This window comes from Gymnogyps californianus, unplaced genomic scaffold, assembly GCF_018139145.2.
Source record: "Gymnogyps californianus isolate 813 unplaced genomic scaffold, ASM1813914v2 HiC_scaffold_39, whole genome shotgun sequence".
In the NCBI taxonomy this organism is placed as follows: Eukaryota; Metazoa; Chordata; class Aves; order Accipitriformes; family Cathartidae; genus Gymnogyps; species Gymnogyps californianus.
In genome coordinates, this window is record NW_026114279.1 from 458,382 (window position 1) to 602,560 (window position 144,179).

At 41.5% G+C, this 144,179-nt stretch overlaps 1 protein-coding gene and 1 pseudogene across 1 annotated transcript; one reads left to right on the forward strand and one right to left on the reverse strand.

Moving 5' to 3' along the window:
- Positions 1-20,894: 20,894 nt before the first annotated feature.
- On the reverse strand, positions 20,895-36,633 carry LOC127028691 (betaine--homocysteine S-methyltransferase 1-like). The gene is made up of 8 exons (XM_050914392.1): positions 36,599-36,633; positions 32,436-32,572; positions 29,131-29,249; positions 26,917-27,108; positions 26,177-26,324; positions 25,090-25,272; positions 21,354-21,582; positions 20,895-21,069 (listed from the first exon to the last, which is right to left on the reverse strand). The coding sequence occupies exons 1-8, from the start codon at positions 36,631-36,633 to the stop codon at positions 20,895-20,897; spliced, it is 1,218 nt and encodes a 405-aa protein (XP_050770349.1).
- Positions 36,634-37,078: 445 nt separating this feature from the next.
- On the forward strand, positions 37,079-98,907 carry LOC127028686 (dimethylglycine dehydrogenase, mitochondrial-like; annotated as a pseudogene).
- Positions 98,908-144,179: the final 45,272 nt, after the last annotated feature.

Consider the following 144,179-nt stretch of genomic DNA (forward strand, 5'->3'; position numbering starts at 1 on the left):
CCAAGTCGAGTCTGTTTTGCCCATGAGGGTAATTGGTGAGTGATCTCCCTGTCCTTATCTCGACCCATGAGCCTTTCATTATATTTTCTCTCCCCTGTCCAGTTGAGGAGGGGGAGTGATAGAGCGGCTTTGGTGGGCACCTGGTGTCCAGCCAAGGTCAACCCGCCACACCCTGTAAAACATCCATAAAATGCCCATAAAATGTTCATTGAGTTCATTTAGTCCATGACTTTGGGCTCCATCTATTATGGTGGTCACTCAGGACAGGAGAGGTGGTATGTTGCGTGGAGTTATTGAGCACCAAAGCCAGCTCAGGTCGGATTACTGCTGCACTTGCACTGCTTCTTGTAAGGCTTGTCCTCCACTGGTTCGGGTGGTTCCTGCTATAGTAATTTCCATAACATGCAACTCAAATCCTGGGTTACAACAATTTAAAGGTATTTCCATTACAATCTCCACCCCTGGTCCCTTTGGACCAGACCATAGGGATTAACATTGCAATGAACTCCTCCCCTTGCCCCTGCTCCAGCTTGGACTTATCCACAGACTGCAGCCCCTTAGGGGAGTACCTGCTCCAAGTGGAGCCTTATCTATGAGCCACAGTCTCTTCAGGGGTATACCTGCTGCGGCATAGACTTATCCACAGCCACAGTCGCTTTGAGGTGCACCTGTTCCAGCGTGGCCTTCTCCATGGGCCACAATGCCTTCAGAGATATACCTGCTCCAGCATGGCCTTACCCACAGCCACAGTCCCTTCAGAAGTAAACCTGCTCCAGCATGGCCTTACCCATGGCTGCAATCCCTCCAGGGGTGTACCTGCTCTGTCATGGGCTTATCCATGGCCACACGCTTTGAGGTGCTCCAGCATGACCTCATGCACAGCCACAGATGCTTCAAGGTGTACCTGCTGCAGCATGGACTTATTCACAGCCACAGATGCTTCGAGGTACACCTTCTCCAATGTGGACTTATCCTTGGGCCACAATCCCTTCAGAGGTATACCTGCTGCGGCACAGACATAACCACGGCCACAGACGCTTCGAGATGTACCTGCTCTGGCATGGGCTTATCCACGGCCACAGACACTTCGGGGTGTCCTGCTCCCACGTAGACTCATCCACAGGTCACAGTCCCTTCGACTCGAGTTCACACTGGAGTTCCAGCCTGTCCAGTACAGCAGCACAGAAACAGCAGCAATGCCCTGGCCATCTGCCAGCCCAGGCGCATCACCACTGCTGTTATCAAAATGATCCCAGGCACAGCAGAGTAAGATGGCAAGCAGTACAACAGTACAGCAAGCAGCAAAAGCAAAAAGCAGCCACTAACGAGCACTAGACTCTAATATACAGTAAGGCAAGCAAGCCCCATGGCAAGCACAGGAGCCTGTCAGTTAATAGCTAAACAGCAATAACAGCTATAAATTCAATCTAGCACATTCCAATCAAATCTGTCGTTATCTCGAACCCTTCGAGCCTCACATTGGGTGCCAAAAAGGACTGTTGTGGTTTAACCCCAGCCGGCAACTAAGCACCACACAGCCGCACCCTCACTCCCCCCACCCAGTGGGATGGGGGAGGGAATCAGAAGGGTAAAAGTGAGAAAACTCATAGGTTGAGATAAAGACAGTTTAATAGGTAAAGCAAAAGCTGCACACACAAGCAAAGCAAAGCAAGGAATTCATTCACTACTTCCCATCGGCAGGCAGGTGTTCAGCCATCTCCAGGAAAGCAGGGCTCCATCACACATAACAGTTACTTGGGAAGACCAACGCCATCACTCCGAATGTCCCCCCTTTCCTTCTTCTTCCCCCCAGCTTTATATTGCTGAGCATGATGTCATATGGTCTGGAATATCCCTTTGGTCAGTTGGGGTCAGCTGTCCCAGCTGTGTCCCCTCCCAACTTCTTGTGCACCCCCAGCCTCCTCGCTGGTGGGGTGGTGTGAGAAGCAGAAAAGGCCTTGACTCTGTGTAAGCACTGCTCAGCAATAACTAAAACATCCCTGTATTCTCAACACTGTTTCCAGCACAAATCCAAAACATAGCCCCATACTAGCTGCTATGAAGAAAATTAACTCTGTCCCAGTCAGAACCAACACAGGTCTCCAAGGATTTGACCTGTCCCCAGCAGAGAAGGGCAGCATTTATATATTTCTGAAGTATTTCAGCTACCAGCCATCCTTCAGTCTGTTCCACCTCTTACCATGGCATAGCCATCACATCCTTTCTGTCCTTTCACTAGGAGTAAGGATGAGGATGAGATGGGTCATTACGGCAGCCCTTTACTGACTATGGATTTCTATACAAGGAAAATAATTTCTGTAAAAAGTGATTCTTCCTGGAACCATATAAATGCAGATGTTGTAGTGGCAGAGAAACATACACTACTGAGTAATGAGACGGCACTGTGGATTATCATAATTTTCTTTCCCATTAGTGCACTCCAAAAGAAAGATATTAAATGCTGAAATACAAGAGAGAACACAATGGAGAATTAGGATATGATTGGCATCTGGCTCTACAGTCATTATACTGTGGAATGGAAGGATGCAGGAACGTGAGGAAAAATGACTAAGGAACAAAATTTCCCAACTGAATTATGGTACTTTCTTGTGGGGAGTATTGTCTGATTCTCCCACCAACATTGGGGGATCCAAAATTGTTTCCATCATTTCAAGTGCAGAAGGATTATTTAATTGTTGAGGAGTCTCCAAATGGATCATCCTGACAGGATGCTTCAGCTGATAGAGATGGCTGGAGACATATTCAGTTTCCTAAAATAAAATCTTAGGCATCTAAGTTTTCACTGGAAAGTTTGAATACATCCTCCTGTTCTTAGCACACCTAATATAAAAAAAAAAAAATCCTCTGTCTTTATTTTCATCCTTCTCTGCAGTATTTGAAAAAGTATTTGCTACATTTTCTGCAGATTTTAAAGTCTCCAGTCAGGATCAGTAACAGGCACTACCCCAAAATATATCAAAACAGTCCTGAATTCACTGACTGAACTCCCAATGCTGCAAGACTGTTTGTGCAGGCAGACATTTGTGCCAGCAGTAAGATTCTTCCAGGACTGTGTCCTTAGACAAGAAGTAATATATCAAATAGAATAAAAGAAAGGAACCAGTGAAATATAAATGGTCTTACCATACATTTGTTTCTATTGTTAATATAGAGAGATGAAGATGTTCATGGAATCTAAAGGACTACATTTTTGGCTACGGCATGACAAACTGTTTTATGTATGATGAGCTGTATGTAATTATATTGAAAACAAACTTTGCTTTGAGAACATTTTTGGCTCCACTGTGCAATAACACAAAGGGCCTTTGTTATGCTCTCAGCAGAGTTATTTATGTATTGCAAAGGACTTACTAAAGGACAGTTTCATCTGATGGTATTCATCCACTAACTCAAATTTGACTTATGTTCATGCAAATCATAATTACTAATATGATCAACCAGACAAAGATTTCTGAAACTAGAAATGGGTTTGCTCTACAGATTCAGACCTGGAAAAGCAGTGCAGAGTGGGGTTTCAGATCCAGGGCTTTGAATGAGCCAGAATGAAAAATGTGGCAAAAGGTTTTGCATAATTCACATCAATTATAATCATCTTCAGTTGAATTGAAAATTAGGCCCTTGGTCTCTTAAATGGAAAAAAAGGTCATGGAGAGCAGAGGGAGCTAACTGGCTGTTGGGAAGAAAGGAATCCCAGGGCAAAGCAGGTTTGTGAACATCTGCCAGAAGCTCCTACAGGACCTTATGAAACTAGGTAAGGGGACTGCGCTTTCCTCTGGCTCACCTAAAACTGTCATTACATTAAAGGATTACTTACAGAAATCCTGCTTCCCCCAAATTTTTCCTGCCTGACCTGTGGGACTTGGGAAACATCCAACATCAACTTTCTGTTCTACTTCAAACTCAGCATGACCATGGACAAGCTCTTTAGGGCCATATTCATAGAATCATAGAATAGTTTGGGTTGGAAGGGACCTTTAAAGGTCATCTAGTCCAACCCCCCTGCAATGAGCAGGGACATCTTCAACTAGATCAGGTTGCTCAGAGCCCCATCCAACCTGACCTTGAATGCTTCCAGGGATGGGGCATCTACCACCTCTCTGGGCAACCTGTTCCAGTGTTTCACCACTCTCATCGTAAAAAAATTCTTCCTTATATCTACTCTAAATCTACCCTCTTTCAGTTTAAAACCATTACCCCTTGTCCTATTGCAACAGGCCCTACTAAAAAGTTTGTCCCCATCTTTCTTATAAGCCCCCTTTAAGTATTGAAAGGCCGCAATAAGGTCTCCCCGGAGCCTTCTCTTCTCCAGGCTGAACAAGCCCAGCTCTCTCAGCCTGTCCTCATAGGAGAGGTGCTCCATCCCTCTGATCATTTTTGTGACCCTCCTCTGGACCCACTCCAACAGGTCCATGTCTTTCCTGAACTGAGGACTCCAGAGCTGGACGCAGTACTCCAGGTGGGGTCTCACCAGAGTAGAGGGGCAGAATCACCTCCCTCGACCTGCTGGCCATGCTTCTTTTGATGCAGCCCAGGATACGGTTGCTTTCTGGGCTGCGAGCGCACATTGCTGGCTCATGTCCAGCTTTTCATCCACCAGTATCCCCAAGTCCTTCTCTGCAGGGCTGCTCTCAACCCCTTCATCCCCCAGCCTGCATTGATACTGGGGGTTTCCCCAACCCAGGTGCAGGACCTTGGACTTGGCCTTGTTGAACCTCATGAGGTTCACATGGGCCCACTTCTCGAGCTTGTCCAGGTCCCTCTGAATGACACCACCATCCAACCCATTCCTTATCCACTGAACAGTCCACCCATCAAATCTATATCTCTCCAATTTAGAGAGAAGGATGTTGTGAGGGATCGTGTCAAAGGCCTTACAGAAGTCCAGATAGATGACATCCATAGCTCTTCCTTTGTCCACTGACATAGTCACTCCATCATAGAAGGCCACTAGGTTGGTCAGGCAAGACTTGCCCTTGGTGAAGCCATGCTGACTGTCTTGAATCACCTCCCTTCAGACCACTTGCTATCAGTACAAACCTTTGGTTTTGCAACTGCTGTGGCATCTAGGTTTAAGAGTGCGCTCAGCAATTCAGAGCACTGTTTCTACAAGACTTGAAGACTCAGCTTCCTTGTGGCACCAGTGGAGGAGGCATTTATGATAGTGAAGTTAACTTATATGAATTGGTCTGAATGTAGCCCCTGTTCTTTCTTTTGCTTTGGTTTCCCAGATGTAAAATCAGTAGTCAGATGTAAAATGGTCAGTAGTTATTTACCTCACTGGGTTCTTGTAAAATTAAACACTTTATAAGACTATGAAGCACTGAGATACTGCAATAAGGGAGGTTATATAAATGTAATCCAATTATATGAGCTTCTTCAGATGAATTGCACTTTCATTACCATAACCTTCTGCTACATCCTTGTTTTTTATTCATGCTATTAGTGGTTGCAGAGACTAGATGTTATTTCAGATGAGAAATCCCAGTCTTATTTTCTTTATTCGGTGAAGAATTTTGTTTTGGTCATGCGAACTGCTTGCAGGTCACATTGGCTCTGTCTGTAGTTGCAAAAACTGAATGCTTCTAAACATTGGAGCCGGTTTTCTGAAGAATTTCAGAATTTCTTTACTATAGCATTTCCCTCCGTGCCACTTCCAGGATCAACGATGACCTATAGCTACAATGTAACTCAAAGTACATTGTCATCCTATGGGAAATGACAACAAACACTAGAGGGAAGGAGGTACATATACTAGGCTCAGTAAATAAGTAGACCAACTTGGCATCATCATCAGTTCTCTGTTTACAAACTGTTCCTTGACGTCGTGCTATTCTTGAAGATTTGATTTAGTTATTAACCAAAAGCACCAGATTCTAAGCAGGTCCTTATTATTCTGGGTGATCGATGACATTGTTCTGTTGTTTCTTTTAGAAACCGCTGAGGAGCAGCAGGTTTTCACATGGAAAATATTATTGTCTTTCATGTGTAAGGAAATACTGAGCTGTGAGTATCACACATTTTATTATTTTAATGAATTCCATGCATCAGCTCACTGAAGATTATAACAAATATGTCACTGTGTGCTCCTGTAAATGAATGTGTTTTTTGCTGGTTTATGGAAGCTTGATGTACATGTTCTCTATGGGTAGAAAAAAAGTGAAGAATGTCCTACCAGATGTGTCTGCAAAGCACCTTGTATAGCTGTAGGGTTCCTGTAGGATTGGATTCATAAGTAAATCTATCAATCATCACATGCACAACACACATTTAGGCACTATTAGAAATGAGGCCAAGAAATTAGGACAAAAGAATGAGAAGAGCTTTGATTTATTAGCTTCAACTAGCTAGCCGAGTAATGGAATAGGCTATTTTACTCAGAAATCTCTTTATGCTTTAGATAAATAACTATTTGTTAACCAGACACCCTATCAAAACAGATCCTGTTCTAGCCAGACTATTAAACCGAGCCATGAACAGTAAAGATGTACCTAATAGTGAACGCAGTCCATCCTTGCTTCTAGTGCCTCTGCTGTAGTTAGCTATGCATATGTGGTGTGAGTGTCTATTGCCTTGATCCCAGCTACTCAGCTATGCCACAGGGAAACAGACCAGCCTAGAGGTCTGGAGTGAAAGATTTTGGTCTGTCAGCATTGAATGCTCACCTGTATGATATGCCCAGCTATTAATAACCTGAGGGAATACTGATTTAGATCCATGATTTTCTGCTTATATTAGTGAGAACAGAATAGCTAATCAGGTTTGCAGAGGATTTCTGCCTGGTTCATGCATGAAGTTTTGAACCAGGAGCCAAATCCTTGTTTGGCCAAACAATTTTCTGCATGCAGTTTGAAAAGTGCTGACAGTTACCATTTGGACATATTCCTATCTCCTTTCTATCCTCAGCTGAGGACAACTTCCTGACACAGCTTTTCAGTAACACCTCAGGGTACTCTAAGGTAAATATTCTGGTAAAAATTACAAGTAAAAATCAAAGGTCTAAGTTGCTACGCTGTTACACCTTGGGCAGTTTTTAACAACTCTGTCCAGCATGAATGTAAAACATGAACAGACTGTATTTCTTTACTCTTGTACTCCTATGCAGCCTTCTTTCCACAGGCTTACATGACAAAACTGATGAACTATTTTAATTTTCTAGCCAAAGGCAACTGGAGTGTGAGCTGTTCTGGCCATGCTCTCACACCTTTGGAATGTTCCATGTTCCCACATGTGGGAAGAAGCTGGTGGGTAAGAGTCAGGCATATCATCTTTATGCCACCCAAGGATTGCTTCATTTCCAGGCAAACACAGCTAATCCAGTTTCTGGCCCTTTGTGCTGCCATATCAGTGTGAATAGAATGGAGCATGTACAGCTTCAGATCAAAAAAAAAATGCAAATCATCTTTCAGGTCAATGGTGCAAATACTAATTATCTTTAAGAGTCCTGTCTGCATAGCAGAACCAGCAGAACCAGTCACACTAAACATAGGTGTAGCAGTATGAAAGTAGGGTGGAATAACAATGATTTGTCTGAGACAAGAATTCTCATATGAATAAAAGCATCAGGAAAAGCAGTAAGAAGGTTTAAAGAATATAGCCTCAATTTGCTGTTCAGTTACGGGACAGTCTTGCCAGGATAGCAGACAGAAACCTGGCAAGTTCTAGCCCCGCAGAAAGCAGTGGCTACAGTGGATGCAGCATTGCATGCCTGTCAGATCAGCTAAATTCTGCCCTATTGTGTGGTAGATGCAGTGTTATACAGCATTTAATATTACACACAGTGTCTCTTTGCCTCTGTATTACTCACTGTATAGAATGAACACACAAGTAGGCAGATTTAAGGATGTCTGGTTAAATTTCTTAACTACTAAGAATTAAACTTTGGAAATTCAGCATTCTAATAATGTTGGGACTTCAGAGTAGTGCTAGAGGGGAGGCAAGGAGAAGGTAGTGTTTAGATATATTTTAAGTTTTACATTTATTAACTACCTTCTAACTTCATCTTTTCTCCACTGTCCTGTTTCTTATAATTTAAAATCTGTCTACATCGTATGCCATATTACATCCTCTAACTTTTTAAAATAAGAGCTGATCTGGCCATATTAAAAGAAAAACTTCAGTTCAGCCCTTTTATTCTGGCAGTAAAATAATGAAATGTTGCACAATTGGAGATGTAATTAGCTTTGACAGTTCATGTAAAGAAAACACTTCCTTGTTAAGTAACAAATACAGGTGTAATTAAGTCTGTTCTGAAATTAAATAGAAATGAATTGCTCTTCTGATTTCTGTCTGTGTATACAAACCTGAGAAGCCATTTGAGATTCCACCTTTCCCCATCCTGTAGCCATACAAAGAGTCGCCAGGAGGCAGTATTTGCACAAATTGCTACAAGCCTGTGTATTTAAAGTACAATTTGATGACATTTCTTCATATAGAAAAAGTCTGAGCAGAAATAATATGGTGAGAAACAAGATTTTTAAAAAGCTTTTGCCTTAATAGGACACATCTTTGATTTTTCATGAAGCTGTAGTACTGTGATTACTACTAAGAAATGCCTTTTTACAGAAAGGTTTGTAGGAAGAGCCAGCAGGATCTTTCAGCAGGCCAACTGACATAATTGAAAAGAACATGCAAGCTTTCCTGCATACAAGCCTTTCCTTTTACAGGAAAAGACTCCCCTTCCTTCCCAATGTGGCAGAAGAACATGCATGTTTGCTGTTGCTTTGTTAGTCGTGAGATAGAATCATGCTTCTTCTCCCTATTCCAAACATACATTTCTTGAATCTGCTTTGAAATTAATTTCTTTGCAACTATCCTCCACTCTGATTGCATCAAGTCCTGTTACCCAAATTTGCTTTTCTTTTCAGATTTACAACTTTACTGGACACAGAAGCTCCGAGGTGAAGTTGACCAAAATATATGGAAATTCCATCTTCGGATTCCTAAATTTGGGATTTAATTGATTACTGTGTGTCTCAGGAGCTGTGTGTATACAGATGTATACACTGTTGACCAAATTTAGTATCATAATTCCATGAAATTGTATGTAGTGGAGGTTGATATCTCATATAAAACTTATGTCAGATAACATCTCTGTCAATAAAGTGGAACATAAAGAAAAGGTAATACAGAAGAATTTTTGTAATAAAGCAAGATGCTGAAATAATATACTTTATGATAATATTCAGCCCATCCAATTTCAATGGTATCTATACTTAAAATAATTTAACACATTGCAGGATGAAATGAGATTAGTTTATGTTAGATATTTTATAAAGTAAATGGAGTACAAGACGACAGGTATATGAATCCACTTCTTTTAATGGTTCAGTTAAAAATTGTCACTGAACCTACCACTGTATTTGTGTATAGAGTTGAAAAAGAAGGCATGAGCTACCAACTGCTTTAGGAAGAAATTTGTGGTACATGGAGATTTCAGATTTGGTAGGACTCCTAGAAAACTATCTTCTCAAAAGAACAGTGTGGTGGGTTGACCCTGGCTGGATGCCAGGTGCCCATCAAGCCACTCTATCACTCCCCTCCTCAGCTGGACAGGGGAGAGAAAATACGACAAAAGGCTCGTGGGTCAAGATAAGGACAGGGAGAGATCACTCACCAATTACCATCAAGGGCAAAACAGACTCAACTTGGGGAAAAAATTAATTTATTGCCAATCAAATCAGAGTAGGGTAATGAGAAATAAAAACTAAATCTTAAAACACCTTCCCCTCACCCCTCCCTTCTTCCTGGGCTCAACTTCACTCCTGATTCTCTATACCTCCTCCCCCCAAGCGGCGCAGGGGGACGGGGAATGGGGGTTTCGGTCAGTTCATCACACGTTGTCTCTGCCACTCCTTCCTCCTCAGGGGGAGGACTCCTCACACTCTTCCCCTGCTCCAGCATGGGGTCCCTCCCACAGGAGACAGTCCTCCATGAACTTCTCCAACGTGAGTCCTTCCCACGGGCTACAGTTCTTCACAAACTGCTCCAGCATGGGTCCCATCCACGTGTCCTTTCCATGGGGTGCAGTCCTTCAGGAATGGACTGTTCCAGCGTGGGTCCCCCACAGGGTCACAAGTCCTGCCAGCAAACCTGCTTCAGCATGGGCTCCTCTCTCCATGGGTCCACAGGTCCTGCCAGGAGCCTGCTCCAGCACGGGCTCTCCACAGGGTCACAGCCTCCTTCAGGCACATCCACCTGCTCCAGTGTGGGGTCCTCCAGGGGCTGCAGGTGGATATCTGCTCCACTGTGGACCTCCATGGGCTGTAGGGGGACAGCCTGCCTCACCATGGTCTTCACCACGGGCTGCAGGGGAATCTCTGCTCTGGTGCCTGGAGCACCTCCTCCCCCTCCTTCTTCACTGACCTTGGTGTCTGCAGAGTTGTTTCTCTCACATATTCTCACTCCTCTCTCTTCTGGCTGCTGTTTTGCAGCAGTTTTTCCCCCTTCTTAAATATGTTATCACAGAGGTGCTACCACTGTCACTGATTGGCTCAGCCTTGGCCAGCTGTGGGTCTGTCTTGGAGCTGGCTGGCACTGGCTCTGTTGGACATGGGTTCCTGAAAATTTTGAAACTGACTAAAAATGTAGCCATCTTCTCATGTGCAGCACAGTGAACTTGTAGAAAATTTCTCAAGTTTACGATTTGTTCAGATCCCTCTTGTCCTTACATTCAGCCTTGTAAGGTTTATTCTTTAGATAGCAAAGACTTTGGATTTTCTCTTCTGGATCTGACCTTCCAAGGTTCAGATCACTTCACTTTTGCTTCCAGGTTAAAAAAACATAGAGCTAGGAAGCTCTGAGAAAAGATCTGATGGAGGTGATCTCTGGGTTTATGATGAATCACAGACTCGGAGGCCACAGGGAAAGAATGAACAGGGTCTGTTCAATTGAGAGAGAGAAACAAGGAATGTATGTAAATCTTCAAATGTATAAAAGACTTCAGCAAAGACAAAGGGAATAAATTCTTCATGTCTGTAATGAGCTGAAAAGAAATAATGGATTTAAATTCCATCAAGGAATATTTAAATTAGGAAAAATTTGTTAAGAAGAGTGAAGTAACCAGAGTGCCTGAGGTTGGCACAGAAGCTCCATCATTAGGTGCATTTCCAAACAGGTTAAACAAATGTCTCCTATGAATAGCTGATCCTGCCTTAGGGTACTAAATATAGGAGGTAGCCTTCTAAAAACCCTTTCACTTCCAATTATCTAAGTTTTCAGACAGGCTTTCTAAGGAAACAAATTCCCTAGGATTACACTGTCAGTCTGTGTCTTATTTCCTTAACAAGTCATGTAATAAGCCATTAGAAAGCTTTCCCTTACCCCTCACCAAGATGTTACACAGAAAGAAATGGGAAATAAAGCTTTGTTGGCTTTGCTGCTCGGTTTTGCATGGTTTGGTTTTTGTTGGTTGGTTGGTTTGTTGTTTTTTTTTTCCCCAGAGAGTTTGGGGCTTCTGTAGTGATCAATAAAGCACCCTGTCAACTCATTTTCATCCCATTGTCAATTCCTTTCTAAGCCCAGCCTGTGATATGAATCAAACAGGGATTGTATAGCTTCCCCCTTGTGTCAGCTCTCATTTTGAATGGCTTCAAAACTCCTTTTCAGTGTTTCTCATCATCATTAGTGTCTGTTAAAATTTGGTCCTTTTTAAACTGGTGTTGTGGTTTAACCCCAGTCAGCAACTAAGCACTACACAACTGCTCCCCCCTCCCCCCTCCCAGTGGGATGGGGAGGAGGAAAGGAAAAAAAAAGTAAAACTCATGGGTTGTGGTAAGAGCAGTTTAATAACTAAAGTAAAATAAAATATAATACTAACTAATAATAATAATATAATAATAATAATAATTGTAATGAAAAGGAATATAACAAAAAAAAGAGAGAAATAAAACCCAAGAAAAGACAAGTGATGCACAATGCAATTGCTCACCACCCACTGACCGATGCCCGAGCAGCGATCCGCCCCTCCCGGCCAACTCCCCCCTGTTTATATACTGGGCATGACGTTCCATGGTATGGAATACCCCTTTGGCTAGTTCAGGTCAGCTGCCCCGGCTATGCTCCCTCCCAGCTTCTTGCACACCTGCTTGCTGGCAGAGCATGGGAAACTGAAAAGTCCTTGGCTTAAGATAAGCACTACTTAGCAACAACTAAAACATCAGAGTGTTATCAACATCATTCTCACACTAAATCCAAAACACAGCACTGTACCAGCTACTAAGAAGAAAATTAACTCTATCCCAGCTGAAACCAGGACAACTGGGTATCTAAAATTAAGTGCTTAAAATCATATTTGATCATCTTCTTAAATACCATGGTTCTTAAATATTCTGCGTTGTGAACTCATTCACTTCAATAGGAATTTTGCATGCTTGGACTGTTTTAAAAAAATCGGTCCAGCTGCTTATATATAGTATGATGGTCAAGCTGCATCCTTTGCCACAGGAAGTCTCTAAACTAGTAGATTGTTCAAAACACTTATTTAGCAATTGTAGCTTGTATTTTAAGCCGCTTTATCATGCGTATGTCTTTTGCATGCATGCATTTTGGTGGCAATCAAAGATCTGCCCCTTTTGTTTTGCAGATTTTGCATTATTCCACTTGTGCTGGAGCACACCACTTTACACAGGGGGAACTTCCTGAAGGGTTTATGAAGAAAATTAGTTTAATGTAGTTCATATATACTTACATGGATGCTTTCCAAATAATCTACATTTTAAAATACCCACTTTCTTGATTTGTCTACTTTTGGCTTTCAGGCAAAAATTCCAGCTAGTAACTATTTCAATCTGTTATAAGCATGGGGAAGGCAGATGGCTTTCTCTAAAATCTGTCTGCCAATAACAGTCTGAAAAGGATATTTGAAGTTTCCCATTAAAGCATTGCACGTTTAAATGTTTCCTGAACTGCAGAATATCAACATGGATAGAAATGAAATAAGCTTATACATAAAAAGTAGCCCAACAAAAGCTTTCAACACTCTAACTTCAAGAATGATATTTTTCATAAAGGTAGTGGCTTTAATGTAGAATGGGCAGGAATGGGATTCTAGAGAGAAATCTAAGCTGTGTGGTAATTCACAAAAATTAACTATGGAAATGTGTCCTTTATGGTTTCCAAGTGTAGTGATATCCTTCCTAAGAAAACCCTTCTCAACAAATTCAGTGTACAGATGTCCTTGGGTTTTCTTTCCTAACAGGGTTTTTAATCTCTTCTTGTAGCTATTTTTCTCTAGACTGAATCAATCAGCTTAAAAAGAATCATGGAATGTTTTACTACTCTTATATACAGGAGTTATATTTTAGGAAGCTTCAGTTTTTAAGTGTTATTTTGAGATATTTTGAGATAACCAAGTGTTTCAAGTGAGATATCCAGAAATCAGCTGGATCATTTGAAAATTACAGTTGTTTACTGGAAGGATGTTATTCTGTTTGAGCTCTCACGATTTAAGGTGTTGTTGCAGAGTCTCTCAAAAAAGATGAGGCAGGTACTCGAAATGAGATTTATTCTAATCAAAGTTGTTTAGCACTCCAACAAACATTAGTAAGCTACAGGTTTGGATGTCTGTCAAACAGAACTAATAGTACACAGCTGACTTACTTAAGAATTCCTAAGCTTTAGAACCATGACTCAAAATGCGCACTCACCCAATAAGGCGAGGGCTCTCAACCTCAAGGAGTTTCCTTAGGTGGTATCCCAACCTAAGGGGAGAGTCCCTGATTGCACACCCACTGCTCCAAGGAGGACCGACTCAATTTGCCCTCCAGCAGGACTCCATTTATACCCTAGTTGAATCTGATCTGTGGTCATATATGGTCAGCGGTCTAGACACTTCTCTGAACAGAGGTGTTTCATTGGCTGAGGGCCTTGCCTGTCGACCAAAGGGCCTTGCCTTTCCTATCCCTTGACCAAGGTGTGTACATGACCACAGTCACCACACAGCTGGGCAGCTCAACCCCCAAACCGTGACTTCTAGAACTCTTTCCTGTCAGCAGTTGAGAAGTTTCGGTCTTTATTGGGGCAGGTGCACCTGCCACACAATCCACCCTGTGACCACAGTCATGATTTGACTGGTCCCCTTGGAGTGGTGGTACAGTCACCTCTTGCCTCCAAAGTTAAAAGGGAGCACAGTCTTGGTGAGTTTTAATGCTCACTGTAGATCATAATTCCTTAATTATTCTGAGATTATATTGGGATATCTAATATACGAACAGATTTTGAGGGAGCATATTCCATGGTTAACACAGATTTCGCTATTGCGCACTTAAGACAACTTATGACAACACAAATCACAATAATCATAACTATAACCATTATTAGAGAATGGAGGAGGCTGGTCAGCCATCCTGACAAAAAAAACCCAAACATATCAAAACTTTCCCCAACCAGCTAGTTCCTAGTGCAGCAACAATTGCTTCTGAGTCTTTCGCTACTTTCTTCTGATCCTGAAGTGGCATTAACATGTTCAGGATGGGGACACAGCATTCGTCTATTGACAAGTTTAAGACTTCACATACACCTTTCTCCTTTAATAACATCAAATCTAATACAGATTGTAAAGAGTGGTCATCAGTGTTCCACCGAGCACTATATTCGGTAGTTCCCCACGGAACGTTAGAGCATGGTATAGTGCCATTCCAATCCCACCCCATGATGTTATCGGTGGGTAGGAAAAATATAATTACATCTTGCATCCCATAGCAAGCTAGCATTTACCACATCAGATCCACTCTTCCATTCTGACAGGCAATGTAAATTTGAGGTACTGCAGCAAACAGAAAACGGAAATCAGTCCTATGACAATGCTCCAATATTCCCATGCATTCTCGACACATTCTTCTAGGAGATGCCAAATTTACAGAGGTTAAATTCATTCGCCACCACATTGTCGTCCAGGTTGGCCACTATCACCATTGCCAGTAGGAGCACCAAGGCAGTCTGCTTTTCCATTGTCCTGTAAAAAAAGAAACAGAACTGGGCCTTGGATTAGAAACCGGACATCGGGTTAGAAGTCAGAGATTATCCATCGGGCACTAATACGGTGGGTTCTTCCGCTTCCATCTAGGGCTTCCCAGGCATATAAGCCTCTGGGTTTTGCTAGGGTCATGGGCACAATGCCAATAGAGGGTAGTTTTACCATGACAGGTTGGCCCACATATGTTCTTAATGGGAACTGGCCCTTTTGATCATTAGGTATGGGGGTGTCGCCAGCCAATGACCCCATAGGACAGAATGCTTGAATCTTTGGGTTTCCATAACTTCCCCAGTAGTTATTAACAGTAAAAACCGCTTGTGGTAACCGTATGTCCCAGTTATGGCGTGAGACGTCAGCATGTCTCTTAATCAAACCGTTGGTTCATTCGACTATGCCGTTGGCCTGAGGATAATATGGTGTGTGGAACACCCATTTGATGCCTTCTCCTCGTGCCCAGTTTTGCACCACTGTGGCTGTAAAATGCGACCCGTTATCACTTTGAATACATTCAGGAACAGGTAGAATACTAAACCATTCTCGCAAAACTTGGACCGTCTGATCTCCAGTGGCTGTGCTAACGGCTGTGGCCATAGATAGCCCCGATACCACCTCTACTCCTATCAAAATATATCTCTTCTCGTGGGAAGGACTCAAGGGCCCAACATAATCAATCTGCCAGGTGCTCCAAAGAGCCTTGCCTTGTTTAATATGCTGGGCTGGGGCTTGATTCAGGTACTCAGCCTTGAGCCTTATTCAGCATTGTGAGCAAGCTGGGAGGATTGCCTCACAGGTTTTCATAGGCACTGGCCAACCTCTAGATTGGCATTCATAATAGAGATCTGCTTTTCCCGAGTGGCCTCGCTTAATGTGTGGCTATTCAGCTAGTCAATCCCAATCTTCCTTTTCACTAGCAACCGCCCTGATCTGAGGTAGGTGGTCTACTTGTTGGTTCCATTTTGCAGCAGGGGTTCCATCCCGTGCATGGCCCTTTACCCATCCCACCTTCAAAGGCCAGGATCTCCCTATTGCCAGGAGACATTGCCAGTCCTCTGTCCTCCATACCTTTGTACGGCCTATTTCCCATTTACTAGATTCCCACTGACATATCCATTCTGTAGCGCCCTTAAAGGTCGTGTAGGAATTGGTATAAATGATGGTAGCACCACTCTCCGCGGCCAGTAGAAGAGCCCGTAACTCTCCTACTTGTGCGCTACCCTCACCCTCTTCTTTGACTGTCCTCCCAGTGCCAATTTCTAATGCTACTGCTTTATATTGCCACCTTGATCCCACTCAACGAGCAGATGCATCAGTAAACCATATTCCCTGCACATCTGAGCCTGCCACAAACTCAGGTGCTTCTTTAATTGGAGAGGGCTTATAGGGTCAACCTAACAAGGTTGGGTCTGGGTTTACAAACTGCTGCAACCTGGAAGCCTTGGTTGGGCCTTCTTTCAATGGAAGCAATTGGCTGATCTCTTCTAGGTATGCGTACCATTTCCAAACTGTGGCCTTTTGGGCTACTCCCTCGGGAGGAGGCAATCCATTGAGGACTGAGTTTAAGAGAGGAAAAGGGCCCTGTACTATAATATCTTGTAACGTGCACGGTTTTTCAGCCTCTTTAACTGCTCTAGTGAGGGAAAGGACCTCCTTTTCCCAATCTGAGTACCATTGCTCGGTCTCCTTGAATGAAGTGGAAGAGAACAATAAAGGCCTCACGGTCCCTTTTGAAACACATCACAGTACAAAGCATGTGCAACAAATCCCCACTCCACCCTTAACAGATCTCGCGGGTGCAACGGGCCTAACCTCTGGTAGGCCTTGAGCTCATCTTTCAGGATATTAAGGGCTTCCATATATTGCAGAGTCCAATCCCATTCCCTATTCTTTTGAAGCAAGTCATATAGAGGGCAGGCAATCACTGAGAACCCCAGTATATGTTTCCTCCAGTAGTCCAAAGTACCTAGCAGCTGCTGTAATTCTGTCTTATTGCCCGGAGTCTGTCCCTTCTCAACAGCTGACAGAGTGTTGTCGGGTACTGCAACTGCTCCAGCTATCCACCAAGCTCCTAGGAATTTAATTTCTTGTCCGGGACCTTGACATTTAGAAGGTGGAATGTCTAGCCCATTCTTAGTCAACAAATTCCAGATGGCTTCAGCCACTTGCCCTACCTGTTCCTTGTTATCTCCACCAACTAGGATATCATTTATATATTGATATATATATGGATGCCTGATGGCATTTCCACAGCATCGAGAAGTTTGGCTAAGGCATTGTGGGCAATAGTGGGGGAGTGTCTGTATCCTTGGGGAAGTCAATTAAAGGTTTATTGTGTCCCCTCCCAAGTAAAGGCGAACTGGGGTTTATCCTCTTCCCTTAGGGGAATCATAAAAAAACATACCCTTAACATCTAGGGCAGCCATCCATGGGTGGGCAGCTGCCTGTATTGCCATTACTATTGAGGTTATGCTCGGGACGGCAGCAGTTAGTGGTGGAGTATTACTGTTTAATCTCCTATAATCGATTGTTAAACGCCACCTCCTGTCCGATTTATGGACTGGCCAAACTGGAGAGTTATAAGGGGAATGTGTGCAACTTAGGATCTGTCTTTTCTCAAGGTCATTAATTACTTCTGTAATACCCCGTTTGGCAGCAGCTGGCAGAGGATATTGAGAAACACAGGTTACTCTAGATTGCGGTAGTGCAGGAGCAACCTGCAAAGTTTTCACATGGGTAGCCTCTGCCCCTCTGCCTCCAAAACTCCACACCCTGCCATTGGGTAGATACCATCATTTGCCTGCCAGCACATTGAATCCTAATATATTTCCCTTATAAGGGCTCAAAGCCACTTCCACAGCCATCATTCTCTTTTCCCCAGGTAGCCAAAGTTGAGTTCGAGCTATGGGACATTTTTCTGCTGCCCCCATCACACCTATTGTGTTTATAGTCGTTCTTGATGGTTTGATTCCTAACTCATCAGCTTGCTGTTTATTTAAAACACTAATTTGGGCCCCTGTATCAATTAAGAATTCTAAACTTATCCGTCTTGGACCCGCAGGGATATGTATATAAGGTTCCTTGTCAGCAGACCATTGGCAGGAATTCACCATGCAGAGTGGGCGGCCTGAACCCCAAACCGCGGCTTCTAGGTTTTTTTAACTCTTTCAGTTCCCCTCGCAGTGCCGCGAAAGGGTTAAGTTTCCCTTCCTGAGGGGGTGCGGTTGCTGGCGTTTCCTTTTGGTCTCTAGTTTTCCCCTCTAGGAATTCCACCAGCTTCCGGATGTGGTCGGTGGATTGCCCGTGTAACATTGCTCGGGGTGCCCCTAGTGTTAACGCTTTTCGCCAAAGGTCGTTCCTTTCCGGATCATAATCCCGATTCGATCTAACTCGGGGAGGTTCAGACTCCCGGAGGGGAGGCCGTTCAGGGGTTTGTTCGGCTGGCTTGCCGAACCTTTCTATTACCAACCGCGCCACCGCCCGGATCAGTCCATCTCATCTCGCGCCCGTGAGTAACTATATTGTGTAGCGTCTCCGCCTAAGTCAACACGTGCGCGGGCGGGTTCTGCGGGTTCTGTTGATTGCGCTCAATGGCCCTCCGAATCCTTTCTCTGAGGGACTGGACATGTATTTTTAAAGCGTCCGGTAGTCCCCTGATAAGAGGTCTAAGGTGGCGGGGGTCCACTGGTGCAGTCATCGGTATCCCTTGCTGCCCCCTTTCATGCATCGCCTGAACGCACGCGGCTTTTTGCACTCCCTCCGTTAGCTCCGACAATCCCTTTATCTTAATAGTAATAGGTTCCCCTCTCTCCTTGGGGTCCACACCCCCAGCCCAATATGCCACTCGGGATGTTATCGACTGGTTGCCTGCCTGCCGGTCACTCGGAAACACTCCCGGACTCCAGAACCCCCCTGCCTCGTCATCACTTAACAGTATTTGATCCTCCCCCCGTTAAAGAAACTCTCCACAAATATTCAGTTTCGGTTCCACCTGGCTTGTGCGAAAACTTAGCTTGTAATTCACTGAGCTCGGGCCCCATCCAAGGGGTCGTGCAGATAGTGGTTCAAGGTCTCCAACCTTGCGGACCTGTGTGCCTTTCTGTTTTAATAAGGGGTCGCACGTCTCTTTCTTCCAATTCCTCTACTTCTTCGGAGCTATTTTTATCAGTCTCCCCAAATGTCCCCATCCCAATCCTCGGGATCTGTGCCCGCAATTAACTTTCAGATTTGGGCAATACTGGGGGGCTTTTTTGCTTGTGCTAGCATAATTTCAATTTTTTGTTCTAATAGATGCATCCACTCTCTTTCTCTTTGCAGCTCTCCCTTTAAACAATGTATTTCTAATTGCTTCTTTAAGTTATCCTCTTGCGCCTGAATTAAACAGGCACCTAGGATGGCACACATAGTTCCTTTACCTCTGCCATCCCAAAAACTCCCATGGCTCTGTTCTAGCCTTTCCACGACTGCCACTGGGGTCAGACCACTTCTCCTTTGCCCATTGTGCATCTGGGGGAGAAGGGGCACAGCTATGTCTCTGTAATGATTCCTCTATTGACATCCTGCCAACTATGCCAATTTAATGTCAGAGGCTCACACAATCAAATTAAACAGGTGTTAAACTCAGCAAAATTTATTCTTTAATCAAAATCATTTAGAAATCCAACAACATTAGTAAACCACAGGTTCAATGATGTAAGGGGAAATTAATATTACACAACCAACTTTTAAGAATTCTTAAACTTTAGAAATGATAACCCAAAATGCGCATATCACTCACCTAAAAGATGAAGGCTCTCAACCTCAAGGAGTTACCTTGGGCAGCATCCCAACCCAAGGGGAGAGTCCCCAACTGCACACCCACTACTCCAAGGAGGACCAACTCAATTTGCCCTCCAGCAGGACTCCATTTATACCCTAGTCGAATCTGATCTGTGGTCATATATGGTCAGCAGTCTAGAAACTTCTCTCAACAGAGGTGTTTCATTGGCTGAGGGCCTTGCCTTTCCTATCCCTCAGCCGAGGTGTGTACGTGATCACAGTCACCACGCGGCTGGGCGGCTCAACCCCCAAACCGCGACTTCTAGAACTCTTTCCTGTCAGCAGTTGAGAAGTTTTGGTCTTTATCAGGGCGGGTGCACCTGCCGCAGGTGTGAAGATAATACGATACGATACTATTCTATCACATTACTTTTAATTTATTTGAATTTTTAAAATTTCAGAATAATCTCTTAACCCTTTTAGTCTCCAGAGGAGTAAATCTTGTGTACATGGTACCTTAAGACAAAAACAGTGAGTTATTTACCTATCATTTTTCTTTCCTAAAAGTTCTCTGAACCTTTCTCCTGCATGTAAGAAATTCCTGCAAGATCTCATTCTCATTTTCCTTATCTTTTGATTCCATTTATAAGATGTATTTTCCAGTTTACTTTTATTCTCTTGAAGTCAAGAAAGTAGCTATAGATAACTGTGTGTCTGAAGCATTGGCAGCTTGTGTGTCCCTGAAGTAGCCTTCAGCAAATCCTGAGGAAATTCCTACAGACTCAGGAGTGGAAGTCCATTGATACCATATTTATAGATGGCTTTTTCTCTTTTCACAGGTGAGTTGAGCCAATTATTACTTTCCACGTATTTCTGTGTCTACCCAATTAATGGCACCTAGCTAACAGAAGCTCAATTATTATGAGAATCCAAACCTCCTTCTGACTGTGTATTCTCTAAACTATTCATCCAGAGAAAGATTTTATTATCAGTTTGACATATTTAATCTAATCACATTCTTTTTGCATTTTGTCTCTTTCATTGCATGTTAACTGATAAATCAACAGGGTACTTATCTTCACAGATTTTCTCGTGAAGCATGAGATGGTCTGTAGATAAATCATTCTAACATTTAGACAACTGCAGTGGATTAGAACTTCTGTTTCTGGAAGAGCTCTTTCAGCTGTTGTTCACTTGTTGCTTCTTTCTGTTGCATCAGCTCCCTGGTTCCTTTGGTCACTCCCCAGCCATCTGGCTTTGAGACTGAAGGACAATATGGTCTCCCTGAAGCAGGCCTCCGATTCTCCCAGTATTCTTTTCTTGCCCTAAAGAAAGAAAAGGAAATATTACAAAACTTTCATGAATTACTTTCACATTAATTCAGACCAAATCTTCATTTTGAAGAGGGATGAGAATTTTTGGAGCTCTCCTGCTGCCCCTTCACCCCTTTCACTGCTCCCAGGTCAGATTTAATTCTTCAAAATTATTAACACAGAATGTTTACTGTTATATTTAGACCTCCATATTGGTTAAGCCAGTCTGCTGCATGGACCAATGTAAGCCTTTGCAAGGAGTATGTTGGTGTGCTTTCCAATTCAGATATACATACCTTGCTCCAATCCAGAGTTTGGTATGCATGCTCAGGCTATTGCCCCAGCTACCATGTTTCTCAGAAGCTTCTGGCAAAAATCCTCTTTCAGGAGCCAGCTCCTCAGCTATTGCTCGGATGTGATATGGCTCAAATCCACAACAGCCTCCAATGAAACGAATTCCTAAGTCATAGGCCTTTCTTGCATATTTTTGAACATCCCATCTAGTTACAATTCTTGGCTCCAGACCTGCAAAGACATTCATATCTTAAATTTTCACCATGCTCCATTTCACCACATTTTTTTGTAAGAAATCACGTTGTTGAGACACTTGCACACTGTTTGCAAAACTGGTTGTAGATGTAGATGTTTGAACTGTCTGAGCTAGAATTAATGATGCAAACTTTCAGAAGTCTAGCTTTTAGATTCTGTTATGCTTTGCTGAGCTATGCTTGTTTTAAGCTTCTTTGGCTTTGCAAAACAGCACCTAATATCTTCTGAGACTGATCAAGCCCTAAGTCACATGCTTGCCATTCTGCCAGAGTTCTTAGCTGGAGTATTGGAGTACTTTCAATGTTATGCCCACAATTCCAAAGAGTTCTTAATGAACAATCAATATCTGGGAAATCTGATTACAGTACTCTAATCTGTGAAAGGAGAAGGTATCAGCCTACCTGCAACAGGAATAAGCCTGCTTATTATTCCTCAGGAATGCTTACTACACTTTTTTCCATGATCAGCTAATGGCAGCCAACTGTTTCACTGACAGCTGGGATCTGTAGCTATTTCTTAGCCCATCCCTTACTTAGTTATAACCCCATCCATAAGCAGTTTGCTGCCTCAAACCACTTCCTTGTGGAAAGTTCTGTGTAGATGACTTAGGATGGCTAAGATGCAACCTTTCTTTTGAACCCCTCTCCCTGTTGCAGGTTGTGGTGAGCAGAGTGGAAGGACACCAGGGCTGAGAGGAAAGACATGTGGAAGGAAAGGAATAGAAAGTGAGAACAAGGAAAAGCACACCTTGAAGGGAAGGAGGCACAAGAGTTGCAGAACTGGAAAGAAGAGACCAGGGACTGGAGATGAAACTTGAAGGAATAAAAATACAGGAATAAAGGAATAAAAATCCTCCCACTTCTTTATGCACATCTGCAGGAGATGAACCAGCTTGGTTATGAGGGGAGTGCAGCATGATGTCTGGGCACTGAACACTCTGCTGGGCAAAGAAGCCATGGTGAGGTAGTAAGGCTCCAGCACCACAGCAGAGAGGTAGGATTCTTCTCCCTACGTTCCTGTCCCAGAAATGCCTAATACACAAGAAGGTGATGCAAAGCAGATCTGCTCAAAGTCCAGTGAGTAGTTAGAGACAGGTTCAGAAAATAAAAAACAGAAGGAAAAAAAAAGAAATGTTCTTAAACAGAAAATTATTGGTCTCAGAGAGAAAGACTGGACAAAGGAAAAGTAGATGGTCTAATATCAGAAGGAAAACCAGATTAAGCTATCTTAGAAAGCTGTTTAAATAAAAGTAAGTTTGTGTACAGTCCTGCAGATGTGAGAGAAAGCATCAGAAGCACCAATTCATGATTTCCTTGTCTCTCATATCATTAAAAAGCTAATGCAAAATTGATACAAAATGATCAACAGTAAGAATGCAGCATCTTGCACTCAATTTATACCCGTATAAGCAACTAAACTCCAGGAGAAGAGTATAGGGTGTTTCCCTGTCTTCTCCATCACCCACCCTGTCACAATCAGTCCTTGTGCTTCAGGAGCATAAGGACAGCACCAACCTAACCTCTCTGAAGAAACATGGATAGACTCCGCCATAAGAACTGGCCACACGTGGTGAAACATGGTGATTGAAAACAACCAGTATGCTATGAAAAGAAGTTGCCACGTAGATCATGTTTTGTGGGTTTTCCCCCCCCCCCCCCAAAAATGACTAACATTCTATTTTCCATGCCTGTCAATTTACAGCATTTTTCTTGGCTTTATTCAGAATTAAATATTTCTAGCTTAACAGTTTATGTTAACATTTACAGTAAAAAGAGATTGAAATTTTCATCAGCTTCTGATGAGAAGATTGTAATGTGCTCCTAGATTTAGCCCCTCTATACATCTACTCTTGAGATAATTGGGTATGCTTTGACTGACCAGGACATTTCTGTCTAAAACATTGTCCTTGCTTAACTGGTGACATTTGAGAGCAATTGCAGTAACACAGAAGGGAAAACACAGAAAACTGGAAAAAGTTCTAAAGATAAATAAATACTGCTGGTATCTAGATGCTGGAGTTTGCCAATACAACATAGCCAATGCTTTTCTAGAAACTGAGATCTTGTTGGCCTGTACAGAGGTTATGTACACTTTGAATATCTAAATGCCTCTTTGTGCATATTGCCTTCCACAAAAAACAAAGTTAACTGGGTCAGTTTAACAATGATTTACCAAACTGCTTATCTGTCATCAAGTGATCAGTTGCTCCTTCTGGGTATTGAAAACATTCACAGAACTAGGCTTCTCCAATTGACTCATGAAATTTCTGAAAACTGACATCTCATACAGTTTGCTTATAACATACAAGCCAAGAACCACAACAAACCAAAGAGTGAATCCTTCAATTCACTTGATTACTTACTGCATCTGTTCTATCATTTTTGCTTGCAATCAGAGGAGTTATATGAAGGAATGAATAGGATAAATTAGTTCCTGACACTTTTAAACATCCCAGAATATTTTCAGAACCCAGACATGTTATTATCATCTAATGAATGCCTCAGGCTCATGCTTTATTCTTTTTCCTTCATTTACGTAGAGAGGAATTTTTAAAAAAAAGAGATCTTCCTGAAAATCACATCTATCTCCTTTTTTTTTGCTAAAAATTCAAATTTTAGTTGTTTTAATACCTTATTTTATAGGCTGATCTTGAAAAGAAGAATGTATGATATCTGAAAATGAAGGCATTTTTCTAATCAATTTTAAAATGTTTAGGCTGATTTTGTCCTCTTATCTTAAGAGGATGTGACCTTCTACATCCCAGGTGGAAATAAGCCCTAAATACACAAGCCTTATATACACATAAAGTGGCTGAATCTTTCAGTCTTTGTAGAATTTCTCCTGAGCATACGAGTGATAAATCTATCTCCAAACTGCTAATCCATTTGTAAGCAACATCAAAGAACATATTCCCTCTTCTGGTTTCTCTCTAATCTCACTTATGTTAGACAGTTACACTTGCAAGACTGAACCATTATGAGTGCAAGAATCATGCACCTATACTAATGATCCAGCTCTGCATATGCGTTATATATTAAATCCCTATGCAGGTAAACATTATAGGGCTCATGGGATAGATGTCACAATCGAGAATGCTGGGGAGCTCCAGTCCAAAGGCATTTAAAGTCTGGGGTTTTTTTAGTGTATTTGCTCTTGTTAATTTCTTTGGGCTATTTTACAGCTGTCCTGAACAAGGTTCTATAGCACAAGGAAAAACTACATTTTTTTAATTGAGTTTAGGTTGTGGCACTTTAACTGTTTTCATCATAATTTCACTTTCAGTCACATGCTGTGATACTACTGAAATATTCTCACTATGTGGATGATCTTTAACCCAATCCCTCTATGCAGAATGCCAGACAGGATAATTGAGACTGATCCTATTGTACAGGAGGATGCCTTGCAGTTTCAGCTTTGCTAAAAGCTGGGGAAAAAAAAGGAACAGACAATAAATAAATTTAAAAAAAAATACCCTTGTCTTACCAAAGGGAAATTCTGGAAGATCAATAAATCCCTGCTTCTCACAATCAGGTGTATGGAAAGCAAGTGGTTGGGACATCAGGTGGGCTTTCAGTTTAGCAGCCTGCAAGTCCTCTTTCATCAGTTTCACAGTTTCCAGGGAAGTATCTGGGTCAAAATGGCAGTTGACTCCAACAATAGAAGCACCTAGGAGGAGGAAAATAAATAACTTCGTCACATCTCCCCAGGAAGTGGGAGGTGAAAGTTCTTAGCCACAGCACTCCATAAGCAGAGCAGTCCATCTGTACACCAGCACTATGAACACAAGGTAGTTGGGTTAGAGCTAGCCTCAACTCTCCTGAGGCTGATCATTCCATTTACATTTCAGTTGCACTCTTCTTTACCTTCCTGATGATGAATCACATCTCCCACCCTCATGCAGTTGCTTTTCTCATCAGTGCTCAATCAGTGAAGACTGATTATGTACAGCCACATATGCAAATAGCTAACAGGTTCCTAACACAGGTTCTGCCTTTGGATTTCAACTCTTAACTCCAAAGGAAAAGAGTAGTTCAGAACAGATATAATAAAACCCCTGTACGATCCATCATGCCCCTGATTAATTCCTTCTGCCCTTCCCTTTGTCCCGCAGAAAACACAGCCTTTGATAGGCAAAAAGATTAATTTTTTCATCCTCTTATTCTCTCATCCTGGATTTGAACTGTGCTCCACACATTTCTAAAAACATGAGCAGAGAATCAAAGGCAGCTTTGGATTCCACTTATGTTTCATAATTCTGAGCCCAGAATTTGGGGCTGGGTCTGTAATCAAATTTGAATAGTTTTAGGATTTTGTTCTACTTAGTATCAGCTGCCTGTGGCTATTGCTCCCAATACCATCCTGGTTAATAAGGATTTTATAGCTGCATTTTCATACTTTTTTTACAAGACTGCTCTAGTAAAGTACATATAGAAACTCTTCCACAGGCTCAAAACTTTTATCAGATATAATTGAGAAGCTATCTACTTGAGATACACATCCATTTATCTCAATGATTAAGGACTTGACTTTGTTCCATACTTTTAAAGGGCAGATTAAAACAGATTCTTACCAGCCTTTACCAGTTGGACAGCACATTGTCCAGAGGGCACACCATGCATGTCTCCTTCTGGACCAATGCACATCGTAGCTGCAACTGGCTTCCCAGATTCTTTTAGGACTTCAACAGCCCAGACAGCTTCTTCAACATGTTCAAAATACTGAAAGAAATTAAAACTGGACTACTTTCATTTCTTGGAGATGAAGCATAAACACATTAATCCAGACCCCAAATTCACCAGCAATACGACTTGATTCTTTTCTGATTTACACTAACAGAATTCAATTGAGTTCACTGACCACACAGTTAAAAAAGGATTTTAAAAAGTCAGTAAGTAAAATTAAAGCCAAAATAAAGATACTCATGTTTCAGAATAAGAATGCCCATACAGGGGGTTAATCAGGGATTTATCCCTGAAGAACTATTTTCATCTAGAAAAGTCACCATAGGTTGATTGCTTACAGAGTACAGGAGGAAACAGGAACTAATCAAGATCACATTAATCTATCCTCTTTGTACTGGTACAGAATTTGACTTGACTGAGATAGAAATTTAGGGTTCAAGGTCCTATTCTAGGATGCTTGCAGATACTGCTGTGCATTTACAAAAATATCTGATTCTACTGGAATAAAAGTATAACAGAAAATTTTAAAGGAGGAAGCAATATATACTTGTATTCCCTAAAGTAGACTAGACATCTTAAAGTTAATACACTGTGCCAGTTGAAGGCATATACTCTTTTACAGATTTACCTCTGCAATTAGGAAGTTCACATTCTTCTTCATAAAGACATCTAGTTGCTTTCGAAAGGCTGCTTTAACCTCTGCTTTATCCTTGCAGCTTAAGTATGATGGCGTTTGACTGACTCCTCCAGCCACTAAAGCATTGCCTTCATTAGCCACTTCTCTTGCAATGTCACAAGCAGCTTCATTCACTTTCTGGCACTGTATGAATATAGATTACATCATTTTTACCTGGTCAGAGATATGCATGTAATTTCAGAGCACAAAAAGGACAAAAAAGTCAAAAGCCATAATGACTTCTTCATATTCATTTATAATTTAAATGTATTTTTTTATGATATTGATTAGGAAGATCAGCATCTTTCAAAAAAATAACAAACATTAAGAAACAAATTTCTTGCCACCTATAAGTTATCATATTATCAAATACTAATACAAAAACATATTACCTTTAATACATCTATAGTCTATAAAAAGCAAATATTTGGTGTGAAGCAGAATTTTTTTTGCCTCTTAGAAAATAAGTTAGTTACACTTAAGTGTATGCTTCTATTCTGAGATTTTGTGGGTGGAAAAAAAAGTAGTAATTTCAATTGATTTTTCATTCTATTTTTTAATGTATTTTAGTATTTTGTTAATTTTCAAAATTTAAGATATAATATTGATATAGAGTTATTTAAGGCATTTTTAAAAAGATATCATTAATTATCTGATGTTAAAGTTACCAATTTAAGAATAGTAAAAGGAAACTTATCACTATATATGATTAATTAATCACGTAGACTGAAAGACACATTCCCTGTATACCTAAATCAGGATGACTAGAACAGCTTGTGAAAGAGGTTAAGCTGGGAAAAAAAGATTTTTGGAAAAGAATCATTATTTGGGATAGATAACAAGTACTGATTAGAGCAGGTTTCTTTGTGGCCCATGGGCTACTTAGAATCTACATAGATTTCTCTCAGCTGAAGTTTTCCATGGCTGCCTCAAAAGACCCAGCTGATTTTTAAGGCTATTGCTGACAGAGTGTCTTCCATTTGCACTTGTGCTCAGGTACATGTTTGGGAACACCAGGAGCTGGAGCCATAAACCAGTTAGAGCCTGGAGGAAACTGCTTCTAGAACTGGCAGCAAATCAATCTTGAAAGTTTTGCTGCAATGCATTCCAGTTTCCAGTTGCTGTCCCAGCCCCTCTTATCATTTTTCATGGCAGCAAGAGTTGCAGCGTGGCTTGTTCCAGAGGCACTGTGTTTCTGGGTCTACCACTTCAGACATTTCAGTGTTGCATCTATTGAATGTAAAGGTACAGCATTTCAGATAAATTTGGTCATACGACATTTTAATGTCTTAACCTCTTAATTAAGCCTCAAGTGTTTCCCTAGTGTCCAGATTGTTCTAGTTTCTGACTTGGGATATCTTCACAGAAATAAAGATATTCTTTCCTCTCTGCTCCCTGGAGAATCTTCTCTATTTTCCAGAGGCTGAAATAGACAATAGGACCAAAGGGGAAAGGATCAGAGAAAACACCCAATGACAAATCTTCTAGTCTCAAAGGAAATATCTAGAAATGTTTGTGCCAGAAGTCCCAGTGGAGATGGGACCTGCATCTAGTGAAGGCACCCAACATCCTACAACTCCTCTGTGTAGGGGGTAAGAAAACACCAACATGGTACTTCTGTTACTGTACCAGATTACTCTTACACGTGAGAAGGGGAATACTGACCACAGTGTATACCTTGGATTTTTTAGTTGTTACTTTATTGAAGACATGGTCCTAAAAAACATTCAGTTCTTATTAGCCAGTCATTATTCTCTAGGATTCTTCACCATTTTTGCAGTTGATTTGTTTCTCTGGATGTTAAAGCATTTCTTTTTTTCAATTGATTTTGCTCTCTGTGCATTTAGTCCTCCCTATAAAAACTCATCAAACATCAAAACTCATCCCTATCAAAACTCCAGTAAACTATCTCCTCAGATGGGAAAAATAAGATGTGGGCATCCTTTTTCCTCTCTTCATCCTTGCCCCATTTCGTTATTTTTTCTCCTTTAACCTTGTCTTTTTTACTATTCCAAATTCTGAAATTGCATCATCTCATTCTTTGGTCCTCAAATATAACCAAAACTGTTATGACAAACTGTGAAAATACTTGATAATTCTTTCTACTAAACCTTTTGAAATGAATCCACTTACTTCATATCTCCATCAAAATAGTATTTTACTCATGCTTATTTTCTCAGCTACATAATTGCCCCTGTTCTCTAGTTTGTCCTCACTGGCATAAAAGGTGAATGTCTGCAGAACATTGGATCCAGCTCTGAGGAATTCCCAGTGAAGCTGACAAACTGCAAAGAATTAAAAGAGACAAAGAAGAGATGTTTGGTACAGTTATTACTATTGTTATCCCAAAACTAAATGTTTATTGAATTAATGTTACTGTAAAAGAAGTGATACTGTGTTTACTAGAAGAGCCATTATGAGAGTAGAAGCAGTACCCCAGTCTGCGTAGAATTCCTTTCTTCCCACTCTTAGAACATTAGGTAGAAAACTTTCTCCTCAGTTATTCTCTGCTAATGACTGAAGATTTCTATTTAGTTCATCAGTAGATTCAGTTTTGTATGCTACCTAGCCTATCTTCTACTTTCTGCAGTCCTTCAGACCTCCCAATTTCACTTTATAGAACTGCATAGTGGTTTAGGAAGGGAAAGCAGACATCTGACAAAAGAACGTGAAAGCATAACAAGGAATACCAGACAAAAAGATCAAATGAAAAAGCTATGGTTTCTTAGCTTCTAGACTATGAAGAAGAAAACAGAAGAAAATATCGTGGCAACAAATGAAGGGACAAGATGATATTTATATGGAAGAATACAGTGTTCCATTACCTCCTCTATTTTGTACTTTCTAGTTTTCTCCTCCTACAAAACTCTAGCTGAGTCTAGTCAGCCAAGACCAAAGATCTATTTTGCTAAATACACACTTAATTAAAAGATGATTGGTTGCTCCAGAAAAGTGAATTGCAATACAGACTTAATTCTTCTCATAAGTCAGCACATGATGATTTTATTACAGAGCCAACACTTCTTTTGAAAGAAAGGTTGGCATTACTTTTAATGGACAAGTTTCCTACATTAGGACTTTGGAAGCAGGTAGTTCTGACTTCATCGCTGTAAGCAGTACACTGCAATTGCCACAGTAGGAACAGAACAGGAGCTGTCAATTTATTTTATATGTATACCCACAAAACAATAATTATAATAATTTCTAGAACACTACTGATCATGTAAAACAGAGTTAAAAGGCTCAACAGCTTATAGTAAATACAGGAATAATTTATTCCCTAGATATTGTATAGAGACATGAGAACACTGCAGTTTCTATGGCAGATGTTTGGAAAAGTTTTCCTGAAGTCTTGGTTTATCATACCTCATTGTCTACAGACAATCTATGTCATTAGGGAAACGTGTGAATGTGTCATGAGAGTAAAATTACTGCCTTCAGCTACAACAAACACAGCCTTCTATGCCAGAGAAGCTCAAACAGTAGTTTGAATTGCTAGAGTCAATCTGCATACACGCAAGCACATCTGCTTTCAGTGAAGGAACAGTGTAGTGTCCCTTGCTTTTCTCTACTAGTACAGTATTTCATTTCTAATTACAGCCTTGGGTAACCACACCGTGATTTAACACAGCAGTCAAAGAACTATCCAGGAACATAGATTCTAGCAGAGCTACAGTTCAAAAAGTCCCTGGAATTTGCCTGAACTATCAGGATCAAATTTCAGTTTTACAACCTTTACACAGTCAAAACATTCCTAGTGCAGGGAGTATTCTTTTTCCTACAGCATTAAAATAGGCTACTGACCCCAACTAAAAGGACTGTCTCTGTATGTTTCTAGTGTTCTGTAGTTTGTTTTCTATTCTCCCCCATGAAAAATCATTGATGAACACTAGTTAGGAAATGGGAAAAGGAAAAAAGAATCTACAAATATTTTCACAAATGCTTTATGACATTTCCATAATAAACTAGATTTATTTACCCCCATGGTTAGTGCTCTTTAAATATGGTTCTTGCATTCCTAGAAGAATGCTTGGGATTTGTGTGAATAAGGATGGTGACATAGGTAGGCAAATGAAACATAATCTAACACATATGAATAAGGAACTTAATATCCCAAACTATCAGGTATGTGAACAGCAGACTCTTGAATGGGTCTACATTTGGAGGGAAAGAATAGCATTATAAGTAAAGTATCAGCCTGAATCTCATTCAATCCCAGACAAATCATTTTTACCGCTAGAATACACTGTTAGTATTATCAAGCCCACAGTAGTCTGCATGACACTATCAAAAACCCAAACCACTCTGTAATTTACTTCTTGTGTGACTTCTAGCATGTTACTGAAGCTGTGTTTTCCTCCGCTATTTGAGAAATGGGAATAACAGCCACATATGAGGCTAAACAATTGTTAACAATTTGATGCATTTTAGGAGTCAGACATACAACACTGAGTTTTCATTTCAATCCACCATGAGTTGGACATTTCACAAAAGACACAGACTTAAGCTAACAGGAGATGGGGGCAGTAAGTGCATATGCATATTGCTCAGTACAGAGCAGTAGCTCAGATACCTGATCTGGCTCAGAAGAAATATTTAGATCTCATTTCTAAACTTGTCAGTCTGGCAAAACTTCTCCTCTCTTGTAATGGAGATAATGGCCTTCAACTCACTTTTTTTTTCTTTCTTTTTTTTCCCTCCATCAATGCTTTATTGTAATGAAGCATACATAAATAGATAATAGCACCTGCTTTTGCACTATTTATGCTAAACACTATAATCTTTATGCTGTAAGGCATAGAATGATTGCTCATTTTGTCCCCCTCTGCTGTAGAGAGTCACTCCATTAAATGGGATAGGCAGAAGGGTAACACCCTTGGCACAGCAACTGATGCAGTTTTATTGCAATTCTTAGGTTCTTATGAGGTTTATCATTCCCCACTTCACAGTGGAGCCAGATACATTAAATACATTGTTTATTAAAAGCTGCTGTTTTCCTGAAAGAATTAATAAACAAACTATATTCATTTATAATCATCAAAACACAACAAAACAGATAGTTAACTGCAGAATTCTTTGTCACAAGATGTTGTGAATGATAAACTTTATATCAGCTCAAGGACAGACTGGACAAGTCCATGAGAGAGAAATCACTGAATGTTATTAAATATAAAGGTACCATATCTGGGTCAAAAAGTCCCTGGGTTACAAATTATTGAAGACTGGGAGAGCATTCTGGAGAGGTATCACTATGTTTGCACTACTCATTCTTCCCCAGCCAACTGCTTTTGACCAGTGTTAGAGCAAGAATAAAGGGTAAGATGAGCATTTGGTCTATAGATTCTTAGGCTATTCTTAACAGTGTGTAATTCGACATCGTCAAGCAACCCACTACAAGTTCCTATATATTTATTATTTATCCAACCATGTTTACCTTCACTATAGAATTACCATTTCCCAGTAAAACTGACCTGCTTCTGGGTGTTCTACCGTTGCTTCAGGAGTCCAAGGCCCAGCTTTTACATATCCCCTCTTTTCAAGAGCAAAGACAAATCCTCCATCTCCAATCACAATTTCTCCAGCATCTAAGCGCTCTAGAATACCCTGAAGAAAGCAGGAAGAAAGGTTAATAATTACAGTTCTTCAGTTTTGTGGGCTTCCTTTGTTGCCATTTCCTGTATTTGCAAAGCAGATATAATTATTTGTGGGCTACCAGAAACATCTTTGCCATAATAATATAAAGTAATCCATTTCCTTCTTGAAATTCTCTTTAAAGAATGGTAGGTGATCTGTTTTACAACATAAGGCTTTAATATATGCATATATATTACATAAGACTTTTCATTAGTCGGTTTATTGTGTTCCAGAGATATAGTCCCCAGAACTAGAAGTCAATGGTCCAATTCCATTCCTATGAAAGTAAAACAGTCTCAAATTCTCCTGTAAAATATATGTGAAACTTTTTAAAATGAAACACTAGTATCACTGACCTCTTTATTAGCTCATTTGCTCTTTAGCTACAAATGCCATCTTGACAGAGCCTCAGCATAAGTAGCTTGTGACACAAGATGGCACAACAAGCATCAAAAAAGTAAGCATGAAACATTTTCCTAGCAAATAAGACACATCTCAAAATGCTGGCCTCCATTTTCTGACAGACTTTTCACTGGCCTGGGTTTCCTTACCTAGACTTACAAAATGAAAGAAAATCCTGCTTGTTTTGCACAGCCCAGAAATGTTTTAAGATGCCAAATTACAAACCTTACAGCACCCTGTGATTAACCTTGCTTCTGCCTTGAACTCCATGCTAACACAAGGAAAGTGGTAATTATTTTTTTTTGTAAAATGAAAAACATGAGTACAAAATATATTGATTGTACCTAATATATATTATTCTTTGTATTCCTTTCATTGCTTCATTGGATTGTTCAAATTTTCAAAAAAGTACCTTGCTATTATACTAAATAGTACAAAATTCTGCCAGTAGATTACAACCATAATTCTATTTGACTTTAAAAAGTGGATGAATGCAGACCCATAACATTAACAAAGGTAGTGGGTACAGAAAAAAAAGATTAAAAAATCAAAGGTAAGACTGAAATTGCTGTTCATAGTTATCTTTTCCTGATGGCATACTAGCGTTTCAGTAGATGAAATTTGAGGGAGTAGGAAAAAAAAGCCTTGTGGACACAGAGTTGAGTGTGGTTGAGGAAGGGTTTTTTAACAATTAGCCTCCAACCTTTAGTAGATTATCTTTCTTGATAATTTCTCCTTCATTAATTCAATTATCTCACACCATACATCCAGGAAAGACAAACACTTATGACATCTCAGCACCGCCCTTTAGGCAGGATGAGAGTATGCCTTTCCAACAAGGCACAACTGTGCCAACTATGCCAGTTCCAGTACCAAGCATAGCAGTGTAAAGCTACTTGGAGGCTACAAAGCCTGGCTGAGAGGGTTGGCATTTTTGGCTCAGGCACTGACATGGCAGCAAGGTGATGGGGCTTCTCTGCACAGTGCTGCTGTGCAGATATATGAGCTTGGCCAAGTGTTGGCTTGTAGATGTCTGCATCACATTCCATTGCACATTGTGGACTTGCCAAAATATTGACCTGATTAACTTTACAACTTTAAGAAAGAATGCAAGCTTTTATCTTTATTTCAGCAGGACCAGGGCAAAACTCAATAATACTCAATCTCCAAAACTCAGTAATTTTCAATGAGTCTACAAGTCATGCCTGTCTATTAGGGCAATTCTGTTGTAAGTGTAAATGTCAGGAGGCTTTGTAAAGATTGTGCTTGCAATTAACTAATTTGCAGTTGTAACAGAATACCTCAAATGGGGCCAGAGAAAGGCACCCAAGGGATCACTGGTTGAGTCCCTGCTTCCTCTGCCTGCCAAGGAATCTTTTACAGACAGAGCCTGCTTCAGAAGTTTAATATGCAGAGAACAGGAGTGCAGAGGGAAAAAAAATCTTGAATGTACAAGCAACCTCAGTTGTTGCTTGTTAACTGAAGATTACATTACAATACATACATGTTGACATAATATATAGATATTGTATTTAAATGCACTACAATCAAAAGATTTTTTTTTCTTTTTAAAGTCACTTCTAGGATTTAACAGCAGTTTTCCTTCACAGTTCTAGCTTTTTTAAACTGCACTTTAAAATAATATTCACTTTTGACACACAGAAGCAATATAAGCCATGATTGAATAGATTGTGGTATCTTAATATATAATATATTGTGATATATTAAACCTAGCATCAGGGCATCTAATAGCAGGTGACATAACTATAAAGCACAAAGTACTTAAACTTACTTTGTCAGTTCAGATTGGCTCAAAATGGAAATAACTTTTTTGCAGACTTTATTACAGGTCTGATATCATCTCTTCACACCATTTTAACTTTATCTATACTGGATAAAATACCATTGGTTCAACCAGTATATAGCTAGCATAAGTTCAGCATCAACATTGTTTTGTTCTGCCCTGGAGAACTACAACTGTGTGCTCGTGCCCAATCCAGATCAAAATTGTACTGTCAGGTGATCCAGTAGTACACAGATCTGGTATTAAATAACAAGAAATAGTATCTGTAAAAAGCTAACCAAGGCTTTTTTGAGCCATCTTTTCACTGCTTCACTTTTGCTACCATGAATGAAGTTGCACCACAGTCCATACATCTATCCATGGAAGGAGTGCAAATGACTGTATGAAGATATTCCCCCAACCAACTTTAGGAATGTAACTGAACCATATAAGTGAAAAGTCTGCTTGGTCTACCTATATCCTATCTTTCCATCGGTGGAGAGAAAAAAGCATCTCAAAATAACTATTCAGATCTTAAGTGAGCCCTCAAGAAAGGCTTATCTCTGTCCATTGCCTGTAGGAGAACCTAGGGCAATTGCCTTCTGCTAGGTGTCTGAAGTTAGGTGGCACGAGTATGTGCCAAAAAATAAGAAGCAGAACAAATACCTCCCCACCTCCTTCCTTTACAACTGATCTACCTGAAAGGCCTAGAGTTCATAGACTTCTTCCCATATCCTTCTGTTCTCTTACTCTAGACTTAAATGCTAGATAAAAACATATAAAACCAAATAAAAATGTATAAAAACAAATAAAAACAGTACCAAGTAAGAAGTGTCCTATTAATAATACTGTCCTTCCAAACAGAAGGTGGAATACGTGATTCCACTGACCCTCCCAAGCAGCAGTGCAGGGTAGCAGTACTGGTATATGTCAGAAAGTTTGATTTAGACATTGCTCAAATGTTTATCTTAATGGACAGAATGGCTGATGCCTGAATAACTTTTTATACTGGCTTATTTCTTTAGCTAAATGAGAGTGCAAAGGGCATGCATATATTGGAGACTGTACTCATATTACAAACACTGTTGGTATTCAGTCATATAAATCAAGGGAAGAGCAATTTGGGGCTTTTAAATAGAGTTGGCAGGACACTGGAGACAGAAATCCCATCCAATGAAGGTTTATGCTTACAATATTTACAATTTTAATGTGTTGCAAGCACTGCTTAGTTTGCATATCAAATAATATTAAGCAAAATGGTTTTGAACTTTGGTGGCTCCAATCTATGTGTTGAGAGAAATCAAGATTCTATGAGCTGTTACAGCATTAAGTTCAATCTATCTGTCTATCTCATAATGGTGTCCAAAAGTTTTTAATGGCTTGATGCTGAATAGGTATAGTTATTATTATGTCTTTACTTTAGCTCTTCACAATATGCCCTTACCCGCAGAAATACCGGATACCTTAATTGGAGGTTAACAAGTGCGGTTTGCGGGTTGTGTCAGTTTTGCAGCAGCTCCCCAGGAAAGCCTCCGGGCAGGACCCCGAGAGGGCGGGAGAGGCGGCCGGGCGCAGCGGGGCCCCAGCCCGGCTCAGAGCCGAGCTCTGCCCTGTGCCGCTGGGAAGCCCCTGCCGCTCCCCGCAGCACCGGCGCGGGGCTGCCTCTCCCCTACCGCGTGGTCCCGCTGGGGCAGCGCCCGCACCGCGGCGGGGGCACCTCTCCCAGCGCCCGCCGCTACCCCCACACCGGACAGCGGAGCGGAACGGGCCCGCCGGAAGCAGGGGACCGGGGCTGAGCGGGGAAGAGAGGTGGGGGTGCCCTGTTTCGTGGTCTTCCCGATCGGCAGCATTTTCCTCGCCAAGGGACGCTGGCTGCCCGAGACTACTCAGACGACTCGGCACGAAGCAGAAGATACCTCGAGTGCTCAGCTCGCACTTTTATAACTCGGGGAGGAGGCGGGCCGCGGTGGGCAGCGCTGCGGGCGACACCCCCGGCCGGCTCGGCCCCTGACCCCGCAGGACACCCTGGCACGGCCTGGGGCTGCCCCGCGCCTCCCGCCGCCGCCCCCGCCCCCTGGCTCGGGGACGAACGCTGGAGATGGGGATCGGGAGGGGATGGGTAGCTCCCCCGGGCTGCCCCCTCAGCCAAGGGGCGGGCCGGCGCTCTCCGTGAGGGCTGGGCTCGGCGAGGGCGGGGCAGGGCCGGGCCGGGCGGCGGGGACTGGAGCTCGTCGCTGCCGGGAGAGGTGCAGAGTCAGCGCTCTCCATCCCTGCTGCGGGCGGGCTGTGCGCGGGATGAGCGCGGTGCTGCAGAGAGCTCTGCGGCGGCCGGCCCGACCCCCCGCCGCGGCTGTCCTGCGGCCCATCGGCGGCGGCGCGGGCACCCAGGGGCGGTGAGTGCGGGCCCGCGGGCCGGGCCGGGCCGGGCCGGGCTGGGCGGGGGGGCGGGGGGGAGGCGCTGGCAGAGGAGCCGTTAACGGTCACGGCTCTCAGCGCGTGGCCTCCGCGCGGGCGCTGCCCCAGAAGTGTAAAGCTACCTGGCGTGGGGGGAAGGTGGTAAGGGGAATGCAGCTCCTTCTGCCGACCCGCAGTGCCCCACCAGGTGCTGGTCAGGGTCACCGGGCCGCGAGGGCCTCTCCCTGTGGGCAGGAGGTGCATCCCTCCCCTGTGCCTCGCATTTCTCCGTCAAAGACCAGACTCAGTCCGGGGTGAGTAGCTGACCTGGTATAGAGATCCCTCCTGTTGTGTTCTGGGCCATATCGATGAGCACAAAATGACCTATTTTAACTGGCATGAGCAAACATCTGGGTGAACCATGTCGTTCACAGGAAAGGTACTCCCTGGATTCTTACCAGGCTCCTGGGTTTGGAAGAAAAGGTTTTGAAAAGAGCTGAAAGTCAGGTGAGGAAGTCTCAAATTCAAAGCATAAAAGAAGCATGAGAAAACCCTCCATGCTTGACCTTGATTAACATGTGCCTCATAAAATTCAATAGAGGAGCTGGTGTAAGTGTCTCACATCTGGCTAGAAAACAGGTTATTGTTAACTTGCAAAAATTAATATGTAATCTCAAAAAAGAACACGTGCAAGTGTGTATGGGTCAAATACAGAAAACCCGTGGTGTCCAATGCTCCCATTTATTTTCCTTTTCATTTGTTGCCACATGGTGAATAAGCATGGTGCATATTCCTCCTGTATTTGCGTTTAAAATGTCATATTATTTTATAAGATCTTCATTCATAATACATACAACTAATAGCTTTGATTTCTGAGTGGAGGATGGGTGGAAGACTAGTTACACATTAGATAGCCTTTTGCCAGGAGTTGTAAAAGCAAATGTACAAGGAGGGGGAGATAAAATTAAGTGAGTATTGATTAACTGTCCTGAAGGGAGAGATATTGTGGTTTCACAGTAGTTTGTACTGCTGCTGTACTAAGAGGTCCTACCTTGTCTTACATTAAAAAAAAATGGCTTTTTAAAATTTGGATAAATTTCCTGATCTGGCTTGCTGCTTGGCTGTCTGTGAGAGGGGCAGTAGAGAGGAGGATCAAACAAGACAGAGAGAATGGGGCTGCCTATGGCAGCAGTCCTGGTTTATGCTGGCTTAAAGTGGTTGTGAAACTGCAGCATAGTGTAGTAGCAGGTGTGAGCCATTGACAAAAACCTGTTTCTATAATGTTTTGACTTCAGCAAAGTAGAACATGTCAAAATAGACAGAATGTGAAAATATATATTAAGTTTCATTGTTCATGAACACATAGACTGATGTAGTCTGCTGACATTTGGCTTTAGAAATATATTAAAGAGCTTTACTAAGTAGACATTTTTTAAAGACTTTCTCTTTGTGTTGCGTATACTATAGCACTTTTGAAATGCCAGGTTTTGACACTGTCATTTCAGGGTGTCGTAGTTTAACCCCAGTCAGCAACTAAGCACCACGCAGCCGTTTCCCCCTCCCCCCTCCCAGTGGGGTGAGGAGGAGGAAAGGAAGAAAAAAAAAGTAAAACTCGTGGGTTGGGATAAGAACAGTTTAATAACTAAAGTAAAATATAATACTAACAATAATAATAATGAAATATAATAATAATAGTAATGAAAAGGAATATAACAAAAAAAGGAAGGGGGGGGGAAGAAGAAAACCAGTGATGCACAATGCAATTGCTCACCACTCGCTGACCGATGCCCAGTTAGTTCCCGAGCCGCGATCCGCCCCTCCCGGCCAACTCCCCCCTGTTTATATACTGGGCATGACATTCCATGGTATGGAATACCCCTTTGGCTAGTTCAGGTCAGCTGCCCTGGCTATGCTCCCTCCCAGCTTCTTGCACACCTGCTTGCTGGCAGAGCATGGGAGACTGAAAAGTCCTTGGCTTAAGATAAGCGCTACTTAGCAACAACTAAAACATCATTGTGTTATCAACATCATTCTCACACTAAATCCAAAACACAGCACTGTACCAGATACTAAGAAGAGAGTTAACTCTGTCCCAGCCGAAACCAGGACACAGGGGTACAGTTTCTCATTGAGAAATAGGTTCTACATATAAGGGTATATTGGACAAATAACAAAGATTTAAAGTTGTGAGTGGAAGCAAACTTGCTTTGCTTTTTGTATTACTACTGTTTATGTATATGACTCTTTAAGAACATTTACTTTAAAAGAAGATAAGAGTGACCAGGTTAGGTTTTAAGTCAGGTGTGTCACTTACTTAGACTCCCAAGCAGGGACCAAGTTATATTATGATTTGAGCTGTAAACAAAAGTGCAACTGTCTTTTTGTAACTGTCTGTAATTTTTTTTTCCCAGGAAAGAAACCCCATCTCCTTCCTTGGGGAAAGATAGAGCAGACAGTAATCATTGGAGGTGGTTGCGTTGGTGTGAGTCTAGCCTATCACTTGGCTAAGGCTGGCTTGAAGGATGACATTCTGCTGGAAAAAACTGAGCTCACTGCAGGATCTACTTGGCATGCAGTAAGAAATGTTTTGTTAATCTCTCCGATTAACAGCAGTTTGTATATCTAATGGTGTGTCCTGGTTTTGGCTGGGATAGAGTTAATTTTCTTCCTAGTAGTTGGTATAGTGTTATGTTTTGGATTTAGTAGGAGAATAATGTTGATAACACACTGATGTTTTTAGTTGTTGCTAAGTAGTGTTTATACTAAGTCAAGGATTTTTCAGCTTCTCATGCCCAGCCAGCAAGAAGGCTGGAGGGGCACAAGAAGCTGGGAGGGGACACAGCCAGGACAGCTGACCCAAACTGGCCAAAGGGATATTCCATACCATATGACATCATGCCCAGTATATAAACTGGGGGGAGTTGGCTGGGAGGGGCAGATCACTGCTCGGGAACTAACTGGGCATCGGTCGGCGAGTGGTGAGCAATTGCATTGTGCATCACTTGTTTTGTATATTCTAATTCTTTTAGTATTATTACTGTCATTTTATTATTATTATTATCATTATTATTATTTGGTTCAGCTATCCATATTACACTTTTTTCATTTGTAAAAATTGGGACAAATACTGTATTTTGAAATTACTGTAAGGTAACTGTTAATATTATACATTTTTGGCAGTTAACGGGATTTAGACTTTAAACTTTAGTTTAACTTGAACTTTTTAAACTTAAGGTTTTATTTCTAAAGTAATCTAGTTTATACTGCAGACTTTATCATTGGAAGTGGTTGCACTGGCATGCATAAACCAGAAATGTGAAATTTTGCATTATTGTATGTGTAATTGTTTTTTATATGTGTGTGTCATGGTTTAACCTCAGCCATCAACTAAGCACCATGCAGCTGCTCGCTCACTCATCCCTGCTCCCAGTGGGATGGGGAGGAGAATTGAAAAAAAGAAGTAAAACTCGTGGGTTGAGATAAGAGCAGTTTAATAACTAAAGTAAAATAAAATATAATACTAATTAATAATAATAAAAAATATAATAATAATTGTAATGAAAAGGAATATAACAAAAAAAGAGAGAGAAATAACACCCAAGAAAAGACAAGTGATGCACAATGCAATTGCTCACCACTCGCTGACCAATGCCCAAGCAGCGATCCGCCCCTCCTGGCCAACTCCCCCCTGTTTATATACTGGGCATGACGTTCCATGGTATGGAATACCCCTTTGGCTAGTTCAGGTCAGCTGCCCCGGCTCTGCTCCCTCCCAGCTTCTTGCACACCTGCTTGCTGGCAGAGCATGGGAAACTGAAAAGTCCTTGGCTTAAGATAAGTGCTACTTAGCAACAACTAAAACATCAGAGTGTTATCAACAGCATTCTCACACTAAATCCAAAACACAGCACTGTACCAGCTACTAGGAAGAAAATTAACTCTATCCCAGCTGAAACCAGGACAATGTGCCATCTTGAAAGAGGTGATCAAGAAGCAGCATCAGTGTCCAGTTCTCAGAGAATATTACTGTCCCAGAAATTGATTCTTATTAGAGACAAGAGCTTTCTTTCCTGCCACCACTGACATTACACAAAATCTTGGAGGAGCAAAGCTAACAACTGTACACTGTGGTTTTTTTAAGGCTGAATGTTTGTCTGTACTCTAAGGAAAAGAACTAAGACGACATACATGTAATGATGACTGGTGGGGACACCTCCTATAATAATGCTAATCGCATGGACATACTGCTGCACAGCATGCGTTTATGTAATTACATATTTTCTATGTCAATGTCTGGAGTAGGTAGTGTAACGAAATGAGATAAAGCTTGCCACAATAACAGATGTTTTTTCCATTTGTTTCCAGCTGAAATTGAGAGAATGTCATCCCTGCGTGTAGCAATAAAAAAGAGTAAAAAACCGACAGTTTGCTGTCTCTAGAACTACTCTATTAATACAGTAGAGCATTTACACAATACTTATAACTATAGTATCTGAGTCCCTTTCAGGAACAAATTAAGAAGGATGATTCAGATGGATTATATTTGATTTGTATTCTCATATTTTTCCCAGGGGAGGAAGTCTGAAGTTTGAAATACTTCATCTTAGTGCAGATGTTTTATGTGTTTGGGGCCTTATGAGAGCGCAATAGTAAAAAATGAAATTTAAAAAAATCACTGCCTGAAATGTGTAAGTAGGTTTATACTTCATTTTACTTGCTTTTCAACAAACAAAACAAAAGAAAACACATTGTATGGAGTGTATTGAAAACAAAATTCAGTAATTACATCTCTTTTAGACAGAATCATACCACAGCTGATGCAGTTCAGAGAACAGAGCAACACCATGTATAGTGTCAGATCATGCATCTTGTGTATTGAATCATAACTATGAAATGTTCAAAGGAATGCTTTGACTTAAGCATAGGAGTGAGCCACAGACTGAATTCTATTTACCCAATGCATATACAGAACAATATGTGTGTAAAAAAAAAAAAAAAACAAAAACCCTCATTGAATAAGAAACCAAAATCATGAATGGGGGGTTGCTACTAAATGTTTCCTTTGCTCTTGTCGTTATACTCACTCACTCTAGATTATTGCTCATAACTATGTAAAAGCAACCTCTCCTTCAGTATTTTTGCCCCCGCTTCTTAGTGAATGCAGTGATGGAGCACTGAATGAGGAAGTCTGTTGTAAAGGTAGGGAGGGATCTGGAGCGCAGCAGGGAAGATGCCTACACTGGGCTATTGAGAGGGCTGCTTTGTAGCACCTGCTGCAACAGAATGTGATGCGATTAACACAGCAAGACACCTAGTTATGGGACAGGATAAAAATGGATAACTATTAGGTAAACTACATGGTGTACTGTCTCTTTTCATTGAACTCAGTATGAGAGTGCTGTGTCTGAAGATGAAAAAGTTGATAAGTCTGTTTCAGATAATGAGAAAGATCAAAACTGACTGCGAGTTCTGTTACACTAGGTACTGTGCATTTATCAGTGGTTTCCTCACAGTGATACAGTACTAGATGCAGATGAAAATTACACATATAGTTAGCACGTGAAATGGCACATAGTATGTTGCCTGCAACCACGAAAGTTGAAAGTCTGGTTCAGATGTTGCTGTACTATACCAGATTTTCCCTCTTTCACAGTCCCGTAAGTCCTGCCAGAGCTCAGGATCATGTTTCATATAGATCATATTCCTGCTAGTGTTACTGCCAAAACTTTCTTTCATTTCTCAGGCCTGAGATAAATTTGGTTGACTTTCATTTTATTTAAATGAAAACAATACAGAAAGTATGCACTTTTTTGTATTAATGGTAATGAGAAGATATAAATAAAAGAGCAAGTGCTGCTCATTTTTATACCTATCTAACCATGACAAAGTAATGGTTGTTATATGTGTGTAAATTAGATCAAGATTTAGGCTTTAAGAACTCTTTAAGTTGTACTATTCTGCAGGTCAGAACATTTGCAATCTCACTGAAGCCCTAGGGACTGAACAAGGTATATATAACTCAGCAAATAGATTTTTGTGCAGTTATTTTTTTAAAAGGTGTTTTCTAAGAAAATGTGTAACATATCATTCTGCTATGTGATACTTTTTCTTGCAACATTCCATTGATTTTGCTGCTGATAGTAAATCACAGCACAAGACAAATAAAAACTTGTTATGACTTGGTCAAACTTGCAAGAAGAGAGAATGTAGGTGATAACAGTGTTAATGCCATTTCCCTCCAGAATGCTAATTTAATAATGGAGTTAGTATAAAATCTGAAACAGATTGGAATAGAACAAAACTGATACATGAACATTTCAACATATAAAAATTTCAACTATAAAAATGCTTTAAAATTGCTGTGTCAATTCTCATAGCATAGTGGCCATTCTTAAGAAAATTATTTTCCCAGATCATGTTCACAAAAATCTCTGTCTTACAAAAATAGAGCAAAACCTAGAGCAAATCTTCAAATACAAGAATGGTTCACCCTGAAACTCAGGAAAACAAATAGACATATTGGGAGGCCAGCTAGGCCAGACAGGGAGCTCACAACTGAGTTCCAGAGCAAAAACACAGTATACAGGAGGTAGAAGCAGGAAAAGGCTACAAAGGGGTAATTTAGAAAAATTGCCTGGGCATGTAAAGGGGATGTTAGGAAAGCCAAAGCTCAACTAGAGTTAAGACTTGTAAGGAACATTAAAGGCAACAAGAAGAGCTTCTACTGCTACATTAGTAGTAAAAGGCTGAACAAGGAAAATGCGGGACCATTGCTGAATAAGGTGGGCAATTTAGTCACAGTGTACACTGATAAGGCTGAAGTACTCAATGCCACCTTTGCCTGAGTTTTCACTGACAAGGTTTCTCAGGCCTCTGTACTTAGAAGCAGGGTTCAAGGAGTAGAGGAACTACCAGCAGTGGATGAGGATCAAGCCAGGGATTACTGGGAGAACTTGACTCATGCACATACATTGGACCAGATGGGCTGCATCCAAGAATGCTGCTGATGGCATTGCAAGGCCACTGTTGTATCACCTTTGAAAGACTGTGGAGATCGGGGGAGGTGCCCAACATCTGGAGAAGGGCAAATGTATTCATCTTTTAAAAAAGCCAAAGGGACGAGCAGGGATGCTAAAGGCCAGCTAGCCTTACTTTGGTTCTTGGGAAAATCATGGAGCGAGTCTCAGATCATATTTCTGGGCCCATAAAGGAGAAAAAAAAAGTGATTTGGAACAGTCAGCTTAGATTTGCCAAGTGTAAATCATGTCTGATCAGACCTGATTGCCTTCTATGATAAAATGACTGAATTTGTAGACAAGGGGAGAGCAGTTGATGGACTTTACTTGGACTTTAGCAAGACTTTAGACGCTGTCTCCCATAATATTCATGTATTCAACTTAAGATGTTGTGGTCTGTATGGCTGGACAACTAGATAGTTTGCATGATTGGGCTCAGAGGGTAGTGGTTAATGGGTCATACTCCACCCAAAGGCTGGTAACAAGTGGAGTGTTGCAAGGGTCTGTCCTGGGACCCATCTTGTTTAATATCTTTATCAATGATCTGGAGTAGGTGATGAAGTACATGCTCATCAAGTTTGCGGTTGACACCAAACTGGGGGGACCAGTTAATGCACTCAAGGGCAGGGCTGCCATGCTGAGGCACCTAGACAGGCTGGAGGGATGGAATGACAGGAACTTTATGAAATTTAACAAGGACAAATGCAAAGTCCTATACTTGGCCAAGGAGGTAGTGTAGTCTCTATCCTTAGAGTTTTTTAAGACGAGGCTGGAAAAAACCTTGGGCAACCTGGTCTGATCTCATAGCTGACCCTGCTTTGAGCATGAGGTTGGATAGAGACCTCCTGAGGTCCCATTCAATCTGAATTATTTTGTGATTCTATGATCTTAATTTTTATATAGTCCAGTGAGGTTGTCTCCCAACTACACTCCTGAAATCAGAAACATTCGTTATCTGAAGCCAAAAGGCATCAAATATGTTTAAAATTCTTTTCTTCACTTAAAAATGTCAGAGAGAGAAGTTTTGATTTAATTCTTGCAATTAAATGCTTTTGAATGTATATGGTTTTATAGCTAACTTGCAAGTGATTTGCGGTTCATTTGGTTCAAAATGACTTTACTAACAGTGACCACTAAAATGAAATTTCCCTATGTCTGGAAAATATATTACTACATTTGGAAAGATAACAAAAGACCAACCAGAAAATGTTTACAGAAATAAAAGAAGACAGTAAAAATAATATGAGATGACACAATTTGCAGGTACAAGTAAATTGATTACTCATAGGTTATTGTAAATGGCTAAATAAAGGTAAACACTTCAATGCCTAATTTATTTCTTTATTTTGTATACACAGAAAAAAGGCCCTTAAGACTTATTTTTTAAGAAACAAGCAAGTTTTCATTAAAATTTCTGCAGTGAAACAGCCCTGGGTTTTAGTCTGAGGAAATTAAAATAAATGTGTTCACAACATAACCCCACATGTATCAAATGAGATAAAAAACACATTTAGTCAAACATCTAGTCTCCAGCAGTGTCCAGTATGATGATGATATGATATGATAATAAGAAAACGACAAGCAATATTTTTCCAGACTATTAATCTAGCCCAGGGACTTCCTGAATCCAAGGTGCTTGCTTTGTGCTTAATGTGGCCCTCAGTGGATTTTTTTCCCCTCCTACAGATTTGTGTGATCACTTTTTAAACTCAGATTGTTCAGGTAATGAACAATACCGAACATACTTAGGGAACTGGAGCCAAATTTATGAATAAAATACAGGCACAACTGAAAAATATAATACTGGTAGATTATTAACTTTGCATGTTTTTCCATTGGTTTATTTTGGCATTTCACTCGTGGTACGCTATGATATCGTATATAAACTTTAAGATATCAGAAAGATAAAATCCTCACAAAGAAAGGTAGGAAAAACTTTTAACACTGTGGCTAGTGTAAAGACAATCAGTAATGCCAGACACTTGTCATACTCCTGCTCTGAAGACACTGAGTACCTGTCATCTCAGGCAGTGAGTATGATTTACGTTTTTTGAGGGACATGGTATCTGAGTGTAAGCCATTTGCTAAGAGCAATTTGAAGCTAATTGTTTCTGAAGAAAAAAATCGGGTCTTAAACATGGAGTTGCACCAAGAAAGATGGGCCATGGTTTCAAAAAATGAGAATGTGTGATCTAATTCATGCAATATATGTTGATGTTAATTATAGAGAAATATAATGTTTAATAGGTTCTCAGCATAATTAAATTAGTTTGAATTAAAATATATCTTTAATGAGTATTAAATCTTGCTTTTGTTATTCATACATATACAATTATTTCACTAGCTTTAAAAGTTAAAGCCTTAAAATATGTAGCACAGAACAGAGTTGACAAGCTAAAATCAAGAATAGTTAACGTATGTGCTTACTAGGCAACTTAGAAGGAAACTATCAAAACTCTACTATATGTGTTACTTTTCACCTTTAGATTCCCTGCTGGTTTTTTTACTTAGAATGGCAGTGAACTCAAAGGTGGACTCTGGTGTCTAGCTCCCTTAATTGTTTTGGAAAATCCTGTACTGTACATTCATTTTAATATATCTGTTACAGTAAATGGAGCCTTTATATATAAACTTGGGTTCTTAACTTAAGCAACCTTCATCTATGAATAAGCTCTATTTTAGTTAGCAAAATATGCCCTATATATATATAAAAATATTTAAATCAGTGTAGTTACTTAGCTTGAAAACCTAATGTAATTTTGCAGTTCTGTTGTCTCACTTGGAAGAAGGGTTTTAGTGAGATGTCAAATTCAGGAGATACAAAGACATATGCTTAACTTCAGTAACACTTTAACTCTGCTTATTTAAGTGCTAAATGTCTGCAGTTACGAATGTCATTAGATTGATGCAGCTGTCTCTAGTGTAGGCGAGTGAATAGTTTCCTTAAATATAGAAGAGGCTGTAGTAACTTCTTGATTTTACCTTTACATGAACCCAAAAGGGCTTGACAGCTTTCTAAAGTCAGACCTAGTGAAATGATGTGCAAAATACATATAGTAATTTCTTAAGCTACTTCTGAAATACAGCAATTGCTCTTTAACTGCCACGTGAGACAACTGTTGAGAATAGAAGAATATTGTCTTCCACCACCCTGTTGTTCACACCCCAGGAAAGTAATAACTTTTGTTAAGATTTGGTTTTTGTGAATGTTTGGTTTCTCTCCCACTTCCATTTGCAAAAAGCAAACAGTCCTACTACAGGACATTTAGAGTTGATCAGGAACTGAGTTGTATGTCTCTTCCAGAAGATTTGAAACAAACTGAATAATTTAAGGAAGAAAGGAAACCATAGGAGAGAACAACTGCAACAGTATCACAAGTTGGCAAATTTGATGAGAAAAGACAGGTGGAAAAACATGTGTGCAGAGAACAAGAATACCATAAGTAGGGAAAGGATTTTATTTTTATTTTTGTAGTAGTTGGCTCTATCCATGTGTTGCTTTTCTTTACAGTATCTTGACAGTTCCTTTTTGAATGACAGTTGGAAGGAGGGAAAGAAAACACTGCATTTCTAATCATCTCTATGTTGTTGTTCCTATTTCTTATTTGAGGCTGGTTTAACTACTTATTTTCATCCTGGAATAAACCTGAAGAAAATCCATTCTTACAGCATCAAACTCTATGAGAAGCTGGAAGAAGAGACTGGACAGGTAATCTCCTTAACCTTTTAAGTATTAATTCAGATCAATATTAATCTTACTAATAGTCTTACCAAAATGTTTGGAGTTGACAAGTTGTATATACGTGTGTTCGTGACTGTCATAAGGCTCCTCTTTTATTGAAATATATTCTCCTGCCTGCATATCTATGCTATAGTCTGGTGCTTAGTCACTAAATATTTTAGATGGTTTCACAGATCCCTCTTGTCGTGGTTTAACCGCAGCCAGCAACTAAGCACCACGCAGCTGCTTCCCCCTCCCCCCTCCCAGTGGGGTGAGGAGGAGGAAAGAGAAAAAAAGTAAAAACTCATGGGTTGAGATAAGAACAGTTTAATAACTAAAGTAAAATATAATACTAACAATAGTAATAATGAAATATAATAATAATAATAGTAATGAAAAGGAATATAACAAAAAAGGAAGGGAGGGAAGGAAAAAAAAAAAACCCCAAAAAAACCAGTGATGCACAATGCAATTGCTCACCACCCGCTGACCGATGCCCAGTTAGTTCCCGAGCCGTGATCCACGCCTCCCGGCCAACTCCCCCCTGTTTATATACTGGGCATGACGTTCCATGGTATGCAATACCCCTTTGGCTAGTTCAGGTCAGCTGCCCCGGCTATGCTCCCTCCCAGCTTCTTGCACACCTGCTTGCTGGCAGAGCATGGGAGACTGAAAAGTCCTTGGCTTAAGATAAGCGCTACTTAGCAACAACTAAAACATCATTGTGTTATCAACATCATTCTCACACTAAATCCAAAACACAGCACTGTACCAGCTACTAAGAAGAAAGTTAACTCTGTCCAAGCCGAAACCAGGACAATATCCACCCCTTATTCTATACCATTTACGTTATGCCCAGATCCCACACTTTCCGATACATTTCAAATTAATCACCATCACCTTTCCTGTCTTTTAATATATACATATAGATATCATTCCCGCGGTCTATGGGCCATCTCTGTCCAACATCTGTTGAGTTCATTCAGTCCATGACTTTGGGCTCCATCTGTCATAACAGTCTGTCTGGGCAGGAGGGATGATGCAAAGTCCGCTCAGTCGGCAGAACAGGATTGGGCTTCGGTGTGATGTGGCAGGCAGGTGACATTGGGCGCAGCAGGAGGATGGTGTGTGGTGTTGGATTGTTGCATGCTGCAGTCAGTCCTGGTTCCATCACTACTGTGCTTCACTCAGTTTTGTCAAAGTTCATTCTTCATTAGTCTAAGTAATTCTTACTGTAATACCATTGATATAGCACATAACAATTATAATAATGATGACATACGGTGGCAAGATTATATAGCAATCAACATCATACAATTTGATCTATTGGCTGTTCTCACCTAAAATCAAATCCCCTTGAGGCACACATCGGACTTCCCCATCCTTCCGCATCACCCACCAAGTGCACCCAGGCCCTTGAGCAAAAGCAATCCCACGAATGGGTTTGCCTTTGCCTGAGGCAGGAGTAACCCAGACTGTCTTCCCTAGCATATTTTTTATGTGCACTACAGGGACTTTATCCCCTTCTACAGTACATAGAAGTTCTGATTGGGCAGGGCCAGCTCGATTGGCAGATCCTCTGGTGTTGACTAACCAGGTGGCCTTTGCTAGATGTGTATCCCAATGTTTGAAAGTCCCATCCCCCATTGCTTTCAATGTAGTCTTTAACAACCCATTGTATCGCTCGATTTTCCCAGAGGCTGGTGCATGATAGGGGATGTGATACACCCACTCAATGCCGTGCTCTTTGGCCCAGGTGTCTATGAGGTTGTTCTGGAAATGAGTCCCATTGTCTGACTCAATTCTTTCTGGGGTGCCATGTCACCATAAGACTTGCTTTTCAAGGCCCAGGATAGTGTTCCAGGCAGTGGCATGGGGCACGGGATATGTTTCCAGCCAGCCGGTGGTTGCTTCCACCATTGTAAGCACATGGCGCTTGCCTTGGCGGGTTTGTGGGAGTGTGATATAGTCAATCTGCCAGGCCTCCCCATATTTTTATTTCAGCCATCGTCCTCCATACCAAAGAGGCTTTAACTGCTTGGCTTGCTTGATTGCAGCGCATGTTTCACATTCATGGATAACCTGTGCGATAGTGTCCATGGTCAGGTCCACCCCTCGATCACGAGCCCATCTATATGTTGCATCTCTTCCCTGATGGCCTGAGGTGTCGTGGGCCCACCAAGCCATGAATAATTCACCCTTATGCTGCCAATCCAGATCTACCTGAGCTACTTCAATCCTAGCAGCCTTGTCTGCCTGCTGGCTGTTTTGATGTTCTTCAGTGGCCCGACTCTTAGGTACATGGGCATCTACATGATGTACTTTCACAACCAGGTTCTCTAGCCGGGCAGCAATATCTTGCCACAATGGGGCAGCCCAGATGGGTTTACCTCTGCGTTGCCAGTTACTCCGCTTCCACTGCTGCAACCACCCCCACAGAGCATTTGCCACCATCCATGAGTCAGTATAGAGATAAAGTATTGGCCATTTTTCTTGTTCAGCAATGTCTAAAGCCAGCTGGATGGCTTTCACCTCTGCAAACTGACTCGATTCACCTTCTCCTTCTGCAGTTTCTGCAACTTGGCGCATAGGACTCCATACAGCCGCCTTCCACCTCCGATGCTTTCCCACAATGCGACAGGACCCATCAGTGAACAGGGCATATTGCCTCTCATGTTCGGGCAGTTTATTATACAGTGGGGCCTCTTCAGCACCCATCACCTCCTCCTCTGCTGATATTCCAACATCTTTGCCTTCTGGCCAGTCTGTGATCACTTCTAAAATTCCTGGGTGACTGGGGTTTCCTATTGGAGTTTGTTGTGTGATCAGTGCAACCCACTTATTCCATGTAGCATCAGTTGTATGATGTGTAGAGGGGACCTTCCCTTTGAACATCCAGCCCAGCACTGGCAGTCAGGGTGCTAAGAGGAGCTGTGTTTCAGTACCAACCACTTCTGAAGCAGCTCCAACTCCTTCATATGCTGCTAATATCTCCTTTTCAGTTGGAGTATAGCGGGCCTCAGATCCTCGATATCCCCGACTCCAAAACCCTAGAGGTTGACCTCGGGTCTCCCCAGGTGCTTTCTGCCAGAGACTCCAGGTAGGGCCATTCTCCCCGGCTGCGGTGTAGAGCACATTTTTAACATCTGGTCCTGCCTGGACTGGCCCAAGGGCTACTGCATGAACTATCTCCCGTTTAATCTGTTCAAAGGCTTGTTGTTGTTCAGGGCCCCATTTAAAATTGTTCCTCTTCCGGGTCACTTGATAGAGAGGGCTTACAATCAGACTATAATTTGGAATATGCATTCTCCAAAAACCCACAACACCTAAGAAAGCTTGTGTTTCCTGTTTACTAGTCAGTGGAGACATAGCTGCTATTTTGTTGATCACATCCATTGGGATGTGACGACATCCATCTTGCCATTTCATTCCTAAAAACTGAATCTCCTGTGCGGGTCCCTTCACCTTACTCTGTTTTATGGCAAAACCAGCCTTCAGAAGGATTTGGATTATTTTTTCCCCTTTCTCAAAAACCTCTTCTGCTGTGTTGCCCCATACGATGATGTCATCAATGTATTGCAGGTGTTCTGGAGCTCCACCTTTTTCCAGTGCAGTCTGGATTAGTCCATGGCAAATGGTGGGGCTGTGTTTCCACCCCTGGGGCAGTCGATTCCAGGTGTACTGGACGCTCCTCCAAGTGAAAGCAAACTGTGGCTGGCACTCTGCTGCCAAAGGGATTGAGAAAAATGCATTAGGAATATCAATTGTGGCATACCACTTGGCTGCCTTTGACTCCAGTTCATATTGAAGTTCTAGCATGTCTGGCACAGCCACACTCAGCGGTGGTGTGACTTCATTCAGGCCACGATAGTCTACTGTTAGTCTCCATTCTCCATTAGACTTTCGCACTGGCCATATGGGGCTGTTAAAGGGTGAGTGAGTCCTGCTGATCACTCCTTGGCTCTCCAGTCGACGAATCAGCTTATGGATGGGAATCAGGGAGCCTCAGTTGGTGCGATATTGCCGCCGGTGCACCCTTGTGGTAGTGATCGGCACCTGTTGTTCTTTGACCCTCAGCAACCCCACAACCGAAGGGTCCTCAGAGAGACCAGGCAAGGTGGACAACTGTTTAATTTCCTCCGTCTCCAAGGCAGCTATACCAAAGGCCCACTGATACCCCTTTGGGTCCTTGAAATACCCTCTCCTGAGATAGTCTATGCCAAGAATGCATGGGGCCTCTGGGCCAGTCACAATGGGGTGTTTCTGCCACTCATTCCCAGTTAGGCTTATTTCAGCCTCCAATACAGTTAGCTGTTGAGATCCCCCTGTCACCCCAGAAATACAAATGGGTTCTACCCCTTAATAGCTTGATGGCATTAGAGTACACTGTGCACCGGTGTCTACTAGGGCTTTATACTCCTGTGGGTGTGATGTGCCAGGCCATCGAATCCACACAGTCCAGTAAACCCAGTTGTCCCTCTCCTCTGCCTGGCTGGAGGCAGGGCCCGGTCGTAAGATTCTCCACTCACTCTTTGTAAAGATGGATTAGAATTCCTTCTCATAGGATCAGGAGTAAGAGCAGCCCTTCCACTCTGTCTGCCACACCGCTCGCAGTGCTCACTGGAGCCTGAAGCAACCATTTTCCTGGAAGAACCCTCATTTGTGTTTGTTTTTCCTTGCAATTCACGTACCCGTGCATCTAGGACGGAGGTAGTTTTTCTATCCCACTTCATCATATCCTCTCCGTGCTCACGCAGGTAAGACCACAGGGTACCCCGTGGTGTATACCTTCTCTCTCCTCTCTCTTGAGCATAGGGACGCTTATTCCTAATAGCTGAGATATTGGTCCGTGCAGGTGGGAGGCAGAACTTATCCTCAAATCGCTGGAACTCTTGGGACAGTTTCTCGGCTAGTATGTCTGGCAGTTTCTCCACAGCCGCGACGAGGGAGGAAGTGAGACTTTCTTCATATTGCCGAAGTCGGCGAGCCAATTCATCTACTGTTGGTCCCTCCTCGTCTTTCCAGTCCATTACTGCCAATGCATTGGCATATGACGATGGTGCACTTCGTACAAACTTCCGCCACATGGGTTGTGCGCATTGGACTTCATCTGGATCTGGGGGCAACCGCCCATCATCTGGGTCATAATAAACCATCTCCCGCACAGCTAATTCCCTCAGGTACTGGATACCACTTTCCATGGTGGTCCACTTGCCTGGGTGACATACAACATCTTCCTTGAAGGGGTACCTTTCCCTCACGCCTGATAGAAGTTGCCTCCAGAGGCTGAGGGCTTGTGTTTTTTTTCCAATCGCCTTGTCAATGCCCCCTTCCCTAGAAAGGGATCCCAATTGCTTGGCTTCCTTACCCTCTAATTCCAAGCTACCGGCCCCATTATCCCAGCATCGGAGCAGCCAGGTGATAATGTGCTCGCCTGGATGACAGCTGAAATCTTTTCGCATATCTCGCATCTCACTTGGGGATAGGGATCGAGTGATTATCTCCGGTTCTGCCTCTTCCTCCTGTTCTCGTGATGACCCTGCTTCACCTTCATCCTTTGCTAAGCGAGCTGTCTTTTTTGAGTATTTCTTCTTCTGTACATGGGCAACTGATACCGGCATGGGTTGGTTCTCTGGTTCAGCTGCAGTGCCTGTCACAGGCGTTGCAGTAACCGTAGTACCTGTTGCCGGGGTCGGAGGGGCTGCAGTGCCTGTCACGGGGGTCGAAGTGGCTGCAGTGCCTGTCACGGGGGTCGAAGTGGCTGCAGTGTCTGTCACGGGGGTCGGAGTGGCTGCAGCATCTGTTGCTGGGGTCGGAGTGGCTGCAGTGCCTGTTGCTGGGGCTGGAGGGGCTGCAGTGGCTGTCATTTTGTTGTCAGATCCAGAGACCTTCTCTTCCCCTTGAATAGTGTTAAACAGAGCTCGGTAGGCATGAGCCAGGCCCCAGCACATTGCAGTGATTTGTGTCTCCCTGGAATTGTCGGGGTGACAGCATACTTTTTCCAAATGTTCTACTAGTTTTTCAGGATTCTGCACTTGTTCAAGGGTGAAGTTCCAAAACACTGGAGGTGCCCACCGTCCTAGGCATTTACCCATGCTACCCCACACACCCTGCCACTCATAACTCTGCAGCTTTGGGGCAGATCTCTTTGGGGCAGATCTCTTACATAGTTGTTTAACCCTGAACAAGACCTGAACCACATTCAGGAACATGCTAGTTCCTAGCAATAGAACCATGTTAGTTTCAACATTCCAAAGATATTCAAAATTTTCAAAATTCTCAAACACTACTGTAATTAGCCTGGAGGAGGAGAAGGGGAAGGTGAAGGAAGGTGTCTCCCCCATAGATTGGCTCTCCGAGGAGAAAAGGTAAAGGGTGTAATTATTAACAGTTTCCGCTAGATAGCTCCCGAAGTACGGAGATAACGGCAATGCTGAGTACAAATACCGGATTAGTCCCACGACCGATAATTTTATCGTACCATAAACCAGTGTTACATAGTAAAGCAAAGCGAAAACCTTAATCCACCTCACCTTATGGGTGATAAGCAGCAGCACAGGGACTATATACGGCAAGCGAGGTGATACATAACACAACTCTAACAACGAACGGCACAACTCTAAGAGCCAATAACCCAACATTGTGACCAGCGACTACTAAACTAATACAATACAACAAATAACAAATTTGTTTTAACATGCACTGGTCAGATCTGTTGTTATCTCAACCCTTTACGCCCCACATTGGGCGCCAAAAGGGCTGTCGTGGTTTAACCCCAGCCAGCAACTAAGCACCACGCAGCAGCTTCCCCCTTCCCCCTCCCAGTGGGGTGAGGAGGAGGAAAGAGAAAAAAAGTAAAAACTCATGGGTTGAGATAAGAACAGTTTAATAACTAAAGTAAAATATAATACTAACAATAGTAATAATGAAATATAATAATAGTAATGAAAAGGAATATAACAAAAAAGGAAGGGAGGGAAGGAAACCCCCCCCCCAAAAAAAAAAACCAGTGATGCACAATGCAATTGCTCACCACCTGCTGACCGATGCCCAGTTAGTTCCCGAGCCGCGATCCGCGCCTCCCGGCCAACTCCCCCCTGTTTATATACTGGGCATGACATTCCATGGTATGGAATACCCCTTTGGCTAGTTCAGGTCAGCTGCCCTGGCTATGCTCCCTCCCAGCTTCTTGCACACCTGCTTGCTGGCAGAGCATGGGAGACTGAAAAGTCCTTGGCTTAAGATAAGCGCTACTTAGCAACAACTAAAACATCATTGTGGTATCAACATCATTCTCACACTAAATCCAAAACACAGCACTGTACCAGATACTAAGAAGAAAGTTAACTCTGTCCAAGCCGAAACCAGGACACCTCTAAAGTTTAAGAAAATTGTTTTCATCATACATCTCAGAAGCTCAGCAGACTGAGAGTCTGCAACTTTTGCTTGCTATAGGAGTTAAAATAGCATCCAGGATCTGGAATGAACAGATTGACTATGATACATTCCTGCTTTAAACATATCTGCTTAAAAATTCATATGATATGATGCTGTCTGTACTTGAGAAGATTGCTGCAATTCTTCCCATCCCTTTCAGAGATGTGTTTTTATTTAGTGACTTAAGGAATGGGTATGCAGAGAAACACAGGAGTCGTCTTTTTTATCTGGCATCATTCAGTCATATAGATTTCATTTACTAAACTCATGCTTGCTGCAGCAGAAATTGCATGATCCTGACTGTACTAGTCTACAAACTTGATAATTGTCATAAAATGCTTTTTTCTTCATTCTACTGCTCAGCTAGATAAGATGCTACAGGAGATTATCCTTGTGAGTTCTACTAAAAGACTTATTCAGCCATATTAATGTCCTATGAGGTAACACAGAAAAGATGAAGTAAATAATGTATACCAGAAAGTGAGCACTCATTGTCCAGCTATATAAGGATTTCTAGTTTATTAAAAAGACAAAAAAGGAGAGGGGTTATTCATTGTGTCAATAAATGTTCTTAGTTAAATTTATTCTGCAGCATCTCAATAGAAAATTATGCAGGTGATAGACTTTAATATAAACTATTATATATTTATTTTCAGATGTATCTGATTATATTTTTGAAAGTGTGCAAGTCCATAAATTCAAATATTAATAAAATCTTAATAAAATAATAGTATAATGACATTCAATAAAAGCTTTTTACAACTATTTTGAAGATAGTATGTATTAAGTTAGGGAGTTAATTTGATAACATTTTTTTAAATTCTATTTTCTCTAGGAGTTTACATCTAAGTCCGGTTCCTTCAAGGGCACCTAACTTATTTGAGTCTCTTTTCAGTGATGTTAGTGGCAAAATTCCTGTAGACTTCCCATAGCATAGGAACATGCATTTATGGAGATAAATAAAGGTTCTTGCAGTAATTGACTTTTGCTCTTTTTGTTTTAGGCTGTGGGGTTTCATCAGCCTGGCAGCATCAGAATTGCTTCAACCCCTACTAGGGTGGATGAATTCAAATACCAAATGACTCGTGCTGATTGGCACCCAACAGAGCAGTACCTAATCACGCCTGAGAAAGTACAAGAACTATTTCCCTTATTGAACATGGATATGGTAAAGAACCTAATTTTATGAAAAATAACTTCCATTGCAATTAAATATTGGTCTATCAGATATGTAGACCTAAGGTCTGATCTTTTATACAAATCGTACAAGAAATTCTTGTTTTTCAGTGAAAAAAAGATGCATTATAAACTAAAATCACTCACATGCAATTTAGTGCATACTTTATGCCGGTATGCATACTATTAATTATAATATATATATAATATTATAATATTAAAGCATTGCAACCTTTCATCACATGGGAGAACTGAGGAATTTTACTTCCTTAGACCACTGTTAAGCTGGCTAGCCGTAGCCTTTATATTATTATATGTTTTTAAAATTTGTTTTGATTTGTCTTCTTAAGGTTTACTGTATTCAAGAAATAAAGCATTTTTAAAACAAAATTAGTTAATTTTGATAAATTTTAATTTCTTTCATTTTGTGTGATTTTACCTCTTAGGTTTTAGCTGGCCTGTATAACCCTGGAGATGGTCATATTGATCCCTATTCTCTCATTATGGCCTTGGCTGCAGGAGCCAGAAAATATGGTGCCCAATTAAATTACCCTGTCCAAGTGACTAATCTGAACTCCCGATCAGATGGGACATGGGAAGTTGAAACTCCACTTGGAGTAATTCAAGCAAAGAGAATTGTGAATACTGCAGGTAGGATTTAACATAAGCATTTGTATACTCTTCAGATTTACAAACTAGCTGACACAGAGCATCTGTACTGAATTTTGTGGATTACAGGAATAAGTAATATATGTTTTTGAATATTCATTTGGTTTGTGGTAAAATGTACTTTGCGCATATTACTTTACAGTATTGTGAAAATTTAGCTCTTAAGTTAATTGTCCTTGACTGGGCATTAATGATATTTCTTTCTGGTTTATCTCCAACAGTTACTAGTCAGACTGTCTTGTTAGATTTTAGAAGCAGAAGAGACCTTTACTGGTCTACAGTAAGTTGTGTAGAAGAGACAGGCTACTGTCTATGCATATTGTTCTCTAAAATCTTATGAGAGCTACTTAGGAAGGGAGATGTGATGTACAAATGAAGTAGAAATGTCTTCACTGTTTTTTCAGAGACTGAGGATTTGCAGCAAGTAAGATAACCCTGCCTATTTCACTATTATCTTTCTCTAAGATTTAACTCTATCCACATATCCTTGAAACAGAAGATTTTTGTTGCCCTTTGATTAGTATTTTAAACATGTACTTGGCTTAACAATACATTTTTCCATGTAATAAAAATTTCCTAACTCAAAGGAGCTTGTATTTACATATGCAATTTTTATTCTTCATTGTGTTAAAGAAGTCAAACTGATGTTTCTGCTTCAAAGAGCTTTTGGGCAAGAGTCCTTCAGATTTGTTTTTGTTTTCCTAAACAAGTTGATAGGTCTAAAAACCTGTATTCAAAATAAACTTCATTTATTTTTACACTGCTTTATATAAATTATAGAAAACTATATTATTGGTGAAACTGTTGGCACCTCCCACATGAAGCGTGCCTGATACTTCCTAGTAGAAGACTTTCTGTTTTCAATTGTTTGAAAACGTACTGAATATTTACCATTTGGATGAAATTTTTGCATACTCTGTCTGCCTCAAACTGAATTATAACTGCATTTTTGGGGCATGAAAGAGTCTTTCATACATCCTATCTCAGGGAATAATCAGGTTTCAGTAGGAAGCTGTGATGGCTCAAGAGGACTTTCTCTTCTTGCTCAGACGGGACAAGTGAACTGAGAGCAAGGATATGTCTTTATAATTCCTTTTTACATCTGTGTAGTGGAAAAGAAAAAAGCATCTATTTCTAGTGCAAAGCAGATAAAATGAAGAAGCTGAGTGAGGCAGGGATTCTTCTTGTTGGTGGGTAGAATAACCATGGCTGACAGTTGGAATGATGAGTGAGTTGGACTGGAAGGGGAATAGACTGGGAGAGTGAAATGCTTGGGAAAGATGCCTGGAAGTGGTTGGGAGCACTGGCAGTAAGTGGAAAAATTATGTCTGTGCCAGGTGCCCACCAAGCCACTCTATCACACCCCCTCCTCAACTGGGGAGAGAAAATACGACAAAAGGCTTGTGGGTTAAGATAAGGACAGGGAGATCACTCAACAATTACCGTCACGGGCAAAACAGACTCGACTCGGGGAAATTAATTTAATTTATTACCAGTCAAAATCAGAGTAGGATAATGATAAATAAGAACAAATCTAAAAACACCTTCCCTCCCCACCCCTCTCTTCTTCCCGGGCTCAACTTCACTCTTGACTTTTCTGCCTCCTCCCCCTGAGCGGCACAGGGGGATGGGGAATGGGGGTTGTAGTCAGTTCATTACGCCTTGTCTCTGCCACTCCTTCCTCCTCACACTCTTCCCCTGCTCCAGCGTGGGGTCCCTCCCACAGGAGACAGTCCTCCATGAACTGCTCCAATGTGGGTCCTTCCCATGGGCTTCAGTTCTTCATGAACTGCTCCAGCATGGGTCCCATCCACGGGATGCAGTTCTTCAGGAACAGACTGCTCCAGCGTGGGTCCCCCATGGGGTCACAGGTCCTGCCAGAAAACCTGCTCCAGTGTGGGCTCCTGTCCCGTGGAGAGCCCACATATCTGCTCCACCATGGACCTCCATGGGCTGCAGGGGGACAACCTGCCTCACCATGGTCTTCACCATGGGCTGCAGGAGAATCTCTGCTCCGATGCCTGGAGCACCTCCTCCCCCTCCTTCTTCACTGACCTTGGTGTCTGCAGAGTTGTTTCTCTCACATATTCTCACTCCTCTCTTCCGGCTGCTGTTGCGCAGCAGTTTTTCCCCTTCTTAAATATGTTATCCCAGAGGTGCTACCACTGTTGCTGATTGGCTCGGCTTTGGCCAGCGGTGGGTCTGTCTTGGAGCCAGCTGGCATTGGCTCTGTCAAACATAGGGGAAGCTTCTGGCATCTTCTCACAGAAGCCACCCCTGTAACCCTCCTGCTACCAAAACCTTGTCACGTAAATCCAATACAATGTGCTAGAGGACTTGCTGAATAAGGAAGCTCAAACTGGGGGGGACTGTGGGGATGGCAGCAGTGGGGATGACACCAGGGAGAGGGATAGCAGAAAGGGATCTGACATGTTTCATTAAGGGAACTGGAGCTGGAGCTTTTTGAACAAAAAAGTTTAGGAAGGATACTTGAGGACTGGTTGTGTGTGAATCTGGGACTGGAAAATTGAGGCTGCCTGAGCTGTCTGAGGATGAAAGACTGGCAAGGTAGCAAGGGAAAGGTAGATGTGAGTAGATTGGAAGGAAGAGAAGGCAGGTGGGACAGGATTTGACAAAGGAGGGAGACTGAATTGCACACAGAGAGAGACAAACTAGTTGAAGAAGGATGTAAGGACTGGGGTAAGAAGAGTAGATTTTGAGACTGAGCGGAAAAGAAGAGCAGGTATGGGACAAGCAGAGATGGGGAAGAGAGAAGATTTGGATAGAGAGAAATTTGGAGTGAATGGGATAAAAGGGCTGAACTCTGAGAGGATGAGCTTTACTGGGTGACCTTTCTTTCAGTGTCTGGAATGCAGAGCACCCCATGTTAGATCATTCCAGGCTTTCAGTAAAGACTAACTGTGAAACCCATTGAAAAGTGTGCTTTCTCATTATATACCTCCCATACATAGGTGATCACCTGCTATTGCTATCAACCTAGCTAAAATGGCAGGGATCTGAAAAGTTCACCTTGAGGTTCTAAGCATGCTCATGAACTGTCATGATGTCCATACAGTGCTACATAATGACATTTTGGAGAGAAAGAGGACTAGAGGAGTTCAGTATACTTTTTAGAAAGCAAGCAACCACACAAACAGGGAAACCAAATTTAAAAAAAATTATTTAGACCATGAAGTCAAGGACTTGGAAGATGAGAAGCATCAATATTTAGATTGCCTTTGGACTGTCAGTTCATGGCTTTCGGGCATGAATTATGGGACAGCATTCAGTTACAAAATCACAAGCTCTCTTACTAATAGGAGTCTTGTGTCATTTGTTACACTGGATGGATATATTAGTCTGGGAATGATCCAAGATTATGGAATGGAAAGGCACCTCTTTTGGCAATCAGACCTCTTATTTAGGCCCCAAACTTCTAGGCACTCATTATTCCTAACTATTGGCTCTGTATCATATGGATGAAGTATCACAGATGTAGTCATTTCCTTATATTTTTGTAGTGTAGTTATCTTTCTTTGGCTTGTGTATCAAGCTGACATTAGGCAGAGTTTTCTAGTAAATGCTTTTCAAAGTTTATTTGTAAAAATCAGAACATGCCCTTGTGAAATTTTCAGTCTTTTTTTTATTTAATAACTTATTAAACCAACAATATATTTAGTTAATTTTCTTGTGTAGTTAACTGTTCAGCCAAAATTAACATTTGAAGCACATATTGCTTAACATTCTGGCTAAGGATGTGAAATCAATACTGTATAACACATATCTCTTATAAATGTTCTCTCAGCTAACATTCATTCTTCTTCTCAGCCTTGCCTCATTCCACTACAGATCATGACTGGTATAATTCATATTTTAGGCTCATGTTGCAATATGAGCGGAGAATATATCAGAAGGTTCTCTACATTCTCTCTTCCCCCCTCATCCCCCAACTGATATCTGCTGTGGAACTGGAACAAACTAGTTTCAACCAATCTTTAGCCGTTCCTTATGTGAGATTTCCATTTTGGAAGAAAGCAAATGCCTAATAAATAATCCCTGACATGAACTAACTGGTATTGAGCCTGCTGAAGTGATTTGCAGACTATTTATAATAGAATGTTTGATTAAAGTCTGCAAAAATAGTGAATTTAGTTTATATATACAGTATGTGTGTGTGTATATAAGCACACATTTGCAGACATGTATACACTTTATATACAACCATTTATACATATGTAGCAATGGAAGATTTTCTCTTTTAAAAACGAGTCAGATTACATAGTTCAACAGATATGCTAAGTAATACCATCACTAAATATTTCAGCATCAGATGTTTGCAATCTCTACAATTTAATCTTTACAAATGTCCTAGAGATATAATTTATGCCTTCATTTATCTCTACTACGTGTGATAGGACTTGACATCTGCTTCCAATTAGAATTTTGTTTCGGAGAACATATTCTTCCTTTTGCCATTTTTGTGTTTGTAATGGCTTTTGCACATGGTTCAAAAACTTTAAACAAAGAAACTATATTTCATTTAGTAAATGTCAGCTGTTGTTATTGTAAGCAATTAAATAAGCACTTAGCATAAATGTGATTTTTTTTGAAGTACAATTTTAAGATTTGATACCTAAAGTATTTGCCTTTAATTCAAAAGCAGTTTAAAATCAGCTGTGTTTGTAATATACTTCTGCAAACTTAACCATTAAGAAATTTAATATTATTTTGAAAGAAACAAAGTTAAGTTCCAAAGACCTAAAATTGAGTCTACCATTTTTATTTTCTTTGAGGAGCTTGAATATGCTTGCTCTCTATATTTTCCCACTGATTCTGTTTTAATGAGTAAGCAAAATAGTGAATTTCTTAGAAGCACATTCCCAGAGCATTATTTCTTTTCCAAATATCTCTTTAAGTCTAAGCAATTTTGGCAGGAAAACAGTGTGTGATACTAGAGATGGAATTTTCTGCTACTTCACCTTTCCTTCTCCTCTATGGATCATTAGCTGACCTTACCTTAAAATAGTTTTCTTTGTAGGTGACATGGAAATGCCCAAATCAAAAGAAGTTCCCTAAAGATTGTTATCCTGACATGTCATTCCATTGTATAATATGTGTAGGCTGTCATCTTCACACATATACAACATATGGAGGCAGGGCCAGGAATAACGGCGGCAGATTTAAACGCGGTGTAACCGCCACCAACAGTCACTCGCCGAGGCAATCAGCTCCGGTGCAGGCACGTTCTGCAGCGGAGCGGGGGATCGCGGCGTGCAAGGGGGGTTTCCTGAGCCAGGGAAACCCCAGGGGAGCGCCGAGACCCGCCAGGAGCCGGCAGCTCTCAGGAAAGAGAGCGGCTGACGAGGCGTGGGTGGGGCCAGGAGTAACAGTGGCCACTCCCACAAAAGGCAGCCCTAGGGAGCGCTAGCGACTAGGGTGTGGCGCGGCACTTTGCGTGGGAGGGTGCCTCTTCGAAGGAGGGGCATTCCACTGGCCGAGTGGAGAGACTCGAAGTCCACATAACCCAGCAATCGGCACCGTTCTGTGACCATCTGCACAAGCCAAGGGTACTCATCCTACCTGACCCTCAAGGCAGAATGGTGGGCACTCGTCTGAGAGCAAAGGTTGCAGCTCTGGCTGGGGGGGTCTGCACCATCTACCCCAGCGGTGGCTGATGCCTCCACCCAGACAGAGCTGCTGAAGGGAGAGGCTGCAGTGCAGACCTCAGACTGCAGGAAATGCCTAGACCTTTCTCCTGGGGCAGGGACAGGCAGCAAAAGGTGTGCCCAGGTGGAGGACCTCCTGCAGCAGGTGGCTGAGCTGCAGGAGGCAGTGAGAAGGCTATGTAGCATCAGGGAGGCTGAGAAGGAGTTAGATAGCTGGTTCGAAGCATAGTCGGCAGCGGATCTACGGCCAAACAACCAAAAACTCCCCCATCAGCACACATGGGGGGGGCAATAATGTGGAAGAATGGAAGCTTGCAACAGCAAGGACCTGCAGGAGGAAGAGGCTTCACCTGAAGCCTGAGGTGCCCTTGCAGAACCGCTTCACTGCTCTGCAGACTGAAGAGGAAAGACCTGTCACATCAGGAGAGATGCTGGAGCTGAGTAAGGCAACCTGATCTGCTCCCCGTATAACAACCAGCCCAACTAAGAAAAGGCAATGGGTGATAGTAGTAGGCAACTCTCTTCTGAGAGGTACAGAGGCACCCATTTGCCAATCTGACGCACTCTCTAGAGAGGTGTGCTGCTTACCAGGGGCTCGTATCAGGGATGTCACCGAGAGACTACCAAGCCTCGTACAGTCCACCGACTATTATCCGCTGCTGTTGTTTCACGTGGGCACCAGTGATACAGCCGGGAGCAGTCTGAGGAGTATCAAGAAGGATTACAGAGCCCTGGGAGAGGCAGTAAGGGACTCTGGAGCACAGGTAGTTTTTTCATCAAGCCTCCTGGTCAAAGGGAAGGGGTTTGAAAGGGCCAGTCGAATCTGGTGAATCAACAGATGGTTACAGGACTGGTGCCACAGCCAGGCTACTTAGACCATGGGACTCGCTTTGAGAAACCTGGCCTACTGGGGGCTGATGGGGTCCATCTGTCAGAGAAGGGGAAGAGCATCTTTGGTCATAGGCTTGCCAAGCTGGTGAAGAGGGCTTTAAACTAAAGTTGCCGAGGGAGGGGAACCTCAATCCATCCCACTCCTACCACTTTGATGCCAGTGCCAGCAATAGATGCCCAGAGCCTGGAGAGGGATCACAGGTCAGCAGGAGAGCATCTGAAGAGCAGCACAAAGGAATTCCAGCCACTCCAGCCAGTAAGTCAGCTTCATCGGGGACCCAACTTAAATGCCTCTATGCAAACGCACATAGCATGGGGAATAAACAAGAGGATTTAGAGACATGCACACACCTGCAGGGCTATGATCTTATTGGCATCACAGAGATGTGGTGGGATGACTCCTATGACTGGAGTGTTGGAATGGAAGGATACAGGCTCTTTAGGAAGGACAGGCAGGGGAGATGAGGAGGGGGTGTCACCCTCTATGTCAATGACCAGCTGGAGTGCATGGAGCTCTGCCTGGGGATGGATGAGGAGCTGACCAAGAGCTTATGGGTCAGGATTAAAGGGAGGGCAGGGACAGGTGACATTATAGTGGGGGTCTGCTACAGGCCACCCGACCAGGAAGACCGAGCAGATGAGGCCCTCTATAGACAGATAGGAGCAGCCTCACGTTCACAAGCCCTGGTCCTCATGGGGGACTTCAACCACCCCGATATCTGTTGGAGGGACAACACAGCAGGGCATAAGCAATCCAGGAGGTCCCTGGAATGCGTTGATGACAACTTCCTTCTCCAAGTGATGGAGGAGCCAACGAGGAGAGGTGCTATGCTGGACCTTGTTCTCACCAACAAGGAGGGGCTGGTGGGGAATGTGAAGCTCAAGGGCAGCCTTGGCTGCAGTGACCATGAAATGGTGGAGTTCAAGATCCTTAGGGCAGCGAGGAGGGCGCACAGCAAGCTCGCTACCCTGGACTTCAGGAGAGCAGACTTTGGCCTCTTCAGGGATCTGCTTGGTAGAGTACCATGGGATACAGCCCTGGAGGGAAGAGGGGCCCAAGAAAGCTGGTTAATGTTCAAGGATCACCTCCTCCAAGCTCAGGAGCGATGCATCCCAACAAAGAGGAAGTCAGGCAAAAACACCAGGAGGCCTGCATGGATGAACAAGGAGCTCCTGGACAAACTCAAACACAAAAAGGAAGCCTACAGAGGGTGGAAGCAAGGACAGGTAGCCTGGGAGGAATACAGAGAAATTGTCCGAGCAGCCAGGGATCAGGTTAGGAAAGCTAAAGCCCTGATGATAGAATTAAATCTGGCCAGGGACGTCAAGGGCAACAAGAAAAGCTTCTATAGGTATGACGGTGATAAAAGGAAGACTAGGGAAAATGTGGGCCCTCTCCGGAAGGAAACAGGAGACCTGGTTACCCGGGACATGGAGAAAGCTGAGATACTCAATGACTTTTTTGCCTCAGTCTTCACCGGCAAGTGCTCCAGCCACATTGCCCAAGTCGCAGAAGGCAAAGGCAGGGACTGGGAGAATGAAGAACCACCCGCCGTAGGAGAAGATCAGGTTCGAGACCATCTAAGGAACCTGAAGGTGCACAAGTCCATGGGACCTGATGAGATGCATCCGTGGGTCCTGAGGGAACTGGCAGATGAAGTGACTAAGCCACTATCCATCATATTTGAGAAGTCGTGGCAGTCCGGTGAAGTTCCCACTGACTGGAAAAGGGGAAACATAACCCCCATTTTTAAAAAGGGAAAAAAGGAAGACCCGGGGAACTACAGGCCATTCAGTCTCACCTCTGTGCCTGGCAAGATCGTGGAGTGGATCCTCCTGGAAACTATGCTAAGGCACATGGAAAATAAGGAGGTGATTGGTGACAGCCAACATGGCTTCACTAAGGGCAAATCGTGCCTGACAAATTTGGTGGCCTTCTACGACTGGGTTACAGCGTTGGTGGATAAGGGAAGAGTGACTGACATCATCTACCTGGACTTGTGCAAAGCATTTGACACTGTCCCACATGACATCCTTGTCTCTAAAATGGAGAGACATGGATTTGATGGGTGGACCACTCAGTGGATAAGGAATTGGCTGGATGGTCGCACTCAAAGAGTTGCGGTCAACAGCTCGATGTCCAAGTGGAGACCAGTGACGAGTGGCGTTCCTCAGGGGTCGGTATTGGGACTGGCGCTGTTTAACATCTTTGTCGGCGACATGGACAGTGGGATTGAGTGCACCCTCAGCAAGTTTGCCGATGACACCAAGCTGTGTGATGTGGTCAACACACTGGAGGGAAGGGATGCCATCCAGAGGGACCTTGACAGGCTTGAGACATGGGCCCATGCGAACCTCATGAAGTTCAACAAGGCCAAGTGTAAGGTCCTGCACATGGGTTGGGGCAATCCCAAGCACAAATACAGGCTGGGCAGAGAATGGATTGAGAGCAGCCCTGAGGAGAAGGACTTGGGGGTGTTGGTTGACGAGAAGCTCAACACGACCCGGCAATGTGCGTTTGCAGCCCAGAAAGCCAACCATATCCTGGGCCGCATCAAAAGAAGTGTGACCAGCAAGTCGAGGGAGGTGATTCTCCCCCTCTACTCCGCTCTGGTGAGACCCCACCTGGAGTACTGCGTTCAGCTCTGGGGCCCCCAACATAAGAAGGACATGGACCTGTTGGAGTGAGTCCAGAGGAGGGCCACAAAGATGATCAGAGGGCTGGAGCACCTCTCCTATGAAGACAGGCTGAGAGAGTTGGGCTTGTTCAGCCTGGAGAAGAGAAGGCTCCAGGGAGACCTTATTGCAGCCTTTCAGTACCTAAAGGAGGCCTACAGGAAAGCCAGAGAGGGACTTTTTACAAGGGCCTGTAGTGATAGGACAAGGGGTAATGGCTTTAAACTGAAAGAGGGTAGATTTAGATTAGATGTAAGGAAGAAGTTCTTCACTGTGAGGGTGGTGAGGCACTGGAACAGGTTGCCTAGAGAGGTTGTGGATGCCCCATCCCTGGAAGTGTTCAAGGCCAGGTTAGATGGGGCTTTGAGCAACCTGGTCTAGTGGAAGGTGTCCCTGCCCATGGCAGGGGGATAGGAACTAGATGATCTTTAAGGTCCCTTCCAACCCAAACCATTCTATGATGATATCCACATCAGAACTGCAAAAGTGAGAGCCTTGTTTTCAAATCTGAAAGATTCCTAAATGATTCATACGTGCTTTCCTTACACAAAGATTTAATGAAGAATTAATTCCCAAAATGTTTTTTAAAAAAATCAAAGCATGCTAATTATTGGACAGAGGTGAGCTTTACTGGATTTCTGGAAACAGCAAGAGAAGTATTAAGGACTAGATCCTTGGCTGATTTGGGGGAGGACTGCTCATTTGTATCATTTAAATAATTTCCCCTAAGGAAAGGCTGTGGATGTTGTTTACCTGGACTTTACTAAAGCCTTTGACACAGTTTCCCACAGCATTCTCCTGGAGAAACTGGCTGCTCATGGCTTGGACGGGCATACACTTCGCTGGGTAAAAAACTGGCTGGATGGCCGGGCCTGAAGAGTTGTGGTGAATGGAGTTAAATCCAGTTGGCGGCCGGTCACAAGTGGTGTTCCCCAGGGCTCAGTATTGGGGCCGGTTCTGTTTAATATCTTTATCAATGATCTGGATGAGGGGATCGAGTGCACCCTCAGTAAGTTTGCAGACGACACCAAGTTGGGCAGGAGTGTTGATCTGCTTGAGGATGGAGATGCTCTACAGAGGGATCTGGACAGGCTGGATTGATGGGCCGAGGCCAATCATATGAGATTCAACGAGGCTAAGTGCCAGGTCCTGCACTTGGGTCACAACAACCCCATGCAATGCTACAGGCTTGGGCAAGAGCAGCTGGAAAGCTGCCTGGCGGAAAAGGACCTGGGGTTGTTGGTCGACAGCAAGCTGAACATGAGCCAGCAGTGTGCCCAGGTGGCCAAGAAGGCCAATAGCATCCTGGCTTGTATCAGAAACAGTGTGGCCAGCAGGACTAGGGAAGTGATTGTCCCCCTGTACTCGGCACTGGTGAGGCCGCACCTCGAATACTGTGTTCAGTTTTGGGCCCCTCACTACAAGACAGACATTGAGGTGCTGGAGAGTGTCCAAAGAAGAGCAATGAAGCTGGTGAAGGGTCTAGAGAGCAAGTCCTATGAGGAGCAGCTGAGGGAACTGGGGTTGTTTAGTCTGGAGAAAAGGAGGCTGAGGGGAGACCTTCTCGCTCTCTACAACTACCTGGAAGGAGGTTGTAGCGAGGTGGGTGTTAGTCTCTTTTCCCAAGTACCAAGTGATAGGACGAGAGGAAATGGCCTCAAGTTGCGCCAGGGGAGGTTTAGATTGGATATTAGGAAAAATTTCTTCACCGAAAGGGTTGTCAAGCACTGGAACAGGCTGCCCAGGGAAGTGGTTGAGTCACCATCCCTGGAGGTATTTAAAAGACATGTAGATGTGGTGCTTAGGGGCATGGTTTAGTGGTGGACTTGGCAGTGTTAGGTTTGCGGTTGGACTCAATGATCTTAAGGGTCTTTTCCAACCTAAATGATTCTATGATTCTATGATGCTCAGAGGTCTAAAGCACCCTTACATTACTGTAATATGTATAAACCATAATTGTAGTTGACTAGTCAATGGCCTGGACTTGGTAGAAAGGGGCAATGTACATGAATGGCTTGCAAATGAGAGTGAATGCATTCCTTTTTTTGTTATCAGTCAACTCAAGGCACCTTTAGCCTCCACTTAAATCCACATTTGTATTTGTCATGTATAATGGAGGAAACCCTTGCAGATGTGCTAGAAATTCAACTTTATTAGAACTTTTTGGTTGTTCTTTGTATAAGGGAGCATAAATCAGGTTTCAGTAGCCTTAAAGGATGTTTTGAATCACTGTATGACTATGGCATGATCTTCCCTGAGCTAATTTGACTGGCTTAACAAGTGTTCTGTCATTGAGTCTCCTCCAAGTGGTGAGGATGCCATTAAGAAGCACAAGTCTTATGTATGATAAATGCAGAACAACAGATACTGTTTTTTACTATTTACTGGGCAGGGGCTTTTCATTGACCAAATATCTCTATCTTGATCCTGGATTTCCTGCTCCCTTGCTTTACCTGGCTGTCAGCAATTGTCAAGTGAGTCACCACAGAAAATGTTTTCCTTGGAAACTTTGCATTTTTAAAAACTGTGGATGTTAGACCCTGAGGCTGGTTTGTAATATTAAATAAGAAATTGGCAGCCCTCCTGGCATGGAGGAATGGCACAAGGCCAGCACAGCCCAACTCAACTTTCCTAATTGCCCTGGCTTTAGGCCATGCCAGAGGTGAGAGGATGTATTCCCAAGTTAATGTCAGCAAGCAGCGCAGGCCAGCTGCTCCCATGGGACAGGGAGCCAAGCATGGGAACAAGGCTGGCAGGGCAGGGGTTGGCAGTTGGGTTCTACAGGGCATGAGGGAGGGAGCAAGGCAGGCCCAGGACCTGCAGCCAGGGTCAGCCCAGAGTCCAGATAAGTTTGTGGGGATGAGGCACAGGCAGATCCATAGTGATGAAGCCAAGCCAGAAAGTTGATCCACAGGTCAGGAACAGGTCTGGTGACGGTAACCAGGGTCAGATACTACCCAATGATCAACATGCAGGTCCATAGAGATAAGACCGGGCTGAGGTCAAGCTGGGAAGTAGTCCCAGGGTCTGGATCAATGAGGTTGTCCTCGTTTTGGCTGGGATAGAGTTAATTTTCTTCCTAGTAACTGGTACAGTGTGTTTTGGATTTAGTGTGAGAATACTGTTGATAACACACTGATGTTTTTAGTTGTTGCTAAGCTTATCCTAAGCCAAGGACTTTTCAGGTTCCCATGCTCTGCCAGGAAGCAGGTGTACAAGAAGCTGGGAGGGAGCATAGCCAGGACAGCTGACCCGAACTAGCCAAAGGGATATTCCATACCATGGAACGTCATGCCCAGTATATAAACAGGGGGGAGTTGGCCGGGAGGGGCGGATCGCTGCTCAGGCATCAGTCAGCGAGTGGTGAGCAATTGCATTGTGCATCACTTGTCTTTTCTTGAGTGTTATTTCCTTTTTTTGTTATATTCCCTTTCATTACTATTATTATATATTATTATTAGTTAGTATTATATTTTATTTTACTTTAGTTATTAAACCATTCTTATCTCAACCCACGAGTTTTACTTTTTTTTAATTCTCCTCCCCATCCCACTGGGAGCAGGGATGAGTGAGTGAGTGAGCGAGCGGCTGCGTGGTGCTTAGGTGCTGGCTGGGGTTAAAGGACCAGGCATGGGCATAGTTGTGACAGAGCTGTAGACAGGTACACCTACAATCAATCCAGCTCAGACAGGTACTGAAGGCCCTAGGCTGACCTGAAATGGGGCTCCTGGGCCCATGGGCAGGGATGTGGGTGGAAGTCCCAGGTGAGGCTGCTCAGGATCATTAATGCCTGTTAGTGCCCTCAGGGCCCCGAGAGCTAAATTTTGATCAGATCTTGGAGAGTGTGGAATTGGAGAGAGGTAAGAGCATCTGGGTAAGACAAGCAGCAAAAAGGAAGAAAAGTTGTATGTTAAGTTGGGTATTGTAGGTCCCAGGAGAAGAGGCAGCTGTGTTAGGTACCAAATCTTGCTGGAGACTGTTTTTCATAAACAGTTTGGAGTCAGGTGGTTACATAGGAACCAGGCTGACCTGCCTTCTTTTCCTGGGTGTCACGCAGCATGTAGCCTTTTATTTGAAAGGTCCTGCTACCTCTTCCTCCTCTTCCATTTTGCCTTCCCCCAACCCTCACTCCCAGACTTCCCTAGAACTGCTTCATTGGATTTTCCCCCTTCATTCCCACTTCTGAGACCTCCATTTCTCGATCCAAAGAGTCAGGAGAGTGAGGTTGAGGGATATTCCAAGCTTCTTAGAGCAGCTGCCATCCCAGTCAATTGTATCTGTCTGATTCCTGGGTCTATATGTTCCAACCTTACAGCAGATGTGAGCCATAATGCAGAGCTCAAACTAATAAGCCTGGCAGAGTTCCAGCTTCCATCCCTCTGCTTTGACACAGGTACCTCATTAAGTGAATGCATCTTACCAGCTAGAAACAGCTAGTCTGGAGGGACCTTAACAGAGAAGAATTAGGTCTTCTTTAACTTAGGCCTAGTAGTACAAATGAAGGACTTTGAGCAGACTTCAGGGGCAGGGAAATTGTTGCTTGCTTTTTCTGATCACAGTCTGTATCAGAACTTTTAATTGGACAACTAAGGGAGAGCATACTGACTACTCACCAATAGGAACGTCATAACGAATTGATTGCTGCATGAGAGACATAATTAATGCAAGTCACATGATGCATGCAAAAGAGGAGAGAAACTTAAATTCTTGATGTTAGCTGGCTGAAAGTACTGCCTTGCTCTATTGGGGTGTTGGGACTTGACTCCTCTCTTGGGAAAACATACTAGCTCGTGTGGTTGATAGTAAGAGGCTAGGTTAACACCTATGGTGTAAGCTAATTTATTCTGCTTTTAAGTGTCTGACTTTGTGAGGACTGCTTTGCAGACCTACTTTACTGAAATAAACCATGGGGTTTGTGGAACTGTTAATTAAATTCTCTTCTTAACTTTTAGAAGCTTTATTTATATTTTTCCAATTATGTTTTTGAATAGCTGTATACTAGAATAATATATGGTAGTATAATTAGGAACAAGGACATGGAATTATGGAGGGAAAAATTATGTTGGATAATATGAAAAATAATTTGAAAATTAAAAGTATGGAAAAAAAAAATTGTCACATTCCATAAAGCAGAGTGCTTCCTGCAAATGTTTTACTGTTATTTTCAATTCATTGAAATAAGTGTTTGAATATTTCTATCTTGTTTTTTGTCTTCTGTAGGCTTCTGGGCCTGTGAAATAGGCAAGATGATTGGCTTGCAGCATCCTCTTGTCACAACATACTGATGATGAACAGGTACATCAACTATCCCTGAATTGAAAGCCTTAAAAAGAGAATTGCCTGTGAATTGTGACTTAGAAGGATCATATTATCTAAGGCAAGAAAGGTATGGTCTTTTATTTGGTCCATATGAAAGTGAGGAGAAGATGAAGCTGCAGGACTCATGGGTAACAAATGGAGTCCCACCAGGTAACTAAGAACATTAAATCTTTAAACTTGATAAGCACTAGCATGTGTTTTAATATGTATAAATCCAACCCTGTCACATTGCCTTATGTGATGGAAAATAGAAAGTATTTGCAATGCATGATTGTATTACAGAAACTTTTTTTCCCCAAAGAATAGTTGTAACCTCTAATGATAAGAGTAAATAGAAATAAAAATGTAACATAAAAAGACTATTTGAAATAGGCACGAAATACACATCTACAACATAGTCTTACCCTACTCTCTGAACAGGTGCCTGTGGGTTGTGATTAGATGCAGTTACTAGATCTGTATTATATAGCCTTTTGCAACTGAATAGGGATTTCTCTAAGCTACAGTTCTCTCCAGCATACTGACAGGGGCTTTGGATTTTTGGCTGTTCCCGAGAGATAACATGGTTGTCAAATAGGAACACAGATATAGCAAGGGAATGTCTTAAAATGCTGTGCTCAGATATAAGTGCAAGAGAACTATAGATTTGTACAGAATTTTTGTACAAAAAAAATCCCAACCCTGTCATACTGCTGCTTATAAAAAATAAAAATGAAAAAAAATATTACTGTGCTGTATCTCAGCTCCAGCTTTCCATTCACTTCTGGATAGTAAGTTATATTAAGTCGATGGTCTTGCTGTTTTTAAAAAAAAACAAAACAGAAGGTGTTTCCTAAGGAAGAACAATCAGCATTGTTGGGCTTGGGAAGCTGTGACAGTGCAATCCAAAACTTATTGTCTCCACTAGTGTCGAGTCCCTCTACAGAGTGATATTCAATAACGCTTAGAGCCCAGACTGAAGGCTGAAATATATCCAGGAATTCACTAAACACCATGGAAATCATAAGCTGACACAGGCAATATATTTCTTTCCCTCCCCAAATTGTTGGCATATTGAGGAAAAATAAGTCATAGAATCATAGAATATCTCAAGTTGGAAGGGATCCATAAGGATCATCGAGTCCCAACTCCCAATTTTGAATTTATTTTAAATTAAAATAAATAAGTGTTGTAAATGTAACTCAGAAGAATGTTTAACTTCACATTTAGTTTCCAAGTGCATCCCTCCTCTCTCCCTACCAAACAGAAGAGATATGCTCATATAGTAGACAGACACTCAATAAAAGAAGAACTGGATAGGGCTGATAAATGACCGCAAGTATGCTGAGAAGCACTGAATTTCAAGCATTAAAATTTGTAAGTGCAAAGACTGTCCAATAGCTGGCAACATCTAGGTGTTATTCAGTAAAAGCATTGGGAAGTTTATTTTGAATCTATTTGGGATTCTTCCTCTGCTTCTGGAAGCAGCATGACTCTCTTAAAACAAACCTAGTGCTATGATCCAAACAACATTATGGATCTAATTAGGACACATTTATAGCAGCTTTTGGAGGGGGGAAAAAAAGCAGGAAGTCAGGCCACTGTTACCGTGCTTACAGACACCCTGTTGTCTTGGTTTCGGCTGGGGTAGAGTTAATTCTCTTCTTAGTAGCTGGTACAGTGCTGTGTTTTGGATTTAGTGTGAGAATGATGTTGATAACACACTGATGTTTTAGTTGTTGCTAAGTAGCGCTTATCCAGCCAAAACCAGGACAGGTGGGGGAAGCTGTTTTTAAGATTTGGTTTTATTTCTCATTACTCTGGTTTGACTGGTAATAAGTTAAATTAATTTTTTTCCCCCAAGTCGAGTCTGTTTTGCCCCTGATGGTAATTGGTGAGTGATCTCCCTGTCCTTATCTCAACCCATGAGCCTTTCGTTATATTTTCTCTCCCCTGTCCAGCTGAGGAGGGGAGTGATAGAGTGGCTTTGGTGGACACCTGGCATCCAGCCAGGGTCAACCCACCACACTTGTCTATGACTTTTATATTATTTCATCTGCTATGGGCCAGATGTCTTTTTTTCTTCTTAATATTAAGTGTAGGCATATGCATTGGCTTTACACAGTGCAAACTATGACTTGATTCAGGCAATTGGACAGATTTACATTTGTTTTTCACATCACTTTGAGATGAGTGACTTGAGTTTTTAATCACTTGGGGCCCTAGCTACACCCAGAATATCTTGGCTCAATTCATTAGCAGAAAGAAACTCTCACCTGCTGACATAAAGACATTAAAATGAAACAAAACTCTTTAGTTATTACCTACCACACCAGGCATTTGAAAAAAGGGTAGCAAACATGTTAGTAAGAAGTATCTGTCCCTAAGCTAACTCTTACACCAAGCACATCAACCACAAAAATTGAAATTCCACCCAACAATTCTCTAAATCAAACACATCAATAAAAGAATAAAGAAAAGAAAATTCTTTATAACACTAGTCTTAAATTTCAGAGGGGAAAAAAAGGTTAATTACATTGTGATCTTTGTAATTACTTTTTTGACTATTCTGTCTTCTGTAGGCTGTTTCATTCACCTAGGGATGACAATGAAATGAAACAGGTAAGTTTATTCAGCATTCACGGACAAGGTGGAAAATACATTGGTCTTGTATAGGTACATTCAGCAATGTCCAAGCCTCTCCCAACAGCTACCTCAGCTTTTCCTAAATGCAAATCAGGCTTACAGGGGAGGAAAGGGATTATTTGATAAGGTAACATGGTGACATAGAAATACAGGTAATGAAGAGAAATGGGAGTTTATATAAATAATTTTCTTTCCCTTTAACTTTCTAAGCAGCATTTTTAATCAGTTTTCATAAATTAAGTTTTTCAGCAATGGATTATGTTTTCAGAATGGGGAAATGACAGAGAACATACTTGCTGAATGAATATTTCAGAGTAATTTTTTACTTGTTATTTATTTATTTAACATCTTTGCTGGGTGACAGGTAATAATGGCTGAATAACACACTGCCGAATCTAAGAAAAAGGATAAAACTGAACCTATTTTCTCCAAATAAACAGAAAAAAACCCTAGTGTTTACAGCATGTCTAATATTTTTCTCCCCTTCTTAATTTTATCATATTGATGCTACATTTAAGTGAGTGACAAGAAGGAGCACTTAAACTCAAAATTTTTAATTTAATAAAAATGATTTTATTCCAAATTTGTGATCCCCCCCAGCTATGTGCCAAAACATGCCCTCTTCTAATTGCTCTCATTGTATGAATCTCTGCAACACACCTGCAAGACACCATGGTAGTTCAGTAAGGTCACCAGCAATTTCCTCTTGGCAAGATTCAACCTTTCTCCAACATCGTTATCCTTGAACTTTTTGCCACTTTTGATATTTCCTGAATCCTGAAGTTGTGAAATCTCTCCTCTTGCAACTATTTGGCATTACAGACCACATTCAGTCCTCAAATATACACATACAACTCTCAGCAATTTCAAAAGGGAGCTGTTCATATGCACAATGGAAACAACTGTATGCTTCAAAGGAACAGTCAAATTGCATATTTTGCTCTTGGTGGGCGTTTTGATTTTGATGTTTTTGTGCCTAATGATCATTACTTAGAAAGTTTATCCTGGAAACTCTATCCTTTACAGGTTAACTGGTTTCTTATTCCATTCCTGATACTGGGAAAGAAGCAGAAAAATCCATAATGCACTGACAGATTCCTCTGCTCAAAGACAGTATTTCACTATAAACAGAGCTTTAGCCCTGGATGGTGAAGTGCTTCCCAGTACACCCATACTTCAGAAATAAGATAATCATTTCATTTTCAGAAGAGGTCTTGCCTTCTTTTTTCTGCAAATTCCTTATCTAATGTAGTGATATTAAACCCATAAAGCGCATCTACTTTATGGTTCAACCTGTGCTTGCAAAAGGAGTCTATCTGCTATTGCTTGTCATCCCTGATGCCACCAACAGTCAGAATTTATCATCTCTTTCATATTTATTGATCAAACTGCTCACATAATCGTTCCTCAGTCTGCTCTGTCCAAACTTGCATTAGCAAAGATCTACTGTTTCAGTCAAATGAGCAGGGTCACCATAAACAAGGGTGAGACAAGAGGGGATGATGGCATTCTGTGTGGTGAGCTGCCCTGATCTCCATGATTACAGCTGCAGTTACATCTTCCTCATAAGGACTTCTGCTCTCTTGAGTAACCACTACCTGACCCATGTATCATAGAATCATAGAATATCTCAAATTGGAAGGGACCCATAAGGATCATCGAGTCCAACTCCCTGCTCCTTGCAGGACTACCTAAAACTAAACCATATGACTAAGAGCGTCATCCAGACTCTCCTTGGAACTCTGACAGGCTTGGTGCCATGACCACTTCCCTGGGGAGCCTGTTCCAGTGACTGACCACCCTCTCAGTGAAGAGCCTTTTCCTAATGTCCAATCTGAACTTCCCCTGACACAGCTTCATTCCATTTCCTCGTGTCCTATCCCTGGTCACCAGAGGGAGGAGATCAGCACCTCCCCCTCTGCTGCCCCCCTTGAGGAAGTTGTAGACTGCGATGAGGTCACCCCTCAGCCTTCTCTTCTCCAAGCTGAACAAACCAAGTGACCTCAGCCGCTCCTCATAAGTCTCGCCCTCGAGGCCTTTCACCATCTTGGTCGCCCTCCTCTGGACACACTCTAATAGTTTGATGTCCCTCTTATATTGAGGCACCCAAAACTGCACACAGTACTCGAGGTGGGGCCACACCAGTGCAGTGTAGAGGGGGACAATCACCTCCCTCGACCGGCTAGCTATGCTGTGCTTGATGCACCCCAGGACCCGGTTGGCCCTTTTGGCTGCCAGGGCACACTGTTGACTCATATTCAACTTGCCATCAACCCAAACCCCAGATCTCTTTCCGCGGGGCTGCTCTCCAGCCTCTCATCCCCCAATTTGTATGTATAACCAGGATTACCCTGTCCCAGGTGCAGAATCTGGCACTTGCTCTTGTTAAATTTCATATGGTTGGTGATTGCCCAGCTCCCTAGTCTATCCAGATCTCCCTGTAAGGCCTCTCTACCCTCGAGGGAGTCCACAGCTCTTCCTAGTTTAGTATCATTGGCAAACTTACTTAATGTACATTCGACTCCTGCATCCAGATCATTTATAAAAACATTAAAGAGCACTGGCCCTAAAACTGAGCCCTGGGGAACCCCACTGGTGACTGGCTGCCAGCCTGATGTAACCCCATTTACTATAACTCTTTGAGCCCGACCCGTCAGCCAATTGCTCACCCATCGTATTATGGACTTGTCTAGCTGTATGCTGGACGTTTTGTCCAGAAGGATACTGTGAGAGACAGTATCAAAAGCTTTGCTAAAATCCAAAAAAACCCACATCTACTGGCTTCCCTTGGTCAACTAGATGGGTGACCTTGTCATAAAAGGAAATTAAGTTGGTTAAGCAGGACTTTCCCCTCATGAACCCGTGCTGGCTACGACCAATGCCTGCATTGTCTCTCAAGTGTTTTTCAATAACTCCCAGAATAACCTTCTCCATAATTTTACCAGGCACTGAAGTGAGACTGATAGGCCTGTAATTACCAGGGTCTTCCTTCTTACCCTTTCTGAAAATTGGGACAACATTTGCCAGCTTCCAGTTGACTGGGACCTCTCCAGACTCCCAAGACCATTGAAAAATAACAGAGAGAGGTCCCGTGATGACATCAGCCAGCGATTTCAGTACCCTGGGATGAATCCCATTGGGCCCCATGGACTTATGCACATCCAGCTGGAGCAGCAAGTCTCAAACAAGTTCAGAGTTGGCTGGGAGTTTATCATCCCCCCAGTCACGGTCTTCCAACACAGGGCTCCAGGGGTCCCAGAGCCCATCATCGGTGTTAAAGACAGAGGCAAAGAAGGCATTAAATGTCTCTGCTTTGTCTATGTCCCTATTTGTGAGGTGACCGACCTCATCAAGTAATGGACCAATGTTATCTCTGATCCTCCTTTTGCTGTTAACATATTTTAAAAAAGCCCTTTTTGTTGTCCTTCACAGTGCTGGCCAGCTTGAACTCTAATCGAGCTTTGGCCGCATGAATTTTCTCCCTACATTGGCGAACAGCATCTCTGTAGTCCTCCCATGTCACCTGTCCTTGCTTCCAATGTCCGTACACTTTTCTTTTCCGCCTAAGTTCTAGGAGATCCCTGCTCAGCCAAGCTGGCCTTCTGCCCTGCTTGCTTGACTTCTGACACTGGAATTGCCTGCTCCTGTGCTCTTAAGAGATGGCTCTTAAGAAGTGACCAGCGTTCCTGGACCCCTATACCTTCAAAAGCAGATTCCCAGTGGACCTTATTAACTAGTTCCTTCAGCAGCCCGAAGTCTGCTCTCCCCATATCCAGGGTCGAAGTTTTGCTGGCACTTTTTCTCCTATATCGCCAATGATTTGAAACTCAACTACTTTGTGGTCACTGTGACCAAGACAGCCACCATTCACCACTTCTCCCATAAGTCCCTCTCTGTTTACAAACAACAAATCTGGGAGGGCACTTTTCCTAGTCGGCTCCCTTAGTACCTGCACCAAGAAGTTATCATCTTCAACATGCTTCAGGAATTTCCTGGACCTGTTTGTGTCTGCTGTATGATATTCCCAGTTGATGTCTGGGAAGTTAAAATCACCCATAAGGACAAGGGCAGTTGATCTAGAGATATCCCTTAATTCCTTGTAGAATAATTCATCAATGTCATTATCCTGGCTGGGTGGTCAATAGTAGACTCCCACAACAACATCTGCTTTATTTGCTTTCCCCTTCATCCTTACCCAGAGGCTCTCAACCATGTCGTTGCCAACTGCAAGCACCAAGTAGGTCTTATTAACATAGAAGGAAGTTTCTATGTTTCTCCACTTTCTTTCTACTTCATTGTTGAATTTGCATGACCTTAGGGTTAAACAAATATGTATAAAGGACAGTGTAACTGCAGTGACAATAAACTTGATCCTGCAGGTAACTAGGGATTTACGCACACCATTTTTCTCGTGTAGGATGGCAAAGGCTTGAACATACTCATTGATGAATTCCATATAACTATTATATATCTAGATTGCATAACTATTTAAAATGTAAGCATTTTCAGTGTAATTAGCAAGTATATAATAAGCGTCAAATATTTGTGCAGCTTTTGGAAAAGAACTTTTTGAGTCTGATTTAGACAGAATAATGGAGCATATTGAGGCTGCTATGGAAATGGTCCCAGTTCTGAAAAAAGACATCATAAACACAATTGCGGGTCCTATCACCTATTCTCCAGACATTCTTCCTATGATGGGACCACATCAGGGTGTCAGAAATTACTGGGTAGCTATTGGTTTCGGGTGAGTAAATTCTTCATGACAACTTTTGTCTGCCATATTGTAAAAATGGCAGTCAGCTCAAGCTTTGCAAAATTTCATGGGTTTGGGGGTTGTTTTGCACATATCTTATGTAAAATGTAATTGGAAATAGTCTTAATAACCACTACCCACATATTACAAGCTCATCCTTCTCTTATTTCTTCCTTGTAATTCTCACTATTTTTTTCAGTTTGTTTCCCCCTTTTATTCTGGAGGCCAATATCTGTGACACTCTGTGAAGCAGCAAGAAATGGGTACTTGGTACTATCTGTGCAGAAAGTTAAAGCCATAAAAGTGCTCGGCTTTACAATACACTTTCCAGTTCATTTTATGCATCGCTTTGAATTACATTGTGTTCAACAATTGTTTGGCATATGCAGAAACTGGTGTCACTGAAGTTGTGGCAAGAATGAGTGGTACAGGGAGAACTTCTAATATGAAGTATTAACTTTTGGGTGAAGAGTTGAAGGCATACTAAGCAGAAGGCACTGCCAGCATACTGGGTGACTGACTGCTCTAGGGATATGAACGTAATGGTTCTGACTGTTGAAGGTTGAGCTGAAAAATGATGTTGCTGGGTGTTGGAGGAAAGCAAATGAAGAGGGTAGTGTGACAACAGGAATGGGTGTTTTACTGGTGTCATTTATTCTCTCCTGCCCATTATGATATTTTCTTTGAATGTGATTTACATCTTATGTGCTCTGGCCCCACTGAAGTCAGTGGTAAAACTCTTACTGACTTCTCTTTAATTGTCTTAGTTTGCCCATTGATTCAAGATGGATAGAATGAACTGAATCCAATTCCAGGCACATGTTATTGAACATTGTTTTTCCAATTGCCTAATTTGCTGTTCAAAATCCAGCTCAGCTTTTTCCAGTTTTCTTTCAGTCCAAACCAAACAAACCCTCAGATCATAAGATAAGGCAGTATCACTAACATGCTTTCAGAGGCCCTCAAAATAAAAGTTTGGTAATTTTGCAATGATTCATTGTGAAAGGTATTCATCTTTGCTGCTTGGATTTAAAAAAAACCAAACCAAACAACAAAACTGTTATCTTTTAGTAACATTTGCAGAACTTATAGTTACAGAAGTGGTTTGCCTAGTCCTAGTTCACAAAAAAAAGACTGTTTAAGTTCATTATTGTGCTGCCAGACTTTGAAGCCTGTTTTCCTTCATTGGTGTCAATGGGAACAGAATCAAAGTTCCATATAGGAATAACTGAAGACCAGTGTTATATGTTTAAGTTTCTTAAAACAACTTATTTCAGAAATTTGATTAATCTCTAAATGTTTAGACACAGGTCGCAATTATGTTGCTGTCATTGGATTACTTTGTCTGCTTTTCAGGGACTTTTGACTCTGTTCTACACTTCTGGGTCACTGCAGTGTTTCTACCAGTGTTGTAATTTTTTGTGTGCATTAGCAAATCCTTATCTCATAGTCAACTAGCAGGGACATTGTGACAGAGGACTTAGTGCTTTTAGTTTAGAGGAATTTTATTATCTAAAATTATCAGCTTGCTAGGCATTTTAATGTGCAAAGAAGTTAAGTATAGTTAGCAGAGCTTGTAGCACTGTTTATTATTAAGGTTGCTCAATGCTTCTCATTTAAGACTGTTTTATTTACTTATAGGTTTGAAAATGTTAACAAGAGTAGGCTAGAATTTTATTCAGAAAAGTTTAAGTCAAAGCAGTGTAACCATTCCAAAGAACGAGATTATTGGAAGGTATGTTGTTTTGCTGTGTTAAGTTTTTTGGGGTGAAGTCTGTCTTTTGAAAAGCTCTAATCTCCCCAATTTCTGAGAATGAACTTCACATTTGGCAGAAGCGACCTTTCTCTAAAAGATATGCCTTTCTGCCATTCTTCACAAAATCTATCCATGAGGCCCATTGTCCTGGTTTTGGCTGGGATAGAGTTAATTTTCTTCTTAGTAGCTGGTACAGTGCTGTGTTTTGGATTTAGTGTGAGAATAATGTTGATAACACTCTGATGTTTTAGTTGTTACTAAAAGTAGCGCTTATCTTAAGCCAAGGACTTTTCGGTTTCCCATGCTCTGCCAGCAAGCAGGTGTGCAAGAAGCTGGGAGGGAACATAGCCGGGGCAGCTGACCTGACCTAGCCAAAGGGGTATTCCATACCATGGAACATCATGCCCAGTATATAAACAGGGGGGAGTTGGCCAGGAGGGGCGGATCGCTGCTCTGGCATCAGTCAGCGGGTGGTGAGCAATTGCATTGTGCATCACTTGTCTTTTCTTGGGTGTTATTTCTCTCTCTTTTTTTGGTTATATTCCTTTTCATTACAATTATTATTATATTATTATTATTAGTTAGTATTATATTTTATTTTACTTTAGTTATTAAACTGTTCTTATCTCAACCCACGAGTTTTACTTTTTTTTTCCTGATTCTCCTCCCCATCCCACTGGGAGGGGGGAGGGGTGAGCAGCTGCGTGGTGCTTAGTTGCTGGCTGGGGTCAAACCATGACACCCATTCACAAGCCTTTATAAATGTTACAGCTCATAAACACTTGACAGAGATTCACTAAATCTTACACTAGAAGTCCTGAATTGTATCTACAGTAGTATTCCACAGCCAGAGACTGAACAGGAGTTTTTCTGTAGAAATGGGATAGAAAATCGGCTAAACCTGTGACAAAGACACTAGAAAAGGGACCATGGTGTGCAGGGACTCAGATTTCCTAGGAAAAAGGAGTGGAATGAGAAACTTCAGGAGTTGAAAATCAGTGAGAAGCAAGGACTCATAAACAAGTAAAACACAAGAATAGGACAGGAACAATGGGGAGCATAGCACAGAGCAAACCAAGTTTGGCAGGGATTGGAAGGATTGTGTTCATTAAGGAAATTTTCTCTAAATCCTTATATGAAGACTGAGATTCCTAAGCTGTACCGCTCTACAGCTACTTGTAACATCCCATCCCTGCAAAGCATGTGTTTGATTCCTGTGTAGCAGAACTTCAGTGGATATATTAATACAATCAGCTCTCCATTATCTGAGGTGATGAGGGATTTGGGCACCCTGTGTAATTTAAAATCTCTGATAATGTAGGCCCAGCTAGGAGCACCATACAGAATCAACTGATTGCACAGTCAGAACTGCAAAGCTCTGCAGAATGCAGAGACCAGTCAGCCCAAGTGCAGTGCTGCACCTGTAGTAGCAACTCCACATCGCGGGGCTGCCTCCCAGGCTGTCTTGCCCCCGGGTTAACCTGCCACCAGCTCAGCAGCCTTCAGCTGAAGCTAAAAAGCTTCATTGTATTTGGTCTGTCACCACCCACAGTCACGCAATGGTCTCTGTGCTGCGTTCCCCTGTGCTTTTGGCTGCAGTGAATGGTGCAGGGAGACTTAAGCTGGCTAAAACTTCTGGAGCTGTTCCTGAAGGCATTGTAGCCATGCTTGCAAAACCTATGAATAACTAAGAGTTGCCTAATTAAATTAACACCAGCAACGGCTAGCTCTTCTGTAGTACTTAGAGTGGCAGTTTACAAGCACTCATCCTTACCGCATCGACTGCAGTGATACAAGCTTGTGCTGAGAAGATTTCTGCTGAACAGCCTAAAGGAGCGTGTTTGGCAGAATTCCTTCATGTACTCAACTGTTTGATATTTCTGTTTTATTTAAAAAAAAAAAAATTACAGATAAAAAAACACTACATCAAAGTAATCTCATGAAGATTATGAAGTCAGGCATTCTACAGTTAGGAAGTGCCAGAACTAAGTTGTCTATGTAATCTGAATTCATTCTTATGCAAATGCATTAGAATTAAATGATTACATCCTTCTTTTTTTTTCCCCATAAGATCTTTGCCTGTTTAATTGATGGCATATGTGAGAAATGTGAATGTGATTCGTGTGAGTAAAAAAACAGAATAGAAGAGGGAGGATTGGTTCATGTAGATATGAAGACATAGTTGAGTGAAAGCACCATTGTTTTAATGCAACTGCGGACCCTAACGGGGAAGATTGTGTAATCGCAAACTGCAGAAGTTCCTTTATCTATGGGGTTGTAAGTTTCTAAGTGGTACAAGCTTAAAACCGGTTGGGGGACGATTGATTACCAGAAGGAATGACAGAAGACACGCGCTGCACGAGATAAGAAGGCGAAGAGTTCAACCTTAAAAATCTGTATAAAGGTCGCTGAGGAAGACTCTTACTTCATCCCAAGACCCCCGCCCAAGACCACCAAGAGGCAGTGTGCATGTGAAAGAGACTTGCAAAACTCATTTTAATACGAAGCGAAGAACAATTTGCATATCGCATCACCCTGTTAAATATGTAAGAGTATAGACTATAAACGCTATATGCTGCTGTCTGTAGGTGTGCGTGTTGGTAGAGCCCAGGCTCCCCGCGCACCCAGCGCTGTTTGCTTGCCTTTATTCGCTAATAATCCAAGTTCCTGTTAACGCATTATTTCGGGACTCGGTCATTTATCACAGCATAGAATTCAGAATGCAAAGTTGATGAGCAGCAATTCAAGTTTGTCTTAGCTTCACTATTCAGTATGAGTGTCTGTGATTTAATTGCTGCATGCTAATCTAAACTTGGTTTTGGACGGACTTACTATTTCTTCAAGGATTTTTCTGTTGTGCTTATTGGAGCATTTCACAAATAACTAAGAATTTATTTTCACATCTTCCCTAGACAGAAGGATATTTTGGCACTTTTTTTTAGACATGACAAACTAATTCACAGAGGTATTAAAATCAAAAGTTCTTTGGTATTAATAATTATTTGTCATTAACCATTGGAGTGTCAAATCTGAGATGCCTGTAATTTAGCATTACATAGTACTGTTTGGTCACATGTGGACTGAGTGGTGACATACACATATTGCAGCACAACAAAGATCCTTGTCTCCCAGTTGTCCAGTTCAGGTACCTCACGGGAGCACATTTCACACATAGCCTTTTCCCCATGGATGTCAAGATGTCAAGCATTTTGAAAGTTTGAATTATGTACAAAATGTTTAAGTAAGGAAATCTTAAATCTATCATTTCATAACTTTTGAGCACCTACCTTTGCTGTCTGGTGTGGTTCCTTTTAATGTGGGTTTCTAACAAGAGATCTGCTCTACAGTCTGATCCTTCACACACTTATTAGGTAGAAACAGGACAGGCTTTTGCTACAGACTGGTAGCAGAAAATTCCTACATGTGTATTTTGTTAGTATAAACTTTCTAGAATCAGTTCTCTTTGTAGTTGTAGTGGAGAACGGAGAAGGTAAATCAGATGAGAAAAGGTAGTGCTCAATTCTGGCACCACTGCAAACAAGTCTCCTAGTTTTATTCCCAATTCCTCTACATTCTGTGGGGCAATATAAAAAGTACTGCTGGTCTTTCAACTTCTTTAAAGCTGTCTCGGTAGCATTGTCTCCTGACTTTTGCTGCTGTTGCTCTTGTCACTGTAATGTAAATATTCACTGTAGCTGCCAGAATGTCTCAGTCTGGTTTTCAAATCTGAGTCTGTTTTAATCACATCTGATTGAAAAAGGAGATATTCTATGACTAGAAAGTGTATTTAATGGATATCAGAAGTTTGAGAACTTTCTTTAGTATTAATTGTTGAGGAGTTCTAATGTCCCTGAAAAAGATTATTAAATTCTGAACTTTAGAAAAAAAAGAGCTTGCTGTAATCTCAAGCACTGCAACTGCTGTACATTAGCAATGGAGTTTTGCTGCTGACAGTGGGGCACTAGAAATACCTGTCAATAAAGCACGTAATCTTGGAAAACAAGACAAAACAGAACAAAACAAAACAAAAAAAGAGGGAAAAATTTAAAATACTTTGGGGGTGTAGTATATGCTAGTACTGATTTTTAAAAACAAAACAAAAAAAAGACTTGGCACTGCAGGACTTCTTCTTGTTTTTAAGGTATGGCATTATGCATGCTGGTGGCATAGGAAAGTACCTCAGTGACTGGATCCTTGAGGGGAACCTCCATTTGACCTGATAGAATTAGATCCCAATCACTATGGAAAGTGGACCACCACGGAATACACAGAAGCCAAAGCAAGAGAATCTTATGGTTTTAATAACATTGGTAAGAAGGTATTTTTTTAAAATGTACTTATATCCTGAAAATGGATTCCAACAAAGCCTGCCTCTAGATTTCTCTGTTTTTATATATGTGTATTATATGTATTCTATCCTGGTGATTGTCCTGGTTTCAGCTGGAATAAAATTAATTTTCTTCTTAGTAGCTGGTACAGTGCTGTGTTTTGGATTTAGGATGAGAATAATGTTGATAACACACTGATGTTTTAGTTGTTGCTAAGCAGTGTTTATACTAAGTCAAGGACTTTTCAGCTTTTCATATTGCCCTGCCAGCGGAGGCTGGGAGTGCACAAGAAACTGGGAGGGGACACAGCCAGGACAGCTGACCCAAACGAGCCAAAGGGGTATTCCATACCATATAACATCATACCCAGTATATAAACTGGGGGGAGTTGGCCAGGGGGCACCACGGCTCGGGGATTGGCTGGGCATCAGTCAGTGGGTGGTGAGCAATTGTATTGTGCATCACCTGTTTTGTATATTCTATTATTATTATTATTATTTTCCCTTCCTTTTCTGTCCTATTAAACTGTCTTTATCTCAACCCATGAGTTTTACTTTTTTTTCCTGATTCTCTCCCCTATCTCACTGCGGGGGCGGGGAGTGAGCGAGCGGCTGTGTGGTGCTTAATTGCCGGCTGGGGTTAAACCACGACAGTGATGTACAGTATTTAGTATGCCATGTTTTTTGGTTGGTTTTTTTTTCCCTCCCTAGGTGGTTACCCTAAAGAAGAAAGATTTGCTGGGAGACCAACAGAGAGAACCAGTGGGCTGTATGATTTGCTGAAGTCAAAATGTTCAATGGGCTTTCATGCAGGATGGGAGCAACCTCATTGGTTCTACAAACCTGGAGATGAGACTGAATACAAGTAAATGAAAGATTACCTTTTTATTTTGCCTGATAAATTGTCATGACAGCAAGGGCCAGCTGAGTTAAACTTAATGAGAAGCATACATTTATCATTCATTTCAGCTAAAAGGTTTCTATTAAGTAGATCTTCCATTATTGTTTTTTCCATATTTTAGAATCCGTTTCATTCTGATAATGCAGATATTCTAAAACACACATCGAGGTATCCTGTAACTCTTCTAGATATGGGGTATCAGGGAGCAGCCTAGCTCAAGGAAGAGATTAGAGAACAATTTGTTCATCATAAATCTGTATTTTTCTCCCTTTCTTCTTATTTGATCAGTAGCACAGGATAATGTTTTCATGAAAAAGCTCATTCCTCTCTGTATAATTCTCAGAAAAGGAGAAGCCCAATCCTCCTTTCTTTTTTTCTGTGTCTGCCTACCTAGTTACCTGCTTGCATCAGGGAGCATCCAGCAAATAAATGTTTTCCACAGGGATACTGGAGTCCCAATCTAAATGAGGCTCATAAAGGAATAGACACACTCTGCTGTTCAGAAATAAAGCCTTTGACACCTTAAACTCAAATAAATGATTCAGCAACAAAGTATGCTGTAAATTTACATGACAGACTACTTCTTCTAACATTTGAACAGTTCACAGTTTATTATACAAAATGGTTGATAAAATATCAACCCATATCTTTCTCTGTTGTTAAAGGATTTTAATAATGTTAGACCAAGGAAAATATTGGGTAAGCTACCTACAGTTAGGAAAGTCTCTCTCTCGAATGATTATTAAACTGAAGAAATTGAAGACTACATTTTGCTGAAAAGAGCACAAGATGGTCAAATTGTGTTTTATGTGTGTAAATGCTCTATTTCAGACCCAGTTTTCAGCACACAAATTGGTTTGACCCTGTGGGTCGTGAGTATAAACAGGTTATGGAAAAAGTCAGTGTGATTGACCTGTCACTATTTGGCAAGTTTAAAGTAAAAGGCACAGATTCTGTTAAGCTGCTGGATGATCTGTTTGCAAATGTTGTTCCAAAGGCAAATGGGACAGTGATAATTGTTTTAATGTAGGATTTAGACAAACAAGATCTGTTTCAGAAACAGAAAATAAGGCATAATATTATCATCATATCTTTCAGATACCAAACACTCAGATCTTTTGGAGAAATTCCTGTGTCAGGAGATATAATTTCACTCAGTTAAGAGCATGAACAGTGGAGTTTATACTAGAGTAGCCCCAAGTAGAAGTACCTTTTGGCACAAATCATTGAATCTTAGAATGGTTGAGGTTGGAAGGGACCTCTGGAGGTCCTGTTGTCCAACCCCCTGCTCAAGCAGGTCACCTAGAGCTTGTTGCCCAGAACTATGTCCAGGTGGCTTTTGAATATCTCCAGGGATGGAGAGTCCACAGCCTCTTTGGGCAACCTGTTCCAGTGCTCAGTCACCCTCACAGTAAAAAAAAAAGCTTTTCCTGATGTTCAGACAGAACCTCTTGTTTTTCAAATCTTTGTCTAAAGAAGGCCAAGTGAATCTCACCTGGAATTCTTTTATAGTATTACTAGAATAGCTTGGTAGCTGCCTGCCTAAAACTGCACTGTGCTGTAGCAGCTTCAGGCAGCTTCAGGCAGCAGAGGAGAGCAGTGGAATGGCCTGACCATAGCTGGATGTTGTATTCTTCCTGGATGCCCAAAGGGGAACGGTTTTGTGTTTTGGGGTTTTTTGTTTGGTTTTTTGTGTTTGTTTTTTTTAAAATATGACCCATGCTTATTTTTCATCCCCCTCATACTGACTCTATTTTACAGCTGGCTGCCTGGAGCAGGCAGGGTTGCAAATATTCAGCCTTCAACTCACACCTGTCCTTTCTCCACAAGCATGGCTGCTCACAGATCCTCAGAATATGATCCTGTTCTCAAAAATGGCACACTGTGACAAACTACCCCAGGCTTCTTATTCTTGGTCCTCAGTTCATGGTAGTGCTCCATGAGTCCCTTTATCGTCCTGCTTCATCAACCACTCTCATCTAGTGTCTTTAACTTCAGAGATACACCTCCAGCAAGCAGATTGTTCCTTTCTGAAGTGCTACAGCCATGGGGTTTGCTCATTTCAGCACTGAATTTCACTAAGTTTTTGCTGTAGGTGATGGTTTTAGCTGCTTCAGACACCAGAGAGAGGAAGCATAGGAAAACAGTAAGTACACTGAGACTATAGTCACAAAGGTAGATAACTTCTTCTCAGAGGTCAGAGCCAACTGAATGGGAAGACTGTATGCAAGAATAGTGTCCTATAGGTTTAGGAGAAAGAACCACCTGAATTGCCATGTAGTCATATTTTTTACTGTATTAATTTTGTGATAGCAATATAGATTGTCTTCTCTCTAGCTTGGGGTAGAGGTGGGGTAACTGTGTCATCAGCTGGCATGGATAACACTTGCTGAATATATTTATGTGGTGGTGGAAAAGCAAGATTAAACAGGAAACTATGAGAACAAAGTGAGTGCTTTCTATGGAGTTTAATCAGTGTTGCTAAGGGGAAAAAGAAAGATAGACAGCAAAATAGAACAAACAGTTTATGAGTCCACTTAAAAATCCAGCATTCACAACAGTTGATTATTTAAATTGCCTGATTTTTGGTGTGACTAGCATCAGATCCTGAAGATTCAACTATGTGCCTGTAATATGCCAGTAACTACATTAATGTAATATGACCTTGCAAAAGAATGTTAATATCTGCAATATTTTTCCTTTTTCCATTCATTGTCTGGAATCTGGGCACTGAGTGGGTGATTGACAAGGTTCTTATGAAAGCAGAATGAAATAAGAGAGATTAAATTCTGCCTCTGGAACCAGACCAGCACAACAGCTATGGCACATTCATATTTCTGTTTGTATGGATGATATCTGTTATGGCCACAGCTAAGTAACTGTTATTTGAAATTTTGCCTCTAGAGACCACATTTCTACACAGAACCTGTGTAGATTCAAATGTACAGAGATGTAGATTCATAGTCAGCAACTACATAAAATATAAAAGCATGCATAAATCAGGGCCACAAAAGCATAAGCCAGCTCAGTATTTCTTTCCTTTAAAGTAAGGGGCAAAGTATATGATATCCTTTGGGGATTTGAAAGCCTTATTCACATGATTGAAAAAGAATATTTATGTCAATAACACATGTAGAATTTTTTATTCTGATGATCAGAAAACAAACTAAAATTGATTGAATTTGCATAGAAAATGCATTCTTAAATCAAATGAACACCTTGTCTAATACACAACTGAAAATATTTATAAAGGTCTCAATTTATCTCATTTCAAAAATTTCTTTTTCTGTGAGGAAAAATGTGAAATTTCGACTGTAAAGCTTAAGTTTGGCCAACTGTGTATCTGTCCTCTCCTATTATGGCATAGCAGAACAAACAAAAAAGTTGTTCTTTCAAGTAAAGACATATTTTCATATATTTCATAATGTTTAAGAATTCAAAGGTTATATTTTGCATCCTTAATTGCAAATTTTACTCTGTAGGTGGGTTCCACAAATATAAGCCATATGTTAACACCAAGAGGAAAAGTTTATGCTGAGCTAACAGTCTCTCAACTGTATCCAGGAGAATTTATGCTTATAACTAGCTCGGGGTCAGAACTCCATGATCTGAGGTTAGTTTATTTTTGATACAGTAAGTACATAGTGCTATACAGTCACATTAATATAGAAACCTTTTTACTAAGTGCCAAATTCTTAATTATTACTCAACAAACCTCAACATTTTAATACGAAGCGAAGGACAATTTGCATATCGCATCACCCTGTTAAATATGTAAGAGTATAGACTATAAACGCTATATGCTGCTGTCTGTAGGTGTGCGTGTTGGTAGAGCCCAGGCTCCCCGCGCACCCAGCGCTGTTTGCTTGCCTTTATTCGCTAATAATCCAAGTTCCTGTTAACGCATTATTTCGGGACTCGGTCATTTATCACAGCATAGAATTCAGAATGCAAAGTTGATGAGCAGCAATTCAAGTTTGTCTTAGCTTCACTATTCAGTATGAGTGTCTGTGATTTAATTGCTGCATGCTAATCTAAACTTGGTTTTGGACGGACTTACTATTTCTTCAAGGATTTTTCTGTTGTGCTTATTGGAGCATTTCACAAATAACTAAGAATTTATTTTCACATCTTCCCTAGACAGAAGGATATTTTGGCACTTTTTTTTAGACATGACAAACTAATTCACAGAGGTATTAAAATCAAAAGTTCTTTGGTATTAATAATTATTTGTCATTAACCATTGGAGTGTCAAATCTGAGATGCCTGTAATTTAGCATTACATAGTACTGTTTGGTCACATGTGGACTGAGTGGTGACATACACATATTGCAGCACAACAAAGATCCTTGTCTCCCAGTTGTCCAGTTCAGGTACCTCACGGGAGCACATTTCACACATAGCCTTTTCCCCATGGATGTCAAGATGTCAAGCATTTTGAAAGTTTGAATTATGTACAAAATGTTTAAGTAAGGAAATCTTAAATCTATCATTTCATAACTTTTGAGCACCTACCTTTGCTGTCTGGTGTGGTTCCTTTTAATGTGGGTTTCTAACAAGAGATCTGCTCTACAGTCTGATCCTTCACACACTTATTAGGTAGAAACAGGACAGGCTTTTGCTACAGACTGGTAGCAGAAAATTCCTACATGTGTATTTTGTTAGTATAAACTTTCTAGAATCAGTTCTCTTTGTAGTTGTAGTGGAGAACGGAGAAGGTAAATCAGATGAGAAAAGGTAGTGCTCAATTCTGGCACCACTGCAAACAAGTCTCCTAGTTTTATTCCCAATTCCTCTACATTCTGTGGGGCAATATAAAAAGTACTGCTGGTCTTTCAACTTCTTTAAAGCTGTCTCGGTAGCATTGTCTCCTGACTTTTGCTGCTGTTGCTCTTGTCACTGTAATGTAAATATTCACTGTAGCTGCCAGAATGTCTCAGTCTGGTTTTCAAATCTGAGTCTGTTTTAATCACATCTGATTGAAAAAGGAGATATTCTATGACTAGAAAGTGTATTTAATGGATATCAGAAGTTTGAGAACTTTCTTTAGTATTAATTGTTGAGGAGTTCTAATGTCCCTGAAAAAGATTATTAAATTCTGAACTTTAGAAAAAAAGAGCTTGCTGTAATCTCAAGCACTGCAACTGCTGTACATTAGCAATGGAGTTTTGCTGCTGACAGTGGGGCACTAGAAATACCTGTCAATAAAGCACGTAATCTTGGAAAACAAGACAAAACAGAACAAAACAAAACAAAAAAAGAGGGAAAAATTTAAAATACTTTGGGGGTGTAGTATATGCTAGTACTGATTTTTAAAAACAAAACAAAAAAAAGACTTGGCACTGCAGGACTTCTTCTTGTTTTTAAGGTATGGCATTATGCATGCTGGTGGCATAGGAAAGTACCTCAGTGACTGGATCCTTGAGGGGGAACCTCCATTTGACCTGATAGAATTAGATCCCAATCACTATGGAAAGTGGACCACCACGGAATACACAGAAGCCAAAGCAAGAGAATCTTATGGTTTTAATAACATTGGTAAGAAGGTATTTTTTTAAAATGTACTTATATCCTGAAAATGGATTCCAACAAAGCCTGCCTCTAGATTTCTCTGTTTTTATATATGTGTATTATATGTATTCTATCCTGGTGATTGTCCTGGTTTCAGCTGGAATAAAATTAATTTTCTTCTTAGTAGCTGGTACAGTGCTGTGTTTTGGATTTAGGATGAGAATAATGTTGATAACACACTGATGTTTTAGTTGTTGCTAAGCAGTGTTTATACTAAGTCAAGGACTTTTCAGCTTTTCATATTGCCCTGCCAGCGGAGGCTGGGAGTGCACAAGAAACTGGGAGGGGACACAGCCAGGACAGCTGACCCAAACGAGCCAAAGGGGTATTCCATACCATATAACATCATACCCAGTATATAAACTGGGGGAGTTGGCCAGGGGGCACCACGGCTCGGGGATTGGCTGGGCATCAGTCAGTGGGTGGTGAGCAATTGTATTGTGCATCACCTGTTTTGTATATTCTATTATTATTATTATTATTTTCCCTTCCTTTTCTGTCCTATTAAACTGTCTTTATCTCAACCCATGAGTTTTACTTTTTTTTCCTGATTCTCTCCCCTATCTCACTGCGGGGGCGGGGAGTGAGCGAGCGGCTGTGTGGTGCTTAATTGCCGGCTGGGGTTAAACCACGACAGTGATGTACAGTATTTAGTATGCCATGTTTTTTGGTTGGTTTTTTTTTCCCTCCCTAGGTGGTTACCCTAAAGAAGAAAGATTTGCTGGGAGACCAACAGAGAGAACCAGTGGGCTGTATGATTTGCTGAAGTCAAAATGTTCAATGGGCTTTCATGCAGGATGGGAGCAACCTCATTGGTTCTACAAACCTGGAGATGAGACTGAATACAAGTAAATGAAAGATTACCTTTTTATTTTGCCTGATAAATTGTCATGACAGCAAGGGCCAGCTGAGTTAAACTTAATGAGAAGCATACATTTATCATTCATTTCAGCTAAAAGGTTTCTATTAAGTAGATCTTCCATTATTGTTTTTTCCATATTTTAGAATCCGTTTCATTCTGATAATGCAGATATTCTAAAACACACATCGAGGTATCCTGTAACTCTTCTAGATATGGGGTATCAGGGAGCAGCCTAGCTCAAGGAAGAGATTAGAGAACAATTTGTTCATCATAAATCTGTATTTTTCTCCCTTTCTTCTTATTTGATCAGTAGCACAGGATAATGTTTTCATGAAAAAGCTCATTCCTCTCTGTATAATTCTCAGAAAAGGAGAAGCCCAATCCTCCTTTCTTTTTTTCTGTGTCTGCCTACCTAGTTACCTGCTTGCATCAGGGAGCATCCAGCAAATAAATGTTTTCCACAGGGATACTGGAGTCCCAATCTAAATGAGGCTCATAAAGGAATAGACACACTCTGCTGTTCAGAAATAAAGCCTTTGACACCTTAAACTCAAATAAATGATTCAGCAACAAAGTATGCTGTAAATTTACATGACAGACTACTTCTTCTAACATTTGAACAGTTCACAGTTTATTATACAAAATGGTTGATAAAATATCAACCCATATCTTTCTCTGTTGTTAAAGGATTTTAATAATGTTAGACCAAGGAAAATATTGGGTAAGCTACCTACAGTTAGGAAAGTCTCTCTCTCGAATGATTATTAAACTGAAGAAATTGAAGACTACATTTTGCTGAAAAGAGCACAAGATGGTCAAATTGTGTTTTATGTGTGTAAATGCTCTATTTCAGACCCAGTTTTCAGCACACAAATTGGTTTGACCCTGTGGGTCGTGAGTATAAACAGGTTATGGAAAAAGTCAGTGTGATTGACCTGTCACTATTTGGCAAGTTTAAAGTAAAAGGCACAGATTCTGTTAAGCTGCTGGATGATCTGTTTGCAAATGTTGTTCCAAAGGCAAATGGGACAGTGATAATTGTTTTAATGTAGGATTTAGACAAACAAGATCTGTTTCAGAAACAGAAAATAAGGCATAATATTATCATCATATCTTTCAGATACCAAACACTCAGATCTTTTGGAGAAATTCCTGTGTCAGGAGATATAATTTCACTCAGTTAAGAGCATGAACAGTGGAGTTTATACTAGAGTAGCCCCAAGTAGAAGTACCTTTTGGCACAAATCATTGAATCTTAGAATGGTTGAGGTTGGAAGGGACCTCTGGAGGTCCTGTTGTCCAACCCCCTGCTCAAGCAGGTCACCTAGAGCTTGTTGCCCAGAACTATGTCCAGGTGGCTTTTGAATATCTCCAGGGATGGAGAGTCCACAGCCTCTTTGGGCAACCTGTTCCAGTGCTCAGTCACCCTCACAGTAAAAAAAAAGCTTTTCCTGATGTTCAGACAGAACCTCTTGTTTTTCAAATCTTTGTCTAAAGAAGGCCAAGTGAATCTCACCTGGAATTCTTTTATAGTATTACTAGAATAGCTTGGTAGCTGCCTGCCTAAAACTGCACTGTGCTGTAGCAGCTTCAGGCAGCTTCAGGCAGCAGAGGAGAGCAGTGGAATGGCCTGACCATAGCTGGATGTTGTATTCTTCCTGGATGCCCAAAGGGGAACGGTTTTGTGTTTTGGGGTTTTTTGTTTGGTTTTTTGTTTGTTTTTTTTAAAATATGACCCATGCTTATTTTTCATCCCCCTCATACTGACTCTATTTTACAGCTGGCTGCCTGGAGCAGGCAGGGTTGCAAATATTCAGCCTTCAACTCACACCTGTCCTTTCTCCACAAGCATGGCTGCTCACAGATCCTCAGAATATGATCCTGTTCTCAAAAATGGCACACTGTGACAAACTACCCCAGGCTTCTTATTCTTGGTCCTCAGTTCATGGTAGTGCTCCATGAGTCCCTTTATCGTCCTGCTTCATCAACCACTCTCATCTAGTGTCTTTAACTTCAGAGATACACCTCCAGCAAGCAGATTGTTCCTTTCTGAAGTGCTACAGCCATGGGGTTTGCTCATTTCAGCACTGAATTTCACTAAGTTTTTGCTGTAGGTGATGGTTTTAGCTGCTTCAGACACCAGAGAGAGGAAGCATAGGAAAACAGTAAGTACACTGAGACTATAGTCACAAAGGTAGATAACTTCTTCTCAGAGGTCAGAGCCAACTGAATGGGAAGACTGTATGCAAGAATAGTGTCCTATAGGTTTAGGAGAAAGAACCACCTGAATTGCCATGTAGTCATATTTTTTTACTGTATTAATTTTGTGATAGCAATATAGATTGTCTTCTCTCTAGCTTGGGGTAGAGGTGGGGTAACTGTGTCATCAGCTGGCATGGATAACACTTGCTGAATATATTTATGTGGTGGTGGAAAAGCAAGATTAAACAGGAAACTATGAGAACAAAGTGAGTGCTTTCTATGGAGTTTAATCAGTGTTGCTAAGGGGAAAAAGAAAGATAGACAGCAAAATAGAACAAACAGTTTATGAGTCCACTTAAAAATCCAGCATTCACAACAGTTGATTATTTAAATTGCCTGATTTTTGGTGTGACTAGCATCAGATCCTGAAGATTCAACTATGTGCCTGTAATATGCCAGTAACTACATTAATGTAATATGACCTTGCAAAAGAATGTTAATATCTGCAATATTTTTCCTTTTTCCATTCATTGTCTGGAATCTGGGCACTGAGTGGGTGATTGACAAGGTTCTTATGAAAGCAGAATGAAATAAGAGAGATTAAATTCTGCCTCTGGAACCAGACCAGCACAACAGCTATGGCACATTCATATTTCTGTTTGTATGGATGATATCTGTTATGGCCACAGCTAAGTAACTGTTATTTGAAATTTTGCCTCTAGAGACCACATTTCTACACAGAACCTGTGTAGATTCAAATGTACAGAGATGTAGATTCATAGTCAGCAACTACATAAAATATAAAAGCATGCATAAATCAGGGCCACAAAAGCATAAGCCAGCTCAGTATTTCTTTCCTTTAAAGTAAGGGGCAAAGTATATGATATCCTTTGGGGATTTGAAAGCCTTATTCACATGATTGAAAAAGAATATTTATGTCAATAACACATGTAGAATTTTTTATTCTGATGATCAGAAAACAAACTAAAATTGATTGAATTTGCATAGAAAATGCATTCTTAAATCAAATGAACACCTTGTCTAATACACAACTGAAAATATTTATAAAGGTCTCAATTTATCTCATTTCAAAAATTTCTTTTTCTGTGAGGAAAAATGTGAAATTTCGACTGTAAAGCTTAAGTTTGGCCAACTGTGTATCTGTCCTCTCCTATTATGGCATAGCAGAACAAACAAAAAAGTTGTTCTTTCAAGTAAAGACATATTTTCATATATTTCATAATGTTTAAGAATTCAAAGGTTATATTTTGCATCCTTAATTGCAAATTTTACTCTGTAGGTGGGTTCCACAAATATAAGCCATATGTTAACACCAAGAGGAAAAGTTTATGCTGAGCTAACAGTCTCTCAACTGTATCCAGGAGAATTTATGCTTATAACTAGCTCGGGGTCAGAACTCCATGATCTGAGGTTAGTTTATTTTTGATACAGTAAGTACATAGTGCTATACAGTCACATTAATATAGAAACCTTTTTACTAAGTGCCAAATTCTTAATTATTACTCAACAAACCTCAACATTTTAATACGAAGCGAAGGACAATTTGCATATCGCATCACCCTGTTAAATATGTAAGAGTATAGACTATAAACGCTATATGCTGCTGTCTGTAGGTGTGCGTGTTGGTAGAGCCCAGGCTCCCCGCGCACCCAGCGCTGTTTGCTTGCCTTTATTCGCTAATAATCCAAGTTCCTGTTAACGCATTATTTCGGGACTCGGTCATTTATCACAGCATAGAATTCAGAATGCAAAGTTGATGAGCAGCAATTCAAGTTTGTCTTAGCTTCACTATTCAGTATGAGTGTCTGTGATTTAATTGCTGCATGCTAATCTAAACTTGGTTTTGGACGGACTTACTATTTCTTCAAGGATTTTTCTGTTGTGCTTATTGGAGCATTTCACAAATAACTAAGAATTTATTTTCACATCTTCCCTAGACAGAAGGATATTTTGGCACTTTTTTTTAGACATGACAAACTAATTCACAGAGGTATTAAAATCAAAAGTTCTTTGGTATTAATAATTATTTGTCATTAACCATTGGAGTGTCAAATCTGAGATGCCTGTAATTTAGCATTACATAGTACTGTTTGGTCACATGTGGACTGAGTGGTGACATACACATATTGCAGCACAACAAAGATCCTTGTCTCCCAGTTGTCCAGTTCAGGTACCTCACGGGAGCACATTTCACACATAGCCTTTTCCCCATGGATGTCAAGATGTCAAGCATTTTGAAAGTTTGAATTATGTACAAAATGTTTAAGTAAGGAAATCTTAAATCTATCATTTCATAACTTTTGAGCACCTACCTTTGCTGTCTGGTGTGGTTCCTTTTAATGTGGGTTTCTAACAAGAGATCTGCTCTACAGTCTGATCCTTCACACACTTATTAGGTAGAAACAGGACAGGCTTTTGCTACAGACTGGTAGCAGAAAATTCCTACATGTGTATTTTGTTAGTATAAACTTTCTAGAATCAGTTCTCTTTGTAGTTGTAGTGGAGAACGGAGAAGGTAAATCAGATGAGAAAAGGTAGTGCTCAATTCTGGCACCACTGCAAACAAGTCTCCTAGTTTTATTCCCAATTCCTCTACATTCTGTGGGGCAATATAAAAAGTACTGCTGGTCTTTCAACTTCTTTAAAGCTGTCTCGGTAGCATTGTCTCCTGACTTTTGCTGCTGTTGCTCTTGTCACTGTAATGTAAATATTCACTGTAGCTGCCAGAATGTCTCAGTCTGGTTTTCAAATCTGAGTCTGTTTTAATCACATCTGATTGAAAAAGGAGATATTCTATGACTAGAAAGTGTATTTAATGGATATCAGAAGTTTGAGAACTTTCTTTAGTATTAATTGTTGAGGAGTTCTAATGTCCCTGAAAAAGATTATTAAATTCTGAACTTTAGAAAAAAAAGAGCTTGCTGTAATCTCAAGCACTGCAACTGCTGTACATTAGCAATGGAGTTTTGCTGCTGACAGTGGGGCACTAGAAATACCTGTCAATAAAGCACGTAATCTTGGAAAACAAGACAAAACAGAACAAAACAAAACAAAAAAAGAGGGAAAAATTTAAAATACTTTGGGGGTGTAGTATATGCTAGTACTGATTTTTAAAAACAAAACAAAAAAAAGACTTGGCACTGCAGGACTTCTTCTTGTTTTTAAGGTATGGCATTATGCATGCTGGTGGCATAGGAAAGTACCTCAGTGACTGGATCCTTGAGGGGGAACCTCCATTTGACCTGATAGAATTAGATCCCAATCACTATGGAAAGTGGACCACCACGGAATACACAGAAGCCAAAGCAAGAGAATCTTATGGTTTTAATAACATTGGTAAGAAGGTATTTTTTTTAAAATGTACTTATATCCTGAAAATGGATTCCAACAAAGCCTGCCTCTAGATTTCTCTGTTTTTTATATATGTGTATTATATGTATTCTATCCTGGTGATTGTCCTGGTTTCAGCTGGAATAAAATTAATTTTCTTCTTAGTAGCTGGTACAGTGCTGTGTTTTGGATTTAGGATGAGAATAATGTTGATAACACACTGATGTTTTAGTTGTTGCTAAGCAGTGTTTATACTAAGTCAAGGACTTTTCAGCTTTTCATATTGCCCTGCCAGCGGAGGCTGGGAGTGCACAAGAAACTGGGAGGGGACACAGCCAGGACAGCTGACCCAAACGAGCCAAAGGGGTATTCCATACCATATAACATCATACCCAGTATATAAACTGGGGGGAGTTGGCCAGGGGGCACCACGGCTCGGGGATTGGCTGGGCATCAGTCAGTGGGTGGTGAGCAATTGTATTGTGCATCACCTGTTTTGTATATTCTATTATTATTATTATTATTTTCCCTTCCTTTTCTGTCCTATTAAACTGTCTTTATCTCAACCCATGAGTTTTACTTTTTTTTCCTGATTCTCTCCCCTATCTCACTGCGGGGGCGGGGAGTGAGCGAGCGGCTGTGTGGTGCTTAATTGCCGGCTGGGGTTAAACCACGACAGTGATGTACAGTATTTAGTATGCCATGTTTTTTGGTTGGTTTTTTTTTCCCTCCCTAGGTGGTTACCCTAAAGAAGAAAGATTTGCTGGGAGACCAACAGAGAGAACCAGTGGGCTGTATGATTTGCTGAAGTCAAAATGTTCAATGGGCTTTCATGCAGGATGGGAGCAACCTCATTGGTTCTACAAACCTGGAGATGAGACTGAATACAAGTAAATGAAAGATTACCTTTTTATTTTGCCTGATAAATTGTCATGACAGCAAGGGCCAGCTGAGTTAAACTTAATGAGAAGCATACATTTATCATTCATTTCAGCTAAAAGGTTTCTATTAAGTAGATCTTCCATTATTGTTTTTTCCATATTTTAGAATCCGTTTCATTCTGATAATGCAGATATTCTAAAACACACATCGAGGTATCCTGTAACTCTTCTAGATATGGGGTATCAGGGAGCAGCCTAGCTCAAGGAAGAGATTAGAGAACAATTTGTTCATCATAAATCTGTATTTTTCTCCCTTTCTTCTTATTTGATCAGTAGCACAGGATAATGTTTTCATGAAAAAGCTCATTCCTCTCTGTATAATTCTCAGAAAAGGAGAAGCCCAATCCTCCTTTCTTTTTTTCTGTGTCTGCCTACCTAGTTACCTGCTTGCATCAGGGAGCATCCAGCAAATAAATGTTTTCCACAGGGATACTGGAGTCCCAATCTAAATGAGGCTCATAAAGGAATAGACACACTCTGCTGTTCAGAAATAAAGCCTTTGACACCTTAAACTCAAATAAATGATTCAGCAACAAAGTATGCTGTAAATTTACATGACAGACTACTTCTTCTAACATTTGAACAGTTCACAGTTTATTATACAAAATGGTTGATAAAATATCAACCCATATCTTTCTCTGTTGTTAAAGGATTTTAATAATGTTAGACCAAGGAAAATATTGGGTAAGCTACCTACAGTTAGGAAAGTCTCTCTCTCGAATGATTATTAAACTGAAGAAATTGAAGACTACATTTTGCTGAAAAGAGCACAAGATGGTCAAATTGTGTTTTATGTGTGTAAATGCTCTATTTCAGACCCAGTTTTCAGCACACAAATTGGTTTGACCCTGTGGGTCGTGAGTATAAACAGGTTATGGAAAAAGTCAGTGTGATTGACCTGTCACTATTTGGCAAGTTTAAAGTAAAAGGCACAGATTCTGTTAAGCTGCTGGATGATCTGTTTGCAAATGTTGTTCCAAAGGCAAATGGGACAGTGATAATTGTTTTAATGTAGGATTTAGACAAACAAGATCTGTTTCAGAAACAGAAAATAAGGCATAATATTATCATCATATCTTTCAGATACCAAACACTCAGATCTTTTGGAGAAATTCCTGTGTCAGGAGATATAATTTCACTCAGTTAAGAGCATGAACAGTGGAGTTTATACTAGAGTAGCCCCAAGTAGAAGTACCTTTTGGCACAAATCATTGAATCTTAGAATGGTTGAGGTTGGAAGGGACCTCTGGAGGTCCTGTTGTCCAACCCCCTGCTCAAGCAGGTCACCTAGAGCTTGTTGCCCAGAACTATGTCCAGGTGGCTTTTGAATATCTCCAGGGATGGAGAGTCCACAGCCTCTTTGGGCAACCTGTTCCAGTGCTCAGTCACCCTCACAGTAAAAAAAAAAGCTTTTCCTGATGTTCAGACAGAACCTCTTGTTTTTCAAATCTTTGTCTAAAGAAGGCCAAGTGAATCTCACCTGGAATTCTTTTATAGTATTACTAGAATAGCTTGGTAGCTGCCTGCCTAAAACTGCACTGTGCTGTAGCAGCTTCAGGCAGCTTCAGGCAGCAGAGGAGAGCAGTGGAATGGCCTGACCATAGCTGGATGTTGTATTCTTCCTGGATGCCCAAAGGGGAACGGTTTTGTGTTTTGGGGTTTTTTGTTTGGTTTTTTGTGTTTGTTTTTTTTAAAATATGACCCATGCTTATTTTTCATCCCCCTCATACTGACTCTATTTTACAGCTGGCTGCCTGGAGCAGGCAGGGTTGCAAATATTCAGCCTTCAACTCACACCTGTCCTTTCTCCACAAGCATGGCTGCTCACAGATCCTCAGAATATGATCCTGTTCTCAAAAATGGCACACTGTGACAAACTACCCCAGGCTTCTTATTCTTGGTCCTCAGTTCATGGTAGTGCTCCATGAGTCCCTTTATCGTCCTGCTTCATCAACCACTCTCATCTAGTGTCTTTAACTTCAGAGATACACCTCCAGCAAGCAGATTGTTCCTTTCTGAAGTGCTACAGCCATGGGGTTTGCTCATTTCAGCACTGAATTTCACTAAGTTTTTGCTGTAGGTGATGGTTTTAGCTGCTTCAGACACCAGAGAGAGGAAGCATAGGAAAACAGTAAGTACACTGAGACTATAGTCACAAAGGTAGATAACTTCTTCTCAGAGGTCAGAGCCAACTGAATGGGAAGACTGTATGCAAGAATAGTGTCCTATAGGTTTAGGAGAAAGAACCACCTGAATTGCCATGTAGTCATATTTTTTACTGTATTAATTTTGTGATAGCAATATAGATTGTCTTCTCTCTAGCTTGGGGTAGAGGTGGGGTAACTGTGTCATCAGCTGGCATGGATAACACTTGCTGAATATATTTATGTGGTGGTGGAAAAGCAAGATTAAACAGGAAACTATGAGAACAAAGTGAGTGCTTTCTATGGAGTTTAATCAGTGTTGCTAAGGGGAAAAAGAAAGATAGACAGCAAAATAGAACAAACAGTTTATGAGTCCACTTAAAAATCCAGCATTCACAACAGTTGATTATTTAAATTGCCTGATTTTTGGTGTGACTAGCATCAGATCCTGAAGATTCAACTATGTGCCTGTAATATGCCAGTAACTACATTAATGTAATATGACCTTGCAAAAGAATGTTAATATCTGCAATATTTTTCCTTTTTCCATTCATTGTCTGGAATCTGGGCACTGAGTGGGTGATTGACAAGGTTCTTATGAAAGCAGAATGAAATAAGAGAGATTAAATTCTGCCTCTGGAACCAGACCAGCACAACAGCTATGGCACATTCATATTTCTGTTTGTATGGATGATATCTGTTATGGCCACAGCTAAGTAACTGTTATTTGAAATTTTGCCTCTAGAGACCACATTTCTACACAGAACCTGTGTAGATTCAAATGTACAGAGATGTAGATTCATAGTCAGCAACTACATAAAATATAAAAGCATGCATAAATCAGGGCCACAAAAGCATAAGCCAGCTCAGTATTTCTTTCCTTTAAAGTAAGGGGCAAAGTATATGATATCCTTTGGGGATTTGAAAGCCTTATTCACATGATTGAAAAAGAATATTTATGTCAATAACACATGTAGAATTTTTTATTCTGATGATCAGAAAACAAACTAAAATTGATTGAATTTGCATAGAAAATGCATTCTTAAATCAAATGAACACCTTGTCTAATACACAACTGAAAATATTTATAAAGGTCTCAATTTATCTCATTTCAAAAATTTCTTTTTCTGTGAGGAAAAATGTGAAATTTCGACTGTAAAGCTTAAGTTTGGCCAACTGTGTATCTGTCCTCTCCTATTATGGCATAGCAGAACAAACAAAAAAGTTGTTCTTTCAAGTAAAGACATATTTTCATATATTTCATAATGTTTAAGAATTCAAAGGTTATATTTTGCATCCTTAATTGCAAATTTTACTCTGTAGGTGGGTTCCACAAATATAAGCCATATGTTAACACCAAGAGGAAAAGTTTATGCTGAGCTAACAGTCTCTCAACTGTATCCAGGAGAATTTATGCTTATAACTAGCTCGGGGTCAGAACTCCATGATCTGAGGTTAGTTTATTTTTGATACAGTAAGTACATAGTGCTATACAGTCACATTAATATAGAAACCTTTTTACTAAGTGCCAAATTCTTAATTATTACTCAACAAACCTCAACATTTTAATACAAAGCGAAGGACAATTTGCATATCGCATCACCCTGTTAAATATGTAAGAGTATAGACTATAAACGCTATATGCTGCTGTCTGTAGGTGTGCGTGTTGGTAGAGCCCAGGCTCCCCGCGCACCCAGCGCTGTTTGCTTGCCTTTATTCGCTAATAAACCAAGTTCCTGTTAACGTATTATTTCGGGACTTGGTCATTTATCACACATATTCTAAACAAGTAGTCCCCTTTTATAGCCCGATTTATCTGGGAACATTATACAAGTCTGATGTAAAAAGAGAACTTGGGTATGCACAAAAAGTGCTTATTAAAGAAAAGCTGATTCAAAGTATGAAGCTCAGTAATAAAATAGAAACTTAGCAGGACCTTCATAAAAAAATAGAGAAATTGTGTCCCAGCATTTCCTTTCCAAACTTTCTGTTGCTCTCGTCTATCTGATGTATATTTGCCCCACTGTGATGTACAGAATTTACTCTTTTTAGAAACCTCTAGTACTGCATCTAATATTGGATCTCACATGATCATTGTACATCTCATGGATTGTTTTTTTCACTTCAGTGGCAAAAATCTGTCAGCTGAGTCCTTCAAATTCCCTAAGCTGATTGAAAATCATCTCTTGAAAGATACTAGAAAATCAACATTGATTTATCTCTACCTCCTGATGTCTTGTTTCTAGTCTGATTATAGAGTTGCCTTTTGGTAGTTTTTTGGTAAACAGGTATCAGCTGATACAGTTAATATTTAAACTCTTAGATTTTATTTCTCAAAGTCTTGTCTTGTTTATGAAAATTGATATGCAAGATGGTTGCAGGTTTGGATGCTCCTGGAGTGTCTGTCTGACTCCCTCCTGGTTTCAGTAAAGAACTGGTCTCCTGATCATCCCTGGTGTATGCATGTTAATTTTTTTCTGAGCTCCCTCCTATAAAGAGCTTCAAGACTCCTTTTGAGAGCAAATTTGCACATGGTTGACACTTGAGAGTTTGCTACAGTATCTGGATATGGGGCCACATCATATGCGACTTTCTATGAAAGACGCTGTGAAGACATGCATCACACTCTGTGTCATGCCATAGAAGTACCTTGCTGGCCAGATGTGGATCTGTGTGAATGTAGCTAGCTCATTCCAGAGAGAGCCAGCTCTCTGTGTGTGGATACAAGTCAGGACCTAGGACTTGCTCCCTGGAGTGATCTAAGAGAATTAACAGTAGTAGCACTGATTCAGGAGATCTTTCAATCCTATATTCCTAACTGGCAAAAGATACAGGCACTTGTATGAGCAAATTTAGCAATTACAATCATGAGCATTCTTAATATAGGTCTATGAGATACATATATGATATCTGTATATGAGATGAGTCCAGTTATCCAGACTCAGGCATGATTTTCTACAATGGTAACCATATCACTTTTTGGGGTGCGTTTCAAGTTCTAAGAGTTAAATACATCCAGTGAATTGTAGCACAGATCTTTGCACATATATATAACAAATTATTTATCCAACACATAAAAGTAAATGGATGATACTGCTTTTTTTTTCCCAACAGAGTTCTAAAAATGACTTTATGTATGTGCAATGTACCTAACATAGTTGTCCTGGTTTTGGCTAGGATAGAGTTAATTTTCTTCCTAGTAGCTAGTATAGTGGAAGGTGGGGTGGGGGGAGTGAGCCAGCGGCTACCTGGTGCTTAGTTGCCAGCTGGGGTTAAACCGGGACAATAGCTTACTGTTCCATTAAGGTCTTGGCATTGACAATAGGACATCTTTACCACAGAACAATTCTTTTCCATGAGATGATACACTTTTCAATGTAGCAATCAATTGCATGCATGCAGCAATCCAACGTGGAAAATAGAAGTTACTAACTGGATATCCAGATAATGAAGTAACTCCTTTTTGTACAATGTGTCATATCTCCCCCATGCCCCAAACACAGTTTTATTCTGTTTAATATATTATCATTTCTCTTATTTATTCTGCTAACTTCTCAGGTTTTGATCACATGCAAAAATCTAGAAGGGCCACTTCTAAAATCCAGACAACATATTCTTTCATTTTGCAATTATTTTGTATACAAATGACTTCCACAGTAGTGGAAAAACTATCAAGAAGAAAGTCTATTAAATTGATTTGAAATTAAGTGACATAGAAGTTTGAATACCCATGGTGCAGCTTTTTTATATAAATAGGACTCTTGTATAGGTAGCCCTGGACTAGAGAGACTCTGATGCTGGGCTAGAGTTAAGGAATGCAGCAACAGTCACTGGCCAGTAGTTTGTCAAGGGACCTAGTGAATTCCTAGATTGCAGTATAACTCTACCTCTCCACACTGCTGCTCTGTATCTGAGAATTAACCCTTGGTCTGTTCCTGTTTCTGTAGGCTGCAGTCATTGGTTCCCTCCACCATCTTTGTTCAATGAGTCAAAGATTCAGATCTGATCCACCAACAAAGAGACTTTGGCTATTTGATATTGTTTGTGATCCTGAAGAGAAAAATGATTTGTCTGAAAAATATCCTCATGTGGTGAAAAAATTACTGAAAGAGATTACTTTTGTTAAAAAGCTGCAATGAATCATGGCAGCAGGGACATCCGGAATTCTCTTGTGGAATAAACTGATTTTTGGTTTCATGTTTGTCCAGAAGACAAATTCTATTGGAAGCTGTTACATACGTGTAAAGAATACAAAAAAAATACAACAGTTGACATGATAAATTTTGCTTTTAACATGCACCTCTGTCCAGAAAAGGGAACAGACAGAAATCTCACAGAGTAAAAAAAACCCAACCTCCCGGAATACAGCAAAATCCCTAATCCCTGTTCACTGTTAACATATCAAACTGGAGTAGAGAGTGGTGGTCGACTAGAGGGCAGGGCTGTCAGGCAGAGGGATCTTGACAGGCTGAAGAAATGGGTGAACAAAAACTTCATGAAGTTCAACAAAGGCCAAGTCCTGCACTTGGGGTGGAATAACCCCATGCAAGAGTATACGCTGGGCTCTGACCAGATGGAAAGCATTTTTGTGGGGAAAAAAAAAAACAAAAACCCAAAAAAACCCCAACATCTAGGCATCCTGCTGGACAATAAATTGAACAAGGGTTGCCATGTGCTGTCTTGGTGAAGAAGACCAAGTAGACTGTCCTGGTTTCGGCTAGGACAGAGTTAATTTTCTTCCTAGTAGCTGGTATAGTGCTGTGTTTTGGATTTAGTAGGAAAAGAATGTTGATAACACACTGATGTTTTTAGTTGTTGCTAAGTAGTGTTTATACTAAGTCAAGGATTTTTCAGCTTCTCGTGCCCAGCCAGCAAGAAGGCTGGAGGGGCACAAGAAGCTGGGAGGAGACACAGCCAGGACAGCTGACCCAAACTGGCCAAAGGGATATTCCATACCATATGACATCATGCCCAGTATATAAACTGGGGGAGCTGGCTGGGAGGGGGATCGCGGCTCGGGAACTAACTGGACATCGGTCAACGAGTGGTGAGCAATTGCATTGTGAACCACTTGCTTTGTATAGTTTAATTCTTTTAGTATTGCTATTGTCATATTATTATTATCATTATCATTGTTTTTCATTCCTTTCTGTCCTATTAAACTGTCTTTATCTCAACTCACGAGGTTTTTTTCCCTGATTCTCTCCCCCATCCCAGGGGTGGGGGGGCAGTGAGCGAGCGGCTGCGTGGTGCTTAGCTGCCGGCTGGGGTTAAACCACGACAGTCCTTTTTGGCGCCCAACGTGGGGCCCAACGGCTCGAGATAACAACAAATCTGACTGGAATGCGTTAGAACAAATTTGTTTTAAACGTACATTATATTAGTTCAATAGTTGCTGGTCACAATGTTGATGTATTTGCTCTCAAAGTTGGTGTGCTTGTTCTTAAAGGTGCGTTATGTAATACCTTACTTGCAGTATATGCTCCCTGTTGTGCTGTTTATCACCCGTGGGAACTGGGCCAGAGTTATCATGTTGTTCTACTTTGTAACACTGGCTTATGATACGATAGAATTGCTGGTCGTGAAACTAATCTGGTATTTGTACTCAGCATTGCCGTCACCTCCGTACTTCGGGAGCCGTCTATCAGAAACTATTAATAATTACACCTTGTACCTTTTCTCATCGGAGAGCCAAGCCACGGGGGAGACACATTTCTTCACCTTCCCCTTCTCCTCCAGGCAAATTACAGTAGCTCTTGAGAATTTTGAATATCCTTGGGATGTTCAAACCAGCATGTTCCTATTGTTATGTCTCCTGAATGTGTTCCAGGCCTTGTTTAAGGTTAAACAACTGTTTAAGAATACCTTTCAGGGGTAATAGCCATGGGTGGCATGGCATGTGGGAGAATATGGGCAGGTATCTAGAGAACTTCTCACCTCCAATGGTTTGGAACTTCACTCCCAAACTACAGGACCCTGATAAAGTGATAGACTATCTGAAAGGAAAATGCTGTGGCAATTCCAAAGAGGCACAACTTATCGCACTGTGCTGGGCCCTGGCCAGTATCTACCAAACACTGCTCGATACTGTGCAGCACCCTCAGGGGGAAGGGAGGGAAAACAGACCGACAGATACTGCGGCTACTCCAACCCCTGCAACAGACACAGCGGCTACTGCAACCCCAGCGACAGGCAAGGCGGCTACTCCAGCCCCCACAACAGATACTGTGGCTACTCCAACCTGCACAACAGGCACTGCGGCTACTCCGACCCCTGCGACAGGCACTGCGGCTACTCCGACCCCTGTGACAGGCGCTGCAGCTACTCCAACCCCTGTGACAGGCGCTGCGGCTACTCCGACCCCTGTGACAGGCGCTGCGGCTGAACCAGAGAACCAACCTGTGCCAGTATCAGTCGCCCCTATACAGAAGAAGAAATATACAAAAAAATCAGTTTGCTTAGCGAAGGATGAAGATGAACCAGGGCCATCACGGGAACAGGAGGAAGAGGCAGAACCAGAAGTAATCACCCGATCTCTATCCCTGAGTGAGCTGCGGGATATGCGAAAAGATTTCAGCCTTCGTCCAGGTGAGCACATTATCACCTGGCTGCTCCGATGCTGGGACAATGGGGCAAGTAGCCTGGAATTAGAGGGTAAGGAAGCCAAGCAGCTGGGATCCCTTTCTAGGGAAGGTGGCATTGACAAGGCAATTGGAAAAGGGACACAAGCCCTCAGCCTCTGGAGGCGACTCCTGTCAAGTGTGAAGGAAAGGTATCCCTTCAAGGAAGATGTTGTATGTCAACCAGGCAAGTGGACCACCATGGAAAGAGGTATTCAGTACCTGAGGGAATTAGCCGTGCTAGAGATGATTTATTATGACCCAGACAGTTTACAATTACCCAGAGATCCAGATGAAGTCCAATGCACACGACCCATGTGGCGGAAGTTTGTACGGAGTGCACCATCATCATATGCCAACCCATTGGCAGTACTAACTTGGAAAGACGAAGAGGCACCGACAGTGAATGAAATGGCTCGCCAACTCCAGCAATATGAAGAAAATCTCTCTTCATCCCTACGAGCCTGTGTCTCGGCTGTGGAAAAACTGTCCGAAAAGTCCGAAGAACTGATCGAACTAATTGAAAAGTCCTACTCCCCACCTGTACAGACCAATATCTCAGCTATTAGGAGTGAGCATTCCTCTGATCAAGAGAGAGAATATAGGAGGTACACACCACGGGGTACCCTGTGGTTTTACCTGCGTGACCACGGAGAGGACATGAGGAAGTGGGATAGAAAACCTACCTCGGTCCTAGATGCACGGGTACGTGAATTGAAAGGAAAAACAACCAGAAAAGGGGATTCTTCCAGGAAAGATGCCGCTCCGGTTGCCAGACAAAGTACAAGGGCTTCTGACCCTCTTGAAGGGACCTCTAAGTCATTTTTACAAGAAGTGAGTAACAAATACTCTGACCAGGATTAGAGGGGCCCTGCCTCCAGCCAGGCGGAGGAAAGGGACAACCGGGTTTATTGGACTGTGTGGATTCGATGGCCTGGCACATCACACCCACAGGAGTATAAGGCTCTAGTGGATACCGGTGCACAGTGTACTCTAATGCCATCAAGCTATAAAGGGGCAGAACCCATCTGTATTTCTGGTGTGACAGGGGGATCTCAACAGCTAACTCTATTGGAGGCTGAAATAAGCCTAACTGGGAATGAGTGGCAGAAACACCCCATTGTGACTGGCCCAGAGGCCCCATGCATTCTTGGCATAAACTATCTCAGGAGAGGGTATTTCAAGGACCCAAAGGGGTATCGGTGGGCTTTTGGTATAGCTGCCTTGGAGACAGAGGGAATTGAACAGTTGTCCACCTTGCCCGGTCTCTCTGAGGACCCTTCGGTTGTGGGGTTGCTGAGGGTCGAAGAACAACAGGTGCCGATCCCTACCACAAGGGTGCACCGGCAGCAATATCGCACCAACCGAGACTCCCTGATTCCCATCCATATGCTGATTCGTCGACTGGAGAGCCAAGGAGTGATCAGCAGGACTCACTCACCCTTTAACAGCCCCATTTGGCCAGTGCAAAAGTCTAATGGAGAATGGAGACTAACAGTAGACTATCGTGGCCTGAATGAAGTCACGCCACCGCTGAGTGCTGCTGTGCCAGACATGCTAGAACTTCAATATGAACTGGAGTCAAAGGCAGCCAAGTGGTATGCCACAACTGATATTGCTAATGCATTTTTCTCAATCCCTTTGGCAGCAGAGTGCCGGCCACAGTTTGCTTTCACTTGGAGGGGCGTCCAGTACACCTGGAATCGACTGCCCCAGGGGTGGAAACACAGCCCCACCATTTGCCATGGACTGATCCAGACTGCACTGGAAAAAGGTGGAGCTCCAGAACACCTGCAGTACATTGATGACATCATCGTATGGGGCAACACAGCAGAAGAAGTTTTTGAGAAAGGGGAGAAAATAATCCAAATCCTTCTGAAAGCTGGTTTTGCCATAAAACAGAGTAAGGTGAAGGGACCTGCACAGGAGATTCAGTTTTTAGGAATAAAATGGCAAGATGGACGTCGTCACATCCCAATGGATGTGATCAACAAAATAGCAGCTATGTCTCCACCGACTAGTAAACAGGAAACGCAAGCTTTCTTAGGTATTGTAGGTTTTTGGAGAATGCATATTCCAAATTATAGTCTGATTGTAAGCCCTCTCTATCAAGTGTCCTGGAAGAAGAACGATTTTAAATGGGGCCCTGACTAACAACAAGCCTTTGAACAGATTAAATGGGAGATAGTTCATGCAGTAGCCCTTGGGCCAGTCCAGGCAGGACCAGATGTTAAAAATGTGCTCTACACCGCAGCCGGGGAGAATGGCCCTACCTGGAGCCTCTGGCAGAAAGCACCTGGGGAGACACGAGGTCGACCTCTAGGGTTTTGGGGTCGGGGTTATCGAGGATCTGAGGCCCGCTATACTCCAACTGAAAAGGAGATATTAGCAGCATATGAAGGAGTTGGAGCTGCTTCAGAAGTGGTTGGTACCGAAACACAGCTCCTGTTGGCACCCCGACTGCCAGTGCTGGGCTGGATGTTCAAAGGGAAGGTCCCTACTACACATCATGCAACTGATGCTACGTGGAGTAAGTGGGTCACACTGATCACACAACAAAGTCGAATAGGAAACCCCAGTCGCCCAGGAATTCTGGAAGTGATCACAGACTGGCCAGAAGGCAAAGATTTTGGAATATCACCAGAGGAGGAGGTGATGGGTGCTGAAGAGGCCCCACTGTATAATAAACTGCCAGAAAATGAGAGGCAATATGCCCTGTTCACTGATGGGTCCTGTCGCATTGTAGGAAAGCATCGGAGGTGGAAGGTGGCTGTATGGAGTCCTATACGACAAGTTGCAGAAACTGCGGAAGGAGAAGGTGAATCGAGTCAGTTTGCAGAGGTGAAAGCCATCCAGCTGGCTTTAGACATTGCTGAATGAGAAAAATGGCCAATACTTTATCTCTGTACTGGCTCATGGATGGTGGCAAATGCTCTGGGGGGGTGGTTGCAGCAATGGAAGCAGAGTAACTGGCAACGCAGAGGTAAACCCATCTGGGCTGCCCCATTGTGGCAAGATATTGCTGCCCAGCTAGAGAATCTGGTTGTGAAAGTACATCATGTAGATGCCCATGTACCCAAGAGCTGGGCCACTGAAGAACATCAAAACAATCAACAGGTAGACAAGGCTGCTAGGATTGAAGTGGCTCAGGTGGATCTGGACTGGCAACATAAGGGTGAATTATTTTTAGCTCGGTGGGCCCATGACACCTCAGGCCATCAGGGAAGAGATGCAACATATAGATGGGCTCGTGATCGAGGGGTGGACTTGACCATGGACACTATAATGCAGGTTATCCATGAATGTGAAACATGCGCTGCAATCAAGCAAGCCAAGCGGTTAAAGCCTCTTTGGTATGGGGGACGATGGCTGAAATATAAATATGGGGAGGCCTGGCAGATTGACTATATCACACTCCCACAAACCTGCCAAGGCAAGCGCCATGAGCTTACAATGGTGGAAGCAACCACCGGATGGCTGGAAACATATCCCGTGCCCCATGCCACCGCCCGGAACACTATCCTGGGCCTTGAAAAGCAAGTCTTATGGTGACACGGTACCCCAGAAAGAATTGAGTCAGACAATGGGACTCATTTCCGGAACAATCTCATAGACACCTGGGCCAAAGAGCACGGCATTGAGTGGGTGTATCACATCCCCTCTCATGCACCAGCCTCTGGGAAAATCGAGCGATACAATGGATTGTTAAAGACTACACTGAGAGCAATGGGTGGTGGGACCTTTAAACATTGGGATACACATCTAGCAAAGGCCACCTGGTTAGTCAACACTAGAGGATCTGCCAATCGGGCTGGCCCTGCCCAATCAGAACTTTTATGTACTGTAGAAGGGGATAAGGTCCCTGTAGTGCACATAAAAAATATGCTAGGGAAGACAGTCTGGGTTACTCCTGCCTCAGGCAAAGGAAAACCCATTCATGGGATTGCTTTTGCTCAAGGACCTGGGGTGCACTTGGTGGGTGATGCGGAAGGACGGGGAAGTCCGATGTGTGCCTCAAGGGGATTTGATTTTAGGTGAGAATAGCCAGTGAATCAAATTGTATTATGTTAATTGCTATATAGCCCTGCTACTGTTTGTCATCATTACTATAGTTGTTATGTGCTATATCAACAGTATTACAGTAAGAATTATCTAGATTAATAAAGAATGAACTTTGATAAAACCGAGTGAAGTGCAGTAGTGATGGAACCAGGACTGACTGCAGCATGCAACAATCCAACACCACACACCATCCTCCTGCTGCGCCCAATGTCATCTGCCCGCTGCACTGCACCAAAGCCGGATCCTGCTCTGCTGACTGAGCGGGCTTCACACCATCCCTCCTGCCCAGACAGACTGTTAATGACAGATGGAGGCCAAAGTCATGGACTGAATGAACTCAACGAACATTTTAAATGGACATTGTAAAGGCTTATACATTAAGGGAATGATATCTGTGTGTATATGTATTAAAAGGCAGCAAAAGTGGTGGTGATTAATTGAAAATGCATTGGAAAGTGTGGGACCTGGACATGATGTAGATGGTATAGAATAAGGGGTGGATACTGTCCTGGTTTCGGCTAGGACAGAGTTAATTTTCTTCCTAGTAGCTGGTATAGTGCTGTGTTTTGGATTTAGTAGGAAAAGAATGTTGATAACACACTGATGTTTTTAGTTGTTGCTAAGTAGTGTTTATCCTAAGTCAAGGATTTTTCAGCTTCTCGTGCCCAGCCAGCAAGAAGGCTGGAGGGGCACAAGAAGCTGGGAGGGGACACAGCCAGGACAGCTGACCCAAACTGGCCAAAGAGCTATTCCATACCATATGACATCATGCCCAGTATATAATCTGGGGGAGCTGGCTGGGAGGGGGGATCGCGGCTCGGGAACTAACTGGGCATCGGTCAACGAGTGGTGAGCAATTGCATTGTGCACCACTTGCTTTGTATAGTTTAATTCTTTTAGTATTACTATTGTCATATTATTATTATCATAATCATTATTTTTCCTTCCTTTCTGTCCTATTAAACTGTCTTTATCTCAACTCACGAGGTTTTTTTCCCTGATTCTCTCCCCCATCCCAGGGGTGGGGGGGCAGTGAGCGAGCGGCTGCGTGGTGCTTAGCTGCCGGCTGGGGTTAAACCACGACACACAGAAAAAAAAGAAACATCATCTAACTTGCAAAAGCTCAAGTAATTTATGTGTTTGAGTCTCCCATCAACGTCAGCTCCTTGGCTAAAGTTAGAAAAGAACTTCTAATTTTAGTTTCAAAGGTAAGTAGAGCTTTTATATGTTCTCTTTTCTTTATGTCCTGCAATCTACATTTTAATATTTTGTTGATAGAAGTTCATCTACCAGGAAGAGACTGTGGCATGTCATTATCTTCTGTAGATATTAAATTCACCCTCTATTTCTCCTTTTTCCTTACAAAAAGATGTTATATTTTAAAATCCAAGGTTTCATTATTTTCTGAGCTACAGTACACAAAATTATTTAATTCCTAATTATTTTCCATGAGTGGTCCTTCATAAAATATTTTAATTGAACTAGGTTAAGGAAAAAGAACATCTGGCTGACACATTTAGTTTGGAATCACCAAAGAGTTGTATATTGTTCAGTTGTTTCTAATTGGGAAGTACAGAATTCTTTATATGTTTTGTGGTTACTTGAGTAAAATTCAAAAATGCAAGCATTTTGAACTGTCTAAAAAAAACTTCATTTCATCCCTTTCCAAGTTAAGATTCATTCTTAATCTAGCAAACATCTGAGCATTTTGAATTCAAAAGTCTTCATTTTTATATTGTAAAAATTATTTAAGCTTCGGAAAAGTAACCAAGTTTAGGAAGAATGCTCATACTGGCTATTCATTCTGCATTGCTTATTTATAAAAAACACAAACAGCAAAGGGATGATTTTATACAAAACAGAAGATCTGGACCTGTTCTTGAGTCAAAGGCCCTATATTCAGCCTGAAAATAATTTGTCCAACTTTCCTAAAGTTGATAAATGGGGCTTGGATGAAACTCTGAGTTTAATCCTCTTCAGAGTCTCTGAACGGAAGAACCCAGAGTTTAAACCCTTGTGGTCTGTGTGGATTTGAAGCTCCACTAGCAGTCCTTGTTGGTCTCTGGGAATTTGCCTCTCATCTCACTCTCTGACAAAGTGGTTTAATGGTAGTAATGCTACTAGGCGTATTTCCAAAGCTCTTCCATGTTTTCTTTAAGAAGCAGTAAATGAGCTTGAGGTTACACAGAGAATCCTATCAGACCTGTGCCACCCTATTGCAGACTTACCAAAGAGTCTTGATGAAAGGGATGATAGTGACAGAAACACTGATACAGCATGTATGATGGAGTCTGGCACACCAGGACATGCTATCTGTATGCATAATCATGTTTGTAATCCTAGGGCCTGGGAAACCCAAATGAGAAATAGGCAAGTGAATCACAAAACACAGAAGGCAAACAGTCTATATGAAAGAAAACTTGACAAAGGAAAAATATATAATGTCAAGCAATACATGCTGATCCAGAATCTAACCATAGGTGTGGGATGTGCTTAGCCTAGGAACACCAAACCATTGCCAAGATGTAGCAGTTGTCAAGGGAGAATTCGTTTTCCTGCCTACCTGTTCCTTTGACGGCCCACTGCAGGCCCCCCTCCAACTGGACCCCAAGGCTGTATCTCTCTCATAATACTAACCTTGGCTCTGACACAATGGATGGGTCAGAGGGCCCTTTCTACAGCTCAGCCCTTCCCTTGGTAGCCCCTTTGCAGCCCCACCCTAAGTGGACCCATAGGTTTCGTGTGTCTCTAGCTATAAATAAGCTGAGGTTTGTAATGGGAAAGTAGTGTTTTTGCTAAGAGAAGAAAAAAAAACCCCACCAATTCTAAGCTTGAGGAGGTTTTTAAGCAATTTTTTTGTCAGCAGGTTTCCAACTGAGTGTTTTAACTCTTTCAGCTTACTGTCTTTGTCAGCTGCAGACAAACAGTGGACTTGATTCAGGTTGTTATATGGGAAGATCGTGGTTAAATATACGGTGTAGAGAGTTCCCTGGGGTCCCAAGCTGCTTTGAATATTCTGATTCCAGTGCTCTCACATGTCATCTTCTGGTGCTGTACAATGTATGTATGAGCTCATCTACATCAAGCAGAACTGCTGCAAGGAACAGTAAAAACATTTTGGCACACAGCAGGCAGAGTCAGCCATCCAACCATGGATGGGTTCAGTGACGGCCCTTGTTATAATTGCATACTGTGGTTAGTGGAGGCAAAGAGGATGATGCATTAAGTTCTTGTGTTAGTGTTCCCTCCTGAGAGCATTATTTTTGCGGGGTGGAGAGATATTGGAAAGGTTGGTGATATATCTGCTGCCAAGTTTCTAAAAAGTGACTATCGGCTGCCATCATCAAAGCAGCTACTGGCTGTTGATCCCCTAATTCTGGCTAAACTCAGTAGCAACAAAGGCAGCTATATTTTGTCTGCAGGATTATAGTTAGAAAAAGTACAGTCAGAATTGCTAGATTTGGATCTAAGGAATGCAGTGCTTATTTGGATGAGTCTTCAAAAGCCACAACAAGGTACTGCACCAAAGCCACAGTTCTGTGCTGCCAAATTCCGACATTCAGGACAGTGATAAAAATAAAGAACTCTGTCTTGCTTTGTGCCATGCATTCTTATTTCTTCAAGCAAACAAGGAGTTAGAAGCAGTGAATACACATACAAACAAAGTAAGCTGTGTTCTGTATTCAGCAATGCTTGTTGAGTAGTTTTGGGCATAGAGCCCACAGTAATGAATGGAAAACTTTGATCAGGACATCTGTGGCCTGCCCAAATCATTTCATGGGATCTAAAATTCTGCTGGGAACATCACTTGATGGCCCTGTTAACACAGTGTGTCGGAGCCTTTCTTCGTTATGTACATTCTCCCAGCACACTTGTGAAGTAGGAGTCATCAATTTATATATGGGAACGTGGATAGAGAGCTCTGAAATGGCTTATTCAAGGACATCTGAGCCCTTAAGTTACCCTTAAATTTATCCTGCCTCATTGGGAAAAAAAGTTTAACAGGTCTCTGGACAATGAGAAAAATGAACGTTGAGAGCATTAAGTCAGAGGATTGACTTCACTTCTAGCAGACATCCATCTCAGTTCCAGCTTGACTCTATTTAACTCACTATAACAAATATCTTTATTTTTTTTCTCTATAGATTCCAGTCATAGCAGTTCTGTAACTCCAAACTATTTTCTCAATGTTGCTCACCAGTGCAGTTTATCCATGAAAACAGTCAATTTCTGGAGGATCATAATTTTTTTCTCTCTGCCCTGTGTATTAGTGGTAAGAGGAGTCTTTTTAAAAGGCTGTGAAAATCATAACAACTGTCATCTCAAGAACCACGAAAGCACTGCTGCCTTGTAGGTGGCCCTTATAGATGTACTGAATTTTCACTCTAGTTCTTGTCCCCTTTGCTTTGTTTTCAAATATTCTGTTTTACAAGTCATATTTGATTGATAAAGGACCATCTGAAATAATCCCAATGTGGCTATTAATTTGGTCTAGTCACACACCCCTGCCCCAGCAGTGACATGTTGTAGAAACAAAGTCATTCTCCTGCCTTTTCAGTTCTGTTTTGGCTTTACTTTATAATGAAGAGAGCAATGGTATATTAATCAACTGGATAAGAGCAACATATACATTAACATTATTCTGCTTCTAGCTAAAGCTCTGAGACTAATATAGTGGAGAAGCCTGGCTAAGAATTTACTGATAGTTTTCTTTTGCCATAAATTCAGCCTAAAAAAATCCAGAACAGCTGAAATGGCACAGCCTTTGGCTGAGTAAAAAATAGGCACATTTATAATATCAAAGAAGACTTATGAAAATATCCCAGCTGGATTTTGAAAAATGTAGGAGGGAATAGAGTGGAACAGTTGCATTTCTGTTTATATTTGCCCTAGAAAGTAGCCCACTCTGAAGAAACATTTACAGAAGTGAATGATTGAGAGATTGTCTCTTAGAGGCAGCAGGTATAAGGTGTCTGAAATTCCTTTGAGTTATAATTGCTTGTTAACAACAGGATTTTTTTGTAATTATTTTTGTCCACAATACACAGGGATTTAATGTACATTGTTTTATGTGGATAATTTTTTAGAATTCAGCCTTTTTCTGTATTTACTTTATAATAAAGAAAATAAGTCCATGGTATATTAAACAAATGGCTAAAAGCAAAATTTTCTTTAATTATTATTCCGTCTCTAGAAAATGGAGAGCATTTTCTTACAAAAAGGAAGATTTTTTCAATCCAAATTTTTATTCTATTTATAGCAATAAATAAAATTGCAAGAAGCCATCTTTTTGGCTATAAAGACTGAGTTAAGAGGCAAGTCTAATTATTAACCCACAAATATTATTGATTATATTTGTACTATTCAATGAATTATGTTTTATGTTTAACTTGTGACATAAAATATGTAGGAACCCAGTCTGTAGGAGACCAACTGAAAAAACAAACTTGTAACCCCCTGGAACAAAGAGCTGGTTGTTCTGAAGGATAACAGCAGGAGACAAAACTTGATAAGGGTGCAGGGGAGGATGTTAGATCCCCTGAGCCTGTGCGGAGAATGTCTCAAACACTCGCAATTTACGATCCTTGAAGAGGAGCTAAAGACTGATAAGAGGGAGTAGCCTGTCAAAGGCTGGATGAATTGCCCAAGAAGCTGTGAGGCCAGCAGTAATTGCCCAAGAAGCAGCAAAGCCAGCAGTAACTAGGGGAAAGGTAAATGTGGCAGGGGGAGATCGCGACCACCGACTCAATTCGAGACCAGAAAGACTTGCCCCCCCATGCCTGCAAGAAGCATGCATGCTAATTTACATAGCAACCGAGGCTAATTCAAATAAGAGGCAGTCCACATTGAAGGATTAGAATATAAGAAGGCAAGTGCCAAAAAAGGGGGGAACTAAGAGGAAAAGAAGATGCCCACAGACCAGAGACCCCCCCCCCATTGGCTGGACCAATGCTGGAACCCAGACCAGTGATCTCCCCCCCCTTTCTCTCTCTCTCCTTCCTCTTCTCAAAATATACTGTAAGCTTAACCAAGAAATCCAGTCAGAGTTTTGCCAAGTGCCTTATTCGGTCCGAAAGTTTTAAAGTTTGGAAGTAAAGTTGCTTTGATTAAACCTCCTGAGAACTTTGTTGTTTCTCCCGTGCACTGCCCAGAGTATATCAAACTACCTTTCCCTAAACCCGCCGAGCGGGACGGGACACAGTCCAAAACCCCAAATCCAAACAAAGCAAGCTTCTACTTTATCTAAGTTTGTTTTACTTCTAAATTTCACATTTTGGGTCTCTGGTTCTAAATACCAAGATGAAATTACTCAGTGCATTAACATCTATGTTTTCAGAAGCAGCGATGATGCTGATACTCTGCTATAATAACATCATTTAACAGCCATTCTTCTCATGACCTATAGAAATGTATTTGTAAGCATCATGAGATGCTAGCAAAAGTTGACTTTTTAATAGGAGCCACTATCCATCCTTTTACTTAATATGATTTAATGACATTTGTTTGATGGCATGTCCAAATAAAGTAATGGCCTCATTTTATATGTAAGTGCTGTTTTTGTCCATATTTTATTTTCATTGTGCTTTGCATAAATGTACTGCTGATGTGCATTAGAATAAAAGAAAATGTTTTTTCACACTTGGTGAAATCACTTAGATTTCATCCTAAACATTAGCCAGGCCATAAGTGACTATAATACAGTGATAATCATCAAAACTCTAGATGTAGCAGAGATCTGGAATCGTTTAGCTCCATAACTCTCAGCCCAAAAAGTGTGCACAACTGCAGCAGCCTCGAAGCATTGTTTCCTTCCACTGCTGTGGAGCAACTTAGGAGCTGACTACTGCATATCTGTATCGTCAGAGTGATAGAGTTAGTCAACTCAAAACCGTGGCTTCAAGTAAATGCAGTGTTTGTGAAAGATCTTTGCCCAGGAGCTGCACTCAGAAGATTCTGAATTAATTAATGATTAATTAACATCTGTGTGTCTCAGTTGCCCATATGAAAAGGAGAGGAGAGAATATTGTGAGAAATAGAGACGGGGCTGCGTCAAAAATGATGCCTTTTGGGAAAACTTTGTTCAAGATATTGATCACTCAACCTGAGTGCAGTCATGGTTCCAGCTTGTTTTATGAACCAGCCCAGTCTAGACATAGAGCCAAATTAAGGATTCCCATTTATAATGTAAACTGGAATCATGTTCTCAGTTCAAGGAAAACTTTGATTCTTGTTCCCTGATAAAGTTATATTTGTTGTGGAATCATGGGCTTATTTTGAACAGTAATCTGAAAATGTGATGTGCCAACAACTGTTAACCTATGTCAATGTTGGAAGAAGAAAAACTTACTCTCTCAGTTAATAACTTGAATTTTTTTTATCTATGCATATTACAAATACTCTATTCTTGTTTAATGTTATTTTAGTTTTTTTCATTGTGTGTTTATCTTTAAAATAAATGTTAGCTAGATATGACTCCAGAGAAAGATATCAAACATACATTTATTCATAGAACTTCAGTTTCAAAACAAACCTGCTAGTATTAGGAACTATCATTAATAAAATTTACTGTCTTGAAAATGTTATAATCTCCATTTACTCCTTGAAAATGTAATAATCTTCATTTCCTCATCCTTCTGCTCAAAAACCTGGAAATGAAAGAAGTATTTTTCATAAAGATCAAATGATAACTACAAACCCTAGAAAGAAAAATATATGTTTAAGATAGAATTTTCTTTTGGTAGATTGATAATAAAGCCTATACAGACAGAGAATCTAGTAAATCTGTTAGATTTCTATAGTTCTAAAATGGGCCCATATTTAGCTTTATGTTACTGCTTAGTAATCAAGTTCCAAAAAGCCGTAACAGTGGCTACTGTTCTTTCCCTTAGGGTCTGAACAAGGAAACCCAATGTTTTCTGGTCAGCAGTAGGAGTTCCACTTTGTAATTTGACACTCTTCATTCCTCTCAAAGGCAGTAAACCAAAAAATTAAAGGCAGAACAGATTTTCAAATCGTGTAGCATTTGCAAATCCTCACGCACCTTTAATGATTTGTTGACACATACAAACTGAAAGCTTCATGGCCTGGCCTTTCTCTTGTAAGTTCCTGCTCTCATCACATCATCTAGTCATGCATGTTTCACTAAGAATTCATGCTTTCGCATTTCTCTGATTTCAGCCCTATTGTTGCAAATTCTTGAGAAATAATAAGTCATAGAAGAGCCAAGATCTTCATGTTAGGAGGCTGATATAGCTCTACTGTAGTCAACTGAGCTATGCTAGTTTATACCAATGTATTGGGTTTGTGTGGCAAGGTTTTGGTAGCAGGGGGGCTACAGGGGCGGCTTCTGTGAGAAGATGCTAGAAGCTTCCCCCATGTCTGATAGAGCCAGTGCCAGCCAGCTCCAAGACGGACCCACCACTGGCCAAGGCTGAGCCAAGCAGTGATGGTGGTAGTGCCTCTGTGATAATATATTTAAGAAGGGGGAAAAACTGTTGCGCAACAGCAGCTGGGAGAGAGGAATGAGAATATGTGAGAGAGAAAACTCTGCAGACACCAAGGTCAGTGAAGAAGGAGGGGGAGGAGGTGCTCCAGGCGCCAGAGCAGAGATTCCCCTGCAGCCCATGGTGAAGACCATGGTGAGGCAGGCTGTCCCCCTGCAGCCCATGGAGGTCCATGGTGGAGCAGATATCCACCTGCAGCCCCTGGAGGACCCCACGCCAGAGCAGGTGGATGCCCTGAAGGAGGCTGTGACCCTGTGGAGACCCCACGCTGGAGCAGGCTCCTGGCAGGACCTGCGGACCCATGGAGAGAGGAGCCCACACTGAAGCAGGTTTGCTGGCAGGACTTGTGACCCCATGGGGGACCCATGCTGGAGCAGTCCATTCCTGAAGGACTGTCTCCCATGGGTGAGACCCATGCTGGAGCAGTTCATGAAGAACTGCAGCCCATGGGAAGGACTCATGTTGGAGAAGTTCGTGAAGGACTGTCTCCTGTGGGAGGAACCCCACGCTGGAGCAGTGGAAGAGTGTGAGGAGGAAGGAGTGGCAGAGACAACGTGTGATGCACTGACTGCAACCCCCATTCCCTGTCCCCCTGTGCTGCTCAGGGGGAGGAGGTAGAGAATTCAGGAGTGAAGTTGAGCCTGGGAAGAAGGGAGGGGTGGGGGGAAGGTGTGTTTTTAAGATTTGGTTTTATTTCTCATTATCCTACTCTGGTGTTAATTGGCAATAAATTAAATTAATTTCCCCAAGTCGAGTCTGTTTTGCCCGTGAAGGTAATTGGTGAAGTGATCTCCCTGTCCTTATCTCGACCCACAAGCCTTTCATTATATTTTCTCTCCCTTGTCCAGTTGAGGAGGGGAGTGATAGAGCGGCTTGGTGGGCACCTGGCGGCCAGCCAGGGTCAACCCACCACAACCAATAAGTACTATGCAGTTATTAGAAAGATATTAGTCCCTTTTTTCTATTTTTTAATTTCTGGTCTCTAGCAAGCATGTGGCAGTGGCATGCTTCCGCATATTTATGTAGCAGTAATAATTGGATCTTTTCATGCTCAGAGTGAGTAACTCAACTCTAGTCAGTCTGTAATTTCTTTCTGACAGGCTCGTTATTTCTCTGCCGATTATATAGTGATGGTTAAAGCCAGATATACAATTTAAAAACAGGCAATTTTTTGTGAGCACAATATGTCTGTCCAAGCACACTTCTGTCCTAACAGTGCATAATCCAATGACCACTGGGTGGTTGTAGAACATGGTTGTAACATACTGATTAGAGCAAGCATGTTGCCATACAGTTTTCCTTGCTGCTATCAGTTCTGTTTATTCATCTTTCTGTGATGCTGTAAATGATGGATATATATTTTTACAAGGGTCATTGCAAAGTCCACGGACTCTGGACTAAGAAAGTTATCTGGTCGCTTTGGCTGCTCGTTCTCATTTAGGATTTGTTCAAGTTCATGCTGGTGTCAGCATGCCCTCTGACTTCATCAGAAGACCTCAGTGCTATTTGAAAAAAATCTTATTTTTGCAATGAAAGACTTATCAAGCATGACACAAGCTGCAAACTCAGTTGGAACTGTGTAAACTTCTGTAAGACTTGTTTGTAGTGGGAACAAATGTAGTAAGGAGAGCAGTATTAGGAAATCTCTGGTTGCTGTTCTCTGTGCTTTCAATATATGTGCTTCACTTTATCTGCATATGTTGAATTTATGCATCCTTAGTCACTTCTGCGTCTAATCTGTTAGAGATGCTTTTGAAGAGATACTGATTTTTGGAACATTTCTTAAAACTGATATTTACTGGACTTGCATAGAAGTTCTGAGAAGTCCACTCCTGCAGCTAGCGCAAATTTCTTGGGAAATCATAGCAAGGTTTTGGTGAATTTTTACACCTTGAGTTTGAGTACATCCCTATAGTTGACACCTTTGGTATATGACATTTAGCTCAGATCTAACCCAAACAGTGACAGAAACTATTCATGTAAATTAGCAAAATAAAAGCCTGCACATTTCTGTATGTTTACTATAAGGAGGTCGAAACAGTAAAGTCCAGCATAATGACTTTATGCTCATAGAAAATGATGCGTGTCACTCTTACCAGTGAATGTTATACAGCTGAAATGTATGCATTGCCTACAAAGCAGAGAGAGATTTAGAAGAGAATGCATTGGCAATTACTACACCCTATTCTTAATAGGTCCACCACCTTCTGAAATCAGCTGCTGGGAGGAAGGAACATTGGCAATAGCATAGGGAAGTGCAGCCTCAGGCTCTGCACTCTATTAATTAGATTCACTGTTAACAGTGATTAATGTTCCTTTATATTTTGCTAGTTTCTTCCTTGTGGGAAAAGATCACATAAAGCTGAAGTACTTTCAAATAACTATCAATATTATTTGATGAAATTAAAAAAAAGTTATTTCTAAATTTGTGACCAACAAATTAAGAATAAAACTCTCATCAGTGTGTCATTAAACTAAATCAGATGAACATAACTGCACTTAACTATTGTAACTGCTTCTTTTTTCCACACTGTTGTTTTATTTTTTTTTAAACTTCAAAGTCTCCAAATTCCTCCTGATTGATGCACTGATATTTTAACAATGTCTTTGTTGTGTACTGCAAGCAGACAAGTGCTAATCCCCTTGAGGAATCTGGCAGGGCTATGGGAATCTTCCAGCCATAATTGCATCTCTATCGCAAATGTGATGATATTGTCAACTTCAGCTGAGTTGACAGAGTGTGCTGTTGGTATTGAGGGTGGATTATATCAACCTTCTCTATTGTCCTATGAGTCTAAGGGTCATTCATTTATGCATTCTTCACTGTCTCTGGTGGGGTTTTTTTGGTACTGTTCTGGAAGATGTTAGAGATATAAATGCATGCTGTATTTAAACAAAGACAGACTGTAATCAGAAAAACTAAAAGGAAAAGCCAACAGGAAATCCTAATTATATAGTTAAAATAAAATTACTAGAGAAAAAAATAGATGGTGAATTATAATCAGTGAAACTGAATTTTAATGGATGTACTAGTGGGGTAACAAAGACAACTTTTATTTGATTAGTTTGAACATTTAAGAGAAAAATAAAGCAATATGAAGATGTGAATGTAGTTCCCCTTACTGTACAACCATGTGACTCCAAGTCTTTGTTTTACTTATTCAATTGTTTACAAGTTATTTTAGCTGAACAGTTTACTATGTTTATTTTTCTTTAACAGTTTCTAAGTGCAAAATAATTCCATTGTAAAATAATTTTGGGGGCAAAGGACATTACAGCTGATTCAGTAAATGCCTAAATGTGTAACCTCCTCATATTTATTCAGTTTTTGGATCTCTGCCTCAATCCATGATTATCATTTGTTCAAATTCTGTCATGGACCATCCATTTTTCTGGTAATCTTAACAGGCTTTCCCTAAGTACAGGGAAAAAATCTTGATTTTTATTCTTGTGAGTTACTCTACAATTCTACTTTCTCTGTACTTACATAAGAAAAATGGAAGCTACCTGTCATTCAAATGATCGCAAAATATTTATTCACTGGATTTTATTTTCTATGACCAGACTATCAAGAAATAAATCCTGGGCGGGGGTGTGTGTGTGTGTGCTTTTTGTTGTTGTTTTTTTTTCTTTTTAGGAGGGAGTGATTAATTTATTTTAATTATAATAGCACTAATGGAGGTCAGGCCCTTTATAGTTCTTTAATTAATTTGAAAGGGGAGAAAAAGAGGAGCCTTACTATATCTGGGCTCACTGAAGTCCACTTGGCCTACAATCAGTTTCAGAAAGACCATGATTTGTCTCCGAGTTAGATGTTTCAATTGAAATCAGATAGCCAAAACCACAAGAATCAGTCTTGTTAGAAATGGTGACTGTTCCAAAAATGTGAATCCACAAGACTGGCATACACACAATCTATGAGACACTCTGTTTTAACTGACCTTATTTCTTCAATTTGTTTTTATTTTGATGAATGCATGCTGCTGCCTTGCATTGTTCTGCATGTCTGGGAGAGTGTTCTCTTCATCCTTTTCCCATGGAAGCTCTAAGCAACTCTGTCCTTTGTCCCCTTTGCTTGTTCCTAGTATCAAAATAATCTCCACACTATGAAACTAACTTTACTAATGTGAGGGTGTACAGAGTCACCCTAGACTTCTTTCTCCTGTAGAGACCAAAATCTCAAGTTATCTCTCTGGACATTTTGGAGGTAAGCCATCAATCCAAATTCAGTACAGTTAAAGACAGCTCCCAGCCTTTCCTTCCAAACCTTCCTCCCATTACCTTTCTCACTGCAGACAACATCTCCGTGCTTTCTGCCATTCAGCACTGATCTCTCCCTAGGTCTGCACATGCAGATAGTCTAGATATTGTACATTGATTCTGTACATAATATCTTTGAGATAGGATGTTTTCTGTCTATCCATGGCTAAAACTCTCACACAAACTTTATTTTGGGTCTGAACTATAAAATTCCTTTTCTCTGAACTTGATAGATTCAATATGATACTGCTGTTATCCACTCAGGATGCTGCTGCACCCTTTTTTTATTATCTTCAACATAAGATGCTAATTTTGAATGTCCTTTTCAGCTTAACCACAGCCTCTTCTCATCTCTCATTTGCTACCAAAATGTCCATTATATTACAAACAATCTGTGATGATAGATTTACATGATGATAGATTCAGGGCCTTTTTTTTTTTTTTTTTTTTACACTAATACTTTTGCCAAAAATTCTGATCGGTAGTTGTTATTTAGTTCTCAGCATCCTTATGCTTGTCTGTATCTAGGCATTGGGGTTTTTGTCTGATTTGTTTAGAGTGTAAGATGTTTCTGGCCAGGATGCCCTTATTTTACTCTGTGTTCATAGTACAGTGTGAGTCTGATCTGTGACCAAGGTTCCTATAAGCTATGGTAAAACAAGTTGTAACAGATGGGTTTCCCTGACTTAGATTCTTCAAATGTCCTTTTTTTTTTTTTTTCATGTTATTGATGGACTTATCATGGTTCTAACACATCCTTTTGAAATGGCATGGGGCATTTATCTGTTTGGGAAAAACACTCTGATCTGAAAATAGTAGAGACATCTATTATGGAGACTAGCTCAAAGTGTACTCAAAAACTGGAATGCAAAAGGTCTTTTTGGAAATTAATACGTCTATTACATTAATTTTGTAATATCAAATAACATTGTGATCGCTCTATTTGTGTGAAGTCTCTAGGGTTAAAATATTCTTTAAACAGATGTTTATTTTTGGACAGGTCTATTGAGTTGTTTCCTGTTGTATGTTAAAGTAGCTGCTCCCGGAGGTCACAGAGAGTTCAGCTTTACAAAGACACCCTTATTTTGTAGAAAATGAATCTTCAGTGTCTTTAATAGGAACAAACAAAAATATCTCTAATAAAACTTTTTTAGAATGTTTTGTTTGATGACTTGTCCAGAAAGAAAGAGGAAAAGTAACGTAAGGATACAAGTTTGGACAATAAACATAGGCATGAAAGCATATGCTCTGTTTTCAGTAAGTGTAGATACCTGTATATGTTTTTAATGTTTCTGCCACAAGAACATTATTCTTCTTTATTTGTGCTTGTTTCTTCCTCCTAAACCTACATACTTAGGAAAACATTAACTGGCTTTTGGTTTTCTGAGCAGCAGACACTAATTAAAAAGGCATGGATCCAGCAACTGGACCCAGTCAGATGGAGGGGGCCTTTGCACAGACCTGTTGAAAACTTTGGAGTCCCAAGCTGTCAGCAGGGCCAGCCTGCATAGATCCCTCTGTATCATCAGAGTGAAAGAGTAATTCAACTCAAAACCATAGCTTCAAGTAAATGCAGTGTTTGTGAAAGATAGCACTCTGATAGCTGTGAAAAGAGAACTCCTTACTTTTTCCCAGGAGGAAGACAGCTTTAGCTGTGGCAAATCAAGTTTTACATGGGTGTAGCAGTTCATTTATGTCTCTGAAGTACCCAGTGATTTATTTTATTGACCCATTTAGTGGCTGGTTTATCTATTGCAACAGCCAGTTCCAGTCTAGCAAGTGAAGCTGACATTGAGAAAAGCTGTATGAAGTTAGACACCTGTCATCCACTATCAGTTGAGGGCACAACATGAGGGCACAAAAGCAGGGAATAGCATGGGCATGTGGAGACACATCCAAGCCTAAACCATAATTTTCTCTGCAGATGCTTTAAATGAGTATCGCTACTAGTAGACACGTATGTGCTTAGAATTAGACATCTTAAGACACTTCAAAAATTACAAAATTCTTGAAAAGCCTGGGTCATCAGAGTGCTTCTTCGAAACTGGAAACGTGTTAACTGGGATTTTAAAGGGAGACTGATGGGAAATTATTAATTCTGAGGGGAAAAGGTTCAAAACCAGAAGCTTTGCAGACAATTTTTGAGACATTTTCTTGCAATGTAAGTTGTATAATAATTAACTGCATTTTTTCAGAAGGTCTAGACAAAGAGGAATGTTTGGAAATGGGGGGAGTTGATGTTTAGCATTCCCACTTTCTGTTCAATGTGTCCTCCAAGACTAGGTCAAATGGGGCAGATTAATTAGTTGTTTCTATTACAATGATGAGAAATGACATAGTTAATACTGGGCCTGACGCTGCCAGTCTTGCAGGCCAGTGCCAGTTCTTAGCCAGGTCCGTTGGAGGAGGCAGATAAATGAATGTTGGTTATTTAAACCGACAGAATGACGGGTCAGCGTTTATTTGGACTATTTCCAGTGACTCTCTTCTTTGGCCAGCACGCTGGGACAGCTGTGAGACGGCCCGGCATGCCCGAGCGCGGGGCGCTCGGCGGAGCACCACCGGGCCGCCGTGGCAGTGGTGCCGGGTATCCGCCCAGCCGCGGCGGCTGCCCGCGGGGCGCAGACCGGCCCGGACGGGGCCTCCCTCCCCTCGCCCATCTCCCGCTCGGCCCCGCTCCGGGCGACCCCCTCGGGCGCGGGCACGCCGTCGCGGCCGGCGGTGTCAGGGCGGGGGACGTCAGTGTGAGGGGGCCGGTCCTGGGCAGGGCCAGGGCCGCCGCATCCCGTCCCTCCCCGCCTCTCGCCGCACCGCGGCTCCCTCCTTCCCTCCAGCTGGGGGCGGCCGGGTCGGCGCTCACCGAGATCCCATTCCTCCTCCCTCGGTGCATAGTCTCGGCAGAAGCGGGGGAGAGCGAGCCCGACGGGGCGCGGGCCGGAGGCGGCGGCAGCAGCAGAGCCCCAGCGCGTAGGAGCCGCCACTGCCCGGCGGAGGTGAGGCGGAGGCGGCGCTGCTGAAGTTGGGGGGTGAGGACGAGGACCGCTGGGCACGTTTCCATTCATTGCCCGTGCGGCGGCCGGGCGCGCTGGACTGCCAGTTCCCCTCGGGCCAGGGGTGTAGCCGCAGGGCGGGCCGGGAAACCGCCGCGGGGGGATGGGGTACGGAGCGGAGGTAACGGCGCGGTCTGCAGGGGACGGGGCTGTGCGTCGACGAGAGCCGCCCCACGTCCGCCGGGGAAGCGGCGGGGCGGGAGGGCGCCCGCTCACTCCTTCCCCGCGGGGCGGCGACGCTGCGCGGGGAACCAGGGCGCGACCCGGCCGGCGGCTGGGCGCCCGGAGCCGCCGGGCGGGGCTGGAGGGGGGGGCCCGAGACGGGCGGAACGGCGGGAGCCGCATGGCGGCTTCGTGCGGGACAGGGAGCGTGAGGAGGGGACGGAGGGGGAGTCGGGCTGCCCCCCAGCCAGGCCTGCACCCACTGGCCGCGGCGGCAGCGGCACCTGCGGCCTCTCCCGGGGGCGGTCGGTGGGGCAGGCGGGGGCCGCTCATCTCCTCAGCGAGGTGCTTGGGGAAGAGAGAGTTCAAAGCTCACCTCGGCGTCTTCCCACCTCCGATGTGTTCTTCCTTCCCTTCGCCTTTCTGGGCTCTGTTTTTGAGGGGGTTGAGGGTATTTTGTTTCTTAGGATCCTTCAGGAAAGGGCAAGAAGTGAATGACACAAAGTTTCAGTGAAGGTTTGTTGGTAGTTTAGGTGTCGCTCCGAAGGAACTCGGAAATATACTGTTGAGACTCCATAATTCAGAAGTTGCGGGTGCGTTGGAGCAATATCAAGTAAAACAACATGGGCTGGCAGTGCTGTGTCCTGACAAGTGCGCGTGCTGCCAGTACCTGATGGCAGAGCGGCTGGGTTGCTCCATTGCAGTAAGTATTACATTGAGACAGAAGTAAGCAGATGAGATACTGCGAGTGTGTGCATCCTGATGAGAGATATGATAGGAATAACTGAAAAAAATAAAAAGCTCTAGCTGACCTCATCTGGAAGAAAATATTATATATGTTAATTAAAAGATTTGGCTTCCTTAGGGAAACATTCCTAGGCACCATTACAGATATCTTAATATCTGCTCAGTCCCAGTCTTACAGTGGGTTCTGGCTGCGCAAGCTCACACCTGCAAGGAGCCCCATTGTTTTTAGGGTGTTTGGTCACAGAAACCTTATAGAGCTGTAACTCATTGAGGCCTAAATATATACTGTGCACAAAGAGTGGTTTATTAGAAAGCATTGGTGACACTAAAATCAATTTTCCAATTTATTGTTCTGAATAAAACATGCCACAAAAATATACTCCTAATTAATCTCTGACATTTTCTTGAGTACTCTCCATTTCCACCCATTGTTAGATGCAGGGTATAGACAGACCATCAGTCTGCTCTGTTAGGGCAGTTGCTAATGAGAGGGTTTTATCTCAGACACAGTTTCATGGGACCATTCCTCGATTTTTCATTGCACATGCTAGTTGCAGCCACTACAACTTTAATCACATTGCTGCTTTCTTCACAAGTTTTCTCTGTCTGGGTCATGGAGTGGGTTTAATCAGTACTTAGGAAATTGCCCACTTTATCTGTTCAGAAGGGACAGGCGGGGAAGGAGGGACAGAGGGGTTGCCCTCTGTGTCAAGAAATGGATAGATTGTGAAGAGCTGTCTCTGAAGAATAGCCACGAGCAGGTTGAAAGCTTATGGGTAAGAATTAGAGACCGAGCCAACAAAGGGAACCTTGTGGTCGGTGTTTACTACAGGCCACCCGATCAAGGGGAGCCTATTGACAAAGCCTTCTTACTCCAGCTACAGGAGGCATCGTGCTTGCAGGCTCTCATCCTGCTGGGGGACTTCAACAACCCCGACATCTGCTGGAAAAGTAGCATGGTGAGCTGCAGGGAATCCAGGAGACTCCAGGAGTGCATTGAGGATAACTTCTTAAGCCAGGTAATAGACAGCCCTACCAGAGGGGATGCGATACTGGACCTGTTGGTCACCAACGCAAGTGAGCCAATCAGAGACGTCAGGATTGGAGGCAGCCTGGCCTGCAGTGATCATGCACTGGTGTGGAGTTCGCAGTCCTGAGGGACATGGGACAGGCAAAGAGTAAAGTCAGGACCCTGAATTTTAGGAAAGCAAACTTCCAGCTGTTCAAGGAGTTAGTCAAATGGGACCCCCTGGGAAACTGCCCTCAGGGACAAGGGAGCAGAACAGAGCTGGCAGATCTTTAAGGATGCTTTCCATAGAGTGCAAGAGCTCTCGATCCCCAGGTGTAAGAAATCAAGAAAGGAAGGCAAGAGACTGGCATGGCTGAGTCAAGACCTCCTGGTCAAATTAAAGGGCAAGAAGTGGTGGGTTGACCCTGGCTGGATGCCAGGGGCCCACCAAAGCCGCTCTATCACTCCCCCTCCTCAACTGGACAGGGGAGAGAAAATATAACGAAAGGCTCGTGGGTTGAGATAAGGACAGTTTAATAAAACAGAAGCAAAGGTCACACACGAAAGCAGAGAAAACCAAAAGATCTTATTCTCTACTTCCCATCAGCAGGCGATGTCCGGCCACTTCCCGGGAAGCAGGGTTTCAGTACGCATAGCGGTTACTCCGGAAGACAAACATAAATAACGAATGGCCCCCCTTCCTCCTCCTTCTCCTAGCTTTTATTGCTGAGCAGACATCATATGGTATGGAATATCCCTTTGGTCAGTTTGGGTCAGCTGTCCTGGCTCTGTCCCCTCCCAAGATCTTGCCCACCCCCAGCCTACTGGCCTTTGGGGGCGAGGGGGGGCAATGTTGGAGAGACAGCCTTGATGCTGTGGGAGCACTGCTCAGCAGTAGCCAAAACACTGGTGTGTTATCAACACCTTTCTAGCTACCAATACAGAGCACAGCACTATGAGGGCTGCTATGGGGAAAGTTAACTCCATCTCAGCCAGACCCAATACATGTTTAAAGAATAATAAATATGTCCACCTACTGGTTCTGTCTGCTGTTCGCAAGTGGCAACTTCTTAAAGTCTCTTTTCTGTACACTACCGTTCTGTTTTTGCATATAACTCTAAATTGTTTGATCCTGGAGGAGTTATATGTCCTAGTACCTCTGGATTTAACTAGTTCAAATTAAATGTTTCTTTTGTTTTAACATGCGCATGCTGTTACTCCATTAATGGTTGAGTAATATAGTAATAGTCTTTGTTTATGAACCTAGAGAGGAATGAAAATTGCTGCTCAGCATTGTCCTTAGTGGGTAGAGGCTGATCCATGTTTTAAGCTTTGAATCTTAATTTTTCCATGCATTGTTTATTCTAGGGGTTTTTTTGTCTTTATGTGACTGAGATAAAGATTTAAAGGGGAAAATTACTATATATGGCTATAGTCAGCTAAACCTGTTTATGCAGCAGAAGCTTGATTTTTGTTTTTCTTTTTTCTGTGAAGTTCGCATGCTCTCACAGTGGAATAAATGATTCAGTAGTTGGTCCCTCCCTGAGGATCATGGCTCTGCTGAGAGCCAAGTTTTTGAATGGCTCCTATTTCATCTATTTTGTTTTAAAGATAGGGTACATATGGTTTTTAAAAAGGGCAGTTTTACTGCAGTGACATTTCTTACCTGTCAGCCAGTTGGAGGAGAAGCAACTACTGAGTGAAAAATTTCATATTCCTTCTCCTCTAATTTAATGTGATTGGGAAGTACTTGGTTTTCCCTTTCCTTTTGCATGGAAGTTTGGATGTTTGTAACTTGTAGGCTGGCACAAGCCGATCTGCACCCACTTCTGTGGTTGTTGACTGTGGCTCAGAGAGCTCTGCAGTTCTGAAGGCATCTTGAAGTTTAAAAAAATAAATGAAGCAGTCAAGGGAAGACTTTGTCTAAAAATGAATTCGTTTCTCCTGTTGTGTTGGAATTATTTGGGGATGCAAGCCTGTGCAGAGGCCTGTAGCTATTCTTGCATCCTCAAATGCCGTTGGGATAGCCGGAGTTCAGTCTGGCAATGGTAGTAGTTCTTGAGGTGCTGGTAACCATTTGGTGAATGTCTCTCTCTACTTTTCTAGCCATATGTAAGTGATCTGAGCATTGCCCTGAGTGGGTTAGTTGCTTCATCACTACTACGTGTGACTTTCTGGAGGGAATGTGTGGTCCAAGAGACCTCACAGATTTCCTGGATGTGGTCCACACTGTAGTTGTGTCTGTTATTTATTATATCCTTTCAGAAACAGAAGATAAACTAGTTTCCCTAATGATTATGTTTTTTTCATATGCTTAAATGAGTTTCTGCCTTTAGAGGGAAGTTATTTTGGCTCCCTTTCACTTATTTGTCTGTGTACTAGTGTTCTTGTTCAGCTGGAAGATTCACCACCTATGCATCGGTTTGTTCCAGCACAAGGTAGATAGCTATTTAAATATGTGAACAGTTAAATTTTTAAACACATGCACTGTCTGGAAAATATTATAAAAGTGGCTATGTGTTGCAATTTTTATGATATTTAATGTGATTATAATAATAAATGTGATTACTTGTTACATAGTTAATTTTTGAGATGTATTTCTAGTCTTATGTACACAGACACATTCTTAATTTTGTTTAATTGGACATGTGAAAAAAGTATTATTTGGCCATAATTTCATAAATAATTTTTTAGAACTCACAATTGACTCCTGTGCAGAACTAATATATAATTTCTCAGAACAGGAATCTGTTAAGAAAATACCAGCAGAGATAGACATCATAGTATCATCCCTCATTCAGCATCAAGCCTCCCAAATTAAATTTCAGCAGGAAAAACACTATATTGAGTTTTATCTTGAAAAATGTTATTTAATGCTATGCAGTTTAAACTAAAAAGCAAATGGGACTGAGAAACCTAAAAACTGTTAATATTTAAAGAAATGGGAGAATACATAAGATCTGAGTTTGAGATAGTAACGAAAAAAGATCAATTCCAGTTAAGTCTGCAAAAATATTCTATGGACCAAGAAAGGGGGAAAAGAAAAAGTGTTTCTTCCCAGTTTTATAACACGCCTCTCTGTCCTGGAATACATTTACATTTGTTTGAATTGCAGGCAGTTTGAGGTACCTGTTATGAAAAGATGTTGACAGAATCAAAGGAATTAAGAAGGTGGTATCAAAAGGATCAAAGGGTTGGTGGGATGATTTATGAGGAAAACAAAACTACTCTTAATGTCTTTGTTAAACAGTGGTGAAATGAGGTCAAAGAAGCAAGGTGATAATAGGATGAAATGAAGAAAATGTGGGCTGTGTGTCAGTGTTACTTTGTATATTGAAATAATTTTCTCTGGAACTGTTTCTTGTCAAATACCAAAAATTGCATTAGTCAGATATGATAAAATTTAATAGGATACTTTGTTCACAAAGCAATGCTGTAACGAGCAGTCTTGCATTGACCTAGACTGACCAGACTGTCTGTTCCCTATCTCCAGTTTCTAAGAACAATTTGTGGGGTTTTTTTTTGGTTTTGTTTTGTTTTTAAACGAACTTTAGCTTCATTAGTGCTAAAGTTCACTAGTTCTTGAACTTGTGTTAGAAGTTGTGATGGAAATATTGTTTGAATATTGACCTTAATATACAGAACCTGGAGGGTCACCGCAATACTTAGATGTGTAGGTCTGTAGTTAACCCTTTCACTCTCCATCTCTGGGAAACTTTTCCATTTCATGCATTTAAACTGGTTTGTTTTCCATGATTTTTCCCCTTTTATGATTTTCTTTTTTGTTTTCTTTAATAATGTGGTTGTGCCTGTCATTCCCATCTCCTCTCTTTCTTGAGGCCCATCAGTCATAAGCAGAGAGAGGGCACTGAACTGGATGAATTGCGAACTGTATCCTGCCCCCCATGTCTCTCCCTCATGAGGACTCCACGGTCCCACCATGCAGCAGCACTGGGTACTTGTCAACTGCGGATGTGTGGCCATGTGACCAGAGGACAGATGTGTGGATCATGAAGCCAGAGATCATGCCATACCTGTTACATTAACTGGGATTTATACATTTTGATTGTATGAATGTATATACATATAGTTATTTATGACTGAATATTTGAGAAGCAATATATCTTGCAGTAGCTAAAAGGGTGGATGCTCCATTTCATAGAACATCCACCAGACATAGCCATGTAATTCCTTTTCCTTAGATCAAGTGCATTTGAAGTTACTATTAAACACATAGACTAATACTGGGGACTTGAATATCTTGGATACTAGTGATGGTACAGCTGGTAGAAGAGTTCCCAGTCTTTCACGTGTGATGATGTGAAGAGGTGATTTATAACACCTTTCACTGGAAACTTTTAAATGTAACTGACAAACAATGAACTGCATTGAACAAAACAAGCCAATACGACCTCTGCTTTAAAAAATGGGGAGATGTTGATGCAGGTTTTTTTAAAGAAGAACAGCTGAGCTATTTCCATTCCCTTTCCAAAACCTCATAACTAAATCCCCTCTTGTGAATTAATAAGTACTGTTCACAATGTACTTTTCAGATAACTCAGGGACCAACCACGTTGTAGTCATACATTCTTCTGATGTTTCCTGAAGAGGTGGGATGTAGCACACCGCCAGGAAGTGTGGTTTATTAAATTAATTATCTGTGGTAAATGCAAATTTTGAAGATATGAGGCACATACTTCACAATTTTAGACAGCTTTCTGTGATTCTGTCTGCTTTTATTTTTAGTTTGTGGATTTACAATTGATATTTTAAAAAGATGAACGTTATCTAAAAATGAACAAAATTCGTTCCTAAAGGCAAAGTTAGCTTATCCATTTTTACAGTTATCTTTTCATCGCATTGTTGACTTATGAGGCTTTTTTAATGCATGAATGTTTTGAGATGGTTGACTTTTAAAGAAGCAACCAAATCCTCAACCATCCATATTCTGGCATGGCTGCTATTGAGAAAAAGTGCTTCTAAGAAACCTTGGTATTCTGAAATGTAACAGAGGGATAATGTGTGATTAGTAAAACATGTAGAGCATCAGTTGGTCTTTCATTTATAGCTAGGGAAATTTTTTTAGTAACATTTAAAACAATTTCTGTAAATTTGTAAAACACTTGATTTGGTTATATTCTAAAATAGGCTCCAATAGTATCTTTGTTTTCCTGCTATAAACAAATGAAGATGCAAAATTAGATTCAAAATTGGAGTTTCCTTTGGTTTGGCAGGAACAGGGCAGCAGAAATTTGAGCCATCTTGGCTGGGTGGTGTCAGTTTCTAGATAAAATTTCAAGTATTGATTTTTTGTATTGAAAACATGCCTCTTAAAGGGAGTCTGTCTTGTTTCAGCTGAAATGAAGATACTTGCTTCAAAAGAGTGCATGTTCACTTCAGTACCTTGAATTATTTTATCTCCTGCCCCTGCCAGTTCCTCAGAGCCTGTATTTATTATTCCTTTAGTCAATTTATAAAGCTTATGTTGAGCATTTGAGAAAGAAATGAGTTCAGGTAACACTGTGTCATGGTTTAACCCCAGCTGGCAACTAAGCACCACGCAGCCGCTCGCTCACTCCCCCCACCCAGTGGGATGGGGGAGAGAATCGAAAAAAACCTCATGGGTTGAGATAAAGACAGTTTAATAGGACAGAAAGGAAGGAAAATAATGATAATAATAATAATAAAATGACAATAACAATACTAAAAGAATTAGAATATACAAAACAAGTGATGCACAATGCAATTGCTCACCACTTGCCGACCGATGCCTGAGCAGCGATCCGCCCCTCCCGGCCAACTCCCCCCAGTTTATATACTGGGCATGATGTCATATGGTATGGAATATCCCTTTGGCCAGTTTGGGTCAGCTGTCCTGGCTGTGTCCCCTCCCAGCTTCTTGTGCCCCTCCAGCCTTCTTGCTGGCTGGGCATGAGAAGCTGAAAAATCCTTGACTTAGGATAAACACTACTTAGCAACAACTGAAAACATCAGTGTGTTATCAACATTATTCTCATACTAAATCCAAAACACTGCACTATACCAGCTACTAGGAAGAAAATTAACTCTATCCTAGCTGAAACCAGGACACACTGGAAGGTGGGAGATGTTATTACTTAAGATATCTATTGCTGTTGTCAAGGAAGCACATGCTTACCTATGTGGTATGTATGCTAACGTACTTTCCATGTGCTGTTCATGTGTATGGTGTACATTCATGTACCCTGGGCATATGGTCCCATTTAGTGGCACTTTTGGTTAGCTCTTCACATCCAGAGCTCATTAGTCTCCCATTCCTGATGGAGAACTCTTGAAATTTTATTCTTTTTCCATCCTGAAGTACAAATTTTCCTTCAGGAATGTGATCAGTGAGCTAGAAATTGTCACGCTTACTTCAGTGGTACTTGTGGATACATCACAGTGGTGTTATCCTTTTTTTTTTTTTAATGGGTGGTCTGACTTTGATAGAAAAAGAAAGTTCTGAGACTGCATGTCAGCAGCTTTGGAGAGGAGGTCCAGTACAGGGGGCTCATTGTGCGGTACCAACCGAACAGGACATAAAAGCTTCCAAGCATTTAATGGCTGCTTCCATACTGAAGTTGGGAGTCGTGTTGCGTATGTTGTATTTGCTTTTAATCTCAGAATGGCCAAGGGAAAAGCTAACACTCATCTTTTGTCTGTTGCTTTAAACCTCTTCCATTTTCGCAGAGCTGCCCTGCCTTTCAACTTTAGAGGATTGTGAAGGAAACCGCTATACACAGCTTGGGAAATGTTTGATTTTGCTCAGAAGAGGCTGGAACTGATTGTATTGACCTAGCTCAGGTCAGGCTTTCTGAGTACTTGGTGAATAGGAATTTTCCTCTGTAAAACTGGGTTGGAAAATAATATTTCAGTCACCTACAGAAGTCTAATTCAATATATACATTTTTTAATATAGAATTGAAGACACAAATTCAAATTCTTGAAACACAGTAAGCCTAGATAATAGTTACACCATGAATTGTCTATGATATACTTTCAGGTGCTTTCAGGAGAACTGTAATTGTTAAGAGTGAGAGGAAACAGTTTCCATTTGAGGGGTTAAAAAAAAAAACAAAAAAAGGAACCAGAGTACATTAAATAATGCTGTGAGTATTAGATCTACTTCTCTTTCTCATCAGGAGTGATTACTGAGTAATATTGTCTGGAGCTTTTCTTTTTAAGCACTGTTGAGTTCATGTTGATGAGAGTTTGGGGTCTTTTTGAAGTTGTCTCAGAAGCTGACTGGCACTTAAGAGATGTAGTCTTCCATTCCTTTGTAAAACTTTGCTTGCTAACTTTATGGGAAAATATTAGCATCAATTATAACAGGAACTGATGCTGGAAACTTTTAATAACTAGGAATAGCTATAGACAGCCTTTAGCTAGGGAATATTTGTATTTTAAGTTTATACAAATCTGTTGATCTAAAATGAAAGAAAATTACTTTTCTTAAAAGTGTTGAAAGACAGACTACCCATTTGGCAGTGATAGTGTTGCAGTGCTGGTGGAGATCTGACTTAAGTTTATAGAGGTATTATGCAGGGTAAGAGGAAATGAACTGAAATGTATGGTTTCCACCCATCAAGATTATACATGATATATATACTTAGGATCACATATATGAGAAGAAATTAGTTCTGCATGTGCAGAAATGCAAAATGTAAGCTGGAATGTTAATTAAAAAACCCTAATCCAGCATAGCTGATGTAGTCACTGTTAAAGCCTTTTTTCAGCAGCAACCACCCCATGCCTGTTTTCAGTTGTCATAAAATTCTGGAGGAACATCCAGGCACTTTCTTTGTGAATTATTTGAGAGCACAGAATTGCCAGAGGGTCTCTGGGTCCCAGAGTCTGGTCCCCAGTTGTTGAATGCAGCTATACAGTAGATTTCTAGTTTTAAGAGATTTGCAGAGTATCTCTGCCCACCACAACACACAACTCAGAATGCTTCCCAGTGCCACCCACTAAACTCTAGATGTCCGTTCATGTCTTAAGACACACTATATCTGTATTAGATTCCAAATATACAAAAATAACAGCTTGTTTTTTACATGAATCCTTTGTGTTTTAATTTATTAGGGTGGGATAATAATCAGTGTTCTCAGAACTTAGTATCATTGTGTTTCACCACACAGGTGACTTAAATCTTTGGACACTGACAATGCCTGTCGATAATTTATCATTATATTGTGTAAATATGTTCTCTGTACAGGGGTGCACTCAAACTGTTGAAAAAAAGTAACCAGAACTATATGTTTTAGCTCATTGTGATAGATCACTATCTGTACAAAGAGGAGCCAGCTACAAATCTTGTTTAAAAGAAGCCAAGACTGTCCCATGGGTGTGATTGTCCTGATCACTGTGTTCAGGACTGTAGAAGTTGAGTTTATCAGGAGCAAATCGAACTGCAGTATTACAGTTGATGCATTACTTGATAGGAATGGTATAACTGTAAATGAGAGTGCAAAACCAGCAAAGATTTTATTAGATAGCGTTGTTCAGTATTTGGAAGAGAATGTAGCTTTTTTCACAGGTTTATAACAAACCAAATTCCAGTCCAGTAACGCCAGCCATTAAACAGCATCCTTTAAAATCACCAGAGCCAAAGAAAGTGCATCCAGAAAATTTGGAAAAGCCGAGCAGTGAGTTCTCTTCTCTTTTAGTGCTATTTACATCCCCATCCTCACCCCCCTCTCCCCTCTATTTATTTATTTATTTATTTATTTTACTTCTGGAGAAGTTTCAGAGACTAGAAAATGACATCAGTGTTTTGTCTCTAGTTTATTAGATTACATGTGATGACAATGTTGTACAACACAGACTTGTGGGCTGGATCTGGGTTTTGTTATGGGCTGCTGGGGAAGAGAGGTTAGGAAGACAGGTGGGTGGACTGCGCTGTCAGCCCTGAACAGTCAGATTGCTGTTGCTGCCTTGAGGAGGTAAGAGCAGATTGATGGTGGTGGGCAGTGATACACCAGAAACAGTCACTGGCTCCTCTCCCATCGCCAGCAGCTTCAGCCTGACCCTCTGCATCAGGTTGTGGTAAGCAGCAATATTTTGCTCCTTGAGTAGCAGGTGCTACCTGAAGACTGCACTCTGCCTCTGCCAGGGAAAACATGCTGGGTGGGCTGGATGGAAATGCTGGAAAAGCCAGACTTCAGGGTAGGACATCATGCTGTCCATGATGGGATTGAATTAATAGGCACTGAAAGAAGTGTATAAAACTAATACTAACTAGTATGGGTTTGTGGAAAATTTATCTGATAAAATTAACTTGATAATGTTTTTACATGAAGTGACAAGTAGATAAAGATGTAATAGGCTTAGGTCAAGTATTTAACCTTTCAACACCCATTTTTGTTCATGAGGTAGAACAAAGCAAAATCTAAGAATGACCTGGCTAAATGACAGGTGCCTAATGTAACTAAATATGGAGTTGTCATTGTTTAGCTGGGTTTGCAGATAAGCTGCTGGCTCTTCACTGATCTTTTTATTGGTGATACAAAACAAAACATCACGTTACCCCTGTCAACCTTTGAAGAGTCACAGAACCAGAGCTTGCAAGGCCTGAAAGGATCCCTGTGGTCAGGCAGCCTGACTTCCTGGGCAATGGAGGCATTAGGACACTTCTGAATTCATTCTTGTTTGAGCTGTAACATAAAAAGTGCATTCCGTGTGAATTTAAAAAATCATCAGTGATGGAAAAATCATTCCTTTCCCTACCAATAACATACAGCAATTAGTGGAATGACAAATAATAAACGGGGACAGTGATGTGGGTAGGTTGGTAAGCTGAGTCTGGCTAATGGCAATTCTGAAGTCAAAGTCATCCTGATTGATAGGAAATGAGAATAACTCCTATGGGCATGTTCTGTATGAAATGTGGCAACTTTGAATAGAGGGTTACAGCGGATAATCAGCTCATTGTGAGCTCTCAACATAGCAGTATGCCCAGAAAGGACTAATGCAATTCCTGGATATTAAAAATGAGGCACTCTGCCTAGGAGTAGACACTACAGAGGTTATAACATTTATTTGGCACTGGTACAACTGCTACTGGAATACCCTGCTACTGCCCATGAATCAAAGATGATGTTGACTGTGACCAGAGAAGAGCCAGAGAAATCCACAGTGGACTGAGAACTATGCCCTATAGTGTATTTATTTGGTTTAGGGTGTCAGTAAGAAAGTTATGGGCAATTCTAGAATCAAGTTTACACTTTTTTCTCCCTGAAAAATAAACTGTAATTCAACACTGAATTATTTCAGGGAAGTCATGGCTTGAGTTACATAGCAGTCCTTTCTAGCTCCATAAGGTATGAATCTATTTCACTTGCTAGTCAGAAGATTAGCTATATTTCTAGCCATGTGTATTTGCATAGAGGCCATCTGGCAAAACCCTGGCTTTCATATGTCAGATTTTGGGCTAATCTGTGCACCATACAGTACTGATGAACATCGAAGTCCCTTAGGGTGTTGCACTTTGAAAACTCTAGAAAAAGTCCCTACAAAAAAAAAAAAAGTTAGCGATGATTGAAATTGGCTGAGTTTGTCACTGCTTTCATGTCAGTTCTCTGGGTGTGCTTTCTACCCCAGTGAGCTTGTTTTGGGGTAGTCCCTCCTGCAGTGCAGTCACCTACACACAGGTGAAGTATCACCACGTTTAGCTGGCCTGATGGACCCCACTAGCGCTTACCTTGGCAGCAACCTGTGGCATAGAGTTTTTCCCCCTCACAAGCCTGAATGCTTTTTGGGAGACTTCTCTTGTATGAAATAATACATCCCTGAAGACCTGAATGTAATTGAGAATGTCTGTAAATCCAGATAATTTCTCTAGATATATTACTCTTCAGTAATAAACTGTGGCAGCTGGGGGACTGCTTTATTTATACCTCCCATGTCTTATTTCCAGTCTCAAACACCAACATGTATATTTGATTTCTTTAAAAAAAAGTTGTCTTTCCTAGCTGTAATACTTGACTCCTTCAGGCCAGAAGGAAAGATATCTTTTTGGGAGCTTTTGTCATCGTCATTCCATTGTATGTCCATTATAGGTGCTGGTTTTGGCATGATCTCATTAGCAGAGCACTTGCCATGCCACCAAAGCTCTCTTTGATTTTTAAGTCTTTTCTTTCCAGCATGACTTCTGCTGTTTCACACCCCCCCAAACAAACAAACAAACCCCCAACCATTCTTGTCTTTTTTGCCCTTCCCTACCAAATTAGCTTTGTTTGAGATCCCCTATGGTATAGTAAAATAAAAACAAACCTTGATCTGATGTAGTGCTTTGAAGAAAATCCTGTGTACTGAGTTATGCTGTGAAATAAAGCCTTCATAATATATTGATTTAAATATAAACTTCTAGAGACACATCTGCATACTTAGCTTAAAAAATAGATATTACAATGCTTTATTAGCTGATGTAACTGATTTCAGATGTTGAAAAAGCATGAAAAACATGCCTAAGCAATGTAGACTTACCATTATTTTGCAAAAACAACAGTTTGAAAATAGAGTAAAAATGCAAAATAAAGTCAAAATGCTAGAAATATTAAACAAGGCCTGTTTTTAGTTCACATTAAGATTTTCAGTCTGAGCATGCAATGACTTTTACCTAATAAGGAGTGAATAATCAGTTGTTTCTAGCAATTAACTGATCTGCCTGCAGGATGATAATTAAAATGAGTCATGCATGTAAAAGGAAACTGAATCTTTCTCTCCCTTGACTCATTTTTCTTCCATAAATTTGTTTTCAGAATGGCTTGCTTTAAAATTCTGCCAGAAATTGATATACTGGTATATTAAGTCATAAAAATGCTAGGTACAATTTCAATTGGCACCTGATTCACATTACCTGAGCTTAGAGCCTGCAATGTAGAGTCAGTAGAGAGAACCGGAGATCTCCAAGGGAATGGTGAGGCTTGCAGAATTAGCCTGTGGAAAGTGTTGCTCATCTCCTGCCTACCTTTGAAGCGGAGGCACCTGGCTGGTAGGTGCTGGTCATCTCTACCAGTGTGGGATCCTCTCCTGAGGACATGTAGGTAAAAGATCTGTCCCCTGCCCTGCAGGTGGTAGTGCTATCACCTCCCTTTGCCTGCTAGTCAGGGTGCTTGCATGGAAAATGGATGACCTATATTCAAATCCCGCTGGGGGACCCATGTGTGGTCACCACCTCTGAGTGGTGTGTCCTTGCCACCAGGATACAGAATTGTCTAAGGGAGAGGAGTTGGAATATCTACCCCTCTTATTGAAGCTGACCCACTCATGCTAAGGATAAGAGAGCCAGGAGGCCAAGGAGGAAGGAGAAAATGGTTGAGGGAACCTGATTCTGTGTGGTTTTCAGCTGGTGCCTGTAGTTGGGAGTGGAGATTTACTATTTCTGGTCCCTATGCTTAGGAGCATGACTGTTTTTAGGTGACTTGTTAAATATATGAACAATATAAAATGCCCAAAGAGTCTGGGGAGTGTAAAGCATCACATCCATCTCACGATTTAAGCAGAATTTCAAGTTGTTATCTGCGACTGGTGATGAAGGCAGGTGTCAGGCTTCTGGTGCAGTTCTACATGTGAAGAGTGCCCATGTTTTGGCACCAGTGAAAGAAACTCTCAAGCCCAACAAAGAGCCAGCTGCTGAGCTGTCAGTGCCATGGGGCGGGCAGGCTGCTGCTGCGTTGGCTCATTAGACTTGTATTTCAGAAGCTAACTTTCTCCTAATTCTAATTTTAGGTGCCAGCATAAGCAACTTGATTTTAACTTTACTCACCTAATTACCGGCTGTGTTTGAAAATTTCACTCGCAGTATCACCAGAAAAAAGGAATTATGCGGTATTTGCTAGTATATTTTGGAAGTATGTGATGTGATGTATCCTTTGTTTATTGCCATGAGACATTCCTGATATTCAAGGCTTGATTATTTCCAAGGAGCTGAAAACCAGTGGCTCCAGTAAAAATCAGTGGAAGATGTACTGCTCACTATCTCTGACTGCTTTTTATCGTAAATCAAAGGGAAGTAATCTTGGTTTTCTTAAACATGCTAGGATTAAAGGTAAAATTCATCTATTCTCTAGTGTATCTTTTGCTTTTGGTGCTTGCTTAAAGACTGTTTACTTGGAGTTGTGCTAATATTTGTTAGTTTTTCCAAAGAGATTGTCAGAAATGGATTTAAAAAAAAATGGTTTTGTTTTCTAAAATTGGTAATCCTCTCCTGAAGAAAGATAAGAAAAGACTATGCTCTCTGCTAGTTGAGATTTATCCAGCAATTGACTTCAAATGTTTCACCAGGTAAATTTTCAGGGATTTCTTTGTTAGGTAAGATTGTAAAGACTCTAATTGAGAAAATTGATTTAAATTAGTTTCTCAGATCATAAAGAATCAGAAATAGCATTCAGACCACCAGGTTCCTAGTTGATAATTAAAGTAAACCTTAAAAAAAGTTACTTCATGTGTAAATGTTGCCATTTGCTAGTGGCTATTGTATGTATTTCCACAAAGGAAATGGGCTACAAATAGTTTTTAAGGCTAACTGGCTTATACTTTCTGCAGACTGAAAATGTTAATGTTTAAACACCCCTTAAATCAAGGGGTTAACTTCTCTTTAAGTGATTATTCAGACCGGTTAAATATTTTGCCAATTAAGAAGCAATAGATTTTGTCTGACCCCCTAGAGGTGGGTGGGGATTGTTAGAGCTTGATCGTTTATAGGTTACACTTGCTGTAAGGGGCTAATATTTATTGACTGAATTCTTGGTTTTAAGAGAAGTTTTTCTGAAATATAGTGGGATCTAATTTTATTTCACGTTGTTGCCAGAGAAGGGTTGTGTCTTGTTTTGTTTTTTTCCCCCCAAATGTTGAAAATACTTTTAAGTTACTGATACAATTAACTAAAGATCCACAGAGCTTTGCTTGCTAGAGATGCAGATGACAGATGCACAGATGCAGAAATGCATATGTATTGGTAGTGAATTAATTTGATTTAAAGCCAACTCTTTTGTGGATGGGTTTAAAATCTGGAATATCTTGGAGACTGTTTTGGATTTATCCTGCATTAACTGAGAACTGAGCTTCACTGTATTTAGTGTGTAAGTAGTATACTGGCCACATGAGGCTTAATTAAAACTATGGGCCCTATCAGATTTTCTCTGTAACACCTGTAATAGGAGTTTGACATGGAGAGGAGAGCTAGAAAGAAAAGAATCAGGTTAATTTGGCATCTGATCAGGAAAAGGAGCAGGTTTTTTCTTCCTTTATAAGAAGGTGGCTGGTTGTAGCCAGGAGAAAAATAAAAAAGAGAAACATTTTTCTGAGAAGGTAAATCTTGTTGTGGTTGGGTAGGAGCAAAGCAGTGGGGCTCTGCTGAAGGCACACAGGATGGCCTTTTCTTGAGTGCTTTTTCCTTTTTATTTGGGATGTTCATCATCTCAAAGGAACATAGCTGAAGAATGTCTTGTGACCCTGTGAACTAAAACATCCCTCTGTTTCCAATGGGATCCAATGCATGCAGGTTTTGGGAAGCTTGAAGTAGCCAAGAGTGCCACTGGGCTATTGCTTGATGAGTTGTGGC

Bases quoted from the DNA above. Each gene is read 5' to 3' on its own strand.
- LOC127028691 (XM_050914392.1), bottom strand. From the start codon at position 36,633: ATGCTGCCGATCGGGAAGACCACGAAACAGGGCAC. The intron at 32,573-36,598 runs CCCCACCTCTCT...TTCCTGCTTTCT, and splicing joins AAGACCACGAAACAGGGCAC to TCAGGGTATTCTAGAGCGCT. The intron at 27,109-29,130 runs ATGAGTAAAATA...ATATTCATACAG, and splicing joins ATGTAGCTGAGAAAATAAGC to TGCCAGAAAGTGAATGAAGC.